Below are 134166 nucleotides of genomic sequence, written 5' to 3' on the forward strand. Positions count from 1 at the left end.
GAAGGGGAAAATTGCCAGGATCAACACGAAGGGGGGCAATCTCCATCACAAAGGGTCAATGAGAGGATTTTGTCAGCCCAAAATATTTATGGGGGGTGTCAACATTAGTGTGCCGATCTGAAGCTTTCCGCTTCTGAAATAGCCATAATTTCTCAGCGACCCACCGTCAATTTTTTATCACATTTTCGCCTGTCGCCGTAGCTGCGCTCCGGTTTTTTTTTTTTTTTTTTTTTTTTTTTTAGCTTCACATCTTTCTTTTTCTGCTCACTTGCTCGGCCAAGACATCCTATAAAACAGTGAGTGACATGTATGTTTTTGGGGTGGTGTTTGTCTTGCTTTCCATTATCTGAGATTTCAAGTGTTCTAAACCAAGCGAAAAGCGGAGGAGGAACCTCTGGAGCCACAAGATAAGTAAAAGCCCACAGCTCGTCTTCTGCAAAATAAAACTAATTGGATCAATCTGACTGTCCGCTGATTGGCGATTCGCGCTGTGATTGTCCTCAACAACTACTCTGTCCAAGAAATAAAGTCTGCATCACAATCGACTGCACAAAAAGCAGTGGGTTTTTTTTTTTTGTGTGTGTGACGAGATTCTCTCTCTTTTTTTTTTGGTCAACCTTTGCCAACCCTGCAAACTGCAAAAGGCACAATCGTGCAAAAGGGTTGCAACAACCAAATGTGCAATACGAGTCCGGTCTCTCTGACCCAGTGCCTTGCATGGTCCAACACTAAGTGCACAATTTAGTCAGCATGCACATGCAAAAGAAACTCGTGCATGGAAATACACATCCGCAATAGATGCTCTTTTTATCCGAGTACCTGTGTTTTCATCTGTCTGCAGAACTGTTTATTCCGTCACCGAGCCAATGCAAATTGTTTTCTCAGTATTGCACTTGAGAGCACCACTTGCGCTTTAATTGCATTGCAGAAGTACTGCTGGTGGTGTCCTCACACCGGTTGACTGCCTTTTCGGGGTTTTTTTGGGGGGGGGGGAACTGCAAAGAAATCGGTGGCATTGCCAGCTGTGAGATGCCCGGTCGGGTGAGAGAAATGGTAAATGCGACCGAGGATCTCATAACTGTTGCATGAGAAAACGGCCCCCAGAAGTTACCACAGGGGAGACTCCTGGCCGCTGTTTCTGGATCACAATTATCATTTTTCGTGCCCTGGCCGAGACTCTTGACTGGAGCGTTTCAGACCTGAAATACGGGATTTCTCCGCCGACTATGGCGGAAAGGACTGAGTGCACCACGGAGGACGGATCTTGGGACAATTTTTGTGTCGCAGAAGAGGCTACATGAGGTTGTCAGAGGGCCGCACACTTGCCTTTTTTTCCGACTCCACCTTCCCACCTCCTCCTGTTCAGATCTGTGAAGAAACAAAATCTCCGACAGGGGAGGGGGACCGATATCTGCAGAGAGGAATAAACCGAGAGGGAGAGCTGTGAGGGAAAGAGTTCAACATTGCTCTCTTCTCCCCTACCGTCCCCCAAGCGGTGGGGGAACGATCAGAAGCATTTCTTAAAGGGAGAAGGAGACGCAAATTAGAGAAACACGTTTGCCCTCCGTGGATCTACGGCAATTTTTTAATTCGTCAAAAATATGGCCGATAATGTCCTGGAGTCCGGCCCGCCTTCAGCCAAGAGGCCCAAGCTGTCCTCTCCAGCTCTCTCGGTGTCTGCCAGTGATGGAAATGGTAAATATATTGCATGCATTACTAAGCTGGAGTTAAAATATAAACTAGCACTAGTTTGTGCATTGATTGCTGGTCAGTCTTGGAAGTCCCTGTAAAGTTGCAGAGCAACTTAGTTGGTCAAACACTGAGCTGCTCCATAACTAATGCTTTTAAACACCAATGTATCCGTAAAAAGGGCATTCTGACAATTTTGGTTTGCTAAAGAGGAAACACAATGTTGTGTTGGCGGTTTGAGCAACTTTCCAGCAGGGATGTTTTGGTGTGTTAGCCTCAACAGGCTAACTAGCTACCAACTATAAGATCCACCTCCAAACAATGGAAGAGTCGAGTCACCCCAGTTTGGTTTAAGTTGTCTAGTTACTTTAAAAGTGAATTAAATGAAAGGGCGGCTGCACACACACACACAAACCAACAGGCCTTGTAAATACTCCGTAAACATAGAGAGAAATTACTGCTCCAAATTAGCTTTAGGGGAAAGTAACGGTGACCGAGTGAGCTAGCTAACTAGCTCGGCAGATAACCGTAGGGGACCGGCTCAGCTGAGCTCGGTAGCTGCTAGCAAAGGAAATAACAAATTGTTGGTTACTAGAACAACTTTTTTCTACATCTACTATCCCCTTTCATAGGTGCAGTTAAAAGGTTTGAGGCCATGGGTCTCGTGGAGTAAACGTGTTGTTAGCAGAGACTCTGTTTTTAGTGAACTATTGTCGTAAACCAGCTAGCTATTGTTCGACACCTCAATAAAGTTGCTCAAAGCGATGCTGTCCGGTCGAAGATGTAGGTGTGTGTCCATTTTAACTGTTTCCGCGTTTTATTAACGGGGCAGAAATCAGCCGCCGTCTGTGAAATGTCTTCTTTCATGTCTTTTGTTCAAGGGCTCTTAGTTTCTCAATTGTACTACCGACGAAGCCCATTCTTGTTCCCCCTCCATTGTCTGAGTGGACGGTGACACTGCGCTGCACTTTTTGCAGTTTACTTTTCAAAACGATTCACCGCTGCTCCCAAGTAGATCCACTGGATGCATTTCACCTTGATTGGGGATTTAACTATTATTGCATACATATTAATTCACACATGTTAAGCGAGTAGCTGTAAAGTCAACTCTTGTTGCATCCCCTTTTGTAAGGAGACACAGAGAGAACTATGATAATTTGGGTATTTAGTTGAGGCTGTTTTCCAGATGTGAATTATACAGTCTATCTGTATCATAATAGCCATTTCTTGTAACACAAACTATATAATAGTCCACTTAATATCCTTGTTTTTAATGCCAAAGATTGGTCTTCAACTGCATCAGAAAATCGATTAATGTGAATTTCATGCTCAACGCTTGTTTAATTTCCTATAGGATCATGGCACCTAAAACAGTGAGCACAGTCAGGAAAGGATGCTGTTAGTCTCAACTCTAACACTGGCACATCCCATCTTCCCAGAAGCATGGATTTTTCAGGAAAACTTTGTGAAATGTTGAGATGCCAGACGCCGTTACTAAAAAGTCCAACATGCAGGTTATGACCTCAATGGTGCCATCTGAAGAGAACAACTTTTGTTCGTGACCTTTTCAAAGTACAGATGTTGCTGACTTTTCTGCATTGTGCAGTATACTCTTACACCACTTTGCCTTTTAAAATTGTGTCCTGTTGCAGTGGATATGAATTCTGTTTCATGCCCTTTCACCACATAACTGTAGATCCAATGCACAGACCTAGGTAATGTAGTGTTTACCCCTCTGCGGCTTCTCACCCTGACCCTACTGCGTTCACTCTCCATGTTTGGCATCCCATCAAACCACAAACTGATGCCCAGGAGAGAGAAGTCCAGGTTGTGAGAGGCAGCTACTGCTTCACTGGCTGTCTAGCTATGGGCTCCAGATTAGTGGCTGATAGTTTTCAAACTAATGTCCCAGCTGTACCGCACTTGAAAAATATCAGTAGATTAAATTAGTCTTGAACCATTGTGGCTGTAAGCACTGCAAATCCTAAATTTCAGTGCAATTTCCTTTAGCTATCAACTTTTTGAACCAAATAACCTTTATCTTTGTAACTCATATTGTTGTTTCTTTTCCTTCATGTCCAGATTTTGGTTCACTCTTTGACCTGGAGCATGATCTCCCAGATGAGCTCATCAGTTCCTCTGACTTGGGGCTGACCAACGGAGGGGATGTCAGCCAACTCCATACCAGTCTTGCAGGGCTCGGAGGAGGGATTGGTGTGGGAGGCCAAGATGCTGCTGCGAAACACAAACAGCTGTCCGAGCTCTTGCGCGCTGGAGCACCAGCACAGCAGGGAGGCCCTACTTCCAACAGCACAGCACCCACGGCTTCCATGGGGATGATGGGGAGTGTTAATGTCTCCCCTGGTGGACCTCAAGGCATGCCCCCCCAGGGCCAGCAGCAACAACCTGGATTAATGCAGCAGGTTGGGATGGTTGGAGGAGTGGCAGCACTCAATCGGGCAGCAGCCATGATGGGTGCCCAGAAGGGTAACACTGGACAGCAGCAAGGCCTGATGGGGGGGCAAGTGATGAATGGCTCGCCAAGAATGGGTTACCCTGGCAGTGCTGGCATGGGTAACAATAGTAATCTGTTGGCAGAAACCTTACAGCAGCAGCAGGGCGGTCAGCAAATGGGACCTGGGGGTCAGGCAGGGATGAGACCACAGCCTCCCGGAGCACTGAACAAGGTGAGCACACTCAGCCCAACAGGCCATTACAGGTACAGAAACTGACATCCCAAGTGCAGCTGTTTTATAGCAAGTAATTGATTGGGGTAAGCTGCAAAGTTTAACGGAGGCTAGATATGCCTTTTGAAAGTGAGTGAGTGAATTCCTATATTGTGTATTGAAGATGCATTGCTCTACATTAAGGACAATATTTACACAAAATGTGAATTCAAATAGTTTTTGTCAATATGTTCAAGATCTACTGTGGATATTTGGGAGAAATGTGAAAGCATATCTTGGTTATATTCGAGGGTGTGCTTACAACCACCCACTGACTCATATTAATGTAAAATACTGAAGTTTGAAATTGGTGAAAATGTCTTATTGGTTTGGATGGATTTTCTAAAATTGACCCCTTGAGTGCAGTAAAGCAACTCAAAATGGGAGATAAATGGTATTTTCACCTTAAGGACAGTTTATACTTTCGGTTTGATTCAGATTAACAGTATTTTCAGGTTGTCGGCATGAAAGGCAGACTTGTCATTTCCGACCCGACTGCCGCTGTAGACTGGAGTAGTTGCTCATGTGCAACTGCTGAAGACGAGTTCTCCAGAGCAGGTGCAGGAATGAGTGTGGTTATGTGTTGGACTCACAGCCGCATCGCCGTTCGCTCTGTGGTATTGATGGTTAACCTCCTCGCTTGTCAACGTGCCACATGATGGTTGTGATTTTGTTTTAAAGGTGTGAAGGCAGTACAGCAAACAACTGTGTTAAATTGTTTAGCATAACTCTTTGCCTCATCACTGTGGCGGCGCACCAGCAAACACAGGGTTTATTGTTAGTCATGTCTGTTAGTTAGAATATGCATCAGTAAAATGAACATATAAAATATTATCATTACAGACACAAAGTTGTGCGGTTTAAGTGGAGTTACTTTTACTTAAAGCTCAGATTTAGGAATGAACACTTGTGAGTCTCTGTTGGTCACATAGCAACTACTAACAAATCCGTTCACATTTTTGTTCTGCTGCTGTTCAAGATAAAGACAAGTTTGTCTAGATACTGAAGTAGCTGAAAATACTGTAAACTGGATCTGAGACTGCAGTCAGTGGTATCTATATTGTGTCTGTGGTATTTATTTATTGTGGAAGGCAAAGTATGGTCAGAACAAGGAAGAAAGTATTAGAAAGTAGTCTTGTAACTGCGCCATTGCAGTGGAAAGTTGTCATGAAGGAATGATAAACAGAAGTATTTGGAACGTGATTCTGTGCTGATCCGCATTGTTGGATCAGTTTTAAGTCGTCCAATGTAGATGGATGCTATGTGGATTTCTCAAGTTATGTAAGATGGTATTGTATTACCTCCCATATTTCTTCCTTAAATGATTAAGTATTAGTTGACTGGCTGCTTAAATCATGCTTTCGTAGGTCATTAACAGTAATGGATTTGATGTCTAAACTATTTATTTCTTCCTCTCCTACTTTTGTCCTCATACTGTCTGTCCTCCCCCCTGCTGTCTCTCAACCGATCTCTCTTCCATCTTGTTTTTCCCATTTCCTCTCTGCCCCTCACCCCACCCTGCTCTAAAGATGAATATGATGGCCAATGCGGGCCCCTATGGTGGTCCGTACGGCCAGTCTGCTGGCCAGGGGCTACCTGGAGCAGGGCTGGGCCCACAGCTCCAGAATAAGGCAGGCCTGCCTAACAATATGGCCAACCAGTTCAACATGGACAAGAAAGCACCGCCGAGTCAAGGCATGCCTGGGATGGTAGGATTTGTTTGTTTCTATTCCATACAGATGGCTAAACTCTGTAGACACCATCGAGGCACCGATGTTACTGAAGATTAAGATTGCAGCTTAACTGAGCCCTCTCAAATGGTCTAAAGTAGAAATAAATATACATATTTTACTGTCACACACTTTCTCTCGTCAAGCCGCACAGAGCAGATGAGTCGGACAGGAAATCAGATAAATGAACAGCAAAGAGAAAGTGGTCAGTTTTCAAAATAAAAGCCCCCATGGAGACTTTCAATTGTATATTTCACCACCACATCAATATTATTTTATAATCAGTGGCACCAGGCCAGACATTAACCGGGCAGAGCAGTTTTTAGCACTATATACAACGAGAGGTTCGTCTTGGATGTGGAAAAAACACTTTCACGTTATCTGCTTTCTGTAGGCTACAGCACAACAAAGCAGTAAATACATAAAAAAAACACATTTAAAACAGACAAAATATGAAATGTAGCTTATTTGGACTCATTAGAAGCACGGAAATCGCAAGAAAATGACCAAATCAACAAAATCAACTAATCAGCCAGGCAAAACGATCTGCGTCTGAAACACTTCTTGGGACACGGCCCTGGGGACCGGACCGCAGCCAGAATGCAACACAGACATGCCCGTTGGGTTTCCTGGTGATACTTTTTTACTGTCAGAAGCCCAAAACCAACATTAAATCACGCAATTTTTGTTAAGTGGGTGGGGGCAAGGCTGATCTGCTCCCTATAGATGGACTGATGGTCCTCTATCAATGCAGGACCATCAGTCAATGCAAGGATACAAGCAAAGATTCCTACACACACCAGACCCACTGGCACACCTGTATCAGTTTCTAGCTGATAACTATGTGCTTTTGTAATGGAGGTTATTTAATTTATGTGTGATCAACAGTTTATTTGTGATCAACAAATTATTGTTACTTTTATGAATGGAAGAGAGTTTTTCCACCAACAAAAATATCAAAATACAGGGATTTCATGCTTTTATTGACATAACATGGCATGGCACCAGGGTCTATATGCAAGTTGCTGTCCAGAACACCTTTTCCACCAACATTTCCAGGAACTTTTATTACCAGGAATTTAATTACCTGGTTAAAATGATACCTGGTAATCTGTGTGGTTTGCGTTTCCACCACATCTCAAAGTTCCAGAGCATGTATTCAAATCAGGCTGATGACGTAAGGGGGAGTGACTGTTGTGGTCCTTCAGCTTCTTATAATCTTAAAAAGTTTCTTCAACTTTTCACAAATTTGTTTTGGCGTGTGCCCTACATTTAGCTCCGCCAGCTTTTTGGCTTATCTTCCACAAACTCGGTCGTTTCGAGTCGCTGACTCGGAAGTCCAGCTGAATTTCTTCCTCTGCAAATACGCTCAAAAGAGCCTGGACCTCGTCGTCCGTCCACGTCTCATAGCTTCTCTTCTTTTGCTCCATTTTCCAAGTGATCAAAACACAAACGAAGTGAAGCTCGTAGAAGTGACATAAAGTTTGCAGCCACACTGGTTTAAACATAGCGGTTGAACGGAAGTGCGGAACGCTGCAATTGTGTTTCCACCAATCAGCAGTACTAGGTACTTTTTTTCAGGGAAAGTTTGGGGTTCCGGCAAAGTTTTTTTTTTCCCTGGGTAATTTCGGTGGAAACACGCCGAGGTTTTTCAAAATTCCAGGTAAATGATAAAAGTTCCTGTGGTGGAAAAGGGGCTCAAGTGAACATCCTCTGTTGCATCTGGCAGTTCATTTTTGTGAATCAAACTTGTTCAGAAAGGGCATAGAACAGGTCACATACAGTTAAGACCGAAATTATTCATACCCCTGGCAAGTTTTGGCTTAAAGTTACTTTTATTCAACCAGCAAATTTTTTCTTGATTGGAAATGACACAGGCGTCTCCCAGAAGATTATAAAACGATGTACAAGAGGCATCATTGTGGAAAAAAATATTTCTCAGCTTTTATTTACATTTGAACAAAAAGTGGCAAGTCCAAAATTATTTAGCCTTTATTGGCTATTACAGCAATCAAACGCTTCCTATAATTGCTGACCAGCTTTTTGCATGTCTCACTGGTATTTTTGCCCATTCATCTTTAGCGATGAGCTCCAACTCTTTCAGGTTGGAGGGTCTCCTTGCCATCACCCTGATCTTTAGCTCCCTCCAAAGATTCTCAATTGGATTCAAGTCAGGACTCTGGCTGGGCTACTGCAAAACGTTAATGTTTTTGTCCGCTAACCATTTCTTCACCACTTTTGCTGTGTGTTTTGGGTCGTTGTCGTGCTGAAATGTCCACTGGTGCCCAAGGCCAAGTTTCTCTGCAGACTGCTTGATGTTGTTGTTGAGAATCTTGATGTATTGCTCTTTTTTCATGGTGCCATTTACTGTGATTAGGTTCCCTGGTCCATTGGCTGAAGAACACCCCCAAAGCATTAGGTTCCCACCACCATGTTTGACAGTGGAGATGGTGTTCTTAGGGTTGAAGGCTTCTCCTTTTTTACGCCAAATGAAGGACACATCATTGTGGCCAAACAATTCAATTTTTGTTTCATCTGACCATAAAACAGAAGACCAGAAGTCCTCTTCTTTGTCCATATGAGCATTTGCAAAGGCCAAGCGGGCTTTTGTGTGCCTTATCTGGAGAAGTGGCGTCCTCCTTGGTCTGCGTCCGTGGAACCCAGCAGTGTGCAGTGTCCGTTGGACTGTCTGCCTTGAGATGTTGCCACCAGCAGAGCCCAGATTCACTAGGATGGCCTTGGTGGTGATCCTGGGATTCTTTTTCACCTCTCTCACTATCCTCCTGGCCAGCACAGGTGTCACTTTTGGCTTCTGACCACGTCCTCTGAGATTTTCCACAGTGCAGAACGTCTTGTATTTTTTGATAATACTTTGCACTGTAGCCACTGGAACTTGAAAACATTTAGATATGGCCTTATAGCCCTTTCCTGACTTGTGAGCAGCCACAATGCGCAGCCGCAGGTCCTCAGTGAGCTCCTTTGTCTTAGCCATGACTGTCCACAAACCAACTGCAGAGAGCTGCTGTTTTTCACCTGTTGAGTTGATTAAAACTGTTCCTGCTGCTGCTGTTCCCAATGAATCAGGGTAATTAGGATGCTTTAGAACAGCTTGGACTATTTGGAATGGTATAGAACTTTGGATTTTCCCATTGACTGTGACAGTATAAAGGGTATCAAGGGTATGAATAATTTTGGACTTGCCACTTTTTGTTCAAATGTAAATAAAAGCTGAGAAATATTTTTTTTTTCCACAATGATGCCTCTTGTACATCGTCTTATTATCTTCTGGGAGACGCCTGTGTCATTTCCAATCAAGAAAAAACTTGCTGGTTGAATAAAAGTAACTTTAAGTCAAAATTTGCCAGGTCTTAACTGTATGTAGCAGCTTTGGATCAGGTTTTTAGGTAACAGTATTCCATTATCATTTCCATTTCCAATATCAGTTTTTAATTACAGAATTGCAAGAGCCATAGTTCTCAAATTGCCTTTTCTCTCCTTTTATTCACAAGGCATTTTAGAGAGTTTGATTTATTTGACTACTTTTGAGGTGAAAAACGTGGCCTTTGCGGCATCAATGGAAAACCTTTTACATGTCCTTTCAACAGTTTACGCCTCATCTATATCTATGTATACTTGGGCTGGGCGACATGGACCAAAAACGATATCTTTGTATTTTTAGGCTGAGTGGTGATAGACCTCAGTATTGTGTCGCACATAGTAGCTAAATGTTCAGTTGTAAGTTAAAGCTACATGTGAGATGTCACCTGAGGATGCGAGGAGTGATGCAAACATTATCATGGCTTTATGGAAGAAATAGATTATGTATTTAATGCAACTTCAAACTGTATCATAAACTGTTGACTGTGCCATGTAAACGGTATTGTCTCATCCTATATCTGTCAGAAAATATATTGATGGATAGCCCAAATGTATACATCTACACATGGTCAGGCTTGCAGTTTTGAAAATCTGCTATACATGTAGCTGTGTTGATTGCTTTCCCCTGATGTAAGACTACTAAGTTATGGAAAAATTGAGCATTGAATTGATTTGCCAGCTGCTGAGCTGTTACCACATTGGTCATTGCTGGTGGTCCTGTTGTGCCTGATCATTGCAGTCTCGTAAATGATTCTGTTTAACACTCGCCTCGCCTCTCCTCTCTGTCCCCAGGCCTCCCAGCAGCAGCAGCCCGGAGCAGTCGGTGGTGTATCCGTCAGCGGAGCAGGAGCAGTGGGAGGGGCCCAGGTTGGGCTCAGTGCCGTAGGGGCAGGTCCCGGCACAGCGCCCCCTACCGCAGACCCTGAAAAACGGAAGCTGATCCAGCAGCAGCTGGTCCTCTTGCTCCACGCGCACAAGTGCCAGCGGAGGGAGCAGGCCAATGGGGAAGTGCGGCAGTGCAACCTGCCCCACTGCCGCACTATGAAGAACGTGCTCAACCACATGACTCATTGCCAGGCTGGCAAGTCCTGCCAGGGTGAGTTCATTGAATTATGCTGATTGCTGGTTTTATGGTGTGTGGTTTATATCATGAACACTAGGCAGTGTTTAAGGTTGTCATGCATCTGTAGCAATTCATTTTTCCTTTTCAATTTTTTTTTTTACTTGCTCTTGTACGTTGTTTACATCCCTCTTGGTTTGCCTCCCAGGTTTTGTTGTATTAGAGTGAGTTATTCTCTCTCGCTGGCTGTTCTACTGTAATTTTTTCTGTCTACTTCTCTTGTCTGGACATAGTTTTATTGTACTGAATGACTCATACAATAACTTTCCTAGTCTCTGGCTTCTCTCTCTTCCTTTAGACTCTTCTGGTTTTCCTTTTTTTCTTTCTCTCTCTTTTCATGTCCCATTATTCATCTCCCTCCTTCACTCTGTCACAATTTCTCATTTCACTTGTTCTCCATCTCTGTTCCTCTCTTCTCCTTTTCACTTCTCTTCCTTTTTTTCTCAATCTCCTCTCCTTTTCTGTGTCCTCTCCCCCAGTGGCACACTGTGCCTCATCGAGACAGATCATCTCTCATTGGAAGAATTGCACACGACACGACTGTCCTGTATGCCTGCCACTGAAAAATGCTGGAGACAAGAGGAATCAGCAGTGTGAGTATTTTGCACTATGTATCTGTCTGTGACAGTCCTGTAACTAAACAGTAAAGTTAATCACAGTAGGCTTGCATCCACAGCTGCTCATCCTTTATCTCTTCCCCTCTTTTTCTCCCATCATCCCTGTCTTCCACCCCTCTTTTCTCTTCAAAGCTCTTGTTAACAGTGCTGGAGTTGGTCTGGTGAACTCTTTAGGATCAGGGGTGCCTGGGGGACAGTCAAACACTCCGAACCTGAACCCTCCCAACCAGATTGATCCCAGCTCCATAGAGAGGGCCTACGCTGCACTAGGCCTCACTTACCAGGGCAACCAGATACCACAGCAGCCACCACAGGCCAACATGCCAAACCAGGGGCTGCAGGGGCAGCCTGGGATGAGGACTCTAAATACCATGGGTTAGTTTGTAATGCCGTTGTGTATATTACAAATTATATGGTAAACCACTAGGACTACTGAACAAGGATGCTCGTTCTTTACAGACAGCATATGTAATCAAAGTTCTGCATACCAGGCTTTTCTAAGTTTTCAAGCACATCTCACGGTCCCAAATGGGCAGAACTTATATGTTGAACTTAATTAACGTCATAACAGGTGTTTGTACACACTGGATAGTTTTGGCAACAGATATGAAAAGCCTTCTTGATCTCTTCTAGCCGACTCGTGGTCACTGATTATTCCACAGCTTTGATTTGTATATCAGTGGATATGTTCATTGTCACATTGTGCCATTATGATTTTTATGATACTTTCCCACCATGCCAAGGAAGAACATCTGCAGCCAATGTTGAATCACTGTAGTTCTTTGGCTAGAAAATGTTCCAATTTGAAGATGCATCTAACATCATCCCAAGACACTGGTTACAGAAATGTCATTCCACAGATATTGTTTGAGTATTTCCCAATTTAAAGTGATATCCTTCAAACCCCATAACCCTTTCTTTCCAGGAGGAAACTCTATGGGAGTTAATGGTGGGGTGCAACCCCCCAACCAGCAGTCCAGCCTACTGCCAAACGCTATGTTGCATGGCAACATGAATGCACAGAGGTAGGACTGCTTTTGACTGATCACAGCTATTTACATTCTTTTTAAGTCTTTTTAAGCTGTCATAAGACTATAACAAATACAGAACAGAACTAAAATTGACTTCGTTAAAGTCTCACTCCTCCCTTCCCTTCTTCGTCTGTTGTGTCCCACAGCTTGATGAATGATGTGGGGAGCCTAGGCTCCATGCCCACAGCAACTCCTCCTTCTGCTGCAGGCATGAGGAAGTCTTGGCATGAAGACATCACGCAGGACCTCCGCAACCACCTTGTCCACAAGCTGTGAGTCCGCAGAGTACTGCAAGCACCCCCAAAAATACCTAATACTAATTTGAATATCCGATCATTTTCAGTGCTGGATACGAATGAGTATTTCTTTCCTCCATTTAATTGTAGCTGTGTGTCCTTTCTGTTTGTGCATGTGTGAGAGCAGTGTGCAGGCCATCTTTCCCACTCCAGACCCAGCGGCGCTGAAGGATCGACGGATGGAGAATCTAGTGGCTTACGCTCGAAAAGTAGAGGGAGACATGTATGAGTCAGCAAACAGTAGGGTACGAAACCAACACACGTAGAATGTAAACTATTGTGCTTTGACAGTCAGTTGCATTTAAGGGCTAAAAAATTAAAGTATTTATTTTACCCGCTGTGATGTATCCTGCAACGTCACCCCTCCCTTATGTCGCATCCCCTCTAGGCTGAGTATTACCACCTGCTGGCGGAGAAGATCTACAAGATCCAAAAGGAGCTGGAGGAAAAGAGGAGGACACGACTCCAGAAGCAGGGCATGATGCCGGGCCAACCCGGCATAGCCTCCCCAGGCCTCCCACAGGGGCCTCCTAGCATGGGACAACCTCCCATGGCCCCGGGGCAACCTCCAAGTGAGTAAACATACTGTTTTTATTTCTCACACACTTCTGTATGTGTGCATAGACACAGATGAATGCATGTGCACACATTTCTGGCATGCAAATAAAAAAGGACAAAATATAGTTAGTGGAAATACCTGTGGTTTAAAAAAAAAAAAAAAAAAGGGGGGGGGGGCAAGCAGATTTAAGCGTACAGGTCAAGTGGTATTTAAGTATGATGAGTTGAGTTTGTCTTACTCCACAGTTTCCTCACCCTTTTAAACATGATTTAGTCATCTATGGTTGTACTGGTCTTCAGTGATACCAAAGTCAAGATCTGTGATTCCTGTAACTCTTATTACCCTGTCAGATGGTCCTCATGCTGATCCGTCCATGGTCCGACCAGCTGGACCTAATCAGATGGTCAATAGGATGCAGAACCCAGCAGGTATGTCTCTAATATGTGTGAATTGCATTATTGTAAATGTTTGTTCACAGCCAGACTTGGAGGAATTTATTTTGCAGGGCCATTTGTAGAGAGCATTGACAAGTGACCGCTCTATAGTTACTGCACTCTGCCTTTGTAGGGCAGTAAAACATTGTAAGTTTACTGATTATGAACAGGGCATGCAATGAGTCAGACTGACCCCACCACTTCAGTACCAATGCTTGTGCACTGTGACTTTTTGAATTCCAATGGATCATTTTTCCCACATTCAAACAGTAATTTGACTTTAGGATGAAATGCCCCAGTGTGAACACACCATGGGTCTCTCCTTTTGACATACCACATTTCTGTCTTCCTTCACTTGCAGGAATGAATCAGTTTGGTCAGATGGGAATGCAGTCGATGGGTCAGAGGTCAACACCTCCTCTTCCTCTTAATGCTCCAATGAACCAGGTTGGCATCACTGTCTCCATCTCTGTCACAGATTATGAACCTCATGCTTGAAATTCACAGATGATTTTCCAGAATTATTCAGGCATCCTAGATTAAGATTAGGACAATGTTGTTTTCCTATTTCTGACCCATGCAACAGCAAATGTGACCATACTTGTTTGACATCTTTGTATGACTTGTTTCTGAAATTATTTTATGTATCCAAGACCTCACATATCCCTTGTCGTCTTGTTTCCAGATGGCTATGGGAGCAACAAGGATGGGTCAGCCCAATGCCACGCAGTTACAGAACCAGTACCTTCCTCAAGGCCAGTTCCCCGGGTCCAGTCCTGGGCGTGGTACTGTTCCTGTTGGCATGAACCAGCCAGGAGCACAGACTGCTGCACCACCGGTAATGACTCAGTGACTGTGCCCTGTAATGTAAAGATAAGTTTGATTGCCATGGGGAACTTAGGTCTTTGCAAAAGCAGAGAAAGTATATGGCTTAATGAAAACATATCTTCAGTTGGATGTGCTGAATGAATGGTAATGAGGGCGAACATTAGCATCAACACTCTACGCAACTTTGCTGGAATTGATGGATACTGATAAATACTGTGTAATTAAGTTTATTCAGGATTTTTGCCACATAATTCATGACTGCTGTGAGAGGTGGATCACAGTTCTTTATTGGCTGTATGGGGAAGTTTTAAGACTGATTATTTGTGCTTTTTGGCAGTCTTCCCTATTTAATTCACTTCATAGGATTCAAAGAGACTTGTGTATGTGGTAAAATCTTTCTCTATAAATAGTCTCATACTCTGGGGATCCATCTTTTGCAAAGTTTCCATAAAAAAAGAGCTGGGACTCCCCATTTTTTTCTTTCTCTAACCTCTGTCTTATCCTCTGTAGCAAAACCAGATGTCAACGCCACCTTCCCTCCCAGCCAGCAGCCCTGCAGCACAGTCTGCCTCTTCCGCTCCAGGCTCCGGAGCCCCTGGAGGCTCCATGGGGCCTGGTAGTGCCAGTGGTGCTGGGCCTCTACCCAACCTGCCTCCATCATCCACCTCCACCCAGCCCAACTCGTACCCTCACTGCCCACCCATACGAACAAACTCCCCCTCACCAGCACGCAGCCTAACACCTCAACCGCATCAAACGCCCCCCACGTTGCCTGGTTGTCAGACCCCACAGCCACAAACTCCCAGCACACCCCAGCTGCCCCCTCAGCAGCAGCAACAACAGCAGCAGCAGCAACAACAGCAACCACAACAACAACAACCACAACAACAACAAGCAGCTTCACAGCAGCAGCCGCAGCCATCAGGGCAGGCGGTAAACTCTGAGAAGGCCAATCAGCTTCCACAGCAGACGCTTGGGGGTGTGGCTTCCTCGGGCCCCCAAGCAACTCAGACTTCTTCTGTGCCTACGCAGAATGCTCATGTGCCATTGCAGCTGCCGCAGACCTCTGTGAGTAGATCACCCTGCTTTCGCGACTTTTCCTGACCTAGGCTTTTTTTTCTTCATCCGCCTGTTTAAGCCTCTTTGAGTGATGCTCTTGGCTTCCCACTTTCTCTAGTTCAGTGAGCCTTTGGTTTCCTAACTGTGCAGAGTGCTTGAACCCAGTTATACTTGCTTGCAAGTCTAGTTATTCTCTAGTTTCCTCTTACACAGTGTAGGAACCCAACAAATGTTTATTTTTGAGGATTCTTACTTGCCATTTCTAAACCTCGCACCGTCTCTGTCCTTTTTCCACAGCTGTCTCCGAAGCCCTCTCTGACAGCAGATGGTCAGGTGTCCTCTCCAGGCTCAGTCAGCAGCAGCGCCGATCCCAGCTCCCAGCTTGCACAGGTGGACGGTCCTGTTCCCAGCCAGGAAGATGTCAAAATGGAGGTGAAGAAGCAGGAGGAGGAGGATGAAGGGACTGACAGCCAAGGAGAGGGCAAGGGGAAGATGGGCAAAGGTCAGTCTGACGTGAAGACAGAGGAGATACCAGAGGTAAGATTGTCCACGTTGGTTCACTGACACTCTAATCTAGACATCTGACAATCTTGTAAAAATTTTAAAATGTCAGAAACAATGTCTAAATTTCAGGCCTAAAGGGTTTTAATTCTACTTCTTTTGGTCTTCTACTCAGTATTATCAGTGTCACATTGATAAAGAAGTCATAATTAAATTATCCCTTCAGATAAAGAAAGAGAAGCCATCAGGAGACGGGTGTAAAGGCGAGCCAATGGATACATCTTCATCTTCGGTGTCGTCGTCAGTAGCAACAGGTGAAGACAAGAAGCCAGAGGTGAAGAAGGAGCCCAAAGAGGAAGAGGAGGGGTCAGGGTCAACAGCTACAAACAGCTCCCCAGCCAGCACTCAGAGCAAGAAGAAAAGTAAGTTTGGAATCTTCACTTTGTGGTTGATTTAACAGATACTATTATCTGCACATTAATGTGTGTGTAGAGTAAAATGTACTCCAGTAAAGGTACTAGTCATCGAAATAGTTGTGTGAGGCCTGTAATGGGAAGTTTCACAGCAAAGTCAGTGAACTCCTTGTGAGTCATCAGAATCAGAAAGTATGCTTGAGGTTGCGAAATGAATCTGCACAAATGTTCCACATAGGGTTACATTTGGGTGAACTTTGGTGTGCCTGTGACCAATAGCAAGCTGTCTTGACAGTGCTGTCCTTTTAGAGAGACTGGAGAGCCCAAAATCAAGGAAGCTATGGTAACTTAAGTGTCTGTGCTATTGTAACTATTGTTGCTATCGTAACTGTGTGGCATCCTCAACTTTTAGCTGTACCATCACAGCAGAGAGGAGAGGCTCCCTTCCCTTTTCCTCTCCTCTCCCTTTACCATCCATCTCTAAACCTTTCATTTCTTACTTGTTTTTCTTGCTCCCTCTTTTCCAGTCTTTAAGCCTGAGGAGCTGCGTCAGGCCCTGATGCCCACTCTGGAAGCTTTGTACCGGCAGGACCCTGAGTCCCTTCCCTTCCGTCAGCCGGTGGACCCCCAGTTACTGGGAATACCCGTACGTATTCGAACTAGTAACAAAACTAACCTGGTAAGGGACTGCACTGGCTGCCATTTTGCTTCAACTTTTCTGAAATCGTAGCTTTTATTTTGTTTGTTTATTCCATTTTCATCATTAATATTTGTTTCTCCTGCTGCCATAGTTGTCATATTTTCTGAATTTGAGTTTCTTTAATCTTTGAGTTCTCCCATTGCATGTCAGAAGTTAAGAAAACGAGATGTGTGTGCGTGTGTGTTTGTCTGTGTGTGTGTGTGTGTGTGTGTGTGTGTGTGTGTGTGTTCTTGTTTTGAAACTTCTTGTCAATTGTAAATCAAAGCAATGACTCTTATGAACATTTACCCTCACTTTGATGGAACTCTAGTGAAGGGCAAAAAATGATTTGCATATATACATCACATATGAAACAACATTAAGTATTTGGCTGAGTAATTTCAGACTGAGGTTTTTGTGCTGACAGCTGTTAGTGGAAGTTGATTAAATTTGTAAGCGATTTGTAGACCCCCCCTCCCCGAATACAATAGCCTAAAAAATGAAATGATATGTGACCCAAGCATCCATCAGAGTATTAATCATGACTGATTGAAAGATCCTGTCAAAGCACTCTAAATACAATAAGTAGATAATATTGTGTTTCATGGAAGAGCATTATTTGCTTGAACAACCGTTCATGAGCTAGTTGCTTTCATTTATCACTTTAATTTGTTTGATATTTGCCTTTTTGACATCACATTTTAGGTTTTAATTTAAATCATGGTTTTTGTAGTTTTCATCCCAGTATTCCATTGCTAGCTTTCTAGTTCAGTTCCTCACCAGTAGTAGTGTGTCAGTGTTCAGGTGGGCAGTGTGTAGAGGTGGGACTATACCTTTACCCTCTTTGCAACCAAATAAGAGGGGAAAGTGTACTTGATAAGATTATGTACTCGCATACAAGTAAACATGATTGCTGCATTGAAAACAGTGCGACAGGGTCCAGCCTCTCACTGCCTAATGCAAAATGAAGTTTAATGAATGCCGTTTTTGGAGTAGTGAGGAGTGAGCACCAGGATATTGGCTCGCCTCTCTTCAGGAACCTCCACAGTCAAGTGATGCACCTTTCCACTGTTATTATCCAACACCATTTTTAGATAAACATTCAGCTACTTATTGACATGGCAATGTGCATCACTCGTACGCTCATGTGAGGGATTCCATTCGGAGATGAGGGTCTTTTTCCTAACTCTTGTTGCCATGGCGACATTGAGACGGACCCTGCTCTTTGAAACTCACACCTCCTCTTTTTTTTTTTCTTGGTAGAATCTCCAAAAAACCTTTATTTTCCTTGCGCTCTTCTCCTCCACTCCCTTCTCAAATGGCATTTATTTTTAAAGGAAGCGAGGCAGATGACAGGACAAGAAAAACAACTTGGGAGTCTCATCCGTCCCTCTTACATTTGCTTCACCTCAGCACTGTTGGCTTTAACTTTGCCATCATATTGCCTCCATGCTGCTGGCCTTGTTAATGCCGACCACTCAGTTGCTAAAAACAGTAAATCTCTGTCTGCCTGTTGCTGTTGCCACTGCCCTGTTCTTCTTGGTTTTGCACCCTGATCGCTTCCTGTGCCTGAAAGCTTTGTTTGCTTTCAGACTTCAGCAGAGAATCATTCTTCCAACTGTTGTATAGTGTTTAGCACTGTGTGGCAAAATGAGCAAACATGCTTTCAAGACAAATTAATATATGATGATTTTCACAAGGCTTGGCTTCAGCTGCAATAGGATGTGTGAAATGCAATCTAATCTGTAGATAGTGGGTTTTTTTTTTACTATGGTCATATGAGTAGCAGAGGACCGGACAGACTTGTAGCGGTCTCTGTTTGTAGTACAGATGGGAACCGTATTTTGAATGTAGGGTGCAAAGCAGAGAGCTGGAGGGCAGAAGTTGTCATGTCTCTCTGTTTGCACGCGAACCTTCTTCTCTGCAGCGCTCAACAACATTGTCCCCCTGCACCCTCTTCTCTCCCTACTCTGGTCCCACCTGGTCGACTGCGGCACCTTCATCACGCCTTCATCACACCTTCCTCACACCTTCACTCGACGAACCATCTCCCTCATCTCGGCCCCTTGGACAACCAAACCCTCCCACCATTTCGATGCGCTCTCTTCTCTCCCTCCTCTGATCCCTCACAACTCCTGAACTTTACCTCAACCTGCCACTCAAATCCGCATGGCGCACCTCCCAAACCAGGACTACTTTGACATCGTGAAGAACCCCATCGATCTGTCGACTATCAAGCGGAAACTGGACACAGGACAGTACCAAGAGCCTTGGCAATACGTCGAGGATATCTGGCTCATGTTCAACAATGCCTGGCTGTACAACCGCAAGACGTCCCGTGTCTACAAGTATTGCTCCAAGCTGGCTGAGGTGTTTGAGGCGGAGATCGATCCAGTCATGCAGGGTCTCGGATACTGTTGTGGGAGGAAGGTGAGGCAGTAGCGTCTGTTTTTAGTGAACTCCTCCACTTGGATGAGGAATATTTCCTGCTAATTTATTTGGGGTTTTATACAAATTAATTTTGTCGTGGGGGGGGTAGTGTAGGGTGGCTGGTCTGGCTCTGTCCAGATATAACAAAATCCACCAGCCAACTCCTCTAAAGCTCACTAATTAACACATTATATCTCATTTGTTTAATCTGGAAAAAAAAACCTAAATGTAAAAACAAAAACTGGCCATTTGAGCGGGGGTTATATGCCTGACTATTTCTTGGCTGGGGGCAATAACTTTCTGGAGTCTTTGGTGGCTGCCTGGCAATATCTCCGAGCCAAGAAACAGATATAACAAGTTAATTAACGAGGTTCAGTGTTATTGGTTGTTAGATTATGTGATCTTTGGACAGAGCCACACTAGCTGTTTCTCTGTTTTCTCTATATTTATGCCATGCTAACCAGCTGCTGGCTATAGCTGTATATTTAATGGACATTTATGAAAGTAGTATTAATCTTATCATCAAACTTTCTGCCAGAAATGAGTAAGAGTGTTTCCCCAAAATGTCAAACGATTCCTTTTTAAGATGTAAGATTGGGTTCGGTTTCGGCTAGGTGTGACCACGTAAATGTCAGAGAAGTCATAGATACATGCAGGTCTCTTTTGTATGTATGAGAACAAGTCTACAATCAACTTTTTCTTGTTGTCTCTTTGTTGTTGCAGTTTGAGTTTTCCCCCCAAACTCTATGCTGCTATGGAAAACAATTATGCACCATCCAACGTGACGCTGCTTATTTTAGCTACCAGAACAGGTAAGGGCTTTCGGCACATTGGAACACAAACTTGCACGCACATCACCGACTAATAGCATCCAAAAAGTGTGATTGACATTTAGATATTTTGCTGTTAAGATGCAGCCAATAAGATAAGCTTGTACATGTCTTATTTTTACACATAGAATATTTCCCACAGTATAGCATCAATCAATCAGTGCAATCACAGATGAGTTTTAATTTGGCTTCAACTGGTTACCCTGGCACCATCTCCATCTTCATATTCACCATTATAATTTCCATTATGTTGTCATTCATAAAGTGGGCTCCTGTCTTCCTCAGCAGTTATTCTTTATTTGTTGCACCATTATTTCCCACTGAGCAAATTTACGTGCACAACACATGATGGCATGCATTTTCTGATATTTACTCACTAAATAGAGATGGGGGGGGGGTGTCAATGCTCACCACCAGAAGGAAGGTTCCCACTTTATAAATGAACTGAAAAGGATGATGGGTCCCTGTTGCTTTATTTATTTTTTCATCATCCACCCTTTCATGTTCGGAGAGTCGTATCCTCACTCCCCTCCTCCTCCACAGCTCCTAGTGGTCTCTCATGTTGCTGTAATGTTGTTGTTGTTTACCACTGGACGTCTGACGCTAATCTTTGCTTTGCCTTGGCTCTCTGTCCTCTGTTGGTTGTTGTTCACATCCTGTCCGTCCCTCCCCCATGTCCCCCCTCTCCCTCTCTGTCCCCTCCATTGTCTTCGTCTGACCTGTAACAATTTATTTCACGCTTTTTTAATATTCATTTTGACTTCCCCTCCCCTCCCCATCTCCCTTCCCTTCTCCCCTTCTCTCCCTCCTTTTTTAACGCTTGTGATGTCTGCATTGGCCTGTTTTGGTGTGACCAATCATCCACTCCAAAATTTACGCGCAAAATCAAAACACCTGCCCACACAAAAATCCTGCATCACGATTGGCTGCTTCCTCCTGGCGACGACCTACCTTGCCCTCTGCCTCCTCCTGTGTGTCCGCCCCCTGGCCTGTCCTGCCCTGCCCTGCCCTGATTGGCGGCTGCTTCTTCGTGCCCTCTCTGTGATTGGCTGTGCTGATGGCGAACGGTGTAGTTCACCAAAATATGGGCTTCTTGCTGACAGGTACCACTTCTGTGAGAAGTGTTTCAACGAAATCCAAGGCGAGAGTGTTTCCCTGGGGGACGACCCCTCCCAGCCTCAAACGTAAGTATCAATACGCTTCCTCTCACACACAGATGATGAATTCTCCCATTTAAAACTTAAACTTAGTTAATGCGCAATTCTGACATTAGCAGCAACAAAGATTAGAAATGTACCAGCTGTTATAAATTCTCAATTGTTTGGATATCCAACACCCAAAAGGATCTTGTTGAAAAAAGAGACGACATGCTAGGGCTGAACGATTAATCAATTTCAAACCGACAATAAAATCACAATATAACGCAATTTTCAAATAAAAAAAAAAACTGCATCTTAAAAAGCTCTTTTTAATACCACATAATCTAACCAACCAGACAATCTGCCCTGTTCATGACACGTGCGAGTCAGAGTAGATGAGGACAACAACTTGTCACGTCATACACAACTGCAAGACAATAGCTTATAAACGTGTAGGTCACGTGTAAGCCTTCATGCTAGCAGTGCTACCATGTGAAAAAGGCCTCGGCAGAACCGAACACTGACACTAAATTCACCTCTTGCTTCAAAGAGGAACAGTGCGTTAGTTGTCTGGACCTATTTAGGTTTAAGAAGATGCTCTTCGTAGTCGGGTATTGTGCAGAACCTCGCTACTGTAGCTAAAACACGAGGCAACATTGCAAATCTTTTCATTTTAGTTTTGACTACCATTTTAGTAAAATTTTGGACAAATCTAAACACCGCATAACAGGATTTTTTTTAACATACTTTGTTCTTTTCTTATGCGCGGATTTCATCTTTGTCATAGAATTTAATTCCTCAGAATTTCACCATCTTACAGTAACCATGTCATATTGTCATAGCTCTTACAAGAGTTTACATCTCTTATCTTAGGAGTGGGATAAATAACAACTTTAACACCAATGAGATATTTAGCTACTGGCCACATTTTTTTTTTTTTTTTTAATTTCTGTAAGTGTTATTTGAATTGAAGATAGAAGATTCTGTGCACAGCCTTTAGCAGTCAGAGGATTATTTGTTCTGTCTGTTACAGTATTTTGTTCTCTGATATTTCTCGCAGGTCCATCAACAAAGAACAGTTCCAACGAAAGAAGAACGACACACTTGACCCAGAGTTGTATGTCTCCTTAATTCATTAACTCTCATTTATAATTCTTTTGCACGATCTCTGTGATACTTTGAGATTTTATGTATAGATTAACCAATTAATTTGGAAGTTAGAACTTTTTAAACTTAACTTACTTGCTTAGAAATTTTGGAGCTTCTGCAGAGAAGCAAACAGTTTTTTTTTTTAAATTGTGTGACGTATTGTCTTATGAACTTTGGATAATGTGCCTGTCTTTTGTCTTCTCATTCTCTCTCTGCTCAGGCTTGTGGAATGCCTCGACTGCGGTCGTAAAATGCACCAGATCTGTGTCCTGCATAATGATACCATATGGCCGTCGGGGTGAGCCAGCTATCATACACACACTCTGTACATTCTGTTTCATGGCGGGGCCTGGAAGATAAATTTGTATTCATTAAAAAGCTTTAAGATTATCCAAAACATCATTAAAGCTGACGGAAAAGTACAACCTTAAAGTCCTAACACACGTGAATATACATTTTCATGTAGCTGTAGATGTGCTGTTTAAACATTTTGAGGTGCCGTTTGGACAAAGTTCTGAAACTGAAAATATGTGGAAGTCTTGATCATTACGTCAGGATGGAAAACGCCTGCCAGTGTGGCGGCAGCAGATACACATGTGGTCTGTATGTAATTAACAATGAAAGAAAATTCAGAGTCATTATAGTTGTTTAAAGAAGGGAAGTTTGACATGAAAGGCCAAGTTATTGATTCAAGCCACTTAATCACTGTCATTTGTGTTAATTGTGACAGAGCTGATGGTAACCTGCAAATTTAACCATTTTCTTTTTACTTCCTCCCTAACGCCAGCTTTGTGTGTGACAACTGCCTCAAAAAGGCCAATAAGACGCGGAAAGAGAACAAATACGCCTCCAAAAGTAAGTGGACTATGAGCTGCCGGCTCCTTTCCCTTCTGTGATTTATGGCCGTGGCAGCATTCAGACTTTGTTTTTATTTCCAAGTCATGTTTTGACCCCATTCTCTTTTTGCCATAACAGCAACATTTCTGAAAAGTCAAACTATATTGGCAATGAACAATGAATCTATTTCTTTTACAAGATTAAAATAACTTCCTCCTTTTGAGATGACCCATGGCTGTTGGTTCATATCATCTTGCCAGGAGTTAAGCAGCTGGACTCGTGAAATGAGCACATTTTGTCTGTTTTTATTTTTCTGTCCATGATCCACATTCTTAGATTCTCATCTACCCCTCAGTGGAAATATCACCTGCAGGAAACCCAGTGTTTTAATGCCAGAACCAGTCCCCATATTTTTCTGTGCAGGTCATTATCAATTTTTCACTGTGGAATTTGAAAGATGGAGTAAATGTGACGGCGGAAAGAGAAAACAAAGAAGGCAACTTTGCAAACCGTAAAATACGGAGAACAGAGAGAGCAAGATTGACAACATGATAAAGATTCAGAGACCAAAGGAAAACAAAAGGACCAGATATAACTAGAAATTGGCCCTCTACACTGCCGTGTAGTTTGAGCTGAAAAAACCATGACGGCACATTGATGACTGGTCTGGACTAAATTAAACGCATTATTCTGAACATTATGCTTGGTTAGATAGTGTTAATCTGGAACCTTTTTTAAGCGTTTGAATATAAAGAGAAAATTTATATTTCTCTTAAGATTAATACATAGTTTATTTTCAGTGCATCTTTTTTAAAAATGTTAGTAGCAACCGAGTTCAATTTGGAGGCATACACAAACAGTGATTTCACTGTATCGTACTCTTTTTATTTTGCTTTTTCACTGGGAAACTTTTCAATCTTTCCACTTCCTAATACATTAAAGGATTTTTAGGGATCAAAATCAGGATTGTGCTATTGATGCATACCAATCCATGCAATGCGTAATATATTAAAGGAATAGTTCAATACTTAGGGAACGATGCTTATTCGCTTTCTTGCTAAGAGATAGATGAGGAGATGGATGCTACTCTCATGTCTGTATTGTAAGAAAGTAAGTCAAGTTAAGTTGTTTGCCAGGAGTTCAGCAGGGAGTACATCAAGTTACTCCGCCTGACCAAGAAACAGTCCGACGTATAATCCAGTGAAACCAGAACATGCCATTTTTACTCTTTAGTTTTTGTACAAATTTAGTGGCTACTTGGGGTTAATTAATAATTTTTAGAGGTGGTGATTAGTGGATTTTTTTGCATTTAGACAGATCCAGGCTAGTTTCCAGTCTTGGGTGTATACCATACAGCCATGATAGTATGCATTTTCTTGTCTGATTCACGGTAAGAAAGCAAATCATATTTCCCAAAATGTGGAACTACTCGTTTAAACTTTAGCTGCTATACGTGTTGTGTGGCACCCTATTTATGGGTCTTTTTATTGTATTTAGTCAAACACAGGTTCTGTCCTTTTCAGAAAAAACAAACCTTTTCTGAAAAGTTCAGGCAGAGGGTGATGAGGGCTTTCAAATGGTCTTGGCTACAAGCGAAGCGATTATGGACACACAAGACACGGACTACATATTTCTCACACTTCTCTCTTCATCTGTTCTCACCCTCCCCCGTGTTCCTCCTTTTGCAGGGCTTCCTCAGACAAAGTTGGGGAACTACTTGGAGACACGAGTGAATGACTACCTCAAGCGGCAGTGCGACCCTGAATGTGGCGAGGTCACCATCCGTGTGGTCCATGTCTCTGACAGGGTGGTTGAGGTCAAGCCGGGCATGAAGGCCAGGTAGAGAGTCAAACATCATTGCAACTACAATTTTTAGTGAGAGGGTTGTTTCATAATCCAAGTTGGTCATCTCATATGTAAAACGGACCATCTCCACTATCATCATGAAATATGACTTCACCTTTATGTGTGATATCACTTTGGCAAAGCGATTTCCTGGTGGTAACTGAGGCGACACGCTGTTGGCTAAACTGTGAAACAGTGAACTGTGGAACAATTAGGAACATCACCAGCTTATCCTCATGCCAAATATAACTAAATGTTATGGCCTGTAGCACCAGACCACACCAGGCTCCTTTTGATCTATATGCATTAAAATATATAAATGAACAGACATGAAAATCGAGCACAGATCCTTAATTACTGTTTTATTGCATAGTGATAATGTGAATAAAAGCTGGAGGAGCCAAACATTGTGATATCCAATACGTGCTTGTTGGGAAATAATCTGGTCAGTCAAAGTCAGCCAAAATTAAAGAATTACTCATCTTTAGTCGACCAAAACTGGGCAACAGAGCAAGAAGCTACAGTGACAGAGAGAAAAGAAGAGACCAAATGCCCAATCACCAGTTGGATGCATGTTAAACCCCCTACATCTAGTCAAAATTGGTTCATACTGAACAGGTGGATGGGGAGGTGGGCTAGATGCAGCACTTCACTAGGACCAGCCTCCTGAGGGAAACCCTGCAAAAATGGCCATGCCAAAAAAAAAAAGCACACGGTTGCTGTTCCTAGGCAACAGCTGTTTTGCTATTGTGAGTAGTGTATGTAGCAGAAAACTGTGGATAGAGAGGCTTTTTTTTTTATGGAAGTGTAGAAGATATTTTGTACATTGATGAAGTTTAAATGCACATCAGCTATAAGTTTTATTTCAGGGGCAACAAACTGACTCAGTTGGACAACCCACTAATGGATTTTAGACCGCCCATAGCTGCAGCTATACAGTGAAGTCTGTGTGTTGTGGTTGCCTGGTTGATAATGATATGATAATGAAGAAATATCGTATTGGGGAAAACTCACCAGTTCTTGTTTTCCACCACATGCCAGCAGTAGCATGATGTCCCACAATAAATTTCCAAACCCGTCCTGTGATGTGGTTTTGTGTGCTGAATTTACAATCAATGTCCTTTTTGTGTGAGGCTTGTAATGCGGTTAGTCAAAAATTCCAGTCACTGGTTACAATCTTGCATCTCATCTGGTACCCAGTGGAGCTAAATATACCACTTCCCTCAACTCCATGGAGAAGTCATCTCTGTCTCAATTGAACTTGCTATATAGAACTATGACTTGCATATTAAATGCATCGGGTTGCTAGGAATTGTAGTCCATTCTGACACTGCAGGATAGTGTTGTTACAATTTTTCCCCTGTTAAAAGGGGTTTTTTTTTCTTTTTTGAGGGGAGTTTTCTTATCCGAATCAAGGGTCTAAGGATGAAGTTTGTTGTTATGCAGTACAGATTGGAAAGCCCTCATAGGCAAACCGTGATTTCAGGTTACATAAATAAAATTTACTTTACATGACATGACATTCCTTGTATTTATAGCTGCGTATCTCACCCTGGCTGTTTTTTTTTTTTTGTTTGTTTCTCTAGGTTTGTTGACACCGGAGAGATGTCCGAGTCCTTCCCGTATAGGATGAAGGCCCTGTTTGCGTTTGAGGACATTGACGGAGCAGACGTGTGTTTTTTCGGCATGCACGTTCAAGAGTACGGCTCAGACTGCCCACCTCCCAATCAGAGACGAGTGTACATTTCTTACCTGGACAGCGTGCACTTCTTCAGACCTCGACACCTCAGGACTGTTGTCTACCATGAGATCCTGCTGGGTTATCTGGAGTATGTCAAGAGGCAGGGGTAAGAGAAGTGTTTAGACCCTCTCAAACATAATATCTGCAAGAGACCTCAACTGAGTAGCTGAAATCGGTTATGAAATTCCTCAAAATGAAAACTTGAGCATTATAGCTACAAAGGCATTAAAATTAGAAGCCCATTATACAATAATGGTATTCACTAGGCTTTGTGTTCCAACCACATGAAAGTTGAAATGAGCAGGCACATGGAAGAAAAGGAAACAATTTTTTTTTTCTTGTAAAATAATGAATACAATTACATTTCTCCCTGTATCAGGTTTACAACAGGTCATATCTGGGCCTGTCCACCCAGTGAAGGGGATGATTACATCTTCCATTGTCACCCAGCGGACCAGAAGATCCCCAAGCCAAAACGCCTGCAAGAGTGGTACAAGAAGATGCTGGACAAGGCTGTTTCTGAACGCATTGTCCACGATTACAAAGTGAGACATGTTTCCTGTTTTTAGTACCAACAATGGGAGTAAATGCACTTATCACTGTAGAAAATGGTCAAATCCCAACAGTTGAATAAAATGAAGACTCTTGTCTTTCTTTCTGGTTAAATTTTCAACTTAACTGCAAAGCATAAAGCATATGTCCCCATTCTGCTAACTTTACTATTTGATAAATCAGTCTCACCACATAGATGTTTACTTTTTTTTAATGTAAATTTGAATCTACAATTCTATGACAAAGTGGCAAACTCCATCTGATGATCAGGTATTATGATCAAAAGACCCAGAACAGCTACTGAATTGATCATGTGCTGAGATTTTCTCAGTCACTTTTCTTTCAATTTCATCTATGTTTTGTTGTGTCCTAAAACTAGTAGATAAGGACATCAACAGCATTACTAAGACTTTAACACTTACCTCTTGGTCCGTCTTTATCCCGCAGGACATCTTCAAGCAGGCGACAGAGGACCGGCTGACCAGTGCCAAGGAGCTACCGTACTTTGAGGGTGACTTCTGGCCCAACGTGCTGGAGGAGAGTATCAAGGAACTGGAGCAGGAGGAAGAAGAGAGGAAGAGGGAGGAGAACAGTACCTCTAATGAGACCACTGATGTGAGTAGACTTTTGGTCACAAAATCTATATATTTTTTAAACTTTTTATTTATGAGAATTTTTACATTGGCAAGAGTAAACAAACATAATACAGAACGAACATATGAGGCCATGGGATGAGAGTGAGTCAAGGCAAGTTTAGCATCTTTACGATGTACTGTCACACAGAGTAAAGTTAAATATCTGTCTCATTGGCTAAATAAATACACCATTTTTCCCACCGTTTTTTTCCCAGTTCTTTTTGGAGTCGTATGGAGTGGGTCATCTGTTCTAAGAGATGTAGATGTTTGGTCACAAAATATTGATGTTTTTATGCGATGGTTTTGTATTGACATTGACATTAAAACATTCACAGGCCACAAAAGGTGACAGCAAGAATGCCAAAAAGAAGAACAATAAAAAGACGAGCAAGAACAAGAGTAGCTTGAGCCGAGCCAATAAGAAGAAACCAGGGATGCCCAACGTTTCCAATGACCTTTCCCAGAAGCTCTACGCCACCATGGAGAAACATAAGGAGGTATGCAAGTCTAATTTGAGTACAGCAATAGCTGCTTACTCTTTTGTTGGATTATATGACACAATTATAAGAAGTTTAAGAGTTGTCATGTCTGGGAATGTACATACACAATAGTAGATAGTAGATATAATAGTGATGGTAGATCAGAATCAGAATTCCTTTAATAATCCCCAAGGGGAAATTGCTTTTTGTTACACACAGCTCCAAAAGAATAAGAATAAACTTCAAACACAAAAGTAGTATAGTATATATCAAAAATTATTACAAATTATTACACAGAGGTAAATTATTGCACCAGGTGAGTCCAGAGTCTTATAATAATAATAATAATAATACCGCTACTAACTAATAATAACATAACAACATGTACATTCAGAGTAAGGCGTTATACTATATAATACTACTATCACTACTACTACTACCAATAACATATAACAACATGTACACTCAGAGTGAGGAGCTGTATTATATAAGAATGATAACAATAATAATAATCAGGTGAGTCCAGAGTCCAGGGTCCTCTCCTCTCTGGTGAAACAGTTCACGTACTGGGTGAAGTTGGGCAGTGCCTTTGCCATGGTGACATGGTTGAAGACAGAGATAGCAGTGAGTGCACTCTGGTGTAGAGTCTGTACTCGAGCTATGGCGGAGTGGATGATGTCACACGCCGAAGTTGGGTTGGCAGAAGGAGGAATGTAAACAGTCACCACAACAACATGTGAAAACGTGTGGCAGGCAACGTGGACGAAGACCAACGGCAAACAGTTCAATGTCCGGGCTGCAGATGCGCTCCTTGATAGTAATATGAGCAGGACTGCACCACCTGTTCCTTCTCCTTTCCGTTTACCGCTCCTGGTGCAATCCCTGTCGGCACGAACAGTTTGGAAGCCACTAATGGAAACATTGTCGTCGGGAATGTCCTGATGCAGCCATGTCTCCAAAAAGCACACCAAACTACACTCCCGGTACTCCATCTGACTCCTGGCTAACGCTGTTAGCTCCTCCATCTTGTTTACCAGCGATCTCACGTTGCCCATAGTAACGATAGGGAGACGGGGTTTATATATCTTTTCCTCCATACGCCTCCGTTGTCTCCTTCTGGTTTCTCTCCTCCGCTGGTTCTTCTTTCCTCTGCAACCTCGGTGTGTTTTCCTCCACAATTCTTCTGGAATTTGTGAAGATCTCCTGGTCAAGATGCCAGCAGGTTTCAGAGCGATCAGCTGATCACTCGTGTAGCCAAAACGGCTACCAACGGCCATATGTTTACTGCACCAGGCAGAGTTAAAGTAGTACTTTCACAGCAAAAAGATGACAAGAGCTCTCTCCACCAGCATGTATTGGAGAGGGAACGTCTTAAAAACATATTACTAGCAAAAAAACTAAAACAAATAGTTAAAAAGATAGTTAAAAGCATATACTTCTGCACATGCGCACTCTAGATGCAGCTTGTACTAGAGCTGAGCTTATTTATTTTTATATTTACAAAAATTACAAGTTTCACGAGAAAGGAAATGCATTCAGCACATGTTGTCAGACCCCCAAGGACACACACACCAACAGTTTTTGTTGACAAGAAAACTCCATAGCACCTTTTAACCTACAAACACTGGAGGGCATAAACAATTATTAAAATGCTTAATTGAGAGTACAACAAGATATTGTACAGAAAGGTAAAGACAGTTGCTTTATGTCTTTTTCTGTAAGTTTTTATCTAGATATCTTCTAATTAAAGCCTGTCGTACAAGCAGGGTCGTAATCAAAAACATACAGCTGATCCTCTCCACTCTTATTCCCAGGTCTTCTTTGTCATCCGCCTCATCGCTGGCCCCACTGCCAACTCGCTGCCCCCCATTGTGGACCTGGACCCCATGATGGCCTGTGACCTGATGGATGGCCGCGATGCCTTCCTGACTCTGGCCAGGGACAAGCACCTGGAGTTCAGCTCACTGAGGCGCTCCAAGTGGAGCTCTATGTGTATGTTGGTGGAGCTGCACAACCAGAGCCAGGACCGCTTCGTCTACACCTGCAATGAGTGTAAACACCATGTGGAGACCCGCTTCCACTGCACTGTCTGTGAGGTGAGAATCAGGACTCATTGAAATCTTGTTGTCCTCGCTTTGAATTCAAATGAAGACCAAACTGCAGCAAGAATACAGTAACACAGTAAATATTTTAAATGCTGTAATGTGGTTTTCATCATTGGATGAGTCTACCTGCAATAAGCTAGCTGAATGTAAACACATTTCCTTTTCCACATTTCCACACAAAGTTACATTTTCTCACATCTTCTGGTTTGAAAGTTAGTGTAATGCAGCTAATATCTTTGAGCTGTATTTATGATTATCAGATGACTTTGTCTATGAAGCAGTGACTTGATCTACATTCAGATTGCTGTTTGCCTTGGTTAATGAATGTATAGTGTGCATAAACAGATTTGCTGCATTTTTTTAGTTTCATAGGAAAGTTTCAACATGAATGAATCAATCTAGCACTAACATTCACATTTATTTTCAAATCTTCAATCCTTTTCCTCTCCAGGACTATGACTTGTGCATCACCTGCTACAACACGAAAGGTCACGAGCACAAGATGGATAAGCTGGGGCTTGGACTGGACGACGACAGCAACAACCAGGCAGCAGCATCTACCCAGAGCCCTGGAGACTCTCGTCGTCTCAGCATCCAGCGCTGCATCCAGTCGCTGGTCCACGCATGCCAGTGTCGCAACGCCAATTGTTCTCTGCCGTCCTGCCAGAAGATGAAGCGTGTTGTTCAGCACACCAAAAGCTGTAAGCGCAAAACAAATGGCGGCTGCCCCATCTGCAAGCAGCTTATCGCTTTGTGCTGCTACCATGCCAAACACTGTCAGGAGAACAAATGTCCCGTCCCGTTCTGTCTGAACATCAAGCAAAAGCTCCGGCAGCAGCAGCTGCAGCACAGGCTCCAGCAAGCCCAGATGTTGAGGAGGAGGATGGCCAGCATGCAGAGGGTGGGGCAGCCAGCTGGAGGGCCACCAGGAGGGCCTGGACTTCCATCGCCAGGGAACAACGGTACCACAGCACCCAGTACCCCAACTTCTGGTGGTACCCAACCCCCAACACCCCAGACCCCAACTCAGACCATGCCTCCAGTCCCGCAGCAGGGAATGGGCCCTGGACCTGGAGTCCAGCAGCAACAGCAGCCGGGGGGGATGCCCTCACAGAGTGGCATGCCTCCTCAGCACCCCCTTCACCACCAGTTCCAGCAGATGGCAAGTGGAGGAGGCGGGGCTGGGGGGGTAATGAGCTCTCCCCAACATCAGCAGCAGATGCTTCCTCAGGTCCAGCAGCAGCAGCAGCAGCAGAGCGGAGCAGGGACCAACCCTCAACAGCTCCAACAGCACCACAACAACTTGCCTCCATATGCTGGCAGACCCCCTGGCTCCTCCCCACTTCATCAGTCCCAGGGCAAACCGGTCCTTGGCTCTGCAACACCTCCCCAGCAGCAGCCCGGTGGTGCTGTCATGGCTGGAAGTGTTGGGGGCCAACAAACTCCCAGCCAGACTCAGGGCCAGCCTCCCCTTCCGCAACAGCAACAGCACCCCCCTTCTGGCCCTCCACCGGCAGCAGTAGAAATTGCCATGAAGATCCAGCAGGTTGCCGACGCTCAGAGGAAGATGGCTCTGCAGAGACAAGCAGCCCAGGCAGCTGCAGGCCTGATGCCTCCTCACCCTCACCATCAACAGGGTCAAGGTCAACAGATGGGCATGGGACACCCAGGGGCAGTAGGGATGGTTGGACCCCAGGGCATGCCACCACAGACACAGGCGGCAGTGGCAGCTGCTCGTGCTCACATGGATCAACAACAAGGTGCTCCGCCAGGGATGATGGTTGGCGCTGGTGGGCCCATGCAGCAACCCCCCCAGCAGGGTAACCTGCCCCAGGGCCAGCTTCCCCCTCAGGTACAGCTTCAACAGCAGAGAATGGGTGCTCCGCTTCAAAACCCTCAACAGCAGCAACAGCAGTGGGCAGGCCAGGGGATGCCACCTCAGCAGAGGCAAGCTATGATGAACCAAATGGGCCATCCAGCCATGATGGCAGCTCAACAACAGCAACAGCAAATGCAACAACAGCAGCAACAGCACCAACAAGCTCAGGGCCATGCTGCCTTGATGAACATGGCGCAGCAGCAGCAGCAACAAGGTGCTGCTGGAGGGGTCCCAGGGGGAGGGGTCCCTGGAGCTACTGGTGTCCCAGGGGTTGGTGCCGCTGGTGGGAACATCCCTCAGGCAGCCCTGCAGGAGCTGTTAAGGACTCTGCGCTCGCCTAGCTCACCACTCCAGCAGCAGCAAGTCCTAAATATCTTGCGGTCGAACCCACAGCTCATGGCTGCTTTTATCAAACAGAGGGCCTCAAAATACAAGGGGGTGCAGGGGGGCCCGGGTGGACCCGGTGGTGTCCCTGGAGGTCCTGGACCCACAGGGGGTCCTGTTGGTAATGTGATGGCAGGAGGGGGCCCACAAGTGAACATGAATGCTGCAGGTGCGGGCCAGCCAGGTATGCACATGGGGGGTCAGGGAGGTACAAATGTCAACATGGCCACTATGGCTCAGCTACAGCAAGTACAGCAACAGCAACAGCAACAGCAACAGCAGCAGCAGCAGCTGCAGCTACAACAGCAGCAGAGGCCGATGCTCAGCAGTTTACAACAGCAGCAAGTGGCAGCTCTCCAGCAACAACAGCAGCAGCAGCAGCAGCAACAACAACAACAACAACAACAACAACAACAGCAGCAGCAGCAACAAGGTGGAGGAAGAGGCATTCCAGGCCAGGGGCCACAGATTGGAAATCTCAACAGTCCGCAGTTTAGAGAGCTGCTCATGAGACGACATCTCCAGCAGCAGCAGCAGCAGCAGCAACAGCAACAACAACAGCAGCAGCAGCAGCAGCAGCAAATGGGTGTAAATCATGGTCAGTTCCAGCAGCCACAGCCACCACAGGGGCAGGGCTACATGGGACAACCTGGGATGCAGCCTCCTACGGTGGGACAGGCCCCACCTGGAGCTCAGCCTCTTGGCCCTCAGCAGCCTGGTGGTCCCCCAGGCCAGCCGGGGCAAGGTTACCCAGGGTCGGTGGCCCAGCAGCAGGCTGCACTGCAGCAGAGGCTTCAGCACCAGCACCACCTCCAGATGCAGCAACAGAATGCCATGGCTGGTCTGCCAGGGGGCGATGCAGGTGGAGGGGGTGTAGGAGGTCCTCAGCAGCCAACTCAGGGCCCTCAGCCCACTCAGAGTGGCCCCCCACCTTCATCTTCTCAGGCTCTGTTCCAACAGGCCCTCCACCAGAGGCTGCTCCAACAGCAGCAGCATCTAGGGCCAGGGGGGTCACCAGCGCAGCACAGCAATCCCATGAGTCCTCAGCAGCCACAGCAGATGGCCCAGTCCCCCCACCCACACCTGCAGGGCCAGGGGCTGCCCACATCCCTGGCTAACCAGGTGCGATCCCCACAGCCTTCACCCAGACCCCAGTCCCAGCCGCCACACTCCAGCCCGTCCCCACGCATGCAGCCCCAACCCTCCCCTCATCACATCTCCCCCCAGATGCAGACGGGTTCCCCACACCCAGGCCACCTGAACCAGCACCACCAGGGTATGGTGGTCCCTCCGCAACAACAGCAACAGCCAACGACCCAGCAGCAGCAACAGAACTCTATGGAGCAGTTTGGGTCGGACCAGAGCGCTATGCTGTCTCAGCTGAGTGGCATGGCTGGTCTCCACGGGCCAGGGGGTAACGGTCAGGACCCACTTGGCCAGAATATGAATCACAACCCTTTAGACATCATGTAGGAATTCTACTTAACGTGTCAAGTTGAGCTGAACGCTCTGTGATTCTTCGCACAAACTGCACTCACCCAGGACAGTGTTATTGTTATTACTTAGCCTTTCTTTTTTTTATACTATTATTAAATGTTATTTAAAATGTTTTCAATAAAGATGCATTGAACTGAACTTCCTATGGGAGATGAACAATAAATCAAGCAGTCGTTAAATAAATTAGAATAAATGAATTGTAAGTTATTGCTGTTAATATATTTTTTTGCCAATTGTGGACAAAGAGGGGGGATGGCTTCTCTAGCACCTCCTCCCTCACCTCCACCTCTTGCTGAATACAAGAAAGGTGATATTTTCGGGGATCTGGGGATATATAGAAGTAATTGCCTTTTTTAAGAAATGTTTTTAAGATTTTAAAAGTGGTCAAGAATTAAAGAGGAAATGATTTAATGCAAAGAACTTTTTTATCGGTTTCGTTTCCCATCATTCAGTCTGTCTGTCTGTTTCTGTTTTGCAGAGTGATGTGGATTATTATTATTGTAAATCCAGACATGATGCATATCTTCATTTTTGAATGTTTGGGTTTGCTTTATTTATTGTATTCTTTTGGGGGGGTGGGATGGGGGTGTTATGTACCCTGAGACTGCTATAATTCGTATAGAAATATATTTTTGTTATTGACTGTTAAGATGGGGGTAGTGGATATTTCATTTCACTCTAGATGTCTTTAGTTGGGTCTGTCCAGGTGGGAATAACTAAATGTCAGTGTTTTATTGCAGTGGTTGAGGGTCTGCTGTGATTTTTGACATGTTGAACGGACACGTTGTGACGTCCCGGACAGCTTCTGTATTGGACATCGGCCATGCTGGAAGGGACTCTTCCCTCGCAAACATGCAAGCCCTCTCCCTCGAATGTGTGTGCACTCCTTCCTTTAAAGACACTTAATATGGAGCAGTGGAGGCTTGGGGAGGGGCGGTGCATACCTGTGTGCCTGTAACATTTTGAGTACATGGGCTGGGATGTTAAATGGGTGGGGTGGGCTCCTTTTAGTGTTTTTAGGATTCTACTGTTTGGAGTAAACAGGATTTTGATCCAAATGAACTGTGTTGCACAGAAATGAGGCGAAAAGAGGAGATCTGAGCAGTCAGTCTCCGTCTCATTCTGCCTCGTCCCCTTTGCTGCTTCCCTTGGACTTAAAACCCAACCCCCATCCTCCTCCTCCTCCTCTTCTTCTTCCTCCTCCTCATCAGGGGGAAGTTATTCTCCCTCTCCCCAAACTCCATCCTCCTCTTTATCTTTCTGCTAAGAACTTTGGGAGTTTAATTTAATATTTTTTACTGTACAAAGGAAACACAAACTGTGGACTCAAATACTGTTTTTTTTATAATAAAATGAAAATTACCAACAGTGATGTGTCCCGCATGTGGCTGTTTGTTAGAAATAAGACCTATAAAGTATCGTATGACCAAAAAAAAAAACACCTGAATGTGTTATCCTGCTAAAAAATAGAGATAGTTCACCACATTAAATACACAGTGAATGACGAGTAGCTCCATTTTAACTTTTGTTTTTTCGTTCTTGACAGGATATTTAAAGTTGTTTATTGGGAATTAATCTATTATACTTAATTAACAATGTAACCATTAATAACGTAAGGTTTATTATTGCCAAGAATGAAGGCTTTACAAAAACTTTTTTACTAGCTTTACAAATGTGCTCACTTTCCTATGGAAGCCCGTTTCCGCCAGTGAAAAAAAAAAAAAGATGAGATAAAAAGTCATAATTACGAGATAAAAAGTCGAAATTACGAGAAAGGAAAGGCGCATGCGCTTCAGTTGTACCGACAGAGAAAGGGGTCCATGAACGCCTCGCTTGTCCAGCTACAGCAATGACGTTATCCTGTGGTTAAAAGGTTGCTATTACAAGTGACTTCATGACTGCATGATATAGCTTTGAAATATTAAATTAGTTCATTGTTGCAGGGAGCAAAACAAGTTGCGAGAATTTCTTTAATATGGCTTTGAAATTATCTTCTAATGTCTAACTCTGTGGTCTTCGTCACAGTGCGTCTTATTCTTTCTACGCCAAAGGTTCTTCTTGCTTAAAATCCTTTCTAGTGTGCGTTTGCTCAGTATAATCCCATGCAAATCAGAGAGGAAATGTATTTGTATTAGTATATATAAGTATTTCATCCGTTGTAAAGCCCCGTTTAAAGTAGTCCTCAATGTACTGGCAGTCCATTTCTGTGTCAAACTATATAGGATTCATACAAAGTACTGCTGCTCTGTCGGTACAACTGAAGCGCATGCGCATTTCCTTTCTCGTAATTTCGACTTTTTATCTCGTAATTTTGACTTTTTATCTTGTAATTATGACTTTTTATCTCGTAATTATGACTTTCTTATCTCGTAATTTTGACTTTTTATCTCGTAATTATGACTTTTTATCTCGTAATTATGACTTTTTATCTTCTTTTTTTTTCACTGGCGGAAACGGGCTTCCATACTTTCCAGTCTACACTGCCACCTTCCACCTAATACCAGTGTTGGTATTGCTGGTTGAACATACAAAAACCTGTATGCAGGTAGGATATGGACTAATACGGAACAATGCTATAACTACTATTACTTTTAATAACATTATTTAAAGCATTTGAACATGCTGAGGGCTCAACCCTGCAAGACAAGTTGCAAAGGAGCGTAAAGGAGAGAGAGGTAGATAGGGCCAGACAGCAATGTTTTCATGTCCCCCCCAGGAGTTACTCTCTGAAATTTTACTGTTCATTGTCACGTGCCGATGATCAGGTCGATAACAAGAGGTTTCCCAAACTTATAGAAATAAATGTTGCCGATGTAACTCCACACGAAACACTGTAGTAAATAATTGAATGCTGGTCATATATTTCTCCATGTTCCCTGTGCTGCAGACATATATGTAGGTCATACTTTCCTTTCATTCTTATGCCGCCTCCCTGGGTTTGATCGCTTCATCAGAACTGTGGATTCACTCTGGCTGAAAACAAACTCTTGTACTTGAGATCCCCTGAGATCGTGCAAGTGGGTTCCTTTGTCTTGTCTGTCCGGGTTGTGACATCCACATTATTTTACAAATATTCATAGCAAGTGTTCACTATTTTTTACTATTATTTTTTACTGTTATGAATTTGTTCTATTTCTTTTAATTTTTTATTTATTGTAAATCATCTCTAATGACTCATGTTGCTGTTCACATTATTTTTAGTTGATTTCATTAATTGATGGTTGTCTTTCTTGTTGTTAAATGTCATGCCAGTTGGCTAAACTTCAAATCTGCCTTAAGGACATAAAGTCCTGGATGAGCAGCAACTTTCTGCTGCTAAATTCAGATAAAACTGAAGTTATTTTGCTTGGCCCCAGACACCTCAGAGACAGCTTTTCTACTACCATAACTGCTCTGGACGGCATTAATCCATTGGCCTCATCGACTGCTGGACTCTTTATTAGATTGTTTGTTTGCTTACACTTCTTGTTTATTTCAGTGAACTTTGTAAAGCACTGTGAGACAACTCTGTTGTGATATTGGGCTATACAAAATAAATTGAATTGAATTGATTTGAATTAAATGCCAGTAAAGCCTGTTGAAGTGAATTGAACTGAACTGAAAAACAGTCAACCAGTTGTCATGGTAATAAAGTTCTTTTTTGAATAGATTTTGTTTGTTTGTTTTCAAAATGAAACTCAGAATTCTATTTTGGCTTTGTTCTTTGTTCTCCCGGAACTCCCTGATGTCATCTTAGTCTATAAGTAAAGCTGGTCAGACACCTTCTGTTACCTTCAGAGTGAGAGCCAGAGCGTACAACTATACTGTGTTTGGAAAGGATTTGGAAACATTTGACGCCATAAATGTCTTCCCCAACTTCTACTTCGACGTTAGCTACAAAGAAATCTTCAATGGTGGAGAACAAGGACACACCTTCTGAACCATTTCAGGTCCAGAGGTTTGATATCCTCCCCAGCGAGTCCACCCGCTACCTGGTGATGGACTTTATGGGTGAGGGAAGTTTTGGCAAAGTTGCCAAGTGTGTCGATATGACAACAAACGAATTGGTGGCAGTTAAGATCCTCAAGGACAGGGATGACTGCAGCTGGGAATTGGAGATGCTGAAAGCAATCCGCTCTCTTGACCCAGAAGAGACAAACATAGTAAGATTCATTGACAGTTTCACGTACCACAGCTCCTCCTGCCTGGCCTTCGAGATGCTGGACAGGAGCCTTTGGGACCTACTGAACGAAACTAGAACCCCATTGAATCTTAATGAAATTCGCACTATAATGCAGCAGCTATTCGTAGCACTTGACGCCCTGAAAGGTATCGGCATTGTACATGCGGACCTAAAACCTGACAACATAATGCTCGTCAACCACAGGGATCAGCCGTTCAGGGTGAAGCTCATCGACTTTGGTCTGGCCCTTCCAGTCAGAAAATTATACACTGGGATGACCATACAGGTTCCAGCATACAGGGCTCCAGAGTTGACCCTGGGCCTTCCCCCGTCCGAGGCCGTTGACATGTGGTCAGTGGGATGCATCATGTCTTTCCTGTACTTTTGCGGTGACATCTTCGGTGGAGACTGTGACTATCATAGGATGAAAGCTATGATACACATGCTGGGTCAACCAGAGGATCTCCTGCTGAGTGCTGGCATGTACACCAGGTCGTTTTTCAGCAGAGAGGAGGGCTCCAGCGGTCCAGGGTGGAAACTGAAGTCACCAGTGGAGTACAAGCAGGCCACTGATAAGGAGCCTGAAGTTGTGTGGGAGTTTTTCCAGGAGATGGGAAATCTGGAGTATGAAGTGAAGAATTTTCCAGTGAAAACCAGCGCTCTTGAATATGAAGATAGGATGGCATTTTTAAGCCTACTAAAATCGATTCTGCATATGGACCCTGGAAAGAGAATCACACCCAAGGAAGCCCTAGCGCACCCTTTCATCACAAAGACTCACCTGGCCGAGACCATCTCGTATGCAAATGCTGCCCTTCAGCTTATAACCGTTAACCACTCCCACACTTTGGATGAGTCAGATAATCCTCTCTCTGTCACCAAGCAGCGCAGAGTTGAACAGGCTTCTGACTCAAGGGCTGGAGCCGCAGACACCCATAGTTCCAGCCATGAGGAGGCAGACCTTGGAGCTCTGAAGGTCTCCTCAGGTGACAGCCCTCCCGCTCATTCCAGTGACGAAGGCTGGAACAACGAGCCAGTAGCAGACACTGCTATTGCCACTGAGGAAGACTCGGGTGCTGCTATTCCTCGTAATGACGGCCCTACAAACATGGAAGAGAAAAAGGACACACCCGCTGAACCATTTCAGGTCCAGAGGTTTGATATCCTCCCCAGCGAGTCCACCCGCTACCTGGTGAGGGACTTTATGGGTGAGGGAAATTTTGGCAAAGTTGTCAAGTGTGTCGATATGACAACAAACAAATTGGCGGCAGTTAAGATCCTCAAGGACAGTAATGCCTGCAGCTGGGAATTGGAGATGCTGAAAGCAATCCGCTCTCTTGACCCAGAAAAGTCAAACATAGTAAGATTCACTGACAGTTTCACATACCACAGCTCCTCCTGCCTGGCCTTCGAGATGCTGGACAGGAGCCTTTGGGACCTGCTGAACGAAACTAGAACCCCATTGAGTCTTAATGAAATTCGCCCTGTGATGCAGCAGCTATTTGTAGCACTTGACGCCCTGAAAGGTATCGGCATCGTACATGCGGACCTAAAACCTGACAACATAATGCTCGTCAACCACAGGGATCAGCCGTTCAGGGTGAAGCTCATCGACTTTGGTCTGGCCCTTCCAGTCAGAAAATTATACACTGGGATGACCATACAGGTTCCAGCATACAGGGCTCCAGAGTTGACCCTTGGCCTTCCCCCGTCTGAGGCTGTTGACATGTGGTCAGTGGGATGCATCATGTCTTTCCTGTACTTTTGTGGTGACATCTTCGGTGGAGACTGTGACTATTATAGGATGAAAGCTATGATACACATGCTGGGTCAACCAGAGGACCTCCTGCTGAGTGCTGGCATGTACACCTGGATGTTTTTCAGCAGAGAGGACGAATCCAGCAGTCCAGGGTGGAGACTGAAGTCACCAGGGGAGTACAAGAAGGGCACTGGTAACGAGCCTGAAGTTGTGTGGGAGTTTTTCCAGCGTATGGGAAATCTGGAGTATGAAGTGAAGAATTTCCCGGAGAAAAGCAGCACTCTAGAATATGAAGATAGGATGGCATTTTTAAGCCTCCTAAAATCGATGCTGCATATGGACCCTGGAAAGAGAATCACACCCAAGGAAGCCCTAGCGCACCCTTTTATCACAATGGCTCACCTGGCTGGGACCATCTCGTATGCAAATGCTGGCCTTAAACCCATGACCGTTAACCTCTCCCACACTTTGTATGAGTCAGATAATCCTCTCTCTGTCACCAAGCAGCGCAGAGCCGAACAGGCTTCTGACTCAAGGGCTGGAGCCTCAGACACCCATAGTTCCAGCCATGAGGAGGCAGACCTTGGAGCTCTGAAGGTCTCCTCAGACAGAGAGCCATCTTCTGCCAGGCTCCCGCTAAAGGGCTCGGAGCATTTCGCTGATGACATTATAATGCCAGCCAGCAGTGTCTCCTCAGGTGACAGCCCTCCCGCTCATTCCAGTGACGAAGGCTGGAACAACGAGCCAGTAGCAGACACTGCTATTGCCACTGAGGAAGACTCGGGTGCTGCTATTCCTCGTAATGACGGCCCTACAAACATGGAAGAGAAAAAGGACACACCCGCTGAACCATTTCAGGTCCAGAGGTTTGATAGCTCTGAAGCTCTGAAGGTCCCCTCAGACAGAGAGCCATCTTCTGTCAGGCTCTCGGTAAAGGACTCGGAGTGTGTCGCTGATGAACCCTCAGCCACTGAGGGTTACAGTGGTACCAATACTGACGCTGACTCTTCCCATAACCAAGATGCAGTACCGGCCACCAATTGCATCTTTAATGGACACTCATCAATTCCAAGTTCCAGTGACAAAGACACTATAATGTCAGCCAGCAGTGTCTCCTCAGGTGACAGCCCTCCCACTCATTCCAGCGAGCCAGTAGGAGACACTGCTATTGCCAATGAGGAAGACTCAGGTGCTGCTATTCCTCGCAATGACAGCCCTACAAACACAGATGACGACAACACTGAGGGAGCTGCAGCTGCCCCTGGATCTGCTGATGACGCTAACATCAAGAAGAAGAAGAAGAAAAATCTTTTTCAGAGGACCTGCAAACTGTTTCGTCGAGCGAAGATGAGACTGGTTTCTGTCTTCAAACGTCAAAATAACTGACTGTTTCCCCTTTTCCCCTTTCATCGTGGGCAGGGCCGTGCGTGGGGGGGGGCGTGCGTCTCAGGAGCGCCGGACGGGGGGGTGGGGGGGTGGGGGGGGGTGCGCGCTGTTGAGACGCACGCACCCCCCCCCACCCCCCACCCCCCCATCCGGCGCTCCTGAGACGCACGCCCCCCCCCCGTCCGGTGCTCCTGAGGCGCACGCACCCCCCCCCCCCAGTCCTACACCATGGAAGGGGCGCGGGGCGAGTGATCGGTGCGCATCTGGCCTAGGGCACCATTATGACTAGAGCCGGCTCTGATCGTGGGGTTTACTCCGGGTGCTCCGGTTTCCCCCCACACTTCTACAATATTCAAATAATTGGCCTTTTCCCCTTTTGACTTTTCATCGTGAGGTTTACTCCGGGTGCTCCGGTTTCCCCTCACACTTCTAAAATATTCTGCTTAATTTATTAACTGTGTTCAATAAAATTGGAAAAAGAAATATGTAAATGTATGATTGATGATTTTTATTAACGATTTAGGGAATATTAAGGATGTTTACTAAGTCACTTGAGTACGACATTTAAAAAAAAAAAGCGGTTTAAACTGTAATCTGACCAGATTTCCGACTTTTAAGGGTTTTAGGTGAATGGATCATGTTGAAATTATTTGTAACTTGAGTGCAGGAGCAGCATGTGCAACAGCCAAAACATAGCACTGCAGCAAAGTTCGGTATCATCACTTTCTCTGTGGGAAAATAATCCCAAACCAGATGATTGAGTTTTAATACAGCTGTTAAAAAGAACAACTAGGTGGGTCGAAATAAGCTAAGATTTGAGAGATCATAAAACAGCAATTTAACTTTTGTGTGCCCAAACCAAGTGCATAATCACACAAAACACTTTGTAAGTATTTCGTCTTTAAGAACTTTATTTGAAGTAACTTATTGTGTGTGATAAGTGATTGTTAGAAAACATCTGTAACCATGATGCCCTTGTTGCTAATGGCAGACTGGCAAGTGGAACACAAACTTTGTTATTGTCATAAGGTGTTTTATGCCACACACACACACACACACACACACACACACACTGAAATACAATATAAATACCCTTACCACAAAATAAAAACCTGTAAATAAGTGAATAAAGAATAATAATGATAATAATAATAATGTGTACTTTAAGACTGACGTAAAGTTTAAAACAATTAACATGCTTTAGATAATATGAACTGTAACACAACCAACAACTAGCGTTAACAATCAGATCCATGAAGGGTTGAAAATGGAACAGCATTTTGACTGACTATTAAAAGCAGGAAAAACGTTAGCTAGCCAGAATGCCAGATGTAAATAAAACATGCATAGATTAGGCCAATGTAGACACCTACTGAGTAGGTTTAATCTATACAGATGATCCATAACAGTAAAGACCTCTCCATGCCGCTCAGCTACAGAAATATAAAACTGGTTATTTACTGATTAGCATACGATGTTCAGGCTGATCGCTCAGAAGCAAGTGAACAACTTTGTTCCACTGTGATAACTGCTACACCTGATGGTCACTGTGATAACTGCTACACCTGATGGTCACTGTGATAACTGCTACACCTGATGGTCACTGTGATAACTGCTACACCTGATGGTCACTGTGATAACTGCTACACCTGATGTTACACTGTGATAACTGCTACACCTGATGGTCACTGTGATAACTGCTACACCTGATGTTACACTGTGATAACTGCTACACCTGATGGTCACTGTGATAACTGCTACACCTGATGGTCACTGTGATAACTGCTACACCTGATGTTACACTGTGATAACTGCTACACCTGATGCTCACTGTGATAACTGCTACACCTGATGTTACACTGTGATAACTGCTACACCTGATGTTACACTGTGATAACTGCTACACCTGATGGTCACTGTGATAACTGCTACACCTGATGTTACACTGTGATAACTGCTACACCTGATGGTCACTGTGATAACTGCTACACCTGATGTTACACTGTGATAACTGCTACACCTGAACACCTGATGCTCACTGTGATAACTGCTACACCTGATGGTCACTGTGATAACTGCTACACCTGATGTTACACTGTGATAACTGCTACACCTGATGGTCACTGTGATAACTGCTACACCTGATGGTCACTGTGATAACTGCTACACCTGATGTTACACTGTGATAACTGCTACACCTGATGGTCACTGTGATAACTGCTACACCTGATGTTACACTGTGATAACTGCTACACCTGATGTTACACTGTGATAACTGCTACACCTGATGGTCACTGTGATAACTGCTACACCTGATGTTACACTGTGATAACTGCTACACCTGATGCTGCTTCATGTCATGACTGGATCTTTACTTTACCTCTTTCTTTCTCCCGTTTTTCCTCTTCTTTTCTTTTTTTTCTTCCCTGTGCTCCGGACACTTTCGGTCGTTTTGACATGTTTACGAGGTTCTCTGGGGTCACATCAATAAATTCGCCCCCCCCCCCCACAGACATGCTTTACATTTGAATCAATGTGAGCTTTTCCATTTTAAGAGTTAATAGTAATAACTAGTTTTAATATAATTATATTTAAGGTATTTTTCCCCCTTTTGTGGCGCCCTCTGGAGGCCACGGCGCCCTTAGCATTTGCCTATATTGCCTATTGGAAGAGCCGGCCCTTTCTGAAAAAATATTAACCAGGTGTTTTGGGAAAGAGTTTTAATTTGTTGTCAAGCTTAAACAGCTCCAATGTCTTTTTTATTTACCCTGTAAAAAAAATAGATTTGCCCACCTATGTACAGTACATTGTCCTTGGACTACACTCAGGTTTCATCCTGATCCCTGGGATCCCAGCTGGTTGCTTTTCCAAAGTGAGGAGAGGGTAAGCAGGAAAAGTACACACCAGCACCCACATGATGCTCACTCTCACTGATCATGTGATTTTACAGAATAAAATGTGTAACTTTCCCTTTTCAAACTCACAGAGGTGTGTTTGTAGCACAACAGAGCAGCTTCGTGTCTTATGAAGGATGTTTCTTGTTAGCGTGTGCTCCCCACCTCCACTGCTGCACACTTCAAACATACTGAGCTTATGATTCACTGACCATTAACTTGAACTCGATGGCGTCACTTACGGTAATTTATTTCCTGGGATCAACGCGCCCTCTAGTGTTGGCACGTGGCACTACGACTGTTCCATATTAAGGCAGTAGTAATGAATGGATGATACATTCAGTGGTTTAACAGATACTTTAGCTGGGTTTTTGGTAAAGTGGCTGGTTTAAAAAATACTGAAGTCAAAGTAAAAAATCAGCACGCTCCAAAGTTCAACTTTGTTATATTTCAGAAAGGAGAGCTTTATTTGGAGCGATCATCTGGGTTTCAAAGGGCTGAGAAAACAGCTCATACAACAGTAGCAGGTTTGAAGAAAGAACTTTAGAAACAAGTGTCCAGATTATGTTTTCCTGGCTTCATTGTGGTGCTCAACAGTGGAGCCAATAAGGATTAATAGCTGAATAAAACAGAACTACTGTTTATTTTCAAGAGGTGACTTTAGGATTTGGGGGCGCTATTGACTGCAAAACAAAAACGTGTTTAACTTCTTGCTTCAACAGGAGTAAATGTCTTGCATACATCACAATCTGTGACCACCACGAAAAGTCAATCACAGCTCCATCCCTGCGCAGGAGTGGACTAGGCAATGCGCTCCTGACCATCCAAGCAGACAATCGCCTTTGTCAGTGCTGGAGAGCAGCCAAAACCTGCCAGAGGAACGTCTGCAGGCATCCTTACCTCTGCATGGGACAGGCAGCTGTTGGTGGGCCTTGAACAGCAGCTGAAGTTGCCCAACCATACTGCAGCCACCAGCCTGAGACCATGATGCAAGCTGTGCGGCTGGAGCAGACAATCCCATGTGAGCGTTGCTTGGTAGAGGCCTTTGAAAGGAAGCTCTCCAAGTATGCAGGACAGGTCAGCAGGCTGGATGGAGAGCAAGGTGTTCTTCAGACATTTGGGCATCAAGGTAGAGAGGAAGAGGACAGCCATCCACAGTACCACTGACACGGCTGATCTGAGCTGGAGCTGAGGATGGTGTACTATGTTGAAAGACCCCAAACACCTGAGGATTCCAGGAACATCACCAAGTCGTACCGCCTTCATGCTTCATTACACGTTGAGCACAAGAGAGCTGTCTTTAAGTTGTGCTGTGATGTGCGCTTTCTATTGTCTGATATTTAATGTACATGAAACTCACTCACAGTAATCCCACATGGTAAATATGATCGCAGAGGCAGTTATTTTCATACATGTTTATTGGAAATGCAATCAAAATAAAAATTCATTTTTAGAGAGAAGACACAGTTTAACTCTGCCAGAGAACTGACTCAGATACGGTGAGTGACATAAGTTAGTATAGCTTATACACGTGACATGCAATAAATAATAGCTCACTACAGTCTGACCTAACATACATTTGCTTCCACTTGCACATTACCCTACACAGCGTGACAGCGGCAGTGTAAACTGATATTGCCTCTTTTGAAATGCACAAAGGCTAGTGAAAAGGGTGGACTATCAATTGGTAATACAAAAATAGAACCAGGTAGCATTTCATACTTGAAAAGTAAAAGGACAGACAGACAGCAAACACATCTGTGTACTTCTTTTTTCTGCATCCATCCTCCTTGAAATGCGGAACTGCACCTAAGCGGCAGGCATTAATTCTCTCTTTGTTTTTCTTCTTTTGTGACAGAAATAGACCTCTTCAACAAACCACAGGACAGGACTTTGTGCATGTGTGGCGCAGACTGACAGGGCATGCGGTTAGCTTTCTGCGAATACTGAAAAAAGAGCAATGTCTTTACAAAACATTATTCGTAAGAAAGAGGAGCGATTGAAACGGGCCCCCGAGAACAGATCTGACGTCTGGCTGGAAAGCACTGAGGACGACTGGAGAAGTTAACTGCATGGAAGTAGTAATGTGGACGGTTAGACTGCTGTCTCACCATCTGTCTCCCGCTCTCTGTAAACCCAGCGGCCCCGGGAATGAAACCTGCCACTGAGATTCATTTAGTCCCCTGGTTTGCAATGGATGATTTGAGCACATTTTTGGGGGCCTCAGGCTTCCTATCACATCTAATAAATGAGCCACAATGATAAAATTACCACTCATTTTTTATTCAAAGGCAATAATTTCTTCACTGAACTCAGTAGGAAATGAGTGTAGCTTTGTAAACATGTGGAATTATCTTACATACACGACTACTGACATGTACAAAATGAGTGGCAAGTCTAATTATGGTTATTTTGACCTCCCTCCATCTTTCTTTTGCAACTTTCAATAGCCCTTAAAGAAGCCTTCAGCCACCATGGCTTCTTTAAAAGTCACCGTCAGAGAGTTGATAGTCACATTCGTGACAAGCACCTTCTTGGGATGCTCTGCTGCAGTGAGAGCAGTCTGACTGCCCGGTGTCGCCATAGTAACACTCTGATTGTCACCTCTCACTTCCTCTTTCCCCTCCTCAAGAGGGAAGCAGACGGCGACAGCGTCACCTGCCGTCTCACCACTCCCCTGAACGCTCACTATCACCGAGGTCACGTTGTTGCTTGGACAAACGCTGCTGTCTAATCTGGGAGGCTCCGGCACTGATTCCACACCCTCCTCACCTTTGTGCCAGTCTGACCTGTCGCCAGCGGTAACCGCCTGGTGTCCTGGTCCTGTGTCAGGCACCGAGACGCTGTCCTTTGATTGGTCGCACGCAAATTTTTGGATTTGTCTGATTTCTGAAGTCCCTCCTTCTGGTCTGTCAGTCCATGTTTCTGTGCCGACTACTGTCAGGTCGGCATCCACCTTCTCCTCCATCTCCACATCCTGTCGCTCCAGCAAGGGCGGGGAGCTGCACTCCGACTGAGCTTAAAGAGACAAAAAGAAACTTTTTGTTCGCTTTCAAAGGTCAAAGGTCAGGAGCAGGCTACTGACTTTTTAAATAGACAAACTAACCATATAAACTGCCATCATGTCTCTCCTCTGTGGTGCTTTCAGACTCCTGCTTGTCTTCTTCGCTGGTGCTGCACCAGTCTTCTTCCATGGGCGCCTCCTTCTTCCTCAGTGGACGGATGGTTTTGTGTGGGCGTCTCTCTGGCCCCTGTTTGGATACCCTCTGCCTGCTCTTCCTCCAGGCTGGGCGACGGTACACCCTGCCCCGCTCGCCCTGGTCGACATCTGTGCTCATGGCGCGGGTGAGGGAGAGACGCAGTCGAGGAGGGGGCTTCTCTTTGTGGGCACTGCGGAGATCCATGGCAAAGATGTTCTGGGGCAGAGCAAAGGTGAGAGGTGACTCCTTACATTTTGCTGTTTCCCTGTTTCCAGGTAGAATTGTATCATTTGGTTTGGAGTTCTCCTGCACAATTGTGACAGAATGAATGCTTAAAGACTTAAAGTAGTCTTAAAGAATATGTACTATGAAATTCCTTATCGTTTTTTTTTACTGTCACCAAATCCCATGAAAAGATCAAAACCAACAATTACTCCATCCTACTGAAAAGTTATTGACTATTTATCAGTTGATTGATTAATTGATTGATTGGTTGATTGATTGATTGGTTAATTGATTGATTGACTGACTATAGTCTACAGCCATGCTAGTAGCTCAGTGTGACTGTACTTATATGCTAAATGCTAACATTGGCAAGCCGGCACTGACAGGACGATATTTAGCTATAACATCTTAGTTTAGCCTGTTAGCATGCGAACATTTGCTAATAAACACAAAAAATAAAGTACAGCTTAGGCTGATGGGAATATCATGAATGAGTCACACTGTTTTTCTTTTATTATGATAAATACTCACTTGCTCACCAAACGTGCATCGATCCACCGCTAAAAATAATCCCCAACAAGTTGACTATTTGCCTCTGTTCGACCAGAAACTACAGTGGCCAAAAATGTTCTACCCTTTCAAAAAGTATATGAACTATATGTTCATGATCCATTTTAAAGATTACGTGTTCAGCGGGGACCAGCTTGAGAGCCACAGACACAGTAGGAAGGATTGATACATTGTTGGATTTGGTCTTTTCATGGAATTTGCTAACAATAATAATAATGATAATAATAATAATAATAAACAGAACATCGTCCTTTAAAAGGAAAAAACGTCTCTCAGATGCAGGTGCAACACTAACTTGATGACGCACTGCTTCCATGTGTCACGCTAAATTTGCAAAAAGGTGAACAAAGGCTGGTGAGACAAGAAGAAAGGTGAGTGTCGTTACCCGCAGGACCAGCCTCCTGGGTCTGAGACCTTTCCTCCTGTAGGCCAGAGCTCTGATCTTCTCCTGACTGGGAGAGAGGTAGAAAGAGAGGGGCGGGAGAGGACGAAGAGACAAAGTGACAAAGACACATGGGCTGTGAGCGAGGGAACAAACAGAAACCCATTAAAAGTGCGTTGCAAGCATAAAAAAAGCTTTGCATGACTACTCACTTCTCTTCGTAGGCCAGGACCAGGCGTGGGTCCAAAATGTTGTCCTCTGGTTCCCAAGTACTGTACCTGCAAACATACACACACATTTACTATCTATCTATCTATCTATCTATCTATCTATCTGTCTGTCTGTTCAGAACATGATGCTCAGGTGCCTGAGATGCTGTTTTGAAAAGGCTACTGGGTATGTGTGTATTGAAGGGATGAGGTCACTGGGTGATGACTCAAGGCTTACTCACTTTGGGGGCCATCCCTGCCATTTCAGTAGATACTCCACATTACCCTGCGGACACACACACACACACAGGGGGAGGAGGGGGGGGGGGTCAGTTTACGGGAGATGCAGCTTAAAGTCGGACACATTAACACAACCCGCACTTCAACTCTGCTCCTGTGTGATGCGGAAACAAGCCGCTAAGGCACTTGTGAGTGAGAGGGAAAAGGATGACTGTCACTTTAAAGTGAGAAAGGAGGGAGGCAGGGAGAGAGAGGGAGGGAGGGTCATGGACATTTTTTCTCCCTTTCCACTGTGTTTTTCTGAGGGATGACGTCAATGACAGCGGGGCTGGGTGGCCTCCAAACAGCAGCCTTTCTCTGGCATCGCGGTGACGTGACCGCACATGGCTACACCAGCCCGCTTCTACAAAGCTCGGGATCTTTCCTGAACGTTACACCGGTGGCTCGGATAGGTGGGGCCACGGGAACATGTAAACAACGTAGTGTTGCGCAACGCTCCAGCGGCAAGCCTGAAACAATTACCACAGTCATCCCCTGTGACAAATAACTATTACTGAGCAAAAGTGTTTGTTTACGAGGACGGCGCGCGTGCAGTTTCACCATTTGATAACATTACGCTAAACTTTACGGCGTCCTGCAACTATGACATGAAGGCGATGTCGCACTGCACTTTCCGAGTATCTCACTTCACAGAATATGCGCATATGCCGAGTCAGGAAACGACCACTAATCAACTAAATCATCCGCTGTGAGGATAATCTAGCGTTACAGTGTGCATCTCCTCCACTGTAAATCAATGGGTCACCATTACGCAGCAGCCAGTGACATTACGCAGCAGTTTCTCCCAGATACCGCCACTCCGCTCGCTGGCGTAACTTAAATGAACTGCGCAGCTCCCCGTGTACTATCCCCGCTTTCAGGACACGCACACACCCCCCTGTAACGTTTTACTACAGCTGCGTAGGCTCCTTCAAAACACGTTCATGCTGCAGCACATCGGCAGCTGCACAGGAAGGCTACAGGATGCGACTCGGGCTTGTGAAACAATGTTCAACTTTGGCGCAGTTAGTTAATAAACCAAACAGTGTGTTATAGTGTGAGCGTCTCTTTTTGCGCGAACACTTGTGAAACTGCGTAGCCTAGTTTTGTTGCGCATGAGGACAGAGGATGCTACACTGAGCCTGTCGCCCCGTCAGGTACATAAAGCTCAGGGAAATAAGTTATGTAAGTTACATGAAGTGTGGCACTGGTCGCTCTTCTTACCTTTCTCACTCTCTTCTTGGTTATTGACTCCACTGCAAACACTTGGTCTCCTATTGAGGACAGCTCCATCGCCGCGCGCTGCTCCACACGCTCCAAACAGGACGCGGACTGGATCTGCGCTTTTATTGTCGGCAGGGATGAAATAAAAAAAATAAAAAATAATAATAAACAATTGAAGAGGAGGAGAGAGGAGCCCCCCCGGAGAGTCTCTGCAGCCGCTCGCTCCGAGTGTGAACACTTGTTTCGAGCGCTGTGCCGCTCCGCTTCCCTCACGCCAAACTCCAGCTGCCTGCCTGCCTCACTTTTTAAAATCTGCGACACATCAACACAGGACAACGCGCTGCTTTAAGCCGGGCGCGCCCCCTTTCCATTGCGTAGGGCCGAGCCCCCAATGCGTGCCCGGGCTCACGGGGCCGCGCACGCAAATTGGAGCAGAGTGCAGGAGAGGGAGAGGAGGAGGGAGGAGGGTCAAAGAGACAAGGTTAATGTGAAACTAAAGTTGGGGGGGGGGGGGGACGACACTGCTGCATCATGTGTGATTTCACCATCATTACAAAACATAATAACATTAATTCAGTTCAATCAATGCTTTTTTTAAAAGTGAGATCCAAAGTGACATGACTTTATGTTTTGTTTAATTCAGTGTCAAACTTTCATGCATTCTTGCTACTTTAAAGAAATAGTTCAACATTTTGGGAAGTGCAGTCATTCACATTCATGCAGAGAGTATGAGTTACAAGTATAACGTTAAGCTCGAGCAAGCAGCCCGTTAGCTTAGCTTAGCATAAAGACTGGAAACAGCTAGCTTGGCTCTGTCCAGAGGTAACAAGCCTCTGTTTTGGTTTTTTACACTTTTTGTATGTATTAAAAAACAATTAGTGAGTTTTATAAGTGCTGGTTGCCAGATGTTGCTACCTTTGGACTGAGCCAGGCCAGATGTTTTCCCTTACTTCCAGTCTTTCTGCTAAGCTAACAGGCTGGCTGCTGTAACCGTAACTCCCCACCAGAAAGCAAACAAGCGTTCGTCTATTTCCTACAATGTTAAACTATTCCTTTAAGATATTAACCAACAGAACCACGTGTCATTCCAATTATAGCCTAAAAATATGATTACTGTGATTGATCTAAAGGCTCTTTCCCAAGTGAAATACGGTCAAATGGTTGTGCAGTTAAAACACTGAACTCCAGCCTGAGCATGAAACACAGTGTGAGCTCATCTATTTTTATGTAACAGTAGTAAAGGCAGGAAAGATCCGAATCTGCAATGGTAATGAAGGCCTTGCTTCACTATTTGGTGGAAATGTCCACCCCTCCAGCCGCGTTTGATCCAAATATGGAAACAAATCTGCTGAAAGTCTTTACATCCTGAATGCTAAGCAACCTATCTGCAGAAAGAGATCTCAGTGATGATAATGACTACTGATATGTGTATGTGTGTGTATGTGTGTGATCACAGTCACTGATCACACACACTTACCTAACTTTATACACCTGAACATCTACTTGCCCCCAGGTGGGAGCAGCATACAACAAAAAGGTACGGTGACTACTGTGGAAAAAAGGCCCAGAGCCAATTTCCTATTGTCTCTCAATGAGGCCGGTGTGGATCAGTTTACAGTAAAACTCTCTGTAACCACACACACACACACACACAGTACCTCCATACGGTCCATGGTCTCTCTGCACCTGGAACACTTGCATCACTCACGGGCAGTGGGTGTCATGGCAACTGTTTCTACGGCGACTGCTGAAAAGCTGGATGATGATGCTGATGATGACACAGCAGTAAGAGTTGATGAACAGCTCAGGGCAGAATAGTGATCCACTTCTTCTGACCCAACAGTGACCTGCTGGTCCAGCGGTGACCTTTGACCTCTTAGGTTATGTGAACCAGGCATTCCCATAATAATCCAATGATATTGGATGATGTTGTGTGGCATCTGTGGTATTAAGCGGAGTATACGAGTAAAATCATTTCACAGTGAACGTGGGATTTGAAATAAAAAAAAGTTAAATTGCAGCACCCACTTATTTTTCTTATCGATTAGGCTACTCTACCATTTACTTTTTATTATGTATTCGATGATTGTTTCGCATTAAGGTGTCACAAAATTGTAAAAAATACCACTCACATGCTTCACGAGCACAAGCTGACCTATGTAAATGTTCCGTGCAATGGTCCAAAACCCATAGGTAATCATCATATTCAACTACTATTATCACAGAATACCAAGAAAAACTGAAATATTAACAAATATTAAGCTGCAATCTGTGAAATTTTGGTATTTTTGTTTAAGAAAATAACCTAAAATAATGATAATGATGATGCTGCAGTATTTCTAAAATAAAGGCCTTAGTGTCTGAGCTGGGAACTCCAGTGATTCAGTCTGTCACAAAAAAAAAGAATGATGGTGAAATTCGATCCAGCAGCGGCCAAGACATCCTGATTTTTAGTCCCTTGAATGGATCATCTTCAAAAACTAATCCTACATTCCCCCAAAATACAACTGATGAGAGTTCCTCATCAGATCCCGTCTGCCTGGGAAACACCTACATCTTTCAGACTTCAGATTTTAGTGTCCTGCCTACGCAAAATAACCCCGGTGACACCACCAAGGTTATTTTCTGTCGATTTCGGACAGCATGCAAATGTTTTTACAGGATGTGTGGCACTCTTTGTGACAAGTAAACTGAACTGTATGTGTAAAATTGGCGGAGCGCTCCTTTAAGTTGCTCCTATAGTACTTCAACTTTACTACAACTTTAATATGATTAGAGATGCATTTTTGGTATTCACGGGGCAGCTTGGAGATCTCACTGTGCACCGTGCTCTGTTACGATCAGTAACGATCCTGCATGACGGAGCTCTTACAGCTCTGATTTCTATCCGTGATCTCGTGGTGTTTTACGGTGTTTTTAACCTCCCCCGGTGCTGCTGTAGTCGCCCCGCAGGGACCGGCGTTACGGCATGAAGGAGCGCTTTTCCCGTAACGAGGTGGTGATCTCTGCAATTCTGAAAAGAGATCACATGATTTGTTATCTGCCCGGATACTACAGTAACGGAGAGGGGAGCTGAGCTCGGAGCGGCAAAAACAACACGGCAGGCAGGAGGGACCGCAGCGCGCGCTCCCACCCACATGTTATGACTCACATATGAGTCACCAAACGTGACGGTAAAATCACCGCCACTTCTCTGGAACATCCAAAGAGAAAGAAAACATCAGGATAACTTACAGCTTCATGCCGGGAATACACGCGTTTCTGGTTTAATTTGTTCCACCCCCCCGTTTTTTTTTTCCTTTTTTCTTTCACCCCTGAGGGTTTGCACTTCATTTGGTTCAGTTACAGAGTTACAAGCAGCAGTTCTGGGAAAACTAAACCTCTCAAATCCTGCATTGAAGCACAAAGCTGCAAACTTTGAGTGGAGGCTTCTTATCCGATAGCATTTCTACCAATGGGCACACACACACACACACACACACACACACACACACACACACACACACACACATCCATTCCTGCAGGACCAGCGGTAGGAAGCACATCCATTCCCAGTGTTCCCATTCAACCTCCTCCTCTACTGTTCAGAGGGGTGGACTGGATTTTTTTTTTCTTTTTTTTAACTCTACTACATTCATTTAACAGCTGCAGTTACTGCTTACTTTGCAGATTGCAATTTCACAAACAAAACATGTGATTAATGTGTTTGCTGTGAATGTATAAATCAGTAGTTGAACAAACTAGTGCAGTAAAATGTAATTATCTTCCAACATATAGTAAAAGCAATAACTGTCACAGAGGGGGGGCTTTTTTCTGCAGTAGAAGTACTTTTGCTTTCGATACTTTCTACTGCTTTAAGTTTTGAATTCTGGACTTTTGCTTGTAATGAAGTATTTCTACTGTACTTTTACCTAAAGCATGCAAGTACTTCTTCGGTACTTCTACTGAAAAGTGGAAAAGTGATGCACAAACCAGACAGTAATAAATGATGTAATGTGGTGTAACAGTTATTTGAATCTGAAAGTGTGTCCTAAAATGCATTAAGGACTAGAGCTATAATATTTACTCATTATGTGGAGTGGTAAGAATAAAACCAAAACCAAAACCAGAGAAGAATACAAACAACCCGAAATAAAACCAAAGCTGAAACTAAAACTGTGCTTGACTGTAAACATGTAAATAACCACGGAAAGTTGCAGTATATTAATGTTTATTGACAGTCATTAATATTAAAATAGAATTCCTTAGTAATGAAAATTCCTCAGGAGAGTGAAGCCAACCACTTCTTCTTTTCTGCATTCATATTTACAACGTAAAAACTCTTTTTCATCCAACAACCACCTGATGAATCGACCAAAAAAAAATACTTGGCCACAACTAAAGACATGGATGGTGACAGTGAGGTAAACCTAAAGTCAACATATTAACACAGACTATTAATTACACCATTAATTAGAAATGTGTGCAAATATTTTTTTCTTTAAAATGCACATGTATTGACATGTAAAGTCAGCTCAGTCAAGCGGTCAGGACTGTGAACACAGAGAAATGGATGGGGGAGTAATTCGGTCCAGATGAGCAAACTTCCCAGTAACTGTTCAGCGCCTTCAGGTGACTGCGGTTATTTCTCAAGTGGTTCGACTTCTTTTATACTCAAGAGTTTTTCCTTCTGGCAGCAAAAAGAGTTCAGACAGTGTGAAGCGAGGAGCATGTCATGTCTGCTTGAAAATGCTGCACTTAGCTTAAAAAGGAAAAGTTCAACATTTTAGAAAATACACTTACTAACTCTAATTCAACATAAACCAGCATAAACGGTTCCGTTTTTTTTCACACTAAGGTGTTTGTATGGATTAAATATGTGAGATATATAGCATGTTAATTAGTGAACTGTACATTAGGCAGGCTTTTCTTTTTTTTTTTTTTTTAAACTTTGGACAGTTAGCTTCATATATAGCTTCATATTTACTGTACAGACACAAGACTGCTATCAATCATCTCATCTAATTCTTGGCTGGAGACTGAATAAGCATATTTCCTAAAATGTTGAATTCCTGTAAACATTCTGGGATGCAAAACTGGCCAAACAGATACTAAAAGTTAACAGCAAGATGACGAAAGAAGAGCCATTCATCTTGAACAAGCACACAGAAATTAGGGCACGAAAGGTCTAGTTTAAATTACCTGAGACACAAAATGTCTATGGCATTCCTCTTTTTTTATAATTGGTTTGTATACTGCAACAGTTTTGATTATGATCTGATGTTGTTTTAAGCCACAGTTAATACACGTCTTTGCCTTGCCTTGACTTGACTTTACAGGAAGAGCACCGGGTCTTGGTTAAATACCAGAAGAAGACATCTGCCACCTGTGAGGAGATACTTTCAGTCTGAGTTGTTGCATATTTGACGAATCACACCTGACTCCACACAGTCATAGACTTCGGTAATTCACATTCACATTCTGTCTGTAACCAGCTGTCACCGCTCGGGACAGGTGGCCCGGGTGTGTCCCGGCATGTGGCAAATGCCGCAGGTACGAGGTTTCTTAGCAGCTGGAGGTTTGTTAGTGGTGGCATCTCCCGCTTTCCTCCTTCCCTTCCTCCCTCCGTCTCCGCCACCGTTAAATCCACCACCGAATCCACCTGGCGTTGGGAACAGAGGTCAAACATAGCGTGAGGCGGTTAGAGGTCACAGAGGAAGCACAAGCACAAAAGATTTTTCTGTGTGCTCTGGGACTGATGGCACTGTGTCAGCCTGGTAAGTGGAGGCCTCAGCGTCTCAAACGGGAGTGTTTATGAGTTGTGACAGCTTTTCTTTATCATTAAATAAAGATGAGAAGGATCTTTCTCTCTCTCTCTCTGGTGTTTGATCTGAGCGTACATCTTTTCTGCTTTGCGTGCTCGTATCAGCTCGTATTTTTAATAAACATGGTGTGTTCTACAAAGCACATACAAAGCATCAGCTGACTGCAGGCTCATGGTGCAAATGATATGACAGCAAGAATCATGGAGAACGGTGAGGAATCAAATTAAATGCACAAATGGGTGTTCGTCCCACTAATGTGAAAGAGAAAGTACACAGTAAAGAGCAAAAGCAAAAGTATCCGACGATGGATTCTCCAAAAGTCCCAGCAGATTCTAAAAGTACCAAATATCTAATTCTGTGCTTTTAGATGCAACCACACTCATTTATGTAACCAAGGTGTTTCAGTGATCTATTTTTAATACAAGCAGAATGTGTAGCCCATTTTTAATGCAATGTAGCTGCTAATTGTTAAAAGAAATCCAAGAACGTCTCACTTAACAAGACTAACAGTCAACAATGCAAACATACTGATGTTTAATGGGTATCATGCTTATCTTAGTTTACTGTGTTATTATGCTAACATTTGCTAATTAGCACCAGATTGATCAAAATTTTATGGAAAAATTCTGATTTTGGAAAAGATAAGGTATTTCCAAAGTTATTTCTAATCATCCTAATGTCTGTACCTAACTTCATGGTAATCTAGCTATTAGTTCTAATAGTTGTTTCAGAGTAATAACAAGTTGAATATTTCAAAAGCAAGTTTTAATGTTGTGTGTGTGTCTGTGTGAGGTCCTGAGAGGAGCCCCTGAGAGAGAAGAAGGAAAAAAGGGTGGGGAGAAACAAACCCAAGAAGAGGGTATAGTGTGAGCCTTGCCTGGTGGAGGTGCGCTCTCGTCAGCCCACTGGAAGAAGCCACACTGCTGATCCCTTGGTTTCCCGCAGGTGTGGAACATCCTGCCTTTGTTTGGACCATCCTTCTGAACCGTGCGCGTTACTGCTGTTTCATTACAGTTGCACATCATCTGTCCCACATTTCCGGCTGTACCCCCTTCCGGCCCTCTGCCTCCTCCGGTGGTGTTCCTGAACCCCAGCGAGGGCCTCGGAGGCTGGGAGGTCTGTGGTGCTCTCGGCGGCGGCCCTCGACTCTGCGGTGCTCCCTGCTGACTTGGCTGATCTGCCCACAGGAAGAAGTTGCAGCTCCCAGCATTGCACTTGTAGAACTGGCGACCTTGATTGGGACCGTCTTTACGCACGGTCAGGAGGAGCGCGTCCTGACCGCAGTTACAAACAATGACGTCACTGTTGGCGTCTACAGTGACACCGCCGCCACTCGGTGGATGTTGTGGCTGCGGGGTCCAGGAGGGGACAGGAGGGAGGGAAGGTCGAGGGTTTGAACTTGGGGCTCTGGGGGGGTTTGGTTTTGGGGGCCTTGGAGCTGGTGGACGAGGATCATCTCCTCTTCCTCCCCCTCCTCCCCCTGTCCCACCTCCTCCACCTCCTCCAGCTCCCCCTGCTCTGAGGTATTTAAGGTCCAGCACCTCTCTCAGCGTCTCATCGCATCCACCAATGCAGCCGACAAACTCTAAAGGCATCATGGGAGGGAGGCTGCCCCTGCGGAACTTGAATTTCAACCTGAACAATATAAGACACACAGGGGAGGAATGTTAACAGAGTCATCCTCCAGTCCAGCATGTGTGGTGGAGCTCAAACAACAATATAAAAAATGAACTGTGCTGCTCTGAGCTCTGATTCACCAGTTATTACTGAGCTGTGTACAGTTTATTTTTCATACATCTGCTGTTAGCAGCATCTCAAGTTATCCAACAAGCTGAAACTGCTGGGTGAGATCTGATAAAAAAAAAGGGTGATATTGTTTTAGACTAAGTGCTGAAGTTCAACTTTGAGCTCCAACCACATTGGTTGCTATGGTAACAGATGCTGGTGTGGAGCACTTTGGCTCGATACTAGTGAGCGTGCCCTATATTTGGACTGAGCTGAGGCACGTGCTCAAGGGGTTAACGCCCACTTGCGTAAACAAGGATTTTGACAAGTTTCTTGCACTGCTGAGACTACGGAGAGCTTCATCTGTGTTTGTTTGCACAGCAGAGAGTGCCTACGTACCCTTCTCATTAGTCTAAGAAATGTAAGCTGTGTGCTCAAGGCAAAATAAGGCACTTGATGTTGAAGTGCTGTTTTCAAAGTCGCGTACTTGGTGCGAGTATGAATTGTGATGAGAGGAAATTATGTGCACTGAAGCATCTCACACACAAAGTATTTAGTGCAAAGTAAAACCAAAGCAGAAGGGCAGCAAAATTCAAACCAATTTCAAAGACCATGCATGCAGAGTTATTTCTACATCGGGTTAATTTGACAACCAGGAACTGAAAAAAGCAGCCTTTAGTTGTAAATCAGTGAGGGTTAACTTTTATAGCAATAACATTTAAATGCCATGGTTGTATATGTGTAATTCAGTTCCTTCTCTGCTTTGAAATGTTCTAATGGGGCTCTGTAATGAACAGATTATCAACTGGTCTTCTAAACTTTCATTCATTTTGTCATTTTTTTTTATTTATCTAAACAGACTAGCAATGCCATGGATGTTTTGTGTGTATGGTCTCCAGTTTAAATGAAAGGTTTGGCTTTTAAATCTAGGTTAATGCAATCACCATGTCATGATAAGTTATTTGAACTTCTGTGCAGTTTCCAAATTACTTGAAATAATTTAAATATGACAGTTTACATTGTATGTATGCATAGTTTTATTTTGGTTGTAGAGAACACTTTAGAAGAATTCTTGATTGTAAAATTACAGTGAATAAAGTGCATAATATACATAAAATGTAAACTTATCTTGGTCATAAACAATTTTGCACAGTTCCCTGTGTTGGATGTGTACAGAAATTAAATTTAACATGGTCTCGTATGAAACAAATACTTACATGTGAACGGGGTGCGGCCGACAGGTGAGACAAACGCTGTCATCTCTGCTGACCTCTAGCACCGTGTCGGGGAACCACACTGCTGTCTTACAGGCAGGGTAGCCCACACAGGACAGGTACTTACTGCAGCAGGGTGGAGGACAGGTGGAGCAGTGTAGTTATATAGAGCAAGAATAACACAGCATGAATTTGATAGATTGTTCTACATCTATGTCACCTTGAGGGAGATGAGGGGATATAAGAGGTGCTGAATTAAAATCTAAAGTTCTGCGAGAAACACAGCATTTTTGTTTTCTTATATATTAATAATATAGTTTTAAGCTTCTGTGCTTTGTCTTGTCTTACCTGTTCCCCTCCCTCTTCTTCTTCAGCACCATGTCCCGCCCACAGTGAGGGCACTTCCTGACCGGCAGCTGGATCTCCATGTCCTGCTGCACTGCCTCAGTGATCTCCTGAGCTGCGCCCAGATATGGCACCAGGGCTTCGTCTAACCTGAGGTAACAGCAAAAAAATTACTTCTCCCCTTCGTCACAACAACCAACAGCCAGCAATGATAACAGGGCAGGTGAAACTAATCCAAATGAATTGGAAATACACAAATTTACTATAATATAAATCCTAACTAACTTCTTTGCCTTCCTGGCGGACTCGATGAAAACGGTTTTGTATTTCTGGATGTGGTGCTGCAGCACGCTCTGTTTGTCCTTCCTGCCCTCTGATACCAGCTTGAGATCCGCCTCCAATTCAGCACGCAGATTTGGTTTGGACATCTCATAGCCCATGGAGTTGTAACCTAAACAAACGCACACATATTTGTGTAGATGATAATTTATTTATTTACTTATTTGGGTGACAACTGCTGTGTGTGTGTGCTGTGTGTGCGTGTGTGTGCATACCCTCCACCAGTCCCATGCCAAGCTCTCCAGGGAGAAACCTCTGGTCAGCTGTCAAGCCCACATACATGCGACTCTTTATAGTCTCAATGTGATCTGCATGGGTTGCATCGGTGCCTATGACAAACACAGTTCATACACTTCAGTTCATATTAGACACCAAACAGTTCCTCCTCAACAAACAACAATTCTATGTTGACTTGACAAGCGGGTCACTAAGGTGTTTTCTGAGTTTTATTTAATTCACTAAATAAACACAAAATAGATGGTCCCATTTAATATATAAATGGTCTGATTTAATTGAGACATTTCGGCGACATTTATTATACCAAAATATATGATGATATTGTGAAACTATATATACAGCAACAGAAAATGTGGTTTTATGTGAATTTCACTGATGGAATGGGAGTCAAATTTTTGGCAATGGCGTATTGTCATCAATACTTTGTTAGTGGTTGGCACACGTTAAAAACTGTGTCCGTCTGTATGTGTTTTCACTGTACCAATGCCATGCTTCTCCATCAGCGATATGAGGTCGGCTTCAGTGAGCAGCTGCGGAGGACTCGTCTGTCCGTCTGTCATCTCGATAGCGGAGGGCTGGAACTGGGAGTTCTGCTCATACACTGGAATCACCTAACACATACAAATCAGGTTTATTGGGATATATCTCACACAAGCAAGTATAACAAGTAGTTTAATTAATTTAGAAGCCTTGTGATGAATAAGCTCAGATAAACAAAAATATCAGTGTAGTGAGTTCACAGAGTTCATAGTCTGTCATCAATGCAAACACAACGTACCTTGGTGCTCCACCTGTCATATGGATAAACGTCCAGGTAGTTTCTTGCAATGATCATGAGTCCCGAAGTGGAGAACTTCTCCTGGGCGATGTCTATGTCCACCACGGTCTCTTGCCCCAGAGCATCCTGGGATACACAAGCCAGGAAGTGCCGGACAATGAACTCATACAAACGTCCTTCGTTGCCCTGGACACAGAAGAATCATAACTTTTTTAGTCCACTTGTCATTATTGTTTAAAGAAATGTCTTCAGATTTGTGTTTGTTTGACCTACTTGTAGTGTATGGCTGTACTTGGTGGGGTGTATGGGGGGGTGGGCTTGGTCAGATTTCTTGCCCTGCCGTGGATTGGGACCCCCAGGCTGGTCAAGCACCCGCTGGGCGAACGTCCCCCAGACTGGGCTTTGTGTCTGCTGCTCCACCAGGGGGCCGAGAGGCAGGTTTGCAGGAAAAATGTTTGTCTCTGTACGGGGGTAGCTGATATACCTGAGCACACACAGTCAACTTCACAGAGAGAACGCTTTGGAAAAAGTGACATTGCAGGTAAACTTATCTATTAGGCGCCTGAAACATGCAACCTTGCCAGATGGTGACTTCTAATGTACAAAAATAGGCATGACTTTGAGGTGGTGTAAACAAAAAATGCATATGACCATTTCACTGACACCACAAAGCCTCAAATAAGGTGGCTTCAGGCCAGCGATCTGACTGAAACAAGTTCAAATGAAACATGAAAAATAATGTGGGAGGATAAACTGATAAGAACATTAAGCATATGGTCTGACTAAGACAATACGTTACTGTGTGGACAGCAGTATGCATGCACATTATCTAACATGCACTCACCCTTGGGTATAGAGTTTTTCTGCAATTTTCATGGTCTCTTTAGCGCTTATTCTTAGCTTCCGAGATGCCAGTTTCTCCATTTCCTGTTGGTGAGATAAAGGTAGAAGTCTGTTCAGAGTGGAACAAATTAGCGAGGGGGTTTTGTTAGGAGGATCCAGGACACAGACAGACAAAATGTTTTTTTACACCATTAAGAGACACCTTTTCTGATGCAGCGTATGTACAAGTGTGGCTCTTTGACTTTGCATACTTACCACAGTGTCCAAAGGCAACGGTCTCCACTTGCTCTTGGGTTTGCTGGTTACTGAGGTGACTGTTGCTATGGGATCCTGGAAATGAATGAAAGGATGTTCTCATGTGTACTTTTCTACACGTGGCTTTTAGCCCAATTTATTCAGGCAAGTCGACAACACATTCAGATTTACAGCTGTGTCCTCCGGAGAACATAGCTGCAGGTGGAGGAGAGGTTACACACATGTGGATGCATTTACACCACAAAGTAGACACACACACACACACACACACACACACACACACACACACACACACACACGCATGCACACACACACGCACACGCACACAATTGGTCAGTCACAGTCCATGGTGCCTTTTTAGGTGGGCAATTATCAGTGTATTTTTGCAGTTTTTCAGTATGAATACATTTTTCACCCATTATTTTTTTTTTCTTTTCCCATTTTGTCTTTATTCGATTGCAATAGTTGTGATACAGACATGAAACATGGGAAAGAGAATGGGGTTTGACATGTAACAATGTGCCCAGTGTGTAAACGAACATAAGAGGTCACGGCGGTTCAGGTTTTCAAGTTTTGGTGACATAGCAATTCAAATTACCTTATTTAATTAGCATATTATGAGAATAGAACATAACCACCTAAAGGACTGAGGGATTATAGGAAATATAATAATATAATATATATATATATATAATATAATATAAGAAAAATAGCACAAATAAAAATGCTCATCATTCAGAACTTCAGTGTTACATTCACATGCATAAACTAATAAAGTAAGCAGCATAACAAAATCGATAATGTGACTGACTTAAATGACTTTTGATAGTCACGGGTTTGGCCTTTCCTTGCAGATGTAAACAACTCAGCGATGTTTAAAGTCTCTGCTGAAGTGTTATCTGCACAGCACACATTAAATAGAAAATGGCTTAAAAGAACCTCAGATTTGTCACATCAACTGTTCTAAACAATGAACTCACAATAGCAACAGCTGACTGACCTAAAAAGTGTACCAGTACATCTTGATGTTGATCAACACAAATCAACTTCAAATTCTAATATTAAGGAGGACTTAAGAGATTTCTAATTCATTTTAAGACTCCAACAGAGAGCCTATCAACGCATGGATTCATATCTATACGCAGTAATGTGCCCAGTATAAACGCGCAGGCACGTACCTCCATGCAGATCTGGTACAGCACCAGACAAGCTGTGTGGTTGAAGAGACGGTTTCTTTTCCAGTTGAACTCTACAGTGTCCTCCTCCACCTCATGCAGCACTGAGACAAGGACAGACATAAAGAATAGAAGGACTGAACAGGACTGAGTATCACAATAAAGACAACAATAAAGGAAGGAGTCTCTGCCTGTCTGTATTCTTCACTTTTCTCAACAACTGTTCATTTGGTCAACTTAACACTTGGAGAGTGTATTGCTGGGCACCCGGGGAAGTGCAGTGTGAGTTGTTTAAATCTGCAAATTTGAAGATATCACTAAAATACAACTTGACCTCTCAAATATGCCGACACTAATACCACCTCTCTGATATGGCGGCCTCTCTACCTCAGATGTGTATGCATAACATGAGAACTGTTCATCCGATTGACTTCATACTTGGTGGATATATTGCTGACGACCAACGGGAGTACAGTGTTAAGTGACGTCACTTGGATGAGAGGTACAAAAGGTGCAAACAATCAGCCTCTGAACAGGCACACATCCCCCCCCACATCGTAGCCAAGTATTCAGCCCGCTCTGAACAACGCTGCACTAGTCAGTTTAAATTCTGAATACCTACATCTCCATTGGATCTGTGTGTGGGTGAATTAGTACCTTTGATCTTGTAGAACGTCTCAGGTATGAAAGCCTGGATGGCTTTGAAGCGCTCCACAACGAAGCCCAGAGTGGGAAACTGACAGCTGCCATATGAGATCAGCTGGTTGGCCAGAGACTCTGGAAAGATCCTCTGCAGGCGAAGTGTCTGGAATCGAGTGAAAGATGCACCTGAGGAAGATAAGCACAGGAGAGAGAACGGGGTGTGGTTATGCTGTATGAACCATTTACTGTCGGGCCATCCCATAATTGTGAAGGAATCTTTTTCACCTGCGTTTGTATGTAATCATGTATTATTCTGTGCAGTTTCAGAGCGCTACCTTACCTATCCGCAGGTCCAGCTCCTGACGGACGTCGACAGCATCGCTGATGTTAGCATCTGGCTCCGTTAGCGTCTCACAAGCTCTCCGAATAGAGTTGGTGGTGATCTCAGAAAACTTTGCCCGAAAGACTTGTAAATTTGGCTTCACTAAAAACCACACATACAAAACACACACACTCGATTAGGAGGGACGATCTGTGGATGACAACAAAACAGTCCACACATAATACTATTATACCTGCTTTGCAGACATCTATGACTTCAAAGCCAATGTTTTCTCCCTCTCTGTCACAATCAGTCCAAATGACCAAGGCCTGACACTGCCTCACCTCTTTCTCCAGGGTCCGCTAAAGAGATAGAGTGGCAGCGAAAAGAACAAGGCAGGAAAAAAGAGGATTTGATTGAAAAAAGTCTTTCACATCCATTTCTGTTATCCATATTCATCATTATTTCCTTTAAATGAAAATGAAAAGGGTTGCCCTCTACTGCTGAGAGATGAGAAAGCAAAAAAATGTTCATCATCTGGGCAAGGACTTAAACTGCCACAGTGACTATTACTAATATCAATCAAACCTCAAAATAACACACACAATGTGGTTAAAGACAGATCCCATGGGGATCATCATGCAAATACCAAGTCAAGATTTGTCTTTTGATTTGTGACTCCTGAAAGGACGGACAGTAAATAACATACCTTGATTTGTATCATGTTATCTGGACAATACTTCTCAACCTCAGCATCAAATAACAGCACAGGATTGCAACTGTGCCTTTGGAGAGAAAAGATGCAAATACAATCCGTTGTTATGACACTGTGTGATGCTACATATACAAAAAAAAAAAAAAAGAAAAACAACAGGATACTACTTTAACTCACCATTTCTGGAACGGTGCTTTAAACTCCATAGCCAGTAAATGGCCTGATACTGATGTCATTGTCACTGTCACATTCTGGAGAAATAATGAAACCAGAATAGTCAGACTACGCAAAACACAAAAGACCAGATATACAGGTGCATGTGTACATATATATATATATATATATATATGTATATATATATATATTATTTCATTGTATTCACCTACCTGACCAAAGAGATGATATTCATACTCATAGATCTTGTTAAACTTTGACATCCCCTCCCTCTGAAATGGAAAAGACGATAATAAATAGAGGAACAACAGAGGAGAAAACATTAAGGAACAACAGGGGTTCCCCATTTGTCCCACTTATCATTTGTATAAATAACTCTGACTATAAATAACTCTGTTTTATGATTTCTCAATATGGATTACTATTGTGGGATGCATGATCAGTTGCAGATTTTTTTTCTTGATTCATTGTTTGGTATATAAAATGTCAGGGAAATAGTAGAAAATCACAACTTTGTAACAATTTTGTAATCCAGTGTGGGGTGGGCCACACACAAACTGGAACAATTCACTCACAATGAGGAGGCAAATTTATCCCTGAATTCTCATATTGGAGAAACTGGAAACAGCAAACATTTGATTTGAAATAGGACTTAAACGAATGATCAATGATCGAAATAGTTTCCACTCTCTGTCCATTGATGAATCGTGGCAGCATTATACTGACTGTTGACACTATCTGTTGGGGGGTTTTGTTGTGGTGGTGAGGGGACGGGACTGACCCTCCTGGACCTGCCGCTGGACATGATCTCTGAGATCCCTTTGGCTGCATCATTCTTCTCGGCAACACACAGGACCCGCTTGATCTGAGCCCGGCTCCGGATCATGTCTGCCTGCTGCGTTTGGTCCGGACACAGACCTCTCTGCACCGCACAGAAGCCCCTCCGTCGGACCCCTAGTCCCGACTGAAGCAAAGATCTCCCGAGGAGGTGCACTAGCATACCTGGCAGCTCTCACATGAAGCAGCCGGTCTCTCCGCTGTATTAGCATGTTAGCTGGCGTGGCTGTTAGCTAAAGCCATCGTATCCACTCCCAAACACTCCAAAGAGCAACAAAAATGGCCACCAGTCCTCTAACTACACTCACGGTAAATTAAGTGGAGGAAGATACGCTAACCCATCAAACTTTTGTTAGTTAATAACTTTATGAGGAGACACATCGACCTCTGACAGCGGTACTGTTAGCTGGCTGTTTACAAATTCCCCGCCCGCCTGTCAAACTCTGCCGTAATCAAGGTCGTAATACTGTCGTAAAATCCAGGTACTACCAACTACTACTGAATAAATACGTTTATAATAATAATTCAATAACTATTACTATTGTCCACATGCAATGTGCAGCACGTCTTGTATTATTATCAATTGTACATTTTTCATAATAATCATTAGGTAAATGATAATGTTAACGTTACATAGAAAATCCACCCTAAATCTGAATTTGCACTTTGACATTTCAGAATCTGCAAAACAATTTAGTGGGGTTTTTTTTAAATAAAATCTACAGATTCAGTATTTTTAGATGTGGTATATTTGAATTTGACAACTTTCTGACCATATAACCAAGCAATTTTTACTCAGCCAAAATTCCTGACAGTAAAGTGGGAGCTCTGAAAAGGCCTTCATGTCAAGTCACATTTTATTTACAGGTCTATGATTTCATAACAATTCTGTATGGGAAGAATAGAGCATGTAATCAGACAGATCTTGAAGCTCAATTTGATTTGCAGAGTAATTTCAGGACGCATGCAAACTTCCTTTTGAATCAAACCTGCAGTAATACCACTGAACAACTTCCAAAATAAACAATATGTGAAAAATGAAAAATGTTGAGATGTTTGAGGGACTGATGTGACCCCAGTATTTCTAAAGTCCTGGGAATTAAAGCTGCTTTAATTAAAGACAAATACCTTGTAAACTGTAAAATAAAAATGTATGACGGAGTGACTTTAAAGGAAACGTATCACAAACTCATTATGATCATGTAAAGTACTCATCTGTTAAATTTCTGTTTCAGGGTGGAATTTCTCCAGATGGGCGGAGAAGCGGTCACCTGACATGTCTACAACCAGCTGGGTAAATATGGCGTCTGTCTCAGGATGTGAAAATGACATGTAGCGCTTCTCTGCTACGCTGTTTTCTGTCGCACCAACTCCAGCTCCCAGCGCACTGACGCGATGGACACGAAGACATGAAGAGGACGAAGAGAGGAGCGCTGCACTGATGCTGCCTTCATCTGTTGTTTTTGTCGCCCGCACAGCTTGAATGCTCCGCTGTCTGCCCGGATCCTGCGACTGGCGCAAGATAATTGCTTTTGTTAACAGACACACTGATTTGTATTTCTGTCGAGGCGTCTGGTTTCATTTTTATCTGACAAAAATCAAGGCTCTTGTCCTGTAGACTGGCTCCTGCAGGGCCACAGCTGGATTTTGGGCCCACTTTGCTTTGGGACCCCCCCCCCCCCCCCCCTTTTTTTTTTTTTAAATGATAAAATGAGCTTGATTTTTGTGGATCTTCTCCATATGTGGGCTGCTAGAATGAACAGATCTTATAACCTCTGTAAGAAATGTGCAGCAGAATGATCAATCTAACTGTGCTTTACATGGCTGCCGTCCACAGCTGTGCTCTGACAGCTGGTTTATGACTATTGGTTGTGCTGCCCAGTGTGTTGTGTTTCCCATGCCTCGCTTAACAACACCACTATGATAGGCTCACCTGACGTGGTGGCTTTCACTAAAGAGGAAGAGTATGGGCAGACACATCCTGATCCCTTGGCTCTCCCCGAGGAGTTCTCTGTTCCCCTCCATCCCCTGGCTGACTCCAACCCCTGGGCCAAGACCTCCTACGCCAAGTTCACCAAAGACTTCATCCTCATCTCTGAGTTCTCTGAGCAGGTGGGCCCCCAGCCTCTCCTCACCATCCCAGATGACCCCAAAGTCTGTGGCACCTTCGATCTCAACTACTTCTCCCTTCGCATCATGTCAGTGGACTACCAGGCCTCCTTCGTGGGGCACCCGCCTGGCAGTGGCTACCCAAGGCTCAGCTTTGTGGAGGACTCGAGGGTGGTGCTGGGCGACTCAAAGGAGGGGGCGTTCGCCTACGTCCATCACCTTACGCTTTACGACCTGGAGGCGAGGGGCTTTGTGCGACCATTCTGCATGGCGTATGTTTCAGCAGATGAGAGGAAAATCATGCTGCAGTTTCAGGAGCTGTCCCTCCGCTTCTCACAGGCCTCTGAGTGTCTGAAGGCTGGGAACAGGAGAGCTTTTGCCAAGGAACTCCAGAGGAAACTTCGGGACCTCGAGTAAGAACTTCAATTCAACCTTGCAACTCTTACACCACACAGGGTTCAATAGGAATTTATGAAATCCAAATCAATTAACATTTATTAACAATTAACAATTAATGAAAATACTCTGGAGTTTTCCCTGCTGAAACCTCAAACCCAACCAAAATCGATATTGTATCTTGGTCCATAAAAAAACTGCAATTCATCAAATAGCCAAAACCAACTGATGAGCAGTAAATCCGCAATTTTTGGGGTCTCATGGAAGTTCCACGCTTTGTTCATTTCGTAATCCAGCCGTGAGTAATAGTACTTCCATAGTGGTAAAAGTGAGCAACCAATAGAGCAGCAATGCCATCCCCGTGCTCCGAGCATGTCTAACAACATAACTGAATCCTAACCCTGATCTTACAGTTAATAATGTGCCCTGCTGCAGGTGTTTCTTGTGTAGAGGTTTCTCATTTACGCTGACTGTTTTCGCTGTGCCGGTATGAACACGTGTGAACCAGTAGCTCTGTTTTCTTCCCTGCAGGTACACTCACTCTGTGCTGCAGAAGGAGGAGGGCCTGCAGAGAGAGGCGGGGCGTCAGTGCATGTACTCTGCTCATGCTGTGGAGAAGGCCAACGAGCTGGCAAACGTGGAAAAGAGCATCTACGAACACAGAGACCTGCTGAGACAGATCAGCTCCTACCATCTACGTCCACGCCGAGATCCTCATGCAGTCACCTGCCAGAAATGTATAACTGAGTGCTTGAGTGAGTGTGAGCAGCTGTTAGAGAAATACGCCAAGCTTGCCAAACCTTTCAGTTACACTGACAAACTGGAGAAAGGGGAGGAAGGGCAGGGTCAGATTAATGATGGAGGGGGTGAAGAAGAGGACGAGGAGGAGGATGAGGGCGTTAAACGCAGGCCGTCCTACACGCCGCAGCTGATCAAAGCTAAGTCTGCAAAATGTTTCGACAAGCGCCTGAAGACCCTGCAAGAGCTGTGCGACAACACTTTCTACGAGGCCACTGTCGCGCTCCTGAAGGAGACAGAGAGGAGTTTCCGGGGGGACCTGTGTTACCTGCACACACGCCGCTTGGACAGGATGCTACGCAGGAAACAGAGGGTTACCAACTTCCTGTTTGAGGAGGACCTCGTTGATGGTGATGAGGATGAGGAGGAAACACTGAAACCATTCTGTGCTGTGAACCATGCTGTAGATAACTATACACTCCACTTAAATCCACCTCCTATTGTGCTCGGACCAGAACCTCTAGAGCTAGATCCTCTGGACCCTCCAGATTCTCTAGACCCAGCCTCTGAGACCAGCCATACCCAAGAGAGTGAGCTTGGGCTTGTGGGGACCCATCTGGAGTCCTCCCCCTCAGACCAGACTCTGGAGACCCAGGAGAGCTCGGATGGGACCAAAGGAAGCTTTAGCAGCGATAAGAGTGGGATGGGTCAGGCAGAGAGGCAACAGAATCTAGCGAGTATGACGTCAGAAGGTGCGGATCCTGATTCTGACCTGACCCCTGACCCTGACCATAACACTGACCTGGAGAGGGAGAGCAGCAGTGAAGACATGGAGACCACTGCGGGGGAGGATGAGGGTGACAACGAGGGAGAGCAGACGCCTGTGTCTTTGCTGGAAGTGGTGTCTGAGCTGGAGGCCAGCAGGGAGGATGAGTGTGTGGGAGTAACCGATGGGGCTTGTGAGATAGAGTCTGACTTGTTGGTTCCCATAGACACAGCATGCTGTATGTCCCAAGAGGGCTTCCTTTATGAGGCTTCTGCCCCGGAATTGGTGCCTCATCTCAGCCAAAGCTCCCATACACAGCCCTGTCAAACCTCCGTGGTCAACCAGGAGCCCCAGGCCCTACTTCCACTCCAGGACGATTACGCTGTAGGTACTCCTTGCTCAGAAAGCCCCGCAGCCGGGCTGGAGCTGCCCGTGGGGCTGCTTGGAGATGCAGTTCCACGCACATCAGCGGAGGATGGGTCAGACTGCACCATGAGTGCTTCTACAGGTTCTGATCGGGCTACCTCACCTCTTGGCTACGGGGGGGTGGTGACCCTACGTCAAAGGAAGAAGGCTGGACAAGGAGCCCTAAGGTTTGTCCGACAGTACCCCTTTGCCATGCAAGCTCTATGGTGCCTGCTGAGCGGCAGAACCCTGGTGGTGCTTGGGGCAGATGAGGGGAGAGTCCGCAGACTGGTCGCTGCTCTGGCCCTCTTTGTGCCTGGTCCTGGGAAATGTGGGGAGAAGGTTCAAGCCTGGCTGTCCTGTCCCTTCACACTCACTGACCTGCAGAGGTGGAAACTCATTGGATTGCAAAGGTATTTCCAGTTTGCATTAATAATATAAAATATAATGCTTTTATATGATTTAATATAAAAGCATTTAACCAACATGACAATACAAATGATGATGACAGATGTTGTAACTAACATAGATTTACTAGAACATTGCGCTTGCTCACAAAACCTTAGATAGTCTGCATCCGTGTGAAGTTTGAAAATGATGGCATATTTAGTATTTGTAGTTTGTAATCCTACTGTTACTCACCTGCTGTGACTCAGACTGCGATGACTCACACAACTTACTATTCAACAATAAAACCTCCAGCCTCACAGCTGTCCTTGAACCTCTTTTTCATTACCGATCACCTTTACATTTCATGTCTCATTGACTGAGGCATGAAATGTGGGGAGAATGAGGAGGCACTTGGCTGCATTCAAATTTTCTGAATCGTGACACCACTGTGACTGTGATATCGAACTGTGAATTTTCTTCTTTATATCACTGCTGTTAATGTAGAGCATCTCTGCAGACATGCCTGTATATTTATATGTAGCTGTTAGCTGTTGTACAATTACTACAAAAAAAGTAAAAGCCAAGCATTTCTATTTGAATTGCAACAAAACAGCTGCTAATTTTTACAGGGTCTCCGATGTGCAGATTTTGTTAACCCTGACATATTTTGCCATCATGAGGCAAAATTACACATGCAAACTGTAATATGCAAAAACATTCATTTCAGTATCTGTCTGTCCCCCACAGAGTAGCATCACCTGTGGGTTCCAGCATGCTTTACTCGCTGTCACGCTACAGTCGCTACATCTCCATCCTGGATGCCGACCAGAAGACCTTGCGCTGTCCGTCCTATAGTGGCCAACTCCTTGCCAACATAGCCGACCACCGCACCTACATCCGCCGCGGTTCCACCTACTTCCTTCACTTGCAGAGCACGCTCTGTCGCCTGGCAGCCAAGGCCTTCCTGTTTACCTTCACCCACCACCTCCACCTGCCGGTAAGCTCCACAGAAGGGCCCGAAGTCGTGGAGGGCCGGCGCCGCTGCTTCCTGCAGGAGCAGCTGGGGCTGGGCGAGGAGGACAGCCAGATACTGCTCTACCTCAGCCAGCTCATCACTCAGCATTACCTACAGCCCGTCGGCGGGAGTGGTGCTGCGGCAGCAACTTGTTTTAGTTTTAACTACACCACCAGCGTTTTATACAAAATCTAATATTATACTGGGAGGACGATTCCCACACACATTTTAACAGAATTCATCTTTGACCCATTGCTTTTTAATGGACCAAAGGTGATATTAATAAGGTCTACGGTCTTTTTAGTTTCAGGACAAACTCTGCACTGGTTATTGTTTTATTTGTGTGATCTCTCTCTCTCTCTCTCTGCCTTGCTGTCTTTTTCTCTTGCTTTTTTCCTCTGTGTGCCGGAAAAAAAGGAGTCAGAGTAAGTGGAGAATGTCAGTGAGTGGTTTACTTGCGTGTATTTGCTTCAGAGCATGTTGACACTTACAAACACACATAACCGAGCAGATGAATGTCGGCTCTGCTTATTGTTCGGTGTTTTTTCACTAACATGGAAAAAAATGTTACTTGAGCTGGCCTGTTTAAGGTTAGTCCCCCACCTCTTCCTCACTACACACACACACACACACACACACACACACACACACACACACACACACACACACACACACACACACACACACACACAAATATATATATTTCATCTTACAAAACTCAATCCAACATGGATGTCTGCGTGTAGCAGGTGCTGGTCTGTCCTCAGCCACAGCTCTCTGTTAACACCCACCAATCACCTAGTAGTTTGTCAGCTATGATATCATCTCAGCTATATGTAAACATGTTTTTCTGGATCACAGTAACAGACTCACATATGCTGACATTTTCTGCCTGTGAGGAACAGGCATCTCTCTGAATCTGTCCATGAATCCTTATTAGCACCATGCAGGCTTGTTACAGCTGGTTTTGTGACATGCCTCTCTCTTAACCACATCGCTTATAGAAGGCAGAAAGCTTTCGGATTCCTTTCCTTTTATTATATTTCTGTTTCGCTTGGCCACACTTCAAAGTTTTACCTTTCGTGAACACACATTCCTGAAGTAACGGACGAATCTCCGTTTTGTTCCAATTAGATGTTGGATAGTTACTAAGTAGATTTGACCCTGGAGAGCACGGAGTAAACATTCCCAGAGGCTGCTTTCAGGTTGTGATGCATGAGGAAGTGTATTTGCTGTGTGAATTAGACCAATTCGGCTCCATGTGATATTGCATGTCCTGAGAAATAACGCCATCGTCTACACACTCACCCATATATGGGCCAGCAGCAGCCAATATGAACTGCTGGCGAGCATTTTCATGGATATTACTCGCACAGTCAGGAACATTTTAAAGTTACTTAACCTAAATGTATTGAATTTCACTGTTGTCTTACAGTTGTGTGAGAGTGTTGTGGTGTTAGCATGAGACTGTCTTGTGCCGGGGTGAATCACCGTATTGATAATATTTCTGTTTTGTTGTATTTGGATGAACCGATGAACAGGATGTTGAAGAGATGCTGCCTAGACAGTGATGCTGTGTTTGTATAGATTTTATCATGGGAAAAATGCTTTTCCATTGGTGGTGTGCCATCAAAAGCAAAACTCTAAGCTTGACACCCGATTTAGGACAGTTGCCTGTTATTTATTTTTTGCCTCAACAATCCTTGCTGGATGTGTGCTCAGCTCTAAGCTGTTCTGTATTTATTGCTTTAGGACAACATTTGGATTTATGATCATCATGCTGTGAATATCCAGATCTCCTCTTTAGAGGATAATGGAGAATGTCACAAGTAGAAGATGTTAATGTTTGAAGTTCTGTCACAACGGCCAGTGCGACGACATAGAAGAAGCGTCTTTGATGGTGTTTAGATTTTATTGTTCCTAATTCTGTGGCTTCAGTGATGGAGCTGTACCTCTGTATCTACGATGGTAACTGTACTTGTGACTGCATGGTCAGAGATTTAATGTGAAAGGTCAAACTTCCTGCTACGAACAAGGCAGATTTTGATTTTAAGGCTTTTAACTAACACATTTAATTCCACCTAATGTATTATTCTAGTTTAGTGCAATTTGAGCTTAATGATTCTTATTTGCTATGTCTTTTTATTTTTTACTGCTCAGATGTAACAACTGTTTTGTTTTTTTTAGGTATTGTTACTCTAATGCAAAAAGGTGAATGTAATCTGAATAAGCCATACCACAGTGTGCTTAACATGTCGTCACTCAGTGTCCTTATGTTGCCATATCATGTCTACCTTTTGTATTTCAACATGAGGCGGCTCACTCCAGCCCTGTAAGACACCGTTGTCGCCAGTGATTTTAATAAAGCACGTTGTGAATGTCTTGATGCTTTTATGTAATGATGATGCTCATTTTATTTCGTTAAATTATTTGAATCAGTTTCATTCGTTGACGCCAGGGCAACGCGGGGAGTTTAAGCGATTATTCTAGTTATGATGAATCTCACTGTGAGATACTGGAGGAAACAGACAAATGCAACCTACAGATCAGCATTAAACATCAAATACTCCAGCAGACTCGTGTCTTTGTGACTTGTTTGAACGATGACGGATGTGAGAGCTTGAGGTGTCATGAATAATTAATGCTCGGCTGTGAAAACATCTAATTGCCCTGCTGCTGAATGATCCAGAAACATGTTTGCAGCAATGTTGTTAACAAATTATAAAAAAAAATGGAGTAAGAAACGTGCTTTGTGACTTGAGCTACATCTTCTCGATATAATAAGAATCAAAAACACAAGATAACAGTCATTGAGTGTTTCACCATGCTATGCATGCTATTAATGATTGAATTTGGGAATATTGACCTTTGAAGCTGATACAATTTAGCTTTTTTGCAGTCAGGATGCCACATTTAAGACAGAATTATTTTAGTCAAAACATTCTAATGTAAGTATGTTTTCAGGTTACTGTGTCTGAATGCAGACACACAAATGAAAAATGTTGCAGTTAGGAAATGCTCATTGTGTTCTGCCAACCATCTAGTGCTTCTTCAACAAATAGTTGTATGGAACAATCAACTTTTTAAATAAGACGAATTGTGCTTACAGAGGAAGAAAGATAAAACTTAAAAATAATGAAATACGAATGGAAAGAGTTCAGAATCAGAATCGATCATTTAAAATCAGACCACAAGAACAATGAAGAAAAAGTTTTAATGTTTAAAACAGCTTTTCAAACAAAAATCATTTCCTTCTCAGCCCTCTTATGTATTAACTGCAACACATGGGAACACACATGATTTAAAATGACCTTCACAGTGGGTATCACTAGCTGAAATGATAGGCCGGATACAGAAACTGCTAACCACAACTTCCCACTTTGGGCTTTTGGGACTGAGGGCATAAAATACATTACAAAAAACACACAAAACAAAGTAATACAATATGGCCCCTTGTGTGTCTTCTCCTTTGCTCCCCTGTACTAAAAAGGACAAAAAGATCCAAATACAGACCCCTATAAGGGCAGCTGAGGATGACGGTGAATGTATCAGTGATTTGTTTCTGATGCAAGTGACTGAAATAAAGAAGAACGTTGCTTCGGAGGTTTGAGAGCGAACAGATGGAGGCCAGGTGAGGCAACAGAAAATAGACCAGATGTCTGAAAACTGCACTTAGCCAGAGCATCCTCTGCATCCACAGTGAGTGCATTCAATGATCCTTCCCTACAGAAAGGAAAAAACAACAGGATTTAGACCAAAAGGACAAGCAGGGAATGAACAGGCTATTTAGGAAGGTAACTGGATAAATGCCACTTTTCTTTATTAAGTATTAAGTAAGTTTTTAAATATTCTATGTAGGTAGCATGGCAAAGCTGGTCTCTCAATAACCATTACATGGCATTGGATTGCTATACAATTTAAAATCAAACATTCAAAGTCTTTAGAGGATGAATCCTACCAACTTTGCTGACTCTCTGACCATTCCTCTAGTGCCACCAAAAGGTCAAAGTTTTCTCTTATTCTATGAAATATCTTCTATCTAAATTTAAATAGGAGACCGGGCATAAGACTTGAATGTCCAGACTCATCGGTAGATTTTTCAGACCGAATTTGACATCTGAGAACAAATAGCTGCATGTAAAGCTGGTGAAAATAAATGGTTTTAAAATCCAACTGTTAAATGTATGTCACAGTCCGCCCGTTCATGCTATTGTGTTGCCAAATAATTGCAGGAAGATTGTAGCCAAGTACTGTAGGTCATACAAATCAATTAACACCAAACCCAGACAAGTTCGATGCCCAGCATGTTATTCATGTTTCAATGCTAAAACAGTGCAATGTTATTTATGTTTGCGTAAAAAACAGGGAACTTTATTGGTAACTCAAATGTTCAGACAAGCTCAATATTTGGTTATTTGTGATGCATTTCTGATGAAATATGTGTGCAATTCAAAGATAATGCTGCATTTTCTCTCAAACTAATTTGGTTGCTGATGTCTGGGCTTGGTACAGTTTTGAAGCACTGTGGCATATAGGCATAGAGGCAGCCCTGCGTAGGAGAGAGTGTTCAGATGAAGGCTATACTTCTTGCTTCGCTTTCAACGACATCAAGCTTCAAGCGTCCCTCTTGCACAGCCGTAAACATGCAAACACTACTCCAAACGCTGAGAAAAACACTCTGCTTGTATGACCAATTTAATGTTAAAGTTTTGAAACACATAATTAAAAGAAGAGGTTTTTCAAAATGATAAAAAAAAAAAAAAAAACACGACTTTAGTGATAATCACTATAAATCTGTTGGACTTACGACTTCCAGCTTGCTCTTGGGGACTCTGCAGATGCAGTTGGTTCCAAAGTTGGTGTCTCGTGTTTGAATGCAACGCAGGCAGCAAAGGTTCTCGTAGCCCTGCTTCTTCCACTTAGCAATCAGGTTCTTGTCTGCATAGCCTTCCTTTATACAGTACTCATACAGCTCTGTCAGCAGACACACACAGAAAGAGAAAACTCGTTGGGCATCACATGGAGAGTATAACTGAATGGATTTCATATGTCTTACATCTTAAAGTCAAAGGCACTTGGTCAATTTTGAATTCTCAAGCAACTGTTATTTAGTGTCATGAGATGATTTGTTATGAGTTGGCATTATAAAAATATAAGTTAAATTTGATTTACATGTGGGAAAGTGTGGCATGTCCATTTTGTCTAAATCAAATAAACTAAACAGATCCATTGGTATCGTGTGTTGTACAGATTAGATATTATTCAAACACACTGAACATTATTTTAAAGTCCAGTCAAATTCTCAAAGTTTCTGCAGATAACCCAAAATGTCACGCTGGATTACATCAAATGCTTAAATATACAGAAGAAGGAGAGGCAAATAACGAAGAGGAAATGGGAGGTATGGGAGGGAACTGTGTCTACCTCTGCTGATGGCTTTCCTTTTGTAGAACAGGTCGTAGATGTATCGACTCCGCTGGTGATGCAGTCTGAAAATTGGCCACAGGGACTCCACCTTTCGCTTTCCTTCATGCGGCTCCGTTTCAGCTGGGGCACAGAGGAAGATCAGGGATGTTAGCTTTGGTAAGCAGCAATTAAAATCAACTGTGCACCCTCTCTGTGAATTAAAAGGCCTCTCTGGGCTACGTGTGAATAGGAGTAATACTGATGCAAACATTAATCTGCAGCTGTAACAGCCTCCCCTCCCATACTTTAAATGATGGAGTAACGCTGAGATTGGAAGCAAGTGTTAGAGCCCAAATTATTGAATCAGTATATCCACTTTTAAAATATTTAAAATCCTCATTTCACCAACCTAACACACGGATTATTCGGCTCTAGGCTGAAGTTATTTCACCACCACAAACTGCACGCTGTGATTAACGTTACAGCGCGACGGACAGGTTTTGTCAGGTCCGCTGGGATAATCATCTTCTACCGACTTACCTTCTCTCATTTTCTGATCCAGCTCGTCCAAAGTGGGCTCAATGAGCTCCCAGCCGTCTGGAGGTGGCTTCCTACTCCTCTTTACCTTGGGCATTTTGCTCTGTTTTGTTCGAAATACAACAAAAGCTCACGGTGTTTTCCTTTTGATTTTTGCGAACTCGTCTCCGGCGCTACAATTTGACGTCACGGAGTTGGGGGTCCTTTTCGCCTTGTCGTCTCTTGACTGACGACATCACCCCCAAATAAACACACTCTGTTTACCAGCGCTTAACAATTTCCTCAATCCTCCCTTAGACGAACACACTGTATATGTTCATGTAGACGTTTATTTAAGTCAGTGTAAAGATGTTTGTTGAGATTAAATCAAAGTAAATGTCTTTCTGTCGTTCCTGGCATATTGCATCACTTTAGCACACTGGAAAATAGCCTTTAAATAAACATGATTGAGGTTATTTTCTTTCCTAATTCATGTAATTTAGTCATGTATATGGGCAACATATGGAAAACATCTAAATAATGTAGTTTATAACATTACCTGTGTTCGCTAAAATGCTAAAAACTCCGTTGTTTTCGAAGGTTTCTTAAAAGGCAAATACTTGAACTACTCAGCGTATTGTGTTACTCATCCCGACTCTGAGTTTATCCAGCTGTCAGTTCGTGCAGCCGCTGCTGTAACGCCTATGTTTTTGTCACTATTTATTTGTAAAAGCGTTTATAATTAAGGCTTCGCTTGTCAAAATGCCCAGAGCAGGTAAGAATGATCTTATAATCTGCCATTTTGAGTTGACGTCCTTTTTTGTACACCTGTTAGCCTGCTGTTAGCCACCCAACAACACGCCTCTGTAGGACAAACATAGTTTCCTTACATATCTGTTATTTAGACATAAAACACGCACTGACAGCACGTTTATAACCCGCTGTGCCTCATTTGACACCTGTCACTGGTGTGTGTGTGTGTGTGTGTGTGTGTGTGTGAAATTTTTTTTTAAATCAATGCAGGTAAGAAAGGTGGCCACAAAGGTCGCGTGCGGACGTACACCAGCCCCGAGGAGATAGACGCCCAGATGAAGGCAGAGAAGGAGAGGAAAAAGGTTGGTGGAATGAACAACCAAACTCTCTCCAAACGTGCGCAGCTTCAAAGTGTTGGTCAAGCTCTAAACATGCTGGGACCCACACTTCCCAAAAAGCATCTCCCCTTTGGGAAGAGTGAAGCACGTAAGCAAGTAAACTGATCTTGATTTTTAACATTGCTGGGATGCCCCCTGCAAGACCCCAAACACAACCAGACTGGAGAGGGGAACAGATAAGTAGCTGCGTGTGTTTGGATGAGTACATGCCTGCGTATACAGGTGTTGTATGTATTCCTTGTTGTAGCGGCATGTGTTTGACCTGGTTTTCTTTTGTCATTTATACGTTCTAGCAGGAGCAGGAGCAGGAGGAGCAGGGTGCAGCTCAGACTGACGCAGCAGAGGAGAAGTTACCAGCGTCAGGATCAGATGAAAGCGATGATGAAAATTCCTTGGTACTGCCACACTGTTATATATAGATACACACTACTCACAAAAAGTTAGGGATATTCGGCTTTCGGGTGAAATTTCAGGATGAACCTAAATTGCATTAGAACCTTTACAGGCGAACTTAATGTGACCTTCTCTAAACCTTTGAATGCACATGTCCAACTGTTCAGTGTCTCAGTACTTTTTGCACAAGTTGCTGTTCTCTAACAAGACGCTTAACAGCAAAATTCACAGCAGGTTTGATCCATGAATCGACCAATACATTTCCTGCTTCAGTTAGAATTGGTATTTAAACAGTCCTCCTCATCATGCTGTTCACATTCTGACATCATGAGACCAAGACGACACCTAACAATTGATCAGCAGCACCTCGGCATTGCGAGGCTTCAAACAGGAAGTCCTCAGATGGAAGTGGCCACTGAGCTTAGAGGGTCACAGAGTGTCATCAGGAGGTTGTAACAGTGATACAGAGACTGGAAGAGTCACAGAAAGGAGAGGAGTGGACGTCCTTTGGCCACATCCCAATTTATTGAGACATTGAAATTTTTTGCTGTGGTATACCCACCACTGTTGTTAGATTTTCTTTCAATAACTTGTTTAAGATGAATAAAATGACCATTGCATGCTTAAATGCCCTACTTTCATGATATAATATCACTGTAGCATTCACTTTTTACATTTTCCATAAATTTCACCTGAAAGTCGAATATCCCTAACTTTTTGTGAGTAGTGTATATAATAAAACATGTATTATTAGTGTTGTTTGCACCTGTGAAACACCTTGTAATTGTTTTGTTTCGGTTTGTCAATTTAAGAATGCGGTCGTTTCATTTTTTGCTGTATTCAAAGCATGTGTTTTTACACTGTATGATCTGCTGCAATGTGTTTGCAGAGGAGAAGAGCGGGTGTGGAGGGCTTGATAGAAATTGAGAACCCCAACAGAGTGGCTCAGAAGTCGAAGAAGGTGACGCAGATTGAGGTGGACGAGCCCAGACAGTTATCAAGGAGAGAGAGGTGTGTGTTTTGTGCCTAAATACATCAGCCACATAACATCAGTGTTAAATGGGAACTTCATTTTTAACGTATAGTATATTTTTAAAAACGTGTTAACAGTAGAAGTTGCATACCAAGACATGTATTATGTGCTAGAAATGTTTTAAAAACATTTTACCAGCATATTTTGTGCACTGTAGGGTAAATCTGCACACAAATACAATGTTAACACCCTTTTTTGAAAGTAGCATGACCTCCAGTAAAGCTCTGCATGTAACAGTTAGAACAGTGACACTAATAGGCTGATGCTTTGTTTTATGTGTATAAATTCCCACAGACATTAAGCTTCTATAATCCCTTAAAAAAAGTTTGATAGTGACTTTCTTTATGTGATGTTCCTCACCTTGACACACACACACACACACACACACACACACACACACATACACACACATTGTGGTTCAGAGAGGAGATTGAGAAGCAGAAAGCGAAGGAGCGCTACATGAAGATGCACTTGGCAGGGAAGACAGACCAGGCCAAAGCTGACCTCGCTCGCCTCGCCATTATCAGGAAACAGAGGGAAGAGGCGGCAAAAAAGAAAGAGGAAGAGAAAAAAGGTAAGAATAGTATGTAATGAAGTGATTCTTATACAGTGATGATCATACTGAACAGTGTGTACATTTTGAGTGCACTAAACCAGAAAAGAAAAAAACACTACACAGTTTATTACCAGATTAGAACTGTTACATGATTATGAAATCTTATTTTCATTACCTTGAAAAAAAGAAACACTAATCTGCAGAAAGTGGGGCAGGTCACGATGGACCGTTGACTCAGTTATCTTGTGGTGTGTGGGAGTTCAGCAGTCTCTTGTGTCCTAAATGAGCCTCAGAGTAGCAGGAGGAGCCAAAATGATATAAAACATACTCAATCCTTCTACAAAAGTTAGTATTTGAATATGTGGCGATGAGTCTTTTCAGCCTGTTCAGATTCTGAAATTGTTTTAAAGCCTTGTAAATCGAGCATTAGTGTTACATTTGGCAGTTTGCTAAACCCTTCTCCAAAACAGTGATTGTCCCATCATAGAGCAGCTTAGCTTGTGTGTCTGTACCGCTCTATTGGATTTGGGGACATTTACGCTCTCGCAGCCAAACTTGTTATTAAAGTTACATACATTAAAAGTGAAAACATACAGTACAATCTTACATTTTTTCTTATCATACTCTTAACATCAGGACAAACCAACTCTAGAATACAATAGCAAGAGCTGTTTCTTCATTTCCACGTCTTCTATATGGATCATCAGCTGGTTTTTGATGGGACATGCAGCTCAGTCCAGTATGAAACCATGAATGTAGCTATCAAGTGCATATTTAAGACGGCTTAATCGGTTTCTCTGTCTAAAAAGCAGCAGCTGGAAACATTAGAATAGTCAGCCGAATTAAGCATTTTCAGCCCTCTCGTGAAGCAGCGTGTGAAGCTTGACTGTGCCTGTCCTTTTTATTTTCTGCTTACAGCAAAAGAAGCAGTTGCAGCAGCGGCCAGAGGAGTAAACTCCCTCTCACTCAAATGATGCAGAGTATTTATCAGAGGCACTTTCACATGTCCACGGACTGGCGCAATACACAGTATATATTTGACTATTTTTAAACGAGGAGCTATGATGTTGACATTACTGAAACATATGTCAATTTGGGAAATGGCTGAGGAGACACCAGTGGAGAGGGGTTGTGTATATTCTGGCATGGAGTAATCGCTTCGCTGATCCCTCCAGGAAGCAAAGATACAGTTGAGAATTGTGAATCTTCATGCACACTTGGAGTGAAACTCTTCTAACTTGTGATCTTGTACATGATATTAATAATGGTGTACTTATCATTGTACGATTCTAACTTTGCTACCTGAGCTTTGCCACTATGTTTTTTTGGGGGGAGGGATCTTACATTGTATATAACATGAAAATATTTCAGATTAATATGATGAAATCAGTAAGATGTGTCAGTTTATTTATCTGTTTTATTTCCATGTAAGAAAATTGTTGCAACTGGTTTGGAGCAGCCTCAGGTGCATGAGTCCACCGACATGAAAATGAGATCAAGAGTCTATATAGCAGATGTTTATTTTGGAATAGCAGAGAAGGAGAATCTGGCAATTTAAATTTTTAGGAGCCAGACAGGATTTAGTCTCCGGACTAGTATATATAAAGCTGGAAAAGTTTCAGTCTTAAGTGAATCTGACTTCTAATTTCTTTGCTCTTATTCTCACAGTTAAGAATAAATGGCATATTTGAATGTTCCTTCATGAGAAGAATTGGTTTTAGTGTTTAGGAGATGTCCAGATGTCTCTTAAGTCGGTTAGGAGTGACCAGCAGAGGCAGCAGCTACACAGTTTCTATATTTTGGAAATCTTTGATGATAGGCTGATGAAAGACAGAAGGTGTGTCCCAATACCCACACGCCCCATAGGACATGAAAAACTTTTGATGGGTTCAACATTGATACAATCAAATGATCACACTTGCCATATATGTCTATAAATGATGAAATGTGTAATTTTTGTTACATCAGCTCAACTGTGACGAGTTCAGGTGAGTCTGATTGACAATGAATAATGAAAAATAGAAATTATGAAGTCTAAATATATATAAAACATTAAACATTTTTATAGAAATGCTTTGACCCCTGAGTTCTCTGTTTGGGAAAAAAATTCAATGAACATAACATTATTTCACATATAAACAACGGTTGTTCTCTCTTAAAGTAGTTTTATATCTGTGTCTAAAACGTGTATAAACATTCCTCATAGCATATATTAATGTCAGCACAAGATTTCCACTTGCATGTTTTAATATATTTAAGCAAGACTGCAACAGGAAAGAGTGCAATACATAATCACTAAGATGCAATCGTAAAAAATACAGTAGGGATATGTATTAGAGGTGGCATAAAGCTAATACCAAATCTACAGTACAGGTATTTGACTCAGAAGGCAAAATAAGGGACCATTCTTATATTTTGTATATAGCACTGTTGCACCAAATCTTGTTACCCTTCAAATTCTGTGACCTTCTTATCTATGTCACCACTGCAGATGGCTTTATCAGAGAGTGATGTAATACACCTAATATGCTTGGTAAAACAGTAAAAAAAAAAAAGAAGTGAGTGGAATGGTCGCCCTGCAGGAGACAGAGCAGACAGAAACAAATAACACCGTTATTGCATCGGACAGCTTTTCAGCACCGACAAGCATAAAATCTGGCAGGTCATTGTTTAGAATCAATGAAATATTCCTTATAATGTGCAGGATGGAAATTAAGAATATACCCACACACTTCCTTTGGGTGCCTGCTCCTGTGGCAGTGAAGGGAAATGTCACAATTAATCATGTAGACCTACAAGTTTTATTAAGCAGAGCTGAAGCTAAGACACAGCAGGAGGACTGGGATGAAAATGAAACTGGAAGGCATGTATATAATAAACAAAGACATGTTGGTGCTGTTTTCACTCATACCTGTCGAACATATACTACTTCAAAGCAATATCAATAGAAATCCCCTCCTTCAGTCACCAAGAACTGCAAAACACCATGACTTATTATTATTATTGTGAATTACTACTATTATTATTATTATTATAGATTATTATTATTATTATTGTTATTGTTTCAAATTATTATTATTATTATCATCACTACACGTTTTTAAAAGACATTTAGCTACAACAAAGTAGGTCTGTTTTTCTCCCTGCATAACAACACACTCCAGTCCAGTTGGTGGCGGTAATATGTCGCTAACTTAGGTAGGAAACACCAAAGAAGAAGAATGTACGGTCGAAAGTTTGGCGGACTTTATCCTCCACAGAAGAAGCTTTTAGCGCCGAAGTCTGACTGCAGCTTTAACAATTGACAGCAGCGGGAGTTTCCTCTCAACTGGTGAGTTTAAACTAAATAATTTAATATTTCCGGGGCTCAGAGTAATGTAAACATACCAGAAGCTTGTTCGCAGTTTCAAGTTTGTGTTCGCGGATAAAAAGTAAGTTCTTAAAGATGATTTATAGTCGCACTTACATGCTTTTTATGCTAGTTAGCAGCCTGCCAACCAGTTATTCAGGTTCTTTCCTGTCAAAAGTATCAAACTAGTTTACAGGTTAACCAAGTTGGATATCTTTAACCATATATCTTTTCCTCAGCTCAGCACTATTACCCACAATTTAACATTCATAGTTTACAATTGACATTTCCCCTCTTCCTCCAAAGCTAACAACTTTCTGGGTCAGTCGATCAGAGCAGATAATAAATGTCAGGCGCTTGGCTTTGCTAGTGTTAGCTGTTTGACAGATGCATGACTGACCTGCAGTGACTCTAAATGCAGACAGGACGAGCGGACTCAAATAAGGATTTGGCAAGTTTAAACACAAGTGCAAACTTCATGCAGTGCTGAATGTGCTGTCTGAGTTACCTAATAAGCTGTTTTGTTTCTGCAGCTTATCAGTCTGTGTGATGGTTTAAAGGTTAACTGGTGAGACCATGTCACGCCATGTCTGAAGAGTTGCAACACTGCTGCATGTGTCCTCCTTTGTCTGAGGCTTAGGACTGTAATAATCTGTGATAATGGATCTGTTTGACTTAAGCCTGAACTCATTGTTCATCCTTTGATAAGGCAACCACTGTATTTTCTTAAATCGACTTCTTTTATTTTTATTAAAAGATCTGGTCTGACTTGGATGTTGTTTTTGTTTCTGTGTGATTCTTATCTAGTCTCTTAGAGAAACAACGACCATGTCTTTAACTAATGGCCACAGTGTGAGCAAAGAAACATGGGATTCGCACAACAAGATGATGCTGGAGCCTCTGTCCGTGAACGACTCTGAGGTTTGTGTTCAGTGGATTTTAAAAACAAGGTTTTGTCTGCACTCATGATTTGTGATTCAGTGGGATCACCAGTTATTGCAAATAATTTTTTACTTGCCATTCAGTCCAGTAATTACGCATGCTTGTGGGACAGATTGTCATTTTCTCCTGAATAACACAGTGTTTGTGAATGTTTGTGTTTTAGGTGTTTAACATTATAAAAAAAGAGAAGCACAGGCAGATATACGGTTTGGAGCTGATCGCATCTGAGAACTTTGCCAGCAGAGCTGTTTTAGAGGCTCTGGGATCTTGTATGAACAACAAATACTCTGAAGGATATCCTGGTCAGAGGTACAAGAATTAATCATGGTTGTCTATGAAATCCCAATGTTTGATTACATCCTATAAGCGATGCGCTCTGCTTCATCCTACCTATTTATTAAGTAACCAGTGCGATCCGTGTGGCCAGGTACTACGGTGGTACGGAGCATGTTGATGAGCTGGAGAGACTGTGTCAGAAGAGGGCGCTGGAGGCCTACGGTCTGGACTCAGAGAAATGGGGGGTCAACGTGCAGCCATACTCAGGTATCAAATAGCGATATAGCACCTAAAACGCTCTCTCTTCAAACTCCTCTGTACGCTTTTCTTTTTCATTTCCTCTCATCATGTTGTCCCTCGTATGACTTCTTTCCCGTTCGGTTTATGCTTGTCCGTAAGGTTCACCTGCTAACTTTGCTGTCTACACGGCCATCGTGGAACCCCATGGCAGGATCATGGGACTGGACCTTCCTGATGGTGGTCATCTGACACATGGCTTCATGACTGAGAAGAAGAAAATCTCAGCCACGTCCATCTTCTTTGAGTCCATGCCGTATAAGGTACAATTTGTCAACACACTCATCCAGGATTACCGATGTTACTTTACATCTCCACCTCTGTGAGCCTCATCAAATCCTCTTTATCTTTACCGAGTAACAGAGTATAAATCAAACCAAGAGTTTGTCATCTGCGGTGTTTTGTTCAAACTTAATGTGGCTTTCTGAAACACATTTTAAGTTTGGAGTAGTTACTTCTCGATTACAGACTCCTGGATTAAGTGAAACAAGATTAGTCCTCATTAGTGAAAGTATGTGCATGTGGCATTTCCCTGTGGCTTCTCGTGAGGGCTGGAGTCCATAATTTGATGGAATCGAGAGTAAAATCTGAAAACTGAAAACACACAATCACATTTTTACAAACCTGAAACTACCTTGTAGTTATCCAATCTACATCAACAGAGACCTTCACTTTCTCTCAGTATCAGTAACTGTTTTCCAGGGAGACCTGAATACATGCATTGAAACAAACAAACAAAACAGTTAAAAAACATGTAAAACAGCTGGTACAATCTGCTGCTCAAGTGTTCTGATGTCTTAATTGTTTTACGCAACTAATTTGTAATTGTGATTTTCATTCACAACAGCGTAATGTTGTTGCAGTGCACAGAACAGTCAAGACTGAAGAAAACTGTCTTTTGACTACATGTCTTGTTCATATTCTTTGTGTTCTGTTCATATGTTGAGATAAAATATAATCCAGACAGTGTCATGTATCTTTAAAATATATATTATGATGATTTCAAATGGTGTTGCACATGAGTGTAATTTAATTTTAACATTAGAGATTATTAGAGTTCATAACCATAAGATTATTAGAGAATCGAACAGGGGACTTGTTAGGGCACTGGTTTAACTCAAGTGTTAACACAATATTGAGCAAAGAGATTGCTAGTGGATACGTAGAGAAGATGGATTTGATAGATTTATTAGACACTGTATCTAAATTTAAAGTTTTTGGTGGAATTAAACACAGCGCAAGTGGAATAATTGTTTATAAAATGATAAAAGTTAAAGGCACAGTTCAGGTTGTTTCAGTCTAATGGGCTTTTTCGCTGATGTTCTGTACATCAGATGTAGCTGTTTTGGTGTGAAGTGACCTGACACGGTCTTCTGTTTTTAGGTGAATCCAGAAACTGGCTACATTGACTATGACAGACTGCAAGAAAACGCTCGGCTGTTCCACCCCAAGCTCATCATCGCAGGTCCTTTAGCGCGCGCATACACAAACACACTTATTTAAACACAAATAAACACATTGATGAAATAAAGGAGGCGTGTATATTCAAAGAGGGCTTTTCTTCAGGAACAAGCTGCTATTCCCGCAACCTTGACTACGCCCGCATGAAGCAGATCGCTAATGAGAACGGTGCATATCTAATGGGAGACATGGCTCACATCAGTGGGTTGGTGGCTGCTGAAGTGGTGCCTTCACCCTTCGAGTACTGTGACATTGTTTCCACAACAACACACAAGACGCTGCGTGGCTGTCGTGCAGGACTCATCTTCTACAGGAAAGGTAGCAATGAACTGTGGAGCTTCTGTCAAAACAGACCACTTTTTTCTTTTGTCATCAGTAATCTTTTTTTTTTTTTTTTTTTTTTTTTACATATATCAGTACATTGTGATTTCTCTAGCTTTCCATTTTTTCCCCTCTGTCTTTCTATTTCCCTCCTCCAGGCGTGCGCAGTGTGGATGCCAAGGGGAAGGAGATAATGTACAACTTGGAGTCTTTGATCAACCAGGCCGTGTTTCCTGGGCTGCAGGGAGGACCACACAACCACGCTATTGCAGGTACACCTGTCGTCATCATTTTTCTCCCTCTGAATTTTCTCTGCCACTTTCATTCAATTATATCAACATCCATCTCGTTCACGTCATGTTTTTCATCGGCAGGTGTTGCTGTAGCTCTCAAACAAGCCATGACGCCAGAGTTCAAGGCCTACCAGACTCAGGTTGTTGCTAACTGCAAAGCTCTGTCCAGTACTCTTATTGACCACGGCTACAAGATTGTCACTGGTAAATGCCACAAACACATCTTTAGTGTCAGTTGCCATTGACAGTAAATTAACCACGACAATTTAGATAACTTTCCTCATAATTATGCAACATGTTTCTCATAATTCCAAGCTCAAGATCTTAGATGTTTTTTTTTTTTAATAGTTACAAGATGCATAATTCAGAAAATGTTTTCTTTCTTATTGAATACGATCAGCTTCTTTAGCCCTGAAAATGCCAATCTGACATTACACGTAAACAGCCATGTATCCCTATTGAATCGTGTAAAAACAAAGGTTCGTGGCATACCATGCTTGATGTCTGTGTTTTCTTTTGCTCACTCTATGCTGGAAAATGGGTTGTGATGGCAGATTTATGCTAGAAGCTAATAGCTTCTTAGTCTTTGTGTAGTATCTTCTAAACTCTTTTCCTCTCCCTGTGTAGGCGGCTCTGACAACCACCTGATCCTGTTGGACCTGCGCAGCAAAGGGACTGATGGCGGACGTGCTGAGAAGGTGCTGGAAGCCTGTGCCATCGCCTGTAATAAGAACACCTGTCCAGGTACTGTGTGTGTGCATGTCTATCCTATATCTCTGTGAGCGTCGCTTTAGATGTAGGCTTTGTTAAGGATTCTTGTAAATGGCTTTTTCCCTACAGAGTACCTCTCCTAATGTTTCCACATACATGTGTTTGTACAGGGGATAAGAGTGCTTTACGTCCTAGTGGTCTGAGGTTTGGCTCTCCAGCTCTGACCTCCAGAGGCTTGGTGGAGGATGACTTCAAGAAGGTGGCCGAGTTCATTCACAGAGGTAATCTATTTTTTTTTTTTTTTTTATATTCTTTTTATTGAGTTTTATGGTATGTGCAAATAATAATAAACAAGCAAACAAGAAGGCAAGAACAAAAACAAAACAATCCCACCCACTACAAAACTAACTTCGTGCACTGCAATACAATATACAGAATTTTACAGAAAAAAAAAAACCACATATACTTATCAGACAGATTTAAAAACAAACAAAAAAAAAAAAAAACATTGCATCCTTCAGTGAGATATTGAGTTATTATGATATGGAGCTACGGTCAGAGTTTTTTGTAAAAAAGTATGCAGAGGGGTCCAGAGTCTCCAAAATTTTTCTGATTTGTGATTCAGATCGTGGGTCAGTTTTTCCAAAGGAAGAAGGGCCGATATCTGAGACATCCACATATTGACCGTAGGGACCTGGGGGGCCGACCATCGCAGTAATATGCATTTCTTAGCAAGGAATAACAGGATTGTTAATAGAGATCTTGTATCTGTGTCAAAAAGATTATCAGGTACATGGTTTAACAAATAGAGAGAGGATGACATTGTGAAACGTTTACCAGTCACTTCCTGGATAACAGAGTGTACACCTTTCCAAAACATTTTGATGTGATCACATGACCAGAACAAATGGATAAATGACCCCTTATGAACTTTACATTTATAACAAAGGTTTGAGCTGTTGGGGAACATCCTTTGGAGGCGAACAGGGGTGAAATAAGTCCTATGAAAAAATTTGAAATTTTGTTCATGTATTGAGATGGAAGTACATTTTGGGAACACTCCGTCACAAATCTTGGTCCAGTCACTGGAGCTAAATGTTACCCCCAGGTCACGCTCCCACAGCGGCTTCAAAGAATCATAGGCAGAGGTCTGGAAGTGCACAAGTATAGCATAATACTCTGAGAGTTTCCCTTTCAATGATTCAGCAGAGAGCAGGGTGTTTTCCAGTTCAGAGAGATTCAGACGAAATTTGCTCCCCCGCAGAAGGGATTCAAGAAAATGACGGATTTGAAGGTATTTATAAAAGTCTTTAGAAGGAATGTTGAACTCCGTCCTAATTTGCTCAAATGGCTTTAAAGAGTCAGAAGTAAACAGGCTGGTGAAATCCAGGATACCTTTAGACATCCATTCTAACAAACCAATACTCCTAACCTGAGGAGGAAAATCAGGGTTCAGAGCCAGCGGGGATCGAACTGAAATAACTGATGGGATGTTCAAATATTTTCTAACGTCCTTCCAAGCCAATAATGTATTGTAAACAACAAAATGAAATTCTACTCTGTCTATATTGTACATAAAAGGAAGAGAATCCAGTTTGAGAGGATGACATGCTAGGGATTCAAGATCAATCCATAATGAGTCCTGTCTATTCATGAACCAGTTAGTCATCATTTTAAGTTGAGCCGACCAATAATAAAGTTGAAGATTAGGCAGGGACAAACCCCCCAGTTCCCTCGGCTTAGTGAGTTTTGTAAACTTAACTCTCTGATGTTTATTATTCCAAATATACTGAGAAATATTGGTGTTCAAAGATTTAAAAAAAATAGGGGTCAAATAACAGGGAAGGTTTTGAAATAAATAGTTTAGTCGAGGGAGGATATTCATTTTTATAACATTAACCCTCCCTAGAAAAGAAGTAGGTAAGGATGACCATTTCTTTAAGTCATTTTTAATTTGCTGAATTAAAGGGGAGTAATTAGTACTAAATAAGTCTGTCAAAGTTGGGGTGAGAAAAATACCCAAATATTTGAGACCCTTTTCTGACACCTGAAAAGGAGATTGTACTGGTCTATCCCGAGGAATGTTGAAAGACAAAGCGGCTGATTTACCTAAGTTTATTTTATAACCTGATAAGGCGCCAAATGAGGCTATAGAGTTCAAAGCAGCTGGGATGGACTTTTCAGGTTTCAATAGGTATAAGAGAACATCATCAGCAAAAAGGGAAATTACATGTTTTTTCTCATTCCTTGTGATCCCTATAATATCAGAGTTAGACCTAATTGCTTCGGCTAAAGGTTCAATAAACAGGGTGAACAATAGAGGTGATAAAGGGCATCCCTGTCTACAACCCCTACGCACCGAGAAACCTTCAGATATCAGGCCATTAGTGTTGACACTGGCCATTGGGTCTGAATAGAGAGTTTTGATCACATTGATGAAGTTAGAGCCGAGGTCAAATTTATCCAATACTGAAAACAAAAAAGGCCATTCAACTCTGTCAAAAGCTTTTTCAGCATCTAGGGAGATTATAAATGCTGGGGTTTTATTAGTATTGATATAGTGAATGATATTAAGAGCACGCCGTACATTATCTACACCATACCTTGACTTCACAAATCCTGCCTGGTCTGGGTTGATAACTTTAGGGAGAATTTTTTCGAGTCTACGAGCCAGTACCTTTGCAACTATTTTATAGTCTACATTAAGTAAGCTGATAGGCCTATAGGATGAACAGTCCAAGGGGCTTTTGTCTTTCTTTAAAATTAGGCTAATAGAGGCATATCTCCAAGATGGTGGAATATCACCTTTCCAGATGTTATTAATGGCGGGTATAAGAATTGGGTGAATCTCGGGCCAGAATTTCTTGAAAAATTCTAATGGAAACCCATCTGGGCCTGGGCATTTCCCATTTGGCATGGCTTGGATTGCAGCCCAGACTTCCTCTGGTGTAAATTCAGAATTTAAGTTGGAACGATCCTCCTCTGCAACAGCGGGTAATGAGATGTTATCAAGGTAGGAATTGATATTAGAATCAGCCTTTTGGGAGCTATAAAGGGAAGAGTAGAAATCTCGAAATGTTTGATTAATGATAAGAGGGTCACAGGAAACGCCGCCACTAGGTGTCCTTATCATGTTAATTGAACGGTCATTGTTTTGGTTCTTCAAATGATAGGCAAGTAATCGACTGGATTTGTTACCAAATTCGTAATACTTTTGTTTAGAGAAAAGCAGTAACTTCTGAATATGACGTGTGTGGTCAATATTGAGTTTAGTTTTTGCGGCCACCAATGCTTTTAGATTTAAGACTGTAGGTGATTGTTTATGTAGTTGTTCTAAATTAGAGACTTCCTTCTCAAGGAGTTTCCTATTGTTCTCCAATATTTTCTTCTGATGGGATGTGTAGGAGATAAGTTGACCGCGTATGGTAGCTTTAGCAGCATCCCATATCATAGAAGGAGAAACTGGAGAGTTTTTATTATCGAGCCAGAATTGTGACAAGGCATTACGGACAAAGGAGCCAAAGGAGTCGTTATTCAAAAATGACATATTGAATCTCCATATAGGGGTTCTAGGGATGCTAAATGTTGGATCAATCTGTAAATGCACGGAGGCGTGATCGGATAATACAATAGAGTCTATGTGGCAGGTCTGGACTGACTGCAAGAGTTGTTTAGGAATGAAAAAATAGTCGAGTCTAGAATATGAATTGTGAGGGTGTGAATAAAATGTATAGTCTCTTGTTTTAGGATTAATTTCCCTCCACACATCTATTAACCCGGTGTCTGCGCACAGGCTGTTGAGAAGTTTGGATGATCGTGGGTTCGGCATGTTAGCAGAGGAGGATCTATCTAAGGAACCATTCATAATACAATTAAAATCTCCAGCCAAAAAACCAAGGCCTTTGCAAAAGTTATTAAACATTAGAATAATATGTGAAATGAAGTTAGGCGTATCGCAATTTGGGCCATAGACGTTGAGAATAGTAATGTGCTGTTTAAGTACAGAACCAGTAATCAAGATAAATCTACCCTCTATGTCCTTCTCCTCGTGTTCCAAAATAAATGGGAGGTTCTTATGTATAAGAATTGCTGTGCCTCTTTTATTTTGTGAGTAAGAAGAGAAATAAACTTGGCCTACCCAGTCCCTCTTAAGTTTCAGGTGCTCTGTATCAGACAGCCTAGTTTCTTGAAGTAATGCTATGTCAGATTTCTGTTTTTTCAAGTGTGTCAGAATCTTTTTCCTCTTTATCATATGGCCAATCCCTTGGACATTCCAAGTAACAAGTTTAAGACCAGACATAGAAGTCAGGGATTGACGTGAAGACTAACAGATTAGGTTGATCAGGAGGAAAAAGAAAGAAGAAAAAGAGAGAGAGAAAAAAAAAGAGGATAAAGAAAACTGACAATGAAATAGGTGTGGTAAAAAAGTCAAAATTGCAGCGCTTACCCTCCCATACCCTGTCCCCAAACGACAGGAATAAAATACCCCAGATAAAGTCACAGACGGGATTAAACGTAAACATGAACTGTTGTTAACTTGAGTAAACCACAGTAACACTATAACCGCTCAAGAAGCCAACCAAACCCCAGGCCAGGTCGTGGACACCCACAGGAGTCCCCCACCCCCCATAAACAAGAAAAAGGAAAACAATATTGTATGACCTGAGCATCTTAAATAAAAGTATAGACCCTAAATTGGTCTTGGAAACAAATATACCCTGCTTATGACAGTTATATTAGTGGTATTAAACAGAGAAAATAATCTTATTACCAGGGATAAAATGCTGATGCTTTCGAGTCCAGTATCTATCATTTCAATGTCTTTGTGAAAAAGAAGAGTGTAGTATGATGAGTGGTGGGGGGTCCACACAGGTTAAGTCTATTCTCTCCATCAAAACCGGAAACAATTAAAGGTTACCTCAGTCAATAGATTCCAAAAAAGTGGCAGCCAACTCGGGGCTGTCAAAAAGACGAATTCGGCCATCGTGGAGACAACGCAGGCGAGCCGGGTAAGCAAATCCACGATACATGTTGCGGCGAGCCATCGCTTGAGGTAATCTATTTAAGAAAAAAGAAATTGCCAAGATTTTCTCTGAGAAATGTATTTAAACTGAGGTGAGGTGATCTCTCTCACTACAACTCCCAAGGAGCACTTTGGTAAAACATTCAGCCACCAAGCTATCATTTTCTGTCGTGCCTACTGCTAATGGCTGAGATTTGTAATAACATGTAACACGTTTAGAAGTTTATCAGTCCACCTTGAGATTTGGGGTAAATTCAGCAGTGTTTTATGCTCATTTCTAACAGTGAAATGATGTGACTTCGCTTCAGCTCTGATTGGGAAAAATCCTCATGAGCTTCTTCTCCATATCATCTCCTGCAGGTATTGAGCTGACCTTGGTGGTGCAGAGAAGCCTGGAGCCCAAGGCCACGCTGAAGGAGTTCACTCAGGCACTGTCCCAGGGAGAGAAGTTCCAGCAGCGAGTGGCAGAAATCAGGGCAGAGGTGGAGGCTTTTGCTGGTCAATTCCCCATGCCTGGCCTGCCTGAGCTGTAGAGAGCAGCAGCACAGACACTGATGGCTTCTGGACTGATGATTATAACAAACATTATTATTATTATTATTATGCCAAATTTTGATGGTGTGGGTATCTGTTTTGGATGTAAATCCGTCACTGACCAAATCAAGATATTTCCTCATGATGATGTTTGTTCTCAGCTTGGAACACATTTGTCTCAATGGAAAGATGAATTTGCAGATTTCATTGTCCTCCAGTTATTCGGCGTTGCTTCAGTGCCTTTGCAGTTTTGAATGGAGTTTTGTTTTTCATTGAACTTCTGGTCTCGGGGTGTTACTGTCATATTTATGCTTTAACCTGTCAGAAATCACCATTTCTTCATTCACCATTTCTTTTGTATTGAATATACAATTCCAAAGTTACTGTACTGCAAAATGAAGCACAAAGTGTGACTGTTCTATTCTGTCATACTGTATAATAAATAAAATTTGATAAGCAACAAAAACACAACTGTTAAGTTTTCATACAAGTGATGGTATCTCCTGGACCTATTATCAGTTCAAGTCAGATGCTACAGTAAGTAAAACATAATCTGTGCATGCTGTGTTATAACAATATTCCCGATATAACGGAATGAGTAAGTGCTTGTCTTGAGAGAGCAAATAAATAAAAAAATCACATTGCATAATGACTTTTAGTTTTAATTATATCTACATGTATTTCACTTACTGGGGTATTTGTGTATTTGTATCTATTCATATTATTATTTATCTCATAATGCATTTAATCATTCAAAATTGAGGACTTTGGAGCGCCATAGTTTTCATCCACTGGCAAGGACTTCTCTAGAAAAGGAGTATTGGTTGTAGCGATGGGAATTTCGGCTCTTTTTAGAGAGCCGTCTCTTTTGGCTCCTAAGTGGCTCCTCAGATTTTTTTGTTGCTTCAATAAATTTGTTAGCAAATTATGTGTAAAAAGAAATATTAATGTAAAAAACACATTATATAGAATATTTATTGTTTATATTGCCTTATTAATTTGAAATTATTTCATTTTACTGGGGTCATAGAGCTCTGGGCTGCAGGTCTTGGTGGCTATGGCGTTGTCCTGGATGATACTGTAGACATTGTAAGAGCAGTAGACACACTGGCACCTTCATTAACAGCAGGTTCCCTTGCTTGAACTTTCTCCTCTAACTGAATTGATGGGTGAACAGTACACACGTCTGTGCAGGTTGTGTGTGGAGCCTGCCTGATATGAAATTTTAATTTTGCAAAGTCTGCACTCTGCCCTCGAACTATCAATTATATTAACCCTTTCATGCTTAGAGGTCACTACAGTGTGCAGCTATTCAAAAGCTGTTTTCTTGTATATGCATGAGTTTTGATGCCATAGATGCACATAAGCCCCTACAGTGGATGCTACTGCATCATCTCATACACTGCTACCCAGTGGGAAGCCATTGCAAGTAAAAAAGGAGTGAAACCAAGATGGTCGACAGACAGACAGAAACACCAAGTTCAAACCTTCTATAAAAAGAGACCCTTGCAGGTGAGAAAATAGATGAATAAAAACACTTAGTAAAAAAAATCCTGACTGAATCATAATTCATGCATGAAAGGGTTAAAATGTGTCGTTACGTTTTATTTCGGAGAATTTCTTGTACTGGGTGATATCCACAAAATCATCAAGTTCTAAATGCAAAACAGTAATTCCTTAAAATATGATTAAGGAATCTCAGAGATAACAAAATAGTTCCCAACTGTTGTAACATAAAAATACAAATTATTCCTTCATCAGTTTATTGTTGGCAGCCAGCAGAGGTTACAATGTAAAACAAACACTCAATCCAATATGAAAAATGTGTCGAACATCAATGTATTTATATATAAATGTATTAAAAAGATGAGGAAAAAATCTAAATATCATAAAAAATAACAGACCTTGTTTTTATTATTTAAGTGGGGTACACGTGTTTTTAATAATTTATCTCTAAAAAAGTATGTTTTACAGTGTTAATTTCTACTATAAATATTATTAAGATATTAATTGAATAAATGAGTTAAATCAGTAGAAATGTAACGTGTGTACTATAATATCATCGCGCCTTTACCAAAACCGCTCGACGATCGTTTAGTCTTGCCTTATTCTGTCAGGTCAGAGGTCAGAGGTCAGTCTGCGCGCCTCCATCCGTCCACCGGTGAGAACAAGAAGCAGTTCGTGACCAACTAAAAGTTTCAGAGCGACCGATGTTGAGCTCGTTTCTTTAAAACATAAAGCTACAAAGAACAGCAGACAGCGCGGTTTCTCATCAGGAAGTCCGCTGATCGTTATTTAGCTTATCGGTTAGCCTCGCTAGCTTCGTTGGCCGCTTTAGCTGGCTGATGAAGGCACACTAGCTGTAGCTAACTAGCACAACTTCAAGCTAGCCAACTGAAACTGAGATTTCTCTGACCGGAGAGCGACGAACTAACGCAGACATGCAGGACTTACTAGCTAACGTGGATCACATCAAGTTTGACCTGGAGCTCGCTGTGCAGCAGCAGCTGGGAGCACAGCCTCTACCCTTCCCCGGCATGGACAGTAAGTGCTCGGATGCTAGCTAGTAGTTAGCCGCTGTCGGTAAACGTTAGAGTTAACAATAAAACTGACGGTAGCTAACGGCGAGTTGTCACTTTTCATGCTAGCTGTTTGTACCCAAAGTGCCACTACTCGTACTGAGGTTGTATTAATGTTTCCTTTGCAGAATCTGGCTCTGCTGTGTGTGAGTTCTTCATGAGAGCAGCCTGTGTGAAAGGTAACATGACAACATGACATTTCAGCAGCCCTCCCGTTGTGCTGCCTGTTTGCTGTATTTACAGTAGTCACACACATAAGTTAGCTAAATACAGTCAGCTGATTGTTGTGAAATCAGTAGTGTGAGAAATTGCTTTTGAAAGAGAACTTTAGCATTTCACTTCCACAAAGGAGTCAAGACTCAAGAGTGAAGCAGCAGGTATCCTGACATTTAGGCCTGTAGTATTAGCCAAGCTTCAAAAACACTGGACTCTACATTTCCCATAATGCAGCCCAGATCACCGTTTAATTAGACTTCCCATACCTGGTAACATACCTGGTAACATACCTGGTAACATACCTGGTAACATACCTGGTAACATGCCTGGTAACATACCTGGTAACATGCCTGGTAACATACCTGGTAACATGCCTGGTAACATACCTGGTAGCATACCTGGTAACACACGTCAGCAGTCATCAGCCTTTTTCAAGTCAGGATAACTTCTCTTGTTTCAAATATAAGCTGATCAGAAATACTATAAATAGAAGTCTACAGTAGGACTGGTTGATGAAGACAAGTCATTAAAGCTATACAAGAAAGAAAGCAAACAGGCCAATACTCATATTTTTTTCATGGATTGGGACACTTTCACAATGAACAGTAAACCTGAGCATGACTGGTTTTCCTGCCTTCTTTCCTTATCAGCAAAAGAAGGGGAATTTTTCCCTTGATGGTTTGTTACAGGGGTCCTGGCTCTGACAATGATAATAATATTAATTAGAATTATGATAATAACAACAAGAAGAAGAACTTCATTTGTTTGACACATTTCGTCCAAAGATGCAGCCCAACGTGTGTCACTAAAAAACAATGTTTGGCTGAAAACAAACATTAAAATAACATTAAGTAAAGCCATTGATAACAATATGATAAAATATATAACCAAGACCAGGAAAACCCACAGAGAAAATCATATTAATAGTAAAGATACAAAAAAAAAAATAAATCCCCAAATAAAAGCCTTTTTATTCATTCTTGTTCTAAGATCCATGGGGAGCAGAAGTTTTTGTCAACCCTATTTCCTGTAGTTCCTTCACAATAAAATCCTGTATGTGGAAAGCTTTTACTACTAAGAGCAGCAGGAAGTAGCCACTTTTAAATGAGCAGTAACTGAAAATCATCAACTAGATCTCTGTAGAGCTCTTGAAGAGATGAAAATTAACAAATTAACTTTCAAAAGAAATGCATCGTGATGAACTAACCCTCACTGTTTGTGAAAAAAGATTAGCAATCGACAAGACACGGACTGCCCAGGGGGCACGCATCAGGAAGGTCTGTTGTAACGTGTGTTTTGTTTCCAGGTGGGATGTGTCCGTTCCGCCACATCAGCGGAGAGAAGACGGTGGTGTGTAAGCACTGGCTCAGAGGACTGTGCAAGAAGGGAGACCAGTGCGAGTTTCTCCATGAATACGACATGACCAAGATGCCTGAATGCTACTTCTACTCCAAGTTTGGTTCGTCAACTCCGTGCTCCATAAAATCATGCAGATGAGCCCGATGACTGCATTCGCCTTGTGACTGTTGATCTGCACGCAGAGCGAATTATCCTGTTAATGTTTCGTGCCTGTTTGTCTCCCCATTTGTGTGTTGACCCTCGCAGGTGAGTGTAGCAACAAGGAATGTCCATTCCTGCACATTGATCCAGAGTCCAAGATCAAAGACTGTCCCTGGTATGACCGAGGCTTCTGCAAACACGGTACGTCCTGCTCAGCAGTGGACACTGACAGTCTAACTATAATAAACACACTGTTTGTACACACAGTCTTCCCCTGCTTTATCCGTCTCTCACCTTCTGTTTCAGGTCCTGACTGCAGACACAGACACACAAGGAGGGTGATCTGTGTGAACTACCTGGTGGGCTTCTGTCCAGAAGGAAAATCCTGTAAATTTATGCAGTATGTTGTCCTTTTTTATTATTATTTTATTATTATATATTTTGTGTGTGGGGTATCACACCACTTATGACTTGTTTTAGCTTGCCTTAGAATTAGGTTTTGCAATTTCTCTTTCTCTCTCTCTCATTTATGGGATGAACTATGTAATATATAATACAAATATTTGGAGATTTAACCTTACAGCTATGCAGATTTAACAGTGAGATATTTGTCCACAGCCCTCGTTTTGAGTTGCCTATGGGAGCTTCTGAACAGCCTCCTCTACCACAGCAAACCCAGAACCAGACAAAGGTAAGCGGTTACAAGCACAAACACCCAAACACACACACACACACACACACACACACACACGTATGCGTAAGTGATACACCTGCTACTTTGTGGCTGAACAGCAGAAGAAAAAAACGATTTCTCTTTACTCGTCTCCTGCCGCAGCCTGTGCCTACCATCGGTCGCTCGTCGCTCTCTCTAATCCAGCTGACCAACTCCAGTCCAGGCCAGCGGCCGCAGAACCACACACAGATGTCTTCAATTCAGCAAAACAACATGAGCGGCAACAGAGGGCCCCGGCCACTGGACCAGGTCACCTGCTACAAGGTGAGTGATCTAAAAATCAGGGTTTTCTTCTGTGATTTGGTAAAATTGAGTATGGTGAGCCTTACAACGATACTATAAATTTATTAAGTTATATGATTAACACCTTAACCACAACACACATTTTAAGGATCTGACATCACTACGTGGTTTTAATGTAAAACTATGTATCACAATCAAAACCCTCTTAGTTAGTCCTGATGTGGGATAGAGCTGAAACAATTAAGCTTTCTGCACCAAGATGAACACACTTAAATCTAATAATGCTTATTTCTACTGAATATTCACACTCCATCTTTCCTGTACTCTTCCCAGCTTTCTATTGCTTTTTGTAGCCATTAAACAAATGTCTTTGTTCCTCTCTTTCCTGTGTCTGTAGTGTGGTGAGAAGGGTCATTATGCCAACAAATGCACTAAAGGTCACCTCGCCTTCCTGAGCGGACAGTAACCTTCAGCCTTGAGGTCACCACAGTGCTGTAGCGCAGTCCTCCTGTTGTGAGTGGAGGAGATGAGAGGAGCCCCCCCCCCCCTTTGCTCCAAAGGCTGAAGTTCAACTTAAAGACTTTAACTGCCACTGTCTTGTCACCTCAAGGTGATTTTATACTGACGGGCAGTGGGAAAGACATCACACCCAGGGTCCAACAGAGGGGCAGTGCTATAACATGTTGCTGCTTCTTACAGGATGTTCTTGTTTCCTTGGGTCATGTGACTGCATCAGTGACACCACACCAGTGCTTCTATTCTAATTCTAGTGAATGAAATTAAAAGGAAAACAGACTTGTCAGTAGGAATGTATATTAATGCCGTTTTTTTTTACTCAAACTACTGTAATGAACCAGTCCAAATCCACGCTGCAATGGTTTGTATTGTACTTGAAACTCCTCAGTTCCTCTCACTTCACATACCCTTTCTAACGGCAACTACACATTTGTGGTTTTTCTCAAACACACGTATTGTCAAATCTGAATACACAGATCAGTCAAATTTTACCTGAGAGGATATGTGAGGGATTCAGCAGTTTGGCTCAGTTTAAAAGAAGGCATCTCAGAGGATACGTTTCATTATTGTGTTGGCAGTCAGTGGAAACAGTCAGTACATATTCTCACAATCTGTACAGTGTGTACAAATAAATGTTAGATTTACCTTTTGTAGTTGTGTTCAAGTCACTAAATGTTATCATACAGGATGGCTACACACTTCTTGGCAGTTGAATTGCAACCATTGAGAAAGCAGAAATGTTAACACACACACACGGAGAAACATGATTTCCTATATTAAATCTTAGTATTGTTTATTGGTCACAACAGTCACATATTCAACACAGAGCTGAGAGTAGCAAGAGCAAGGGGACGAAAGAGATTCAAGTTCAACCCCTGAAGGTCTGATGGCTGCTGAAGGGGCTTAATGGTACTTTCTCCAGCGGTCATGTTCTGGAAGAGAAGACAAAGGAAGAAGAGGATGTTTAAAGTAAGTATAAATATTTTTTTTTTCCACATTAGTGAGATACTAGCTAAGAAAAACAACTTTATAGTAAAGGTTGGAGCGTCAAAGAGAAGGTAAGCGAGTGTATGCATTGCTTACTGATGTGATCGTATTCCCATATGTAGCTCAGGACCACATAGCCAGTCAGGACCATAGCTACACCGCCAATGCCCCCCTTCTTCACGTTAATGTACTTGTTGTAGTATCTCGTGCTCGCTGGAAGAGAGAGGGGCAATAAAACAAAGCTGAAGAGAGTCAGACAACATGGGTCATCCCAATATCGTCACGACCTCAATACAAATGCTACATGCACTGATTTTGACATGTGAGTGGACATGTTGAAAGGGGATATACACATGGGAAAAGGGATATGCAATCTGTGATTAAGAAAATCACTTGTTTTTGACCTACAAACTAGTTTTGGGGTTAAAATACTGAAATACTTTTAGAAGACCTGGGAGTCCTGAAGTTGGGACTGATGTCATCTTATTTTTTTAAATTTCTCATCAATAATTCCCAACTGGTAGTCAGCCTCAGGATGTTTTGTGAATACGACCCCTGATCTGCCCTTTACCAAAATGCTGAACAGACAAGTGGCAGCAGTTGAGTTGTGCATGCTGACATGAACGAAAGCACAACATACTGTGTGGTCCCTGAATATTTAGCATAAAGACAGTCACAAATCTCCTACATGGAAAGCTGCCCTCCTTTCCTGTAATGAAAGCTGAAGCCGAGGAATCAAAATCAAAACAGATTTATTTTTTTTGTAAAGTTTTTCCATGTGTCCTCACCATTGCGGATTCCTGAGGCGATGCCATTGGGAGTGAAGTCTCGACGTCCCAGCCAGCTCCCCATCTCATTCAGTTTCACATCCATCAGTCGCTTCTCAGCAACAGGAACTGGGCAGCAGTAGAGACAACAGGAGACAGCTTGATTACACATTGTCCAGAATAAGGAAAACATGCTGGAGCTCTGTTGTGTGCTCTGATTTGCACGAGGAGGCACTTAGTCAACCTTAGATCATATAATATTTGCAGCTTCACAGGAAACCTGCCAGAGTTAGGATGACAGGTCACTTTACTGATTGGCCGAACAGAAAACTTTGATAATTGATTGCTTAAATAACTATAAAAACAGATTTGCATAACATTTTCTCGATCCAACTTTTAAAATTTCAATAATTGTGGCTTTAATTTGTCTCAAGTGTTATTGACTAACTGAAGCAGTCACCTCGGACTCTGACGACTTGTGATGGGCATCTTAGACTAACTTATAGGCAAAAGTATGATCAGCAGACAATCGATACTGAAAATTATTATTAGTTGCAGCCCTAAATCCTGCAAAGTAGCAAACAACGTTGTCTGCTTTTGCTAAATAACTTCATCTACATGAATGCATATAGCAATATACTTGCTTGTGCCTTTCCACCTCTGGAGTTAAACTTTCCACTGAGACACAACGTTTGACATTTATCAGATGCAGCTTTAAAAAGGTTATTACGACTAAAACAGTCTTGGCCCACTGTTCAAAACACTGTTTTATTTCAAAAGCTTCATTAAACTAAAATTTACCTTAGCTAATCTTAAGAGTTTGGTGTCGGCGCTGTTAGCGGGCTACCGTGCTAGCTAGGTTAACCAAAAGACACCGTTACATAACGTAAACACGCAAAGACAGCTCATTTGTAAAAACCTCATTCAACCTGCAGGTCAACTCAAGACTTTAACGTCGGTGAACTTGACAGTGAAATGCGGGAAAAAGCGGCTCTTGGATTAATTATAAGTGAAAACCGGCAATGACACGCAAAGTCCTTGACGTGACTCAAAGGATTCAACGTGGCCTTCAGTCAAACAAAAACCCGCAAGTGACTCATTGAGGGTCCGTCTGACACATCAACACACTCCGGCTGTGAACATGTAAAATATACCAACAACGAAACACATAACAGAGACAAAAATGACATTATTTCTGCAGAGGACACGCCGTTTTACCTATTCTGTCCGCCATCTTGACTGGTACATAGAATTCGCAGCAGGGACTGATGGGTAATAAACGATAAAGTGCATTATGGGAGAAGATGTAGTTTTGGATGTGTCCGCGAGAGGGCAGCATAAGGCATGAAAGAGAGAGGCAGGTGGATTGTATCACATTATACAGAGAGTAAGTCTGTTAGTAAGTAAGTAGTAATGGATTCGTTTGTTCACACAGCTTTTCTTTTTGCATGTTGACGATGTGTAGAGCAGGAAACTGATAATAGATAAAGTTATAGATACAAACATACAGTTTTCACTGTGAATTTCCATTATATCATAGTATTTTGCATGTATGGACTGATATATATTCAATATCACAATATGATTTGAAATGAATTTAACAACAGGTATCTAAATAGGTATGGGAATCTAAATGTTCTAAACATGCTGATGTTTATTTTTTGCACAAACCCACTGTAAACCTCTCATTCCATTAAAAAACATAACGTGTCAGATTTCAAGTACTAAAACTGTGACCTGAAGGGTTTACTGCACTGGTGTCTCCTGATACTCTATGAGAAGAATGATTTTTTTTCTAGAGAAAGCAGCCGATCAATGAGCAGCTCAACAGCCACTAGCACTGCAATACATAATGTACCTGAGGATATAGTTAAGACCTGATTCAGGCTGGTGTTTGTCTTTGTGTGTGTGGCAGAGGTGGTGCTGTGCTAGTTCAGGTCCCTTCTCAACACGCCCACCGATCAATATACCTCTCTCTCTCTATCTCATCTCTCTCTCTCACTCACACACACACACACACACACACACACACACACACACACACACTGAGTGAATTAGGGTGTGTGGTAGTGGTTTTGGCCTTCATCCAAGACTGAGCAGAAACCTCTTTACTTTATTAAACTGATTTCCCTGCTTCACTCTAATGACATTCATTAGATGGAGGACTCATATAGATGTCCAACACCCATCCTTTTTCCCCATCCTTCGTCCTCTTTTCTCTGCTGCTGTGCTTGTGATTACTTTTCAACATCTCTCTAATTTGATTAAGTTTTATCAAGGAGTACATGTTGCATGGCAGATACAGACAGGTGTGTGTGTGTGTTTTGTGTGTTAATGTTGATGATTCAGCTCTCTTTACTGCAAGTTTGTTGACCCAAATGTCACTCTTCTTCTTCTTCTTCTTCTTCCTCCAAACTAATGTTGATCCACTTTTGTGAACATTTTTAGTGACTAAGTCCTGTCAGCTTTAACAACAACCTTTTCTTCCAAGAAGATAATAGATTTTAGATGCTTTACAGGTGAAAAACACTGTGATAATACAGCATAGACCAGATAGGATGGTAACTGAAATAGTAGGCAGGATTTGGGGCTGTTTTTGAACATATAAACGTATATATATAAAATTATATTACATGATATTTATTTCACTGTGTAAATATTAAGTTCTACATTTTATTAAGTATGAGTTGGATTTGTTTAGTATTGTTTTCAATACGAGTTTACCACCCCCCACCCACACTTTGTTTTTTGTAGTTTTTTCAAATATTTCCATTATTTAAGTACTTTTAAGTAATAAAAACACACCATCATTAATCATCACACATTATAATTTCTTAAAATCATGTTTAAACAATAATTCATGCAATGGAGGGATGTTCACTCTCCTTTTAGTACAAGTACAAGTCCAACCACAGAGACAGTCCCTGCCAACCTCTGTACTAATTTGAATGTACTGTAAATTCTAACAAGCTGCCCAATCGAATAAAAAGTCGGACAGAAACAGCCCAGTCTGGCAACACTACTCCTCCCCTCTGTTCTCATCTGAAGGTCACCCTCAGTCACAGAGGGTCAAACCAACATCTTGCATCTGGCTGATTTACACACAGCGCGGGCCAGAACCCCTAATCCAATCTCATTCTGCACTGCTGAGAAGCCAGCACACACCCTCAGAGGTGGCAGTTTCCCAAAGGCACTCATCAAACACCTACACACACACACACACACACACAATGCACACAGATGCAAACATACAGAGACATAAACACGCAATGACAGACTGACACACTGAGCAACCGTCCAGAGGTGGACAAAACACACGTGAACACAAATGTGATTTGGGCTGAGAAGGTTACCAACAACACTGTAACATAATCTCATTTAGGGAGTAAACCCACAAGCAGAAATGACCCTGTGGTCCAGGTTCACCTGCTAGTTTATTGGTTTTGTTTGTTTGTTGTAATGCTGCCTGGGGCTACACTGCACTTCAGTCTGTACCAGCTACACACACACACACACACACACACACACACACACACAGACACACACACACACACACACAGACAAAAGCACTAGGGGACGGATGATTTTATTCCACCTCAAGAGGCAGGTGCCCTCGAGGTCTGCCACAGAGACAGCTCTTTGAAGCTGATGGAGGGAGATAGAGAGAGAGAACGAATAAGTGATGGAGGGAGGGGGTTAGAGAGGGAGTTGGTTTGTGCAAAGGGGGTGGAGGTGGGTGGAGGAGGGGGGAGGGTTAGACAGACGGGGAGAGGAGACAGGGATGAAAGAGGACGAGGGAAGCGAAGACATGAAGACTGTAAAGGGGAAACAGGCAGCGGAAAGAGTGATGGAGGGAGATGAAGGATAAAGGAGAGGAAGAGGAGGGGAGTGGGCCCATGTCTCTGCAGGCTCTCTAATACACATGACCTTTAAACAGCCACTCTCCCAGTCACTCCCTGTTCACTCATCGTTCATGCACCACATCTTCTTCCATTCCATTTTTTTAAACCTTCCCCTGTGTTTTCTTTATAATCAACACTTTTTTCTCTGCCCTTGTCAGCGATTTCTCTTTTCCACTCATCTGTAACTGTCTCTTACTCTCAGTTTCCTCTCCTTCCCCTCTTCCACATCGATTTCTCTCCTCTACATTGCTACTCTTTTGCCCTCAGCGTTTCGGCTCTTTTTTTTTTCTTCTTAACTCGCTCCTTGTCATGAATGTCATCTTCTCTCCCTCCTCCTCCTCCTCTCAGTGACCTCCATGTTTCTCTCCCATTTCTTTGTCCTGGTTAAGAGCCCACAGGTGGACAAACGGGAAGGAATCAGGCAAACTGATGGGCAGGCAAGCAGGCAGGCAGGCAGGCAGGAAGGAAGGAGGGATGGGTTGTGGATAATGGGTTTATCAACTGTCCTATTACTACAATAATCTCATTAGAGATATGGAGATCACCAGGGAGCTGCTAAAAGGAGCTCACTGGCCTGATGAAGGTCCCAGAGGAAGTGTGTGTGTGTGTGTGTGTGTGTGTGTGTGTGTGTGTGTGTGTGTGAGGTGTGTAAGACATAGACATAGAAGAGAAATAAAGAGAGAGAGAGGGAAGAAGGATACTGCATGTGTAGAAATGCTCCATGGGGACCGTTTTATTCCTTACAGCGATAATGGCTTTAGCCACTAAATCAAACTTTCCCATTCACATTCACTCACACACTTAAATGTAATGGGCACTAATGCACACTGACTAATCCAAGCTTCACTTGTGCAGAATACAAACCAGCACAATGCAAAGCAGAACTGCAGTACACCTCGAATTTTGCTTATATTTGGAAAGACAATTAGCACCTATTTGTGGAGAATCTGTAGAAAATATAAAGGGGGTACACAGAGAGCACTCAATATGTTGAATTGTGACGCTTAATAACAAGCAACAGCTGCTGCACTCACAATCTGTCTTGCTCAGGGGCATCTCAGTGGAGCTGATGCCTCTGTCACAACAGACTGCATTTACATTCTGTATCAAAAGATCAACACAGACGGAGGATAAATGTTAAGATTCACGATTTAAACAAAGCCCCAAATGAACAGAGCCATTTTTATACTTCAGATCAGTTATTATGCTGCTACGCTTCCGTCTAGTTACAAACATGCACACACGCATGAAGATACCTGCCACCGTGTACACTGACTGCCCTCTCACCTACGTTGAAGAAAAAGCAGATATCCTCTGAAACCTTATTTTTGTCCAAATGTTAGAAAATTAACTATTCTAAATGAACTTACTCATCCTCATCCTGAGCATCCTTTGGCCCCACACTGCCGACATTCCTCCTCCATGTTGTGGTAATATTTCTTAAACCTAACATAGATTTTTATCATTACTGCACTGACACAGTTATGTCTCTCTATAAAATGTAACTGCACAAGCCATCAGATAAAGAGATGGGTGCGGATGATTTAGCTAAAGTTTAGCATCATTCTGTCATTCCCATCTGAGTTTTCAGATGGGAAATATTTCAAATATATAATAATCTGGAAAAACACACAACAACTTCCCCTTTGTGACCAATGCTGATTTTTAAATATTAGCAATCCAACATGCTAAACTGTTGAGCATGGTTAACATTGTACCTGCTAAACATCAACATGTTGCTGTGCAGCCTCATAGAGGTGCTAGCACGGCTGTGGATTCTTCTTCTTTCATTTTGATATCTGTGAAATCCTGTAGCGATGTTACTCCTTTCTAAATGATCACTGCAGGACAGAATGACCTGATTGACACTGTTTTCTGTGTGGCAGGACAAAGTGAAGTCGACCTGGCCTTAAGCCTCTGCAGCAGATTAGACACAGATTGGTTCTATTGCTTTACTGTGAGATACTGCAGCCGAGGAGAAAAATAAAATTACAGTACACACATACACACGCACTAAAACGCACACTGAAACGCACACAAGCGCGTGCGCACACCCAAGCAGAGCTGTGTAATTCAAATGTAAAGGGGCTAGTGGTTACATAGCAACTTTTAATAAACAACAGCTGTAAGATGGAGACGATGATAATGAGAGACACAGAGGCGAGGCAGAGGAGTAATTGAACTCTGGCTCTCTGAGGGTCTCTGAGCTTTGGTTACGTGGCGTTGAATTTCAGAGCAGGGATTTGTTAAGGACGTGTGTGTGCGACAGTGCAGTGTGTTTTAACAAAGCTCTAAAAGCTTTAACTGACTGAGAGAGGGAGAGAGAGAGAGAGAGAGAGAGAGAGAGAAAGAGAGAGAGAGAGAGAGCACAGACAAACCGCTCCAGCGAGCATGGATCAGATTTGAAAAAGAAACAGCAAAACAGAGCAGCAGGATTGTGAATAGAATTATCTTCGTCTGCCACATTCTATCTATCTATCTATCTATCTATCTATCTATCTATCTATCTATCTATCTATCTATCTATCTATCTATCTATCTATCTATCTATCTATCTATCTATCTATCTATCTATCTATCTATCTATCTATCTATCTATCTATCTATCTAATCTCTTTAAAAGTGAGACTGCAGTCATCAGATGTATCCTGGATAGGTGCATCCTTAAAAGAACACATGACCTGCATGTGTGTGTGAATGCACCTGAGAAAAAGACGCTGTGTCGTCATGTAATTCCTGCCCAGAGCAGATCACAGCCAAACATAACAATAGTGTAGTGTTACAGCAAGTGCTTTCCAAGTGCTCAAGGCGAATTCCAGTTTTCACGGCTTCTTAGAGTGTGCTTGTGTGTGCAAAGAGTGTGTGCATACTCTCTTTGAGTGTGTTTGCTATGCATACAGTCCTGGGAGAGAAACAGATACAGAGATAATTTGTGCATGTGAGAGGAGCGAGAGATTAGGCGTCTGTGCGTGTGTGTGTGTGTGTGTGTATCTGTGCAGTTTACTGAAATAGAAAGAACACAACCAAATGTGTGTGTGTGTGTGTGTGTGTGTGTGTGTGTGTGAGTGTGTACTTATATGCTATTCATATTGTGGGGACATACTGTAGATCTGTACCCACAGTTAGAGATTCTGTTATAGACAATCACCATCACACATGCTATATTTGTATAACAGCCAATTTACCAACTGTACAGACATTAAGCTAGTTAGCAGATGACTGTGTGTGTGTGTGTGTGTGTGTGTGTGTGTGTGTGTGAGATATCAGAATTTGCCTAAAAGTCCAGCTCTTTCTGTTATTTCCCTGCAAGTCTCACTACTTTATCTTGAATCTCTTAATGTTTGTGACACAAACTGTAATATAACAAGCTGGTGATGATGATCTATCTATCTATCTATCTATCTATCTATCTATCTATCTATCTATCTATCTATCTATCTATCTATCTATCTATCTATCTATCTATCTATCTATCTATCTATCTATCTATCTATCTATCTATCTATCTATCTATCTATCTATCTATCTATCTAAAAAGCAGTGACTCCATCCTGACCTCTCTCTCCAGTCCACAGTGCTTCATTGCATGTCTCTTTTTCTCCCTCTTCTCTGTCACGCTTTATCTTAATAGTGTCAATAGACTCTCTCTGACTCTCTCTCTCTCTCTCTCTCTCTCTCTATGACTCTTCCTCAATGTACCTGTTCCCGCCTCCTCTATACGCCTCTCTACTTTCATTTCCCTCCAAATCCACTCGGCTAGATCGCACACCAATAGGGCGCACTGTGCTCTTTCCTGCAGTCTCTTACAGCTTTCTCTTCTTGCTCTCGTGTGAACTCTCCTGTTCTTTTTCCTCCCCTGGAATCTCTTTCTCCGAGGAACTCATTCCTCTCTGCTTCTCTTCCCTCAGACACTGCTCCTCATTTCTCTCTCTCCTTCTCTCTGTCTTCATCCAACCTTCAGTCCCTGTGTCTTCATCTCTCCACCTCCTCTGACTCCCTCATCCCCCCGCTCTCTCTCTCTCTCTCTCTCGCTCCATCTGTCTCCATCTCTCGATCCCTCTGCCTCTGCACTTACACCTGTCTCTTCCCTTTCATCCCTCCTCTTCCTCACCTGCCTGCCTCGCACATCATTACCTCCTCCTTTTCTTCCTCCCAGCGCCTGCTTCTCGCGCTCTTTCCTGTCTTCCTCTAACCGTGTGATGGGATTAAGGCCCCATCTGTCTCTCTCTCTCTTATTTTTTTCTTTCATTTTTGGTGGCTTTGCTCTCATTTCCTTGCCATCACTTTCCTAATTTGCCTATTTCACTGCCTCTCTCTCTCTCTCTCTCTCTCTCTCCGTATTTTTGTATCTCTTTCTCCGGAGGTGAGCGGAGGGGGTAGTACTATCAGTATGCAGAGTCATGGTGCTGTGGCTCTGCCGTCATTGATTGAACCAGCAGCTAAATATAGCCACTGTTGAGGCTCAGCATCTTTACCAGGATGGAAGGTGGGATGGATGAGAGGATGGAGGGATAGACACACACACACACACACACACACACACACACACACACACACACACACAAACTGTGTGCTAGTGTTAGAGAGAAAATAGTGGATTCACACATAATAAATCCAACACACAGACTTACAGACGGTGCCGTCAGTACTGTCCCACAGGGTGTTGGTTGTACAGAGAAATAATTCCATTTGAGTGAAGGAGGCATAACATGGTCTGACCTTTTTACACATTCATAACAGAGAGCTGCTGGGAAAAATATTTCTGGGACACACACATAGGCACACACCAACAAATCGACAGTAACTCATTCTTTTCTGGGCAGGTTGCTCCAGGCTAAAACAACATGACAAATCATTACTATTCAATACGCAGCATAAATCCAGAGCTGCAAGCTGAGCGGAGAGAAAGAGAAAGACGCAGATAGACAGACAGACAGACAGACAGACAGGCAGAGAGAGAGAGAGAAAGGCAGGCAGCCAAATGGAGAGCGAGACAGGCAAGAAAGACAGAAATTTGGCAGCTCAGTTATAACATAGAGAGACAGGTAAAGTGAGAGGCAGACAGGTAAACAAACCCAACTAAAGAGACGAGCAGGCCAACAACCACAAAACAACGCCCCCGTGATCCAGAGGATTTTACGCAGATTAAATTCATCTCAAGAACGTGTTTCTGGACCAGCATCAAAACGCCTGCTGTGTTACACGATATGTTTCTGTGTCCCATAAAGAGTAGTTTGGTTGATAAATCACAGATTAGTGTTGTTTCATTGTCCAGGCAGTGTATCATTTGGCTTTCAGTGCTGCAGGTTTTGTATCTTTTTGTCACTGTTACTGTAAATTGTGTTTTATTTGATTGGATAGCCATAAGGAACGGAACAAACATTTGGAAATAAATCATAATTTATGCGCACATACATACCTGTCGTGGGTATTTGTCCTTTAGAGTTTGATCAAAGGTGAACAGAAGGTTCAGTTTTTCAAATCCATCACACATTTAGCACAGCAGCAATGTATTTAAAGGTTCCCTGGGGAAGTTTTGGCCTCTAGTAGTGCTGTGGAGCTGTTTTGCTCCAAACGGGGTTTCACACTATTACACAGATCAACGCATCAGCAGAAACAGGGAAGAAGTAGTAGACTACTAGCATGTAAACACTGATGGAAATTAATGGGGCTGATGGGAATCTCATTAGTTTTATGGATATTTAGTCATATTTAACTGACAATGGCGCATGATGAAAAGCCAGTAGATCACCAAAGTCATTAAAATGCACTCTGATGGAGACGTGATTCCATCCAATGGTTGTTGAGTTATTTCAGTCTGACCAAGCAGCCGACTGCCATCTAAAAAGCTGTCCTGCTAAAAACAGGCAGGTAAGTTCTTGTTTGTGCATTTATTAAAAACCAGTCTTTGTATGGACAATTGCTGCTCCGCTGAATACATTTCTTAGGTTTATCAAAATACATTAAGTATAACCATTTCTGCATGTGTTTTGGTCCTCTGCAGGTTCTCTTTAATTTGTGTGACATCTCCCATCACGATGTTCACTGAGCTACATCAGACGACTCTGTTGATCGTTGATGTCATCTGTGACGTTGAGCCAAACCTCAGGTGAGCTGAAGCTTCCATTAGTGGAGTTAAGACATCCAACCGTCTTGTCTTAGTGTCTCTGTCTTTGTCTCTGTCTTTTGGAATGGGCTCCAGACCCACAACCTCACGCCCTGTAATGCAGCTGCAGATCCTGGCTCTCCTGCTCAGTACACCTAAAAAGACAGCTATACCATTTAGCTAATTCCCATCTGGCTCCGCTCCTCTATGGCAACAGTGGGGGTGTGCAACATGATGGAGCCCTTGCCAATAATAAAGCATTAGCATATTGAGCTGAACTGATAAAACTGTCAATCACACATGAGGCTCCACTGCCAGAATTGTGTTTGTGTATGTCTGTGTGTGTGTGTGTGTGTGTGTGAGAGAGAGAGAGAGAGAGAGAGAGAGAGAGGTTTTCTCCCTCTATTGTTCTTTTTTCTTTTCATACCCACTGTTTTCCTTATCTATGTGCTTTGGCCACTTCACATATCATGCTAATAAAGCCACATAGAATGGAAGAAATAACAAAAATGGAAGAGACAGCAAGAGAGAAGCTCAAATGAAAAACCACAATTTTATAATATTCACGCAGGACCTCCTGGGATTTAAACGCACACTGAGATTTCAGTGAATTTAAAGTGATCTTATCCTATTTTGTGTTATTTTCTGTCACATGACTCATTCCTGTGGTATCTTAATAAGCCTTTTTATATACTGTAAAGTGAGGATTTCTGTATATTATACTGGAACTGCTGATTATAAGTCATAATATATTCATAATTTAATTTTTACAGCACTTAATGATTTAAAGCACGACAAAAACTGCAGGGGGGGAAAAGTTATTGCGCTTGCATTTGGACGGTTTCTTCTTCCACTCTAATGGTGATTTTGAAAAGACTGATTGCAAAAGATGAACAGCCAGAGGCAACCCCCCCTCCTCCTCCTCCCACCCCCAACTCCACCCGTCCTCCTCCCCCCCCCCCTCTTCGCTCTCCTCACCCATCCATCCAAGCTCGCTGGTCCTCTGCTGCTGGTCGGCGCGTCAGGAGCGCACGCAGGACGGTACCGGGGCTCCTCTGGTGTCTGATGGAGACGGGCTGAGGAGGGAGCAGGTCCGGACGGCGGAGACCACCTCGAGGACCCTGCAGGAAGGACTCCTGCTGCTGCTGCTGCTGCTGCTGCTGTAGAGGAGGAGGGAAAAAAGCCAGAGGAGCGGATACGAACCAGGGGAGCGAGACGCGGGAGGTAAAGGGGCCATTAATAACCTGTTGTTTGTGTATTTTTGTTTTTTTTCATTGGAGACAGAAAAGCGCGGTGGTCGCGGGCGTTGCAGGCAAAGAGAAAACAACACAATGATGGATTTAAAAGCGACATAAAGCTTGATGGACTTGATTGGAATCGTGTTAATGATGGTTTTGGGGAGAAAAAAAAGGAAGTGAGAGGGCATCTTTGTGTCCGCACCACTGCTCAGCCGTCGCGTTTGTGCCTTTGGTTTGTCACATTTTTTTAATTTCCAAGCGCTCCTGTGTAGTAACACATGAGGTTAATTGAGTGTGAGTTTAACCTGAAGATTTTTCTCCCAGGTGGATTGTCTGGTTAGAGGTGTAAAATCAAGTGATATCATGATTTTTCTCACTCTTGGTTTTCATGAGATTATTACATAAGTAAACAGTCGAAACTGCAGCGTGATGTTAGACTGCAATTCAATTATGATCGCTGGCTGGAGCCTTTTAATGTAAAGGAGGAAGGTTGAGAGCGCCATCTCAAGTCTGGAAATGGAAACTATGTGCGCGCGCGCGCGCGTGTGTGTGTGTGTGTGTGTGTGTGTAAAACAGGGAACTGGCGTCATGATCAGATTTAGAATAAACACACAACATTTACTTTAACAAGGCAGTCCTGTCTCCGTTTTCTGTCCAGGAGAGGGAGCCTCTGTTTAATCACCTGTTTCTCTGCAGCCTGCCAGAGGACAGGATGAGCCCAAATTACAGAGATGATAACCTTCTTACATCATCTGATCCTGCCACTTTGCAGACAGCTGTGGTTTCAAAATAGGATCTCAGCCTCAAAAACAAAGCAGCCTTGTTCCTGACCGAGTCTCCTCACTTTGTGGGCCGTAGGCCACGGGGTCGATGTGTGATGACCACACAGATGTACACAGTACATGAGCTTTTGTGCTTTTTGGTGTGTGTGTGTGTGTGTGTGTTTGCATAAGGAACAGTGTCAATATCCATTTCTATTGATCTAGCTTGGAACAATAACGTTTTCCTCAACAGTTCCCTGTTGACTGGAGTTAATGAAAGCAGGTTATTGTTTCTGCTGCTGTAGTAAAAGAAAGGGGACGCATGAGAAGTGATTAAACACGGGGGGGGGGGGCTGCTTTGCTTTTCATTACACTTCCACTCATGTTTGGCCATGGGTGAAAGTGCTGCATGATAGCGCTAAATGTTTAGTTGAATCTGCAGATATTTAATTATTTGAATCATTTAATTAGAATATATGGGTTTGGTTTTGGACTGTTGATGAGACAAAACAAGCTTATGTATGTATGTCAGCTTTGGGGTTTAGGATGCTGCAAGAGGCATCTGGCTCTATTTTCTGATGTTTTACACACAATGAAGAAAATAATAGGCTAATTAATTAATAATGACAGTAATCGGTTGCAGCATATTGCATGATGATAACTGTAATAACAGCAGCCAGACGTGCCAGTGTTCTGGTTTTCAGTGGTTATCTTTATGCTGCATTTCCCAGAATTAAATAAATAATTAATCAGATTGTTTAAAAACGGCTTTATTGTTCAGTGTTGAACTAAACTTTTATATACATTCTACTGTAGAGCTGGGACTCAGTTATTTTCATTATTGGCTGATCTATTGATTATTTTTTTCCCTTGAACTGATCAATGAATTATTTAGTCCATAAAATGTAGTGAAAAAGGCCCAAAATGATCACCAAGCAAAAAATGATGTCTTCTGGTTGCATGATTTTTCAGTTTTTCAAAAATCCTCCAAATATTAACTGCAAGACAGCAAATCCTCACATGTATGTAGCTTGGAACAGCAATTGCTCAGCTGATCATATAAAGTGTGGCTGATTGATTTTCTTCTGCCTTCTCTTCTACGTCACATCATATATTTTGCTGTTCCTGTTCATTGAATGCAGAGCTGCATTTTTGCTCACCTTGTCTGTCACGAAGTCAAGCATCCTTTGTCACTCTGTTTGTCTCATTTAATATGCCTCTCACACGCAAACACACACACAGCACACTGCCTTTCTTAGGGGTGTCTAACCTTGACTCTTGTCACTGTCAGTAAACCACTGACAGATTGTTTTTTCTTTCTTTCTTAGTCTCTCCTTTTACATTTTAATTCTCTCTCTGCTTGTGTTTCTTCCTGCAGATCCTCCATCATCTGAAGGTCTCCTGCCTCGCCTCCAGAGCGTGTCGTGGTGATTGTGTGTTTAGCATGCACACTCCTAAGACTGTGTAGCTTCTAGTGTCCAGAGGAGTGTTTTGTGTGTGTGTGTGTTTGTGTGTGGGTATACTTGAAGCACTGAGATGGGCTCGGTGGGAGCGGAACGCCGCAGGCCCACTCCGGCCCAGACGCCCGAGGAGAGGGATGTGTGGAGGGATGGAGGAAGAGCTGGATGGAGGGATGGAGGGAGGGAGGTCTGGAGAGAGGGAAGAGAGAGTGGTGTGGTGCAGAGCTACAGCTTCGACTCTTACCAGCTGGAGGAGGAGGAGATCACTAAAGACGCCCCGGAGCGAGGAGTGCTAGCTCTGTCCGAGCCCGGTGAGTTTCTGTGTGTGTGTGTGTGTGTGTGTGTGTGTGTGTTGGTTTTAAAAATAGACAAAGAACAAAGAAAGAAGGAAGACAGGAGACAGATGCAGCAACAACAGCAATAATTCCAGGGAATTATGGGGAAATGGTGGAGTGAAATTCAACATTACCAGCATGATCTTTCATAAGCAAAATACCCTGTTACATGCAAATAGCAGCCTTTTGGAGGGCAATGATGGTGCCACAGTACAGTCTGATTGCTCACCAACATTTCAAGCATGTTTATAGAACATCACTTAGTTTTTCCAAGACAGGAAGAGAGGACGGAAGGGAAGAGGTAGATGTATCAGGGACAACAGATGGTTTGATAGCTTCTTTATGCTATAGACTTATTCGAGAAATCTTATCCACCCTTATTTCATTTCTACTATCAAATACTATACATTCTATCGTTATGGTTAAGAAATTAGTATATACAATATATCCTTGATGTTTGTTTTGTGCAGTGCAGGAGCTGCCAAACATTCAGCAGCTCTTGAAATTGCATGAACAAAAAGCAGCGTCTATTCTAGTGGGAATCAGTGCTCACATTAGCATGCTAAGCCAACTAGCTTCCATTTTCCAGGTGGAGGCTCGTCAGCCAAGCTTGTGGCGGGGCGGGGGGGGCAGACAGCTGATGAACATGCAACACGACAACGTTAACAAAACTATGTGTGCTGGTTGAAAAAGGAGGCAAAACATCTTGAGGTTGACGGGGCGTCTCTGAGCAACACCCACGCTTAATTAAAAGAGAGACTAATGCTTGTTAGTCAGCCGCTGACATGGGAAACACCCATCCCACTGTTTCTACAGGTACATCGATGTTTTATAGTATATATATATATATATACACATATATCCTAGTGATGCACAATAGCTGCAGTATCATTATAGTTTATATTTCCTTCCACTAAAAGTTTCTTGGAAGAAAAACAACAAAGAACACGTCAGCACATTGGCAAATTTTTTTATTGTTTAAATTTTGTCAGGCTGGTTGGAATGAAAGACATGTTTTTGCAATGTGTGCATGTGTTTGCAGACGATGGTGGAGGCGGAGAGAATGAAAACAGTGACACACAGAGAGATGAAGAGGGAGGTGGATGTAAAAAAGCAGCAGGCCGGCCAGTTAACAGAAAATTGCTGTGTAGCATGATTACTCAGGTTGCACAAAGGGCACGTCAATCAGATCACAAGTGACCAAGGGTGCACCGTGAGGGTGCACTGTGATTACCAGAAACCCTTTGTCTTCTAATAAATTTCTTCATCCTTTGCATCTGTCTCTCTCTTGTCAGTTTCCACATTTATTGGCAGTGCACAGCTAATAAATTAGAAGGAGTGTGCACAGACTGAGTCTGCTTTTTACCTTCAAGAAAGGACACAAATGTGCAAAGGCAGACTGAATTCTATTAGAATTAATTCTAATTAAACCTACATTACTGTGGCATTACATATCTGTGGTTCTACCAAAGGACATTCCTCTTTTCTCATCCTAAATTTACATTTTGATTCATCCTTCCTTTGAATTATAGTTAAAAGTCACAATAGTAGTTACATCAGAAAGATAACTTTCACATTCCATTAATATATTTGAGTTTAATTTGGGTACTTGGGTGCTATTAAACCAGTTGTACTAGTCTAACACTGTTATTTTAATGTGTAGTGGGGAGTGTTGCAGCTGTTTCTAAGTCGAAGAGGAGGGTTCAGTGAAAACATGAATAACTCTGGAGAGGGTTTTGCTTTTTGGTGAAACATGAACTCCACCCCCCTCGCCACCCAAATAATTACCATACAGCCCCTAAACATGTCAGTCACACAGAGTGGGCGGTGCTGCTCTGTCGTCTTCATTGGATTTTCTGTTAATTAGGTTTGGGTTCCTGTAGGCGGTGATCTTTCCTTCCGTCTGTGTAGCCACAGTGATGTTCACTGCTCATGCAAACTACACAGTTTGCTTTATTCTGAGCAAACCTGCTTCTGTAAGCCTGATCCGCTTCACTTCCTGTGTGCCGAGGGTTTTTCACACCAGAAACAACAAAACCAAGCGGACAGCAGAAATGGAAAAACTTCCAGGAGCTTTACATTGTGTATGCATTGCCACTGAAAATAGGCATTCATTCATAAGAAAACAATATGGACTATCGAAGTGCAGGTCATCCCCTTTTAGCAGCTGAATAAGAAAATATTTTCTCAGTCCCCGTTACCATGATAACAAATTACATAAAACATTAAAAAGTGATATAAATAGTCTCAAATTCATGTTTTTATCCGTTTAGTCGGCTGTAAAATATAAATGCTGAAAAATGGTTTGGAGCTGTTAATAGTGGGCTCACAGGATTAGGAAAGGATTATGAACAGTTATATAAAGAACCTGCACATCCCACTTTAACCAGGAAACTAAATCAGCTGCAAAACACAAAACTACAGTTTTTAGCTGAAACTACTCGGACGGTTTGTATCGATCAGCAGTTCGTCTGATCAGTCTTTCACCAACACACCAGGATGAAGTCTTCTGCTGCACGAGCTGCTCCATCAGTGCAGCACTATTAGTGCATTATTGCCGCTGCTACAGCTTCATTCATCCTGATTAGCTTTAATGAGGATCGAGTGCTTTGGTTTCAGCTCTAATTCAGATGTTTTGAATTTACTTTTTTAAGCCTCACTGTTGGAGTGTGATTTCATACTCTTTTAATTCTCTAACCCTTGGCTCCCTGCTTCCCGCTCAGACTTTGAGGAGCCGATCCCTGACGACCGTTACCATGGCATCTACTTTGCAATGCTTTTGGCTGGAGTGGGTTTCCTGCTACCCTACAACAGTTTCATCACTGATGTGGACTACCTGCACCACAAGTTTGAAGGTACAAAAATGCATGAGTAAACACATCCATGTGCTTACAGAACCGCGCCTATAGAGAATTCTGTACACAGCTCCCAGGAGTCACTGCTTCTGTGTGTGTTTGTGTGTGTTTCAGGGACATCCATAGTATTTGACATGAGTCTGACATACATCGTGGTGGCTCTGTTGGCTGTCATCCTCAACAACGTGCTGGTGGAGAGACTGAGCATGCACACCAGAATCACTGTGGGTAAGTGAGGCAGGAACCCGTTCATAGACTCACTAATTTTGGGAACTTCTGCTGTTACTCATTTATTAATGGCACTCTGGGAACTTCAAGGCTTATCGTAGCAGAATATGAAGGGCAAAAATGGGAAGGCAGTGTAAAGAGAAAAAATACACTCACGCCATAATTCTCCTGTGGTTTTTAATCATAAAATGTTTCAAACAAACTTTGCGAAAGACTGTGAACTCACAAGAGGCTGTCTTTTCAGAGTACGAGTATTTCTGTTTTTACCCTCACTTTTTTAAAATCTTGCGTCATCTTCAATGTTTTCAGCTTGAAGCCAACTCACTGTGCTATTCAAGTAAACCAGATACAAGTGTGTGTATTTAGGCAGATCAGATCTGTCAAAGAAGAATAGTGGAGATCTGTAATGTGCCCTAAAATTATTCATTAAAAAGCTGGTTTAATGCCAATACATCGTTTTGCCGTGTAAATAATTCTCCATAAGACTCTGTGATACTTTAGACTAGCATGAGAAATATTAAAGTTGTTCAGCCTACCCAATAGAAAAAAAATATTTTTCAGCAAAATGAAAGAATGTTCTTTAAAAATGTATGTCCCCTGAGGAGAAGTTTGATATTTCTACACATATACGATGCATGTAAGAGCGAGGTTTCACCACCGTTCCCTCTGCGGCTTAAAATAGCTCCACTCGAATCCTTGAGGAAATGTTTTTTGAAGTGTTGTCTGCTCGAGAGCTCGTCTCTGGAGCTAATAAACTCAGAATCGGACATCAGATGAATGCGATAAAGCTCGCATGTCAGGCTTGTCTAACATGGGTTCAGCCGTGCAATGAGTCTGCCTGTCTGTGTGTCTGTCTGCAGGTTACATCTTAGCTCTCGGGCCGCTGATCTTTGTCAGTGTGTTTGATGTGTGGCTGGCAAAATTCACCACCAGCCAGGCCTACATCATCAACCTGGTGTCAGTGGGAGTGGTAGCCTTCGGATGTACAGGTACTACTAATTATAATCTATCTATCTATCTATCTATGCTTCCTTCGTTGTTTATTTCTAAGAAGAGAGGAGAATTTTTTATATACTGCAGCTGTACTGTAGATACAGTATGTACTTTCCTTAACACCTTGGTAATCCATATTTTCAACCATCAGTTGGTCAGATGAATATGAGTAATGTTAAAAGAGTCTAACTCTGCAGTTCTTTAAAGGATATTTTTGCAACTTACATCTCGCTATTCAGGTTTTCTTGGCTGCAGTCTTTCTGTTTTGGTTCAGTCTCACTGCTGTCATTAGCCTCGTTTCAGACCACTGAACACACTTCACTCTATCCTCCCAGCATACAACATTATTATCTAGCTGGTGAACATTGTGGCACATTTAGCAGCTAAAGAGCTAGATGTATCCCTCAGGAGTTGGTGGAGACCAAAAACTGAGCTAACAGGAGAGTGAATATTGGAATTAGATTCTCCAGGTGGCCAGAAACAAGACTCCATATGAGAGGCTCTGTTTGCCTACACGTTTGCTAAGTTGATAATATGCCATTGTCATGTTTGCAGCTTGTCTCATTGCCCTTAAGTGGTTAAAAAGATAAAGCATTGCATGATTGAAACATCATGCCACCAAATGATATAATTCAAACACAGTTAAAATCAATTAGAAATCACAAGCTTTCTGAAAGGTCAGAATTATTGTTGGGCTATTAGACTGATTTGCACTACATTGTAATCAATGGCGATGCAAATTCTTCATGGTGGTTTAACTAAATGTGCTAACTATCAGAGCTGTCAAATGAGAAAGTAATTATATCAGGACAAACACAAACACAGCAGATGCTTTAGTCCTCAGCTGCAGCTAATGACTTGCATACTCTGAGGCAGTTTCCTTGTTGTTACTGGTGTGAGAACACAGAGCCTGTCAGTCAGCAGCGGTAATAGTTTAATTAGCGGAGGTCCAGGGGTCAGGGCGGCTTCTCTTGAAAGGTATGAGGAGGTTCAGGAAGTTGTTCCTTTCAATGAATAGTGTTTTTACACTGTTGACTGTTGGCCTCTGATTACCACTTCCTCATCCGTCCCCAGTGCAGCAGTCCAGTTTCTATGGTTACATGGGGATGCTGCCCAAGAGGTACACACAGGGGGTGATGACTGGAGAGAGTAAGCACACTCACACAGACAAAAAAAATACACACACATATCCCTAGCCCTGTTATCATACCCTCCTCCTCCTCACTTTCTCTGTCTTCCTCTCCTCTCCTCTCACCCATCCCTTTATCTTTACTTCCCCTCCGTCCCTCCCAGGTACAGCAGGGGTGATCATCTCCCTGTCTCGCATCTTCACCAAGCTGCTGATCTCAGACGAGAGGAGGAACACGCTCATCTTCTTCCTCGTCTCCATCAGCATGGAGATGCTCTGCTTCCTGCTTCACCTGCTGGTACGCCGCTCCCGATTCGTCCGCTACTACACCAGCCACAGCCAGGGCAAAGGTCCGGCCAAATGTCACGACCCGCGTGACAGCGGGACTGGATACCGGGTTCACCATGACGTCACCGCAGAGGAAGTAAGATTTGTAAGTTTGTGGATAGTTTCTTGAACATACTGTGTGTCTGCGTTACCATGCTAAATATTTGATTTAAGCAGCGTGGCTCTGTGGAAGGCAACCTTGGTCTGTCAGACAGTCGATCGATCCACTACTTTGGTCCAGACTGAAATACCTCAAAGGCTATTGGACGGAATGCCACGAAATCAAACGCAGACATTCCTGATTCCTGATGAATGCACCACCGTGAAGTTCACATTTATGGTTTGCATTCTTTCATGTCCCCCTCAAGATTAATTGTAATGACTTGGTGGTCATTTAACATTTCTGTCTCTCTCTATTAATTATAGAGTGCACAATGTTTAACGTCCTCCGTTTTCTTTCATTCTCAAGTTCTGATCTGAATGGTATTATCTGCATAGTGCCCTCAAATAGCAGTGTCCATGACATGTACCTAGACTTCTACTAATAATCCCACAATGCTACTGCTCACTATAGAGTAAACTAATGAGTGTCCATTACATAGGTAGTAGTGAACGAGTGAACATGGAGGCGATTCAAAACACAGCTAGAGTCTTGCTATGGCACCAACAGCTTGTCATCCCTTTGCTATACCTGCTTATCCTTTACATGGTTGCAGTGATTAACTTTATGTTTTACTTCAACTTACATATTTTGCAATTATGATTTAGTCGCTTCAAAATTGTCAAGTTGTTTTTCTCAAGTTGGATCGAGAGATGAACTGTTCCACTCCACACGGAGCAGCACATTTTCTAATTAAAGTTTCTTGTACATGTTTCATTCATTAAACCCTTCATAAATGTTGCAACAACAAACTGTTTCTGAGGAAATGTCAGGCCTCTAAACTGTGGTGTCATGCAGTTCCATTTTCTTATTGATTTCTCTGGCCCTGTTTCAGTGTGAGCACGCACACAAAGATTTCAGCTACAGGCTGCCTTCTAGCTACCACTCAGAAAGATGAAGATTGAGAGAGAGAGAGAGAATTTGGGATTTTTGGGTTATTAGGGTTGAAGTATGCAGAGAGTGAGAGCAGTAGGGTTGATGCTGGAAATAGATGGAGTTTTAGACATAAAGGGAGAGGTTGAGGCCTCCTGTGAACAGAGAGGAACAGAGAGTCACGATGCTGACAGGAAGAAAGGTTGGGAGAACATTGCTGAGGCAAAGATGTGAGACAGACGGGGGGGAGACGGCGCAGAGAGGCAGCCAGAAAAGGTGAGGAAGAACAATGGATCATCTGAAAAAATGACAGAAAGCAACAGGGCAGGAGAGCAGGAGACCAGTCATGACAGTGAGAGAAAGAAATGACTGAAACATGATGGAGGAGGAGGTGAATCCACTTTGTAGTCAGGCTTGAAGCAGCACTGAAGACATGAAGCTCCTCATCACACCAACAAAGGAAGACACAGCACCTCAGGCTGTCATCTTTTCATGTGTTTGTATGCCTTTCACATTAGACATGTGTGGGGGATGTCCCTCTGCGTTTTAGAGTAGTGTGTGTGTGTGTGTGTGTCATTTTCTGAGTCTGGGGCCTGATTCAAGCAGCTCTTTGCTCCCGTTGCTGGGGAAACCAAGGCATTGATTATGAGATAATCAAGAAGAGTAGTGCCTTCTGGCCCGCAAGTCCCTCTAATCAACTAATGGATCTGTGTGTGTATGTGTATGTGTGTGCGCGTGTGTGTGCATAATTGCTTGTGCAGACCTGTGTTCTTCTGTGATGTGTATATTAAAAAGTGTCTGTTGAGAAAGAGTAGAAATATGCGCCTGTATGTCTGGATAAAGAGAAAATGTGTTTGTAGGGTTATATATATATATATGTGTGTGTGTGTGTGTGTCTGGGCTTGGTTGCAGTCCAATCTGCAGTCTCTCCAGCATCATTACGTCAACCTACAGACACTCACAGTGATGCTCTTTAATAGCCGCTGCCATAAAAAGCTGATGTCATGCTGCCAGGACACCATTATTAGTGAAAAACACAGAAAAGATAAAGTCAAAGTCAAACTACGGCAAGAGAACATGTTTATTTACTGCGTGATGGCTACCTCTAGTGTTTTCTTAATGAACTGTTAATGTCCTTCAAAAAGCCTTGAAATGGTTTTCAGGAATTGAAAAACAAAATGACGGCATTGTGTGGTTTGATAGTTGATCAGCTGATTGTTATGTTGTTTTCAGTTGACCGTCTGTCTGAGAAGTTTCTCTGTGCGCCTCTCTACAGGGAAATGGTGGGGCAGGGCCGCCCTCTTTAGAGGAAGGCGTCGAGGACGTTGTTGGCGGGACTTATGTGCGGTTTGATGCCCCAAAAGCCAAGATAAGGAAGAGCTGGCCTGGTGTCCGCGGTACTCTCTTGTTTTAATCCTGTGCTCTTACTGCTCAATTACCCTCTGACTCTAACAGATGGATTTGAAATTTAAATGCATCCCCTGGTGTTTATTGAGAAGAGTACAGTGTTCTCAGTGAATTAATCTGCTCAAAAGTGAGAGTTTTAGGTTTATAAACACCCCCCTGTTTGTGTGTGTGTCCTCTCTAACCAGACATGATCTTGCATCGTTACGTCGTGTCCCGTGTGATCTGGGCCTACATGCTGTCTATAGCAGTGACCTACAGCATCACTCTGTGCCTGTTCCCCGGCCTGGAGTCAGAGATACGAAACACCACCTTAGGGGAATGGTTCCCCATCCTCATCATGGCCACCTTCAACATGTCGGACTTTGTGGGCAAGGTGAGCGTTTTTTAAAATTGCACAGGAGAATTAAAGATGTGAAGATGTGAAAGAGAAAAAAACAGTATACATGTAAATATTATAATACGTGCTTTTATCACTGTATGTTGATTCATGTCATGACTGCCTTTTTAGGAAATATAACTGAGCTGAACATGAACTAACCTTAACTTGGTATTTCAAAAAATCTGGTGTTTTCATCATTCAAAGCATTTTATTTTGTGGACAAATGTTGCCTTTATGATAATAATAACCTACAATATCCCTGCACACGCATGGTAAACACACACCACTGACTCTGATGCATTCTTATGTAACACACATCTGTGTTTCTTGGGCTACTGACTAATAAGTCAACTGTAAAAGGAAGACAGATGAGAGGCTAAATTGTTATTAGACAGTCAGCAACTGTAGAAAATCCACTTGTGGGTTTTCCAGTCCTGTGTTGGAGGGTCGCAGCTGCAGAACAACACAGCTCAGTTTCATTATCAACTTCATTTATTTTTCATGAGAAAAATTAAAGCAGCTATAAATAGCAATATGTTAAAATGTCACTGTTGTGTTTACAGCTTGTTTTAAACAATTCTACTTTTTGATAAATTATATTAATATAAAAACATTTCCAAAAAGTGGGGAGATAAGCAACAACAAAAATAAAGAGTTCTGAAAGTTTTCTGACATGTAGGGCAGCCTATTTGGCTTTAGTCGGGTTTTATCTAGCATAAGGGCATCCAAGAGAGCACTTTAGTTTTTTTTCTGACATCGGGGCACCGTGGGGCCAATCAAACATACACTCCTTGTCTTCAAGTATAAAATATCGACTGGGATGTCAACATTCATAATTTTTTCTGCTCAGCTTCACATAGCTGTTGGCAAAATATTGGAAGAAGCCCCTCACTTCACACCCCCTGAGGTTCTGAGATTTGTACATAAGTTTTCAGAGGCAGGAAAGAGACACAATTAAACACTGGAGTTGACCTTGTGAAAATGTGGGAAGGATTCGCTCCATTTATTAAACCTGAGAGTATGGGTAGAAAAAAAAGTCTGGTTTATTTTGGGATAATTGCACTTAGCTCAAAGGCTTTATCTGAATATTCTGAAATTAAGCCTTATCTGGTGTCTTCGAGTCAGAATTCTGACTTTAAAGGGGAAAATGTAGTTGACTGAAAGTTTTTCGGATTGTATGCTTTGACTTTGTCCTCATGGCAAATTTAGCATTTTGTTCAAATGGGGGGTAAAAAGATAAGGAGGGAAATTAAAAAGAAAATGGGAAAGGAAAATGAAGGTAGCTCAGAGGTAAAAGCGAAAAAGAGTCATGATAGGAAAGAGCAAGAAATAGAGTGGAAGAAATCCTGACTTACTGTTGTACTCTTTGGCAAGTGCTTCAAGCAGCTGGTAGAGCACAGAGGCTCAGAGAATTAATGCAGAACAGGGTCTAATGTACAGAAAGAGTAATTTTTTACACTTAAAACTTTAATTTTAAGACTTGGCTACAAAGCAGAAGATAACTAACCCCCAGCATCACTGAAAAACCCTCCTGCTCTTTTCTCAGATCTTGGCAGCGCTGCCGTACGACTGGACTGGAGGCCGCCTGCTCTTCTTCTCCTGCCTGAGGGTGGTCTTCATCCCTCTGTTTGTCATGTGCGTGTACCCGGCTAGCGAGCCCACCCTGTCCCATCCAGCCTGGCCCTGTCTTTTCTCCCTCCTCATGGGAGTCACCAACGGTTACTTCGGATCTGTGCCGATGATCCAGGCTGCTGGAAAAGTGCCGCCTGAACAGAGGGAGCTGGCAGGTGAGAGTAATTCTCCTCCATAGGTGGATAATTGTGTGCAGGGAGAGATTGTAAAGGTTGGTGTAGTAGCTTAAAGATACATTTAAGTGATGTTGATGTTTTTTTTTGTTGTCTTTCAGTCTAATGTGAAAATAACACGTCAAACTCTATATGGATTAGATGATGGGCAGGAAATTTATAAAGTAATCATTCAAGTCACTGGTTCCAGCTTCTTAAATGTGAGGATTTGCTGTTTCCCTCCGCTGTGCATCATTCAGGGCTACTGGAAATTGCTTTCTGTTTCTTTCACATACAAACATTGATCTGTTCATCTAAAAAAGAATCAAGGGATTAATCGATATTGAAAATAATCACAATTTACAATCCTGTTCATTTTGTATTCATTTTATTTTGCCAATCACTCCACCCCTACTGGTGCTGGCATGCGATAGATTTAATACACAGAGGAAGTAGCAAGTTAGATACAAAATGTGTGGTTTTAAAGGTAGGGTCTGCAGAATTCACACCACATGAACGCGCACTGCCTGACTACTGCTGGAGGACGACTCCAACTTCTCTCAGCTTTTTTCAGTCTAACAAATAAACAACTCTGCTAAATGCCACTATCATATAAACACAAGTGCAATGAATACCTGTCATGAAAGTAACATTACCTTTAGCTCATAGTTACTACTCATTTGGCTCAGAAGGTGTGCTCTCTGCTAACAGTTGGCTACGTGGATGTTTGACTCATTCTTGTTGGCTAACAGTATGTCACTGAGCCGCAGCTCAAATTTTGGTTGCACTTTCACTGCCTAGACTAGCTTGTTAGCTTTAGCATTGTGGAAAACCTTGGTCATGCACAATGAGCACACGGGCACTGGCCTGTGACAGCCACAGATACTAGATTTTTTACTTTCTTCTGCAAATCATTTCATTAATTGATTGCTGGCAGGCTGTGATTCAACAACTATAACAAAAATTGCTTCTAAAAAAAATAAGTGCAGGAGAAGCCTACCAGCACCTTCAGTGCTCGCTAATCAACATGATGAATATCATTGTTTTAATCCATGTAAGAACAAGAAGTTGTGATTTTGCTATTGTGTCTCTTCCTGGGGGAAGTCACAGCTTCTGGCCAAGAAATATTTTAGACAAAACCTCGCCCATAAATCCACAACGTAAAGTTTCTAGCATTCAGTTTTTGTGCCGATTACATAGTTACCTTGGTAGGTACATAGTTGCCCTTGGGCCAGTCCAGGCTAGCATTTTCCTCTTGTTTCCAGCCTTTATGTTATGCTAAGCTAACAGGCTGCTTACAGTAGCTTGATATTTACTATACTTGAGAAGGGTATCATTGTTCTAATTCACAACAACAAAACAAATGAGCATTTTCCCCAAAATGTTGAATCGAACTTACCTCTACCTACTAAAACAAACTGCAAAAAACTTTATTTGTATTCAGTGCTAATTTGCAAATGTTAGCATGCTAAACGTGGTAAATATTACACCTGATTTTGTTGAAAAGCATTCACTCTGGATAAGCCGATTCTCTATTCTCTGTGCATCAGCTCCACAGTCATCCTCTGCTCTCTCTCTCTCTCTCTCTCTCCAGGGAACACCATGACAGTCTCCTATATGACAGGCTTGATGGTCGGCTCCTCTGTGGCGTACGCAGTTTACAGCTTCACCGTTTCAGGAACAGGAACTCGCTTCTCCACACCCAACATACACACATCTGCCAATGCCACCGGGTATTGAATGTGCACACGCAATAAAAAAAAAAAAAAACAAGGCAAAACACGCACACACATGTAAACACGCATACATGTACACACACCTGCAGCCATTTACACGCATGAGATCCTGGCCAGGAGAAGCAGCGCAGACTGATGGACCTGAGAAGACATCTGTAAAGAAGCCCTTAAAGGTTCATGTTTATACTCCGAGAGACTGATTTATGTTTTGATTTGGCTCACCCGATTAAGAAAGTGAAGTAAAGAGACCACAAAGAAAAGAGAGATTTAGTAGTGGAGGAAATGATGTTAAACAGTAAAAACGTAGCAGATGTCTCCGCGCTCTCCTTCTCCAGCCTGGTGCTCCAGTGACCTTCAAATGTCTCGGCTCTGCTGTGATGAACTTTTCCCTGGAGGTGATGAACCGGAGCTCAGCGGGGGCCAACAGAAGCCCTCCGAGTCTCTCACAATGAAATTATTGTCTGCATGTGTAGTGCGAACAGATCGGGTGACATTTGTACAGTGTAAAGTCAAGTGGCGGTTCGCTGCGGGGAACCGTCGGTCACATATGTTCCAGTTCATGATTTCTCAAAGAGAGAGAGATGATGTCAGTGTAGTTTCAGCTGTTTCTTTATTATAATCTCCTCTAATGAAAATAGGATTGAGGGTTAATTCACAGTTCTTTCACAGTGAAACAGAAGCCAGCTTCTTTAATGTGACATATCTGTATAATATAATAATAAAAAAAAAAACTATAAGAGGGATCTAAATAATTGGAAATGCTGACTGAGATCCTCTGACCCACAGTGCTGCTCTGCTGCAGTCAGTGTGATTTCATATGATGCACATTGCTAGCTAGTCAACCCCAAATCACATTTGATTGAATAGATTTATGTATTCGGCCTCAAGTTCAAAAATATGTAAATTTTACAGGAAGAAAAATGTGAAGTCAACCCTGCAGGACAGAATTAGAAGTTGGAAAATGTTTTTTTACTGTGCCTTAAAAGGAATTACAGTCGTCCATCAGTTCAGTCATACTGAATACAAGATATTCTCAAAATGTTGTTATTGCAATTTCAAAAATACATCTTTATTTTAGACAGTAGACACATTAACTGGATTATATCTTGATTGGCTTCTCTCACCACAAATGTACTGAAACATCTCCAGTCTCCATTGATTCTGAGCTGGAAAAGCTTCCGTTGTATCCATTATGAGGAAAATAATCAGCCAACTAGTGACAAATGAATAATGTTAAACCTTTACTGAGTTATTATGATCATCAGCATTAGCAGCTGCTGCCCCCTGTTGTTCTTATTTACAAAAATGCTAAAAGAAAATGAGAATATGCATAGTTCTGCCTGCTCAGTGAGCTTCACGTCACTTCTTGCACCCTCTGATGGCAGCAAAGAGAACAAAACGTTGGCGTGAATTCACCAGATGAAGCAGGGTGATGATGGCCGTGTCTCGTAGTTGTTTATTTGAATGGTCTTGTGCCCCTTGTGTCCCCCTGAACAATGTCTGTGTGTAACGTCCATGTAATGACGTGGGATATTACAGGGAAACAAATCAGTGCCAAAAAAATTTGACTTTTTGGAGCTGAGAAAAGAGTGAATGTAAAAAACAGTTTAACAGGATGAAAGTTGTAAATATGTAGAATTAAATGCACTCAAGGCAGCAAGGAGGCTCTTGTTTAATTCATGCAAAAGCCTCTAGAAGAGATCAGATTTATATTTTTGGTAGCTTTATTTAGCAGAAGTGATCCGGGGGAGCACCTGTTTCCTTTATTTTTTTCAACACAGATGCAGCTGTGAGCCTCCCCAGCTTCTTAGTTCCTCCACATTTCCTGTTGGATTTGATTAATTTTTCAGCGATAAGAGGATCTCTTGGTATAGCAGAGTTCAGAGTTTATACATTATGAAGAAAAACAGGCCTCGGCGTGAAAGGTGCACTACATTATGTAGGTGATGGCTTGAATGGAGCCTTAACTCAGCGCTGTTTGAAGAATGGTGGGGTGCCATTTGGGAGCTAACCTCATTACTGTATGTATGTCCCGCTGTGCTGACAGTGCCATATTGCCTGAGGCTTGTCCGCTCAGTGAGCTGCTGGGTTTGAAGGTGTTTTTAGTTATTTTTGGTCAGATGTGTCATTAAAGGACATGAAAAGTCTCTTTTCCTCTCTTTCTCTGTGGTGGAAACTGCAGCACCATTTGAAAGAAGGAAGATCCCACTTTTCTAAGAATTGCATCTTAAACCAATATATTATACTGAATTTTATCCAACTTAAAGCTAATTTAAAGTATTGATTTGGTTTTAGTTATTGTAAATAGTTAAAATTGTTTGATAATTTTAGGAAATAGGAAATCACATTCTTGCAGAGAGTTAGGATTTTGTTACCCTTTTTGGCAGAGCCAGGCTAGCTGTTTCCCTCTGTTTCCAGTCTTTATGCTAAGCTAAGCTAATTGGCTGCTAACTCCAGCTTGATGTTTACAGATGTGAGAGTGGTGTCTCTGCAAGAATGTGAACAAATCCATCTCCCAAAATGTCAAACTGCTGCTTTAAGATGAAAAATCGACTACAGTGGGTGATAATCTCACCAGCTTTTGCTTCATGGCTTCTTGCTGTATAAAAGGAGCAAGTGAGTGAGATATCCGAGGTTAAACCAGCATAGTGATCTGCCAGAGCAACAGTTCAGTTGAAGCTGCAGTGGAGAAAATGAATCCTGCACGAAATTACCCCATAATGACACTGTGATCTGTTTGAACCCGACACTCTCAGATCTTATTAACGACCTACTGTAAGAAAGACTGTAAGCTCACTCTGAACCGCTCACTGAATCATTTATCATTTCAGAACATATTTTTGGCGTCAGCTGACACTTTTATCCAGAGCCCTTTCCGATTAACACTAAAAATAAGCTTCACCAAAATGAGATCACCAAAAATTCAGCCACTAGGGAGAGCAGAGGCATTAAACAAGAGGCCGGCGGAATATTTGGATAGCAATTAGGGGGAAAGAGGTTTTGGCCTCTGATGGGAGATGGAAAGCGACTCTAGAGTCTGAAGGTTATTCCGCAGCATCAGGATGACATTCAACCTCCATCCTGTATGCAAACACACTGACCTGTTTTAAAAAAACTGGAGGAAAAAATCTGCCAGCCTGCCACGTGACTTTGTGTTTCTGTTTTTTTTCAGTCAGCTACACTCTGAAATAACGTCAATTTTTTGCCCCACTAACAGCAAAGAATTTCTTTGGGAACCATGCCACGCTAATTATTTTCGACCCATGCGACTGCACACTGTGAAATACCAGGATGGTGTTAAAAGAGCGCATACAGACACTCCGCTGTATATATGTAAATACCTACTGTAACATAAGATATTTTGAAGATGATTGCTGATATTTGTGACAAAGAAAAGTATGAGCACTTTAGTGATCCTCTTAAAAGTCCAAATAAAGAATTAAGAGCTAAATTTGGCCTTTTTCGCTGGTGCCATTACAGCATGATTTTTTTTAAAGGATTCAACAGCAAAACACTGTAGCACACAGCAAATTATGGCCATTCAGCTCTCACTGTGTAATTACTAATGCTATTTCTATTTAGAAAATGATGCTTTATTGCTTTACCTATTAAAATGCGATTCATATCATCCTCCAAAAGTTGCTCATTTTCCCAAGAAGGTGCAAAATTCTCCAATGATGTGAATGGAACTGATGTTTTATTGTATGTGTTATTCCAATTTTGGTTTAAGACACTGGATTTTCACAAAGCAGTCTGCTCATGCCCAGCGTTGCATCATTGTCAGAGCTCAATAAATGAGTTGTTTACATCTTTGTCTGCCGTCTGTGTTTAAATATGCTGTTGCTATTTCTGCTGTTATGTATTTACATGGAAGAAGAAAAGACTTTTTTTTTTTTTCTGCATCTTAGATCAGAGCTCCTTTGTGTCTGTCAAAACAGGAAGCAACCACGTTTAATCAGCCAGGTTTTTTTTTTTCTGTTTAAACAGCTGCGAGCGAAACAGATCTGCACCACGAAACCTCACATCTCAAAAAACCTTTTTCTTTCCAGCTGGGTTCCTCATCCTCGGCACCGTGACAGCACGCGTCTGCCCTGCTGTAGTGTCTTTGAGCAAGAATCTGAATGCCTTCCAGCCGGGAGAGGTAGACTTGTCTATAAAGTGGGGAAAGAAATGTGAATTTACCCTGGAGGGTATGATAGAAGAAATAAAATCTGTATTGCCTGTTTCCATCCAGCAGAGAGAGCTGCAGCTTAGAGAACAAGGACTGAGCAGTGAGAGGACTTCAGGTCCAGATGGATGCTGGTGTAGAGCATTTGTATCACGGATCAGAGGTTGTGTCTTTATTTAGCTTCATATGTGTGTCAGAGAGCCCCAGAGAATGGCAAAACGAGTTTCTTGCGAAGGGAAATTTTCCTTTTTCTGACCTTTGACCTTTCTGCTGCAGAACACAACTAAACAGGGCTGCACAGATGTGCCACTCAATCAGACCATGTGTTCATAGTGTTATAGAGGTCAAAGTGTCTCAGTGTGTGTGTGTGTGTGTGACTTCATGTGTGTGCACGAACCTATGAATATCTTGGTGTTTGTCTGCGTGCAGGCTTGTATGAGTGTGTACGTGTGCATTTGCGGCTGTGTGTGTGTGTGTATGTGTGTGTGTGCTAATTTTGGATATGGCTGCAGGGAAAGAAAGTCTCTGGCGTGTGACAGAGCAACTGATCATTACTCATTCTGCTCCACATACTGTAGAGAGGAGGAAGATGGAGGAGATAGAGGAAGGTAGGAAGGGTAGAAGAGGTCTGGTAGCCTGTTTTTCGAGTCTTACTGTGTCTACGTTTTAATACAGCCATGTTTTAAATGTCTGTCTATCTACCTAACATTTGTATATCCATCTGTTGTTACGAGAAACGAATTTGTGCCATATTGTTATCACTTTGTGCCATAAAGCAGCAAAGCAGCGCAGAGCCAATCATCGTCGCTATCAGCTTGCTTGTTTAAATAAATAAGAGCCATTTATTGATGTGAAAGTGCTACATGTGGCATTTTCACATCATTAAAATGAGTTCCTGTTCTTCTTTACTGTCTCTATGGCATGGATCAAATCCTTCAAAAAAGGAAGTAAGAGAGAGAACTATGGGAAGACATGTTTGAAAATGACATATGAAACAGTCGGACTAGTTTCTTTTCTGCGCATCCTTTATTGTAATTGCCCCTGATATTATGCTATCAGAATACAATGGGAAACATGAGAGATGATGAGTGATTAGAGGCCCCACTATAGAAAATCTGGAAAATGACCCAGATTTCTCAATGGTAAGCATGACAAAAGCAAAGAATACAAGCATGTGTGGCAATGAATAACAACCCAATAGATTATATAAGTGAATGACAAAAGAATAAATATGGAAATACAAATTTGAACTCTGACGACTCAGATTTACTGACCTGAAGGCCTCCATTAGGTTTTCAGTACTAAGAGGAAACTGCACCCAGTGAACTCTGCCGGTGTATTTGTGTGTGTGTTTATCAGATGACCCAATTTTAGTCCTCCTCCTCTGTATCTCGTGGTCATTTAAAGTATTAAAGGCAAAAGTAAATAATCCAAAAGACAGATCTTTTGATGATACTATTATATATAATATTTTATCATTAGATTATTGTTGCTCATGGATTTGTGGAAAAGCAGGATTTTACTGTTGGTTAAAGTGAAAATAATTTTTAACCATGTTGTATTGGACTCAAACTAACAACTATTTTCACTATGGATTTATTTGGAAATTGATTTGTAAAAATTCAGAAAATAGTGAGAAAATAGAGTCGAGCTACCCAGAGTCCAATGTGGCACTTTTTTTTTTTTATCAAGACAATAAGAAAAACATAAATAATATTATAGATTTAAAGAATGTATTACAATAATTGCAGCATATCATCACATTTGAGAAGCTGGAGCCATGAACTTATTTACTGTATGTTGTACAGATTGTGAAGCCCTCTGAGACAAACCTGTGACTTCAGACCGTATAAATAAGCTTGAATTGACGTAAGAGAAGCGCAAATGTAAATGAATGAAGGGAGGAAGAGAGAGAAAAACAGGGAGACAGAGATAGAGGAGGACCTGAGAGAGAGAAGAGATGAAGAAAAATGGCTAAAACATGAAGATGTGATGGATGAGATGGGAGAAAAGAGAAAACCAGAGAAGAGGTGATTGGCCAGAGGAACAGACGGAGGTATCCCGATAAGTGACACAATGCTCACATATGTCTCATAAGCAGGATGGATAGAGGACGATAAAAACATCCCTGTCCCTGTGTAACAAGATATAAAAGTGAAATATGGCAGAAAACTTCCTGGCTGGTGAGGGTCGGGCCTGTCCTACAGGTGGCAGCCTCGAGCTGAATATCGCCTTGCTCCTCTGCTCTTTCCCTGCTGGAAGTGTTGCACATTCAAATGGGCTTTATTGGCACAAGCTTGGTTAAGACATGCAGGATGTTAAAGGTTTACAATGTAAGTCAGCTGCCCTACAAAGGCAGAGAACATGGCTAGTTACCTGTTTGTTAAGACTAGTTTAGCTGATGATGTTTCGGTAACAGGAAACAGTGAGGAGAGAAAAAGCTGCC

General features: G+C 42.6%; 10 protein-coding genes across 12 annotated transcripts; 6 read left to right on the plus strand and 4 right to left on the minus strand.

The window, feature by feature from the left end:
- Positions 1 to 238: 238 nt before the first annotated feature.
- On the plus strand, positions 239 to 35930 carry ep300b (E1A binding protein p300 b). 2 transcript variants are annotated; one of them, XM_070848727.1, is made up of 30 exons: positions 239 to 1695; positions 3772 to 4376; positions 5945 to 6124; positions 10316 to 10619; positions 11123 to 11236; positions 11393 to 11635; positions 12186 to 12285; positions 12438 to 12563; positions 12715 to 12832; positions 12976 to 13159; positions 13497 to 13574; positions 13942 to 14027; positions 14266 to 14418; positions 14919 to 15476; positions 15765 to 16004; positions 16195 to 16390; positions 16909 to 17060; positions 19251 to 19490; positions 20214 to 20302; positions 21424 to 21504; positions 22520 to 22576; positions 22829 to 22906; positions 23396 to 23463; positions 25134 to 25284; positions 26877 to 27137; positions 27411 to 27576; positions 28031 to 28198; positions 28554 to 28715; positions 30512 to 30793; positions 31254 to 35930. In XM_070848727.1, the coding sequence occupies exons 1-30, from the start codon at positions 1602 to 1604 to the stop codon at positions 34536 to 34538; spliced, it is 8619 nt and encodes a 2872-aa protein (XP_070704828.1). In that variant the 5' UTR covers positions 239 to 1601; the 3' UTR covers positions 34539 to 35930. The 2 variants fall into 2 exon arrangements, with proteins under 2 accessions (XP_070704828.1, XP_070704829.1); XM_070848728.1 differs by having other exon boundaries at positions 16909 to 17027.
- A 10239-nt stretch (positions 35931 to 46169) lies between these two features.
- Positions 46170 to 51004, minus strand: cbx7a (chromobox homolog 7a). The gene is made up of 6 exons (XM_070847630.1): positions 50853 to 51004; positions 49592 to 49635; positions 49353 to 49418; positions 49144 to 49210; positions 47870 to 48179; positions 46170 to 47781 (listed from the first exon to the last, which is right to left on the minus strand). Exons 1-6 carry the CDS (start codon positions 50919 to 50921, stop codon positions 47207 to 47209), a joined length of 1131 nt encoding a protein of 376 aa, XP_070703731.1. The 5' UTR covers positions 50922 to 51004; the 3' UTR covers positions 46170 to 47206.
- Positions 51005 to 55911: 4907 nt separating this feature from the next.
- top3a (DNA topoisomerase III alpha) lies at positions 55912 to 66646 on the minus strand. Its single transcript, XM_070847698.1, has 19 exons — positions 66202 to 66646; positions 65633 to 65692; positions 65424 to 65497; positions 65241 to 65316; positions 64785 to 64893; positions 64550 to 64693; positions 64225 to 64395; positions 63571 to 63671; positions 62393 to 62467; positions 62139 to 62221; positions 61568 to 61778; positions 61295 to 61480; positions 60998 to 61127; positions 60495 to 60608; positions 60226 to 60391; positions 59944 to 60090; positions 59599 to 59721; positions 57534 to 58291; positions 55912 to 56493 (listed from the first exon to the last, which is right to left on the minus strand). Exons 1-19 carry the CDS (start codon positions 66418 to 66420, stop codon positions 56330 to 56332), a joined length of 3111 nt encoding a protein of 1036 aa, XP_070703799.1. The 5' UTR covers positions 66421 to 66646; the 3' UTR covers positions 55912 to 56329.
- Positions 66647 to 68028: 1382 nt separating this feature from the next.
- On the plus strand, positions 68029 to 72638 carry smcr8a (Smith-Magenis syndrome chromosome region, candidate 8a). Its single transcript, XM_070848046.1, has 3 exons — positions 68029 to 68779; positions 69294 to 71084; positions 71809 to 72638. The coding sequence occupies exons 1-3, from the start codon at positions 68178 to 68180 to the stop codon at positions 72269 to 72271; spliced, it is 2856 nt and encodes a 951-aa protein (XP_070704147.1). The 5' UTR covers positions 68029 to 68177; the 3' UTR covers positions 72272 to 72638.
- Positions 72639 to 75271: 2633 nt separating this feature from the next.
- bud31 (BUD31 homolog) lies at positions 75272 to 78196 on the minus strand. The gene is made up of 4 exons (XM_070848095.1): positions 78023 to 78196; positions 77501 to 77623; positions 76884 to 77050; positions 75272 to 75799 (listed from the first exon to the last, which is right to left on the minus strand). Exons 1-4 carry the CDS (start codon positions 78114 to 78116, stop codon positions 75749 to 75751), a joined length of 435 nt encoding a protein of 144 aa, XP_070704196.1. The 5' UTR covers positions 78117 to 78196; the 3' UTR covers positions 75272 to 75748.
- A 465-nt stretch (positions 78197 to 78661) lies between these two features.
- Positions 78662 to 83164, plus strand: pdap1b (pdgfa associated protein 1b). Of its 2 annotated transcripts, none has more exons than XM_070847775.1 (6): positions 78662 to 78773; positions 79022 to 79113; positions 79443 to 79544; positions 80432 to 80553; positions 80998 to 81162; positions 82062 to 83164. In XM_070847775.1, the coding sequence occupies exons 1-6, from the start codon at positions 78761 to 78763 to the stop codon at positions 82180 to 82182; spliced, it is 615 nt and encodes a 204-aa protein (XP_070703876.1). In that variant the 5' UTR covers positions 78662 to 78760; the 3' UTR covers positions 82183 to 83164. The 2 variants fall into 2 exon arrangements, with proteins under 2 accessions (XP_070703876.1, XP_070703877.1); XM_070847776.1 differs by having other exon boundaries at positions 80998 to 81149; positions 82050 to 83164.
- Positions 83165 to 84392: 1228 nt separating this feature from the next.
- shmt1 (serine hydroxymethyltransferase 1 (soluble)) lies at positions 84393 to 94856 on the plus strand. The gene is made up of 12 exons (XM_070848569.1): positions 84393 to 84462; positions 85288 to 85401; positions 85586 to 85731; positions 85850 to 85965; positions 86098 to 86258; positions 87379 to 87460; positions 87562 to 87774; positions 87936 to 88049; positions 88152 to 88274; positions 88698 to 88814; positions 88952 to 89062; positions 94165 to 94856. Exons 2-12 carry the CDS (start codon positions 85309 to 85311, stop codon positions 94335 to 94337), a joined length of 1449 nt encoding a protein of 482 aa, XP_070704670.1. The 5' UTR covers positions 84393 to 84462; positions 85288 to 85308; the 3' UTR covers positions 94338 to 94856.
- A 1626-nt stretch (positions 94857 to 96482) lies between these two features.
- Positions 96483 to 100756, plus strand: cpsf4 (cleavage and polyadenylation specific factor 4). Its single transcript, XM_070847951.1, has 8 exons — positions 96483 to 96882; positions 97046 to 97096; positions 98440 to 98592; positions 98739 to 98834; positions 98940 to 99033; positions 99252 to 99324; positions 99469 to 99630; positions 100007 to 100756. The coding sequence occupies exons 1-8, from the start codon at positions 96780 to 96782 to the stop codon at positions 100073 to 100075; spliced, it is 801 nt and encodes a 266-aa protein (XP_070704052.1). The 5' UTR covers positions 96483 to 96779; the 3' UTR covers positions 100076 to 100756.
- Positions 100757 to 100892: 136 nt separating this feature from the next.
- atp5mf (ATP synthase membrane subunit f) lies at positions 100893 to 103143 on the minus strand. The gene is made up of 4 exons (XM_070848292.1): positions 103098 to 103143; positions 101901 to 102008; positions 101209 to 101325; positions 100893 to 101057 (listed from the first exon to the last, which is right to left on the minus strand). The coding sequence occupies exons 1-4, from the start codon at positions 103111 to 103113 to the stop codon at positions 101029 to 101031; spliced, it is 270 nt and encodes an 89-aa protein (XP_070704393.1). The 5' UTR covers positions 103114 to 103143; the 3' UTR covers positions 100893 to 101028.
- A 12279-nt stretch (positions 103144 to 115422) lies between these two features.
- Positions 115423 to 127556, plus strand: slc29a4a (solute carrier family 29 member 4a). Its single transcript, XM_070848565.1, has 10 exons — positions 115423 to 115657; positions 118405 to 118536; positions 118651 to 118764; positions 119625 to 119753; positions 120832 to 120906; positions 121051 to 121319; positions 123523 to 123643; positions 123839 to 124026; positions 125579 to 125819; positions 127411 to 127556. Exons 1-10 carry the CDS (start codon positions 115423 to 115425, stop codon positions 127554 to 127556), a joined length of 1650 nt encoding a protein of 549 aa, XP_070704666.1.
- The last annotated feature ends 6610 nt before the right edge of the window (positions 127557 to 134166 follow it).

This window comes from Pempheris klunzingeri, chromosome 17 (genome assembly GCF_042242105.1).
Source record: "Pempheris klunzingeri isolate RE-2024b chromosome 17, fPemKlu1.hap1, whole genome shotgun sequence".
In the NCBI taxonomy this organism is placed as follows: domain Eukaryota; kingdom Metazoa; phylum Chordata; class Actinopteri; order Acropomatiformes; family Pempheridae; genus Pempheris; species Pempheris klunzingeri.

Coding starts and splice junctions, on each gene's coding strand:
- shmt1 (XM_070848569.1), top strand. CDS start 85,309: ATGTCTTTAACTAATGGCCACAGTGTGAGCAAAGAAACATGGGATTCG. Junction 85,966..86,097: donor CAACGTGCAGCCATACTCAG/GTATCAAATAGC, acceptor CTTGTCCGTAAG/GTTCACCTGCTAACTTTGCT. Junction 88,275..88,697: donor CGGCTACAAGATTGTCACTG/GTAAATGCCACA, acceptor CTCCCTGTGTAG/GCGGCTCTGACAACCACCTG.
- ep300b (XM_070848727.1), top strand. CDS start 1,602: ATGGCCGATAATGTCCTGGAGTCCGGCCCGCCTTCAGCCAAGAGGCCC. Junction 13,575..13,941: donor TAGGATGCAGAACCCAGCAG/GTATGTCTCTAA, acceptor CTTCACTTGCAG/GAATGAATCAGTTTGGTCAG. Junction 28,716..30,511: donor CCATGGAGAAACATAAGGAG/GTATGCAAGTCT, acceptor TCTTATTCCCAG/GTCTTCTTTGTCATCCGCCT.
- top3a (XM_070847698.1), bottom strand. CDS start 66,420: ATGCTAGTGCACCTCCTCGGGAGATCTTTGCTTCAGTCGGGACTAGGG. Junction 60,609..60,997: donor GATGGAGAAGCATGGCATTG/GTACAGTGAAAA, acceptor TGTTTGTCATAG/GCACCGATGCAACCCATGCA. Junction 60,392..60,494: donor TGGCATGGGACTGGTGGAGG/GTATGCACACAC, acceptor GCGTTTGTTTAG/GTTACAACTCCATGGGCTAT.
- pdap1b (XM_070847775.1), top strand. Junction 79,114..79,442: donor CAGAGAAGGAGAGGAAAAAG/GTTGGTGGAATG, acceptor TATACGTTCTAG/CAGGAGCAGGAGCAGGAGGA. Junction 79,545..80,431: donor GCGATGATGAAAATTCCTTG/GTACTGCCACAC, acceptor ATGTGTTTGCAG/AGGAGAAGAGCGGGTGTGGA.
- atp5mf (XM_070848292.1), bottom strand. Junction 101,326..101,900: donor CGCCTCAGGAATCCGCAATG/GTGAGGACACAT, acceptor TCTCTCTTCCAG/CGAGCACGAGATACTACAAC. Junction 101,058..101,208: donor ATGGGAATACGATCACATCA/GTAAGCAATGCA, acceptor CTTCTCTTCCAG/AACATGACCGCTGGAGAAAG.
- cpsf4 (XM_070847951.1), top strand. CDS start 96,780: ATGCAGGACTTACTAGCTAACGTGGATCACATCAAGTTTGACCTGGAG. Junction 98,593..98,738: donor CTACTTCTACTCCAAGTTTG/GTTCGTCAACTC, acceptor TGACCCTCGCAG/GTGAGTGTAGCAACAAGGAA. Junction 99,325..99,468: donor AAACCCAGAACCAGACAAAG/GTAAGCGGTTAC, acceptor CTCCTGCCGCAG/CCTGTGCCTACCATCGGTCG.
- smcr8a (XM_070848046.1), top strand. CDS start 68,178: ATGATAGGCTCACCTGACGTGGTGGCTTTCACTAAAGAGGAAGAGTAT. Junction 68,780..69,293: donor AGGAAACTTCGGGACCTCGA/GTAAGAACTTCA, acceptor TCTTCCCTGCAG/GTACACTCACTCTGTGCTGC. Junction 71,085..71,808: donor AAACTCATTGGATTGCAAAG/GTATTTCCAGTT, acceptor TGTCCCCCACAG/AGTAGCATCACCTGTGGGTT.
- bud31 (XM_070848095.1), bottom strand. CDS start 78,116: ATGCCCAAGGTAAAGAGGAGTAGGAAGCCACCTCCAGACGGCTGGGAG. Junction 77,624..78,022: donor GGATCAGAAAATGAGAGAAG/GTAAGTCGGTAG, acceptor TCTGTGCCCCAG/CTGAAACGGAGCCGCATGAA. Junction 75,800..76,883: donor CCAAGAGCAAGCTGGAAGTC/GTAAGTCCAACA, acceptor TCCTTTCTGTAG/GGAAGGATCATTGAATGCAC.
- slc29a4a (XM_070848565.1), top strand. CDS start 115,423: ATGGGCTCGGTGGGAGCGGAACGCCGCAGGCCCACTCCGGCCCAGACG. Junction 121,320..123,522: donor CCGCAGAGGAAGTAAGATTT/GTAAGTTTGTGG, acceptor GCCTCTCTACAG/GGAAATGGTGGGGCAGGGCC. Junction 125,820..127,410: donor TGAACAGAGGGAGCTGGCAG/GTGAGAGTAATT, acceptor CTCTCTCTCCAG/GGAACACCATGACAGTCTCC.
- cbx7a (XM_070847630.1), bottom strand. CDS start 50,921: ATGGAGCTGTCCTCAATAGGAGACCAAGTGTTTGCAGTGGAGTCAATA. Junction 48,180..49,143: donor CCAGGAGGCTGGTCCTGCGG/GTAACGACACTC, acceptor GCTCTGCCCCAG/AACATCTTTGCCATGGATCT. Junction 47,782..47,869: donor ACATGATGGCAGTTTATATG/GTTAGTTTGTCT, acceptor TGTCTCTTTAAG/CTCAGTCGGAGTGCAGCTCC.